This window comes from Vombatus ursinus, unplaced genomic scaffold (genome assembly GCF_900497805.2).
Source record: "Vombatus ursinus unplaced genomic scaffold, bare-nosed wombat genome assembly UNPS02014959.1, whole genome shotgun sequence".
NCBI lineage: Eukaryota > Metazoa > Chordata > Mammalia > Diprotodontia > Vombatidae > Vombatus > Vombatus ursinus.
This window is the reverse complement of record NW_020954737.1, coordinates 8,764,459-8,908,637: the sequence shown is the minus strand read 5'-3', so window position 1 is coordinate 8,908,637 and position 144,179 is coordinate 8,764,459. Positions and strand designations below refer to the sequence as shown.

At 37.9% G+C, this 144,179-nt stretch overlaps 4 protein-coding genes and 1 pseudogene across 5 annotated transcripts in view; 1 reads left to right on the top strand and 4 right to left on the bottom strand.

Moving 5' to 3' along the window:
- LOC114030439 (galactose-3-O-sulfotransferase 2-like) overlaps nucleotides 1-19,243 on the top strand; it is a 22,930-nt gene extending 3,687 nt beyond the window's left edge. The window contains exons 2-4 of the mRNA XM_027845255.1: nucleotides 12,699-12,809; nucleotides 13,502-14,396; nucleotides 16,115-19,243. Coding sequence (XP_027701056.1) covers nucleotides 12,699-12,809; nucleotides 13,502-14,396; nucleotides 16,115-16,975 — 1,867 coding nt within the window. The 3' untranslated portion in view covers nucleotides 16,976-19,243. The remainder of the gene's footprint in view (nucleotides 1-12,698; nucleotides 12,810-13,501; nucleotides 14,397-16,114) is intronic.
- Nucleotides 19,244-25,475: 6,232 nt separating this feature from the next.
- LOC114030442 (aquaporin-12-like) lies at nucleotides 25,476-32,001 on the bottom strand. Of its 2 annotated transcripts, XM_027845260.1 has the most exons (3): nucleotides 31,386-32,001; nucleotides 27,759-27,875; nucleotides 25,476-25,752 (listed from the first exon to the last, which is right to left on the bottom strand). In XM_027845260.1, exons 1-3 carry the CDS (start codon nucleotides 31,990-31,992, stop codon nucleotides 25,565-25,567), a joined length of 912 nt encoding a protein of 303 aa, XP_027701061.1. In that variant the 5' UTR covers nucleotides 31,993-32,001; the 3' UTR covers nucleotides 25,476-25,564. The 2 variants fall into 2 exon arrangements, with proteins under 2 accessions (XP_027701061.1, XP_027701062.1); XM_027845261.1 differs by lacking the exon at nucleotides 27,759-27,875.
- An 18,852-nt stretch (nucleotides 32,002-50,853) lies between these two features.
- PAK2 (p21 (RAC1) activated kinase 2) lies at nucleotides 50,854-139,279 on the bottom strand. Its single transcript, XM_027845166.1, has 15 exons — nucleotides 139,196-139,279; nucleotides 102,710-102,920; nucleotides 83,652-83,752; nucleotides 83,099-83,246; nucleotides 79,940-79,971; nucleotides 78,387-78,494; nucleotides 76,883-77,015; nucleotides 73,986-74,049; nucleotides 72,457-72,505; nucleotides 67,885-67,997; nucleotides 65,659-65,776; nucleotides 61,631-61,730; nucleotides 60,554-60,750; nucleotides 59,506-59,643; nucleotides 50,854-54,841 (listed from the first exon to the last, which is right to left on the bottom strand). Exons 2-15 carry the CDS (start codon nucleotides 102,894-102,896, stop codon nucleotides 54,755-54,757), a joined length of 1,575 nt encoding a protein of 524 aa, XP_027700967.1. The 5' UTR covers nucleotides 102,897-102,920; nucleotides 139,196-139,279; the 3' UTR covers nucleotides 50,854-54,754.
- Nucleotides 101,729-102,222, bottom strand: LOC114030352 (annotated as a pseudogene).
- Nucleotides 139,280-143,871: 4,592 nt separating the features above from the next.
- Nucleotides 143,872-144,179, bottom strand: part of PIGX (phosphatidylinositol glycan anchor biosynthesis class X) — a 16,117-nt gene continuing 15,809 nt past the window's right edge. The window contains exon 6 of the mRNA XM_027845248.1: nucleotides 143,872-144,137. Within this exon, the coding sequence (XP_027701049.1) occupies nucleotides 143,994-144,137 (144 nt within the window). The 3' untranslated portion in view covers nucleotides 143,872-143,993. The remainder of the gene's footprint in view (nucleotides 144,138-144,179) is intronic.

Genomic DNA, 144,179 nt, shown 5'->3' with positions numbered 1-144,179 from the left:
TGTCCATTTTACTTTCTGTGAATTTCCTTATTTCTTGTTTGGTTATGACTTCTTCCTCTAAGCCATAGATTTGAGAGGTAATTTCTTCCATGATCCCCTACTTTGTTTTTGATACCACTTTTTGTGTCTAAATCATGCACCCATTTGGAGATTGTCTTGGTGTATAGGTATGAGACATTGGTCTGTATTGACTTTCTACTAGACTGCTTTCCAGTTTTCCCAAAAGTTTTTGTTGAATAGTAAGTTTTTGTCCCAATAGCTGAGATCTTTGGGTTTATCAAACACTAGGCTATTGTGCTTGTTTGTGTCAGTATATCATATACTTAATCTGTTCCATTAATCAATCTCTATATTTTTTTTTTGGCTAAGCAATGGGGTTAAGTGACTTGCCCAGGGTCACACAGCTAGGAAGTGTTATGTGTCTGAGGTCGGATTTGAACTCAGGTCCTCTTGAATCCAGTGCTGGTGCTCTATCCACTGCACCACCTAGCTGCCCTTCTTTTTTTTTTTTTTAAGTGAGGCAATTGGGGTTAAGTGATTTGCCCAGAGTCACACAGCTAGTAAATTTTATGTGTCTGGGGCTGAATTTGAACTCAGGTCCTCCTGACTCCAGGGCTGGGGCTCTATCCACTGCACCATCTAGCGGTTCCAACCTCTATATTTCTTAACCAGTACCAAATCATTTTGACAACGAGTTCATTAAAAAAAAAAATGAGTTGATAGTATAGTTGAGATCTGGTGCTGCTAGGCCTTCTTCCTTTCCATTTTCATTCATTACTTCCATTGATATTCTTGACTTTTTGTTCCTCCAGACGAATTTCAATATTTTATCTGGTTCTATAAAGTAATCCTTTTATATTTTGATTAGCATGGCACCGAATAAGTAAATTAATTTAGGTAGTATTGTCATTTTTATTATATTGACTCAGTCTACCCATGAGCAATTAATTTCTTCAATGATTTAGACTTGTCTTTATTTGTATAAAGAGTTTTTTGCAATTGTGTTCATATAGTTCCTGCTTGTGTGTCTTGTCAGGTAGCCTCCCAAGTATTTTACACTATCTGTAATTATTTTAAATGGAATTTCTCTTTCTCTGCCTGCTGGATTTTGTTAGTGGTATCCAAAAATGCTGATGATTCTTACAGGTTTATTTTATATCCTGAAACTTTATTGAATTTGTAAATTGCTTCACTTAGTTTTTGACTGGGTAGCTAGGTGGCACAGTGGATCGAGTGCTGGGCTTGGAGTCAGAAGATTCATATTCATGAGTTCAAATCTGGCCTCAGACAATAGCTGTGTGACAAAGGGTTTTTGAAGCAAACCATCATATCATCTGCAAAAAAATAATAATCGTGTTTCTTCTTTGCCTGTGCTTATTCACTCAGTTTCTTTTTCTCATAATATTGTTATGCTATCATTTTTAACACCATATTAAATAGTAATGGTGATAATGAACACCCTTGCTTTATTCCTGATCTTATTTGAAAGGCCTTTAGTTTATCTTCAATATAGATAATGCTAGCTCTTGGTTTTAGATAGCTATTATTTATCATATTAAGGAAAGATCTATTTATTCCTATGCTGTCTAGCATTTTCAATAGGAATGGATGTATCTTGTCAAATGTTTTTTCTATATCCTTTGATATAATCACGTGCTTTTTGTCATTAATTTGGCCAGTTATGTTTATACTTTTCCCAATATCATACCAGCCTTGCATTTCTGATATAAGTTCAGCCTGGTCATAATGTAGGATCTTTAGAAGATTTTACTACAGTTTCCTTGCTAGTATTTTATTTAAAATTTTTACATCAGTATCCATTAGAAAAAATGATCTATAGCTTTTTTTTCTCAGTTTTGACTCTTCCCAAATTTAAGTATCAAGACCAGAGTTGTCTCAGAGAAGGAATTTGGTAGGAACATTTTTTTCTATTTTTTTCCAGTTTATGTAGTATAGCAATTAATTGTTCTTTAAATATTTCATAGAATTCACTTTTAAATCCATCTAGTCCTAGTTTTCATTTTTCCCTTAAAAGTTCATTTATGACTTACTCAATTTATTTTTCTTTTTTATTGTTTTATCGATGGTCTATTCCAGACTTAAGAAAATTATAGAGAAAATGTTCATACAGATTAAACTTAAAAAGTGAGTTGAGCATAAATTTTTTTTCAGAAAGCCCATTGTTAAAAATTTACCAGCACACCTCTGATATAAATATTCAACTATATATACAGGTCTAAGAGAAAATAAAGTTAGAAAAATGGGCAACATAATAGAGCTAAACAAAATATTACATTTTACTAATGAAGAAACAGAGGCCCAGAGAGGTAACATAGCACAGGGTAGAGACTCTGCAGTCAAAGGACCTGGGTTTAAATTCTGCCTCTGATCCTTACTGTCTGTGTAACTTTAAATAAATCACAATTTCCCTGGGCCCCAATTTTCTCATTTATAACATTAGTAGGTTAGCCAAGATGGCATCTGAAGTTGTCTTCCAGCTCTCAATCCATAGTCTTACAAGGTAAAGTAGTGTAGAACCATAAATTTAGACCTGGAAGAACCAAGACTGGAACCCAAGTTCTCTGACTCCAAATTCAGGATTCTTGCTACTGTACCACCTAGCATGAATTCATTACTAACTTTATAAAATTACTTATAATTTTATATTTATTTATATATAATTTTTTTAGTAAAATGTACATATTTTATAAAATTTATAAAATGGCTGGATGCAAGGCTGTGATGGAGCGCAGGTACATTTTGATGGGAAAGAAAGGAAAAGGATTATAAATTTAGAGCTAGAAGGACGTTTAGAGGTTATCAAGCCCAATCCCTCCATTTTCTAGTCCCAGCTCTGAATACCCCAGAATGGGCTAAATCAAGGATCCTGTCCAGGGTTAAAGGCAACAGAGCTGCAGACCTGGTCACGATCCCTGTGCTGGTGACTCTTCTTGTGAGAAGAATCCACAATCTTGGACTGGAAAAAATGGCCCACCATGGTTCCTCCTTGGGTTTCCCTGTCACCTTCAACATCTAGTGCTCTTTCTTAGTTTGAGTTGGTATAGTTGTGAGAGCTGGGCTGTACTACTCCTTTGCATTCTGCCATCTTTGCTGGTCCTTCATCCATTCATTTTCTAAGTGAGGAAACTGAAGCCCAAAGAAGGGAAACTGACTTTCTCAAGGCCACATTTTACAATTCAAAATGGTCTCTTGTCTCAGAATGCAGTGCACTTTCCACTATAACATCCTGCCTCTGCATAGGCTAGCATTAGAAGATACTGTTATACAAACCTGCCTCAAAGTGGGAGGCCCTGAACAGCCATGGGAGCAGCATGAGTGGATTGGGCATCTGTGCAACATGAGGAGAAAAGGGTGTGTCAAAAATGGAAGTGAGAAGGTACAGAAGAAAATATAACATGTAATCGACTTTACTATTTTGCCCAGATTTGGTCCTTCTTTCCTACTGCCATAGAATACTATTAGTATGAACTGATCTGGAGTTTCCAGAAGAAAGGTGCTAGATAAATCTGAAGGATTATCATTATTAATAAGCCCATTGTTAAATGACGGGGAAGAATGAGGTCTATGAATGTACTCTAGTTGTCTGACTTCCTCTGAAAGGAGAAGAATCTGAAAAGCTTACAAATGGCTGGTTATATAAAAAAAAATTAAAATTAAAATAAATAAATAAATGAGGGAGCGGCTAGGTGGTGCAATGGATAGAGCACCGGCCCTGAAGTCAGGAAGACCTGAGTTCAAATCCAGCCTCAGACCAAACACTTGACACTTACTAGCTGTGTGATCCTGGGCAAGTCATTTAACCCCAATTGCCTAAAAATAAAAAATAAAATTAATTAATTAATTAAATAGAAAAAAACAAATGGCTGGTTATCCTGTGGAGTCAGATAACAACTGGAATCATAGGATTTAGAGCAGGAAAGGAATCTTCATTTCAAATGTGAGGGTACAGGCATCAATTAAGTGACTTGCTTTTGATCACAAAGGAAATATGTAAATAGCCAAGTTAGGATTCAAACTAGTTCTGCTGACTCCACTAGAGCACTCTATGTTAGGCAAAAAGGAAAGAAAATACATATTCTTCATTTTACTCTGGGTACATCTCTTGGGAGGCAGCTAGACAGTATAGTGGATACAGTGCCAGGCCTAGAGTCAGGAAGACTCCTCTTCCTAAGTTCCAATACAGCCTCAGACACTTACTAGCTGTGTGCCCCTGGGCAAGTCACTTAACCCTGTTTGTCTCAGTTTCCTCATCTGTAAAATAAGCTGGAGAAGAAAATGGCAAACACTCCAGTATCTTTGCCAAGAAAACCCCAAACAGAGTCATGGAGAGTTGGACGACTGAACATCGTCTCAGAAGTAGGCAGAATGAGAGAGCAAAGGATGCCTGAATCTAGGTAGACTCAGGGCATGTCATTTCGTAGCTGACTTAGTTACAAGGGATACCCGGGCAAGCTCCCTGGTGATAATAATAGTGATGATCTACAGGTTCTCCTATTAGTTGGTCACAGCCTGACCTTTTCACCTCTAGAGTATCTCATCTCCAATTCAGCACTTTACAGAGACTTCCAAGTGAGACAACTCCATGGTACTCTGAAGTCTGGGATATTAGCTCAAAATTAGCCTAGAATGGAGAGAGGACCTAGTGGTATAGAGATATCCTAACACAAAGTTTGCTAGCCCAAAACACTTTCAAGCCATCTTCTGCCATATATGCCCACCAAAGTCAGTCAAGTACATTGGAAAGTATGGAAAGCAAGGAAAGAAGGGAATAAATAAAAGAGATTCCCTTACAGAGAAGTAAGTGGAAAATACCCTCCATGTAGAGGAGAGAAAGTGATAGCTCAAACTAGAAGCTGATGATGATATCTCTGAGCAGCAGCAGAGCTAGACCTTAGAAGCTGGATGGCAACATTCCTTCACTGCTAACTTGGAAACATGAGGTCACTAGGCTAGGAGGGAGGGCAATTCCAGAGGTCATCTAGTCCACACCCTACCTCATAAATTGGTCAACTACTAAGAAGCCTGGCAATCATCTAAACTAACTAGTTTCAGGAAGAGAAATTCTAGAATCCTGGGATCCAATGTCAAACACAGGCATGTGGAAGGAAACAAGGTTTTCATTGTCTTCATTTACTGAATAGAAAAGACATTGGCTGGAAAACCTGGTATATTGAAAGGGAAAAGGCTGTGTCAAAGCATCATTCTGACATCCTGGTCAATGCTAAAGAACCCAGAGTTATAGAACTTCAATCGTTAAGCATTTATAAAGCACCTACTGTGTACCAGGCACCGTGCAAAGTTCTGGGGATACAAATAACAATGAATGAAACCATCCCTATCCACAAAGAAAGGAAGGGAACAAGCAGTTATTAGATACCTGCTATGTTCCAGGCACTGTGCTAAGTGCTTCACAAATATTATCTCAGTTGATTCTCGCAACAACCCTGTTAGGTAGCTAGTATTAAAATTCCCATTTTGCAGTTCTGAAAACTGAGGCAGACAGAGGTTAAGGGACTTTTGCCCAGAGTCACACAGCTAGTAAATGTCTGAGGTCAAATTTGTGCTCATGTCCTCCTGACTCCACGTCCAGAACTCTGTACACTGCACCACCCAGCTGCTTATATTCTTTTTGTGGGTTCTGCTGCTCTAGAATTTGTTTAGAGCCATTTTTACAGGTATTTGGAGGGGATGGGGAGAGCTCAAGCAAGTCACTGCTTTTACTCTGCCACCTTGGCTCTGACCCCCCAGCTACTTATATTTTAATGGGGGAGCTTACATTCTACCAGGGGAAGTACATATATGGCACAGTGGATAGTGGACTGGACCCAGATTCAGGAAGACCTGAGTTCAAATCCAGCCTCAGACACTTATTGTGTGACCCTGGGTAAGTCACTTAATCCTGCTTCCCTCAGTTTCCTCAGCTGTATAATGGGGATAATAATAGTGTCTACTTACCAAGGTAGTTATGAGAATCAACTGAGATAACACTTGTGAAGTGCTTAGCATAATTCCTGGCACATAGTAGGTGCTGTATACTTATCAGCTGTGTGACCTTGGGCAAGCCACTTAACCTTTCTCTGCCTCAGTTTCCTCACTATAAAATGAGGATAATAATAGCACCTACTTCCCAGGGTTGTTGTGAGGATCAAGTAAGATAATATTTGTAAAGTGCTTAGCACAGTGTGTGGCACATAATAGGTGCTATATAAATGCTAGCTATTGTTGTTGTTGTTACATGTGACTTTATACAGAATAACTTAAGAAAATAAATACAAGGTAGTCAGAGAGGGAGAGCACAAGTAGTTGGAGGCATTAGGAAAAGCTTTATCTTGAAAAAAGAAAGGGACTCTGTGAGGGCCGGACTTACTGGAATGAACAGATCCACATGACAGACAGCAGGTCAATATTCTTCCTCTAGTTTTCTGAACAGCCAACACATTGGATGAGTGGGAAAGATGGCAGGCAGCGCCACTCCGAGTGACCAAGTCACTTCTATCAGCCTCATGAGAGGGGCAGGAATGAGTGTGATGAGTGGGCCTGGTCCGTGCTGCTCTGGAGCAGCACAAATCTACATGTGGGCAGCCTTTGTCTCTCTAAAGTAATGGGGACCACATCAAGATCAATTGGATGATGCCCCGTCTCACGCTTGGAAAATGAGATGATAGCAGACATCGCTACAGATGCAGGATGGTCAGATCACTTATAAGAGGCCAAGCTCACAGAGCAGGGGCCAGGAAATGTACATCTTAAAGCCTAGCTACTGCTCAACATATCAAATAACTGACCAGTAGCCCTGATGGGATATAGCCAAATGCATCAGTCACTCCCAGCCAATGGACTGGGCCTCTAGGGTTAGCTGCTGGGCTTTGTTGAAATATTGACAGGGCCTTACCAAATAACACTTGAAGAGGACCCCTATTGAGTCTTATCCAAGTAAGGTTGACTTATGGGGGAAATCTGTCTCTAGGGCCTGCATGTCATGTAGTGGCAGAATGAGCTTCCTTTCATTTGTAATGGGGCCCAGGGCAGAAATTTAAAAAACAAGGAATCTCATTGGCTATAGAAGGATAAAGACACAGAACAAATAGGCAGGATGGTTTTCCTGCTGGAGGGGAGTTTAGGGAGTTCCCACTTCGCTGACCAGGATATCCCCAATGCCCTGTCCTGGTCAGGACTCCTGACTCACAGCCTCCACTGCCTTCCCTTGAAACAGAAGTGAGAGCCAGCTGGCCATCAGAGGCACAGAACAGCAACACCAGTAACAGCAAAAGTAAAAGTAACAACAATAAGTAAAAGCAGAAGTAACAATAATAGTAAAAGCAACAATAGTAACAGCAAAAGTAAAAGTAACAATAATAGTAAAAGCAAAAGTAACAATAATAGTAAAAGTAATAGTAACAGACATAGTAAAAAAAAAGTAATAGTAACAATAATAGTGACAGTAACACTTTTATTTATAAAGTAAAAGTAATAGTGATAGTAATATTTTTATTTATAAAGTAATAGTGATAGTATACTTTTATTTATAAGGTAAAAGTAACAGTAACAGTGATAGTAATACTTTTATTTATAAAGAAAAAGTAATAGTAAAAATAATAGTGATAGCGATAGTAATACTTTTATTTATAAAGTAAAAATAATGATAATAGTAAAAGAAATAGTGATAGTAAAAGTCATGGTAATAATGATAGAAATAGTAATGAAGTAATACTAAAAATAATAGTAATAGTAATAGCAATAGATTTTTATAGTACTTTTAAGATTTACAAAGTACTTTACAAATATCATCTCAATTTCTCCCTACAATAACCCTGGGAATTAGGGGTTATTATCCCCACTTCAAATATGAAGAAACCCAGGCAGACAGAAGTTAATTAGATTTCAGGGTTGGAGCACAGGCCTAGGGTGGCGGAGCCAACTCCAGGGTCAAGTTCATCCTTAAGTACAAGTGGAAGCAAAGACTGAAGGGTAAGAGTAAGTAAGTAAGCAAAGTCAAGCGTCAGTCTCTGAAATCTGGCCGTTTGTTTCATCTTTGGCTCAATGTCAGCCTAGCACCGTGGGAAGAACAAGGGTCACAGTATCCAATCCTACGTCTGGCATTTACTTCCTGTGTGACCTTGGGCAGATCACCTAACCCTTCTTGACCTGTTTCCTTATCTGTAAAATGAGGAGGCAGGCCTAGATGACCACTGAGGTCCCTTCTAACTCTAGGATCCTTTTCCATAAGTGGAAAGTCCTGGGTTGTTTGTTTTTCTTTTTTTAAGCATTCATAACTCTATTGAATTTTTAAAGGCCCTGAATTATATTTCAATTAATCAAAAATAATTCTTCCCCCATTAGGCTCCTTGAGGTCAAAGGTTATCTTTCTTTGGTTCATATTTGTATTTCCCATGTTTAGCATAGTGCCCTGGTACCTAATGAGCCCTTAATAAGAGTTTAATCTAATCTAGGATACAAGTTATTTTCCCAAGATGATTTATTTTCCCAATAATGGTGCTAGGTGGTGTGACAGGACCAGAGTTCTCTCCCCCGCCCACCTCCCACTCCCTTTCCCAAACAGGGATTAGTTTTTCTTAAGAGAAAAAAAAAGCCATCCTAGGGAACCGACTGGCCCCTGCCTCCCTTTCAGGTCATCTAAGGGCACGATAAAGTCTCTTTCTTGTGAAGTCAGCCCCTGTAAATTGGTGGATGTCTGAAGATAATAGTTCTATGTTTCCATATAAAGAAAAGGGGGAGGAAGAGGAGAGTATCCTATAAAAACTAAGTGCTATTGTATCCTGGTTATATATTCTTGTTGTGTTAAGGCAAAGTCAACCTTCTTTGGTTAACTGTTTAATAACTTACTAGTGTCTCATCCCTCCAATCCCAAGTTGCAACCTGAACTAACAAGATACTGGAGTCAGGCCTGCCCCTAACAAGTGGGCATTGATTCATCCATACCTACCTCTTTTTCCAGGTACCCATTGTGATCAAGGGCATAAATCAGCAGAATACTCATCAGGATTAAGGGTGTTTTGTTGCTATGGAAACTAACTGGATCACATATAACAACCTGGGATAGGTTCTCTACTTGCTAAGTAGACCCTTGATGAATGTCTGCTAAATTGAGTCATGCTGATAGAGCATATCCTGCTGACCAGAATTATAGCAAGGCATGTAACATAACAGGTCCAGAGCAGCCCTCAAACAGAAGGGGTCTTAAGCAGAGAAATTCAATAATCAGTCAACAGGCACTTATTAAGGGCTTATTGGGGTTTATGAGATGTTCAGGGAAGACTAGCACCTCTGATGTGAGGGCTCCTCATTTACCTTTGGTATCTACCTGGCACTCAACTCTCACCTGTGGCTCTAAGAAGCTGTCACATGCCCAGCAAACCATCTTGGTAGAAGGGCTAAACCGGGTTGAAGGTAGCTGAACCCATCAGTGAATTAGAGGGGACATCTACCCCAAACATGTGAAGACTTCCCCCAGCAGAATGGGTGGATAAGAACAGTTTGTTCAATAGCCATGAAGGCAGCTAACACAGGCACTGCAAGGCCCTTAGAGGTTGGTCAGACATCCAGGACACCAAAATCATCTATCGCATTCCAGGCCATTGCCAGTTGTCTTGACTTTTGTTTTGACACTGGATTTCAATGACTCTGGAAGAGAGAGTGAGGCTGACAATTGCATGCAACTCTGATAAATCTAATTCATGCACAGGTCATGACATCATGCTGTGATGTCATTGGTTGGCTTCAAAAATGAAGGACAAACAACAAGGGCTTATTATTTGCTAGGCAGGGCAGTTAGAAGGCTCAATGGGTAGAGTGCTGGCCATGGAGTGAGGAAGACCTGATTTTTTTCCAATGGGATAGGAAGTAGGAGGGAAAGAAAATAGATTTCTATTAATTTTTCAAAAAGAGAAAAGGGACACTATAGATGCAGTACATGGACTTTAAGATGAGGCCACTGCATTATGTTTTACTAAATTGTTTTACTTTGTTACATGAGATCTCTTGAGAAATGGGAGTGTTTGTGATGTATAAATCAACAAAACTTTAAAAGCCATTAAATCCAGCCCCCTCTGAAGAGGAAAACAGAACCTGAGAGTGGTTAAGTGACTTGCCCAGGGTCACAGTAAGAGTTTAAGACAAGATTTGAACACAAGTCTTCCTGACTCCAGATCCAGCATATTAGCTCAAGGGCATGACGAATCTCCCAAATGTGGCCCAAACCAGATTAAAATGTAACTGGGAAATATTTAACAAAATAAATAAAAACAGAATAAAACATAATGTTAATATGTGGTTTTCTAAGTCAATATGTGATCCTTATATACAGTTTGGTGGTCCCCATTTCTATTTGATTTTGACACCATTGCCACAATGCGTCTCATGGTTGTTACTATCTAGGGCCTTCCAGTTCATGTCATATGAGAACCAGCTGAAGGAACTAGGAATGTTTATCTTGGAGAAGAGACTTGAGAAGACTGGGAGTGGGAGCACTAGACAAGATAGCCATCTTCAGGTTTTTTAAAAACTATAAATCTGGCTTCAGACACTAGTTGTGTGACCCTGGGTTAAGTCTCTTAACTCTGCTTGCCTCAGTTTCTTCATCTGTAAAATGAGATGGAGAAAGAAATAGCAAACTAGTCCAATATCTTTGCCAAGAAAACACCAAATGTCACACCTATCAGACTGGCCAAGATGACAAAACAAGAAAATGATGAATGTTGGAGAAGATGTGGGAAAATTAGTGTGGGAAAACACTAATGCATTGTTGGTAGAGTTGTGAAATGATCCAACCATTTTGGAGAGCAATTTGGAACTATGCCCGAAGGAATATAAAAATGTGCCTACCCTTTGACCCAGCAATACCACTTCCAGGGCTGTATCCCAAAGAGATCACACAAATGGTAAAAGGACCCACATGTATAAAAATACTCATAGCAGCTCTTTTTGTGGTGGTAAAGAACTGGAAATTGACAAGATACCCATCAACTGGGGAATGGCTGAGCAAGTTGTTGTATATGAATGTAATGGAATACTATTGTGCTATAAGTAATGATGAACAGAGAGACTTCAGAAAAACCTGGAAAGACTCTATGGTCTGCTGCTGAGTGAAGTGAGCAGAACCAAGAGGATGTTGTACACAATAACAGCCACATTGTGCGATGACTAATATTGATAAACTTAACCCTTCCCAGCAATACAAGGATCTAAGACATCTCCGAAGGCCTTGTGATGGAAAATGCTATCCACATCCAAAGAAAGAACTATGGAAGTTGAATTGCTATTTTTTTTCTCTTCTGCTGAGTTTTGTTTCCTCTTTCTGGTGGTTCCTCCTATTGGTTCTAATTTTTACTTACCACATCACTAATCTGAAAATATGTTTAATAAGAATGTATATATATATAGCCAATATCAGACTGTGCACCATCTTGGGAAGGGTGGTGGGGAGGAAGGGGGAGAAAAATTTTAAACTCAAAAGCATATGGAAGTGATTGTTGATAAATCAAAATAAATTAATTGATTTTTAAAAATTTTAAAAAGAAAAAAAACACCAAATGGGGTCATGGAGAGTTGAACTCAACTGAAATGACTGAACAACAATAAGAGAAATTAGCCTTGGTCTGTCTGGCTTCAGAGGCCAAACTAGGAGTAACAAGGAGGTCAAAGCTGTAGTAGGTTTGATGTCAGGAACAACTTCCTAATAATTAGAACTAATCAAATAATATCCCTCAATGCAGCTCACTTGAAGTCCCACACCTTCCATGATGCTTTCCCTAACTATTCTATTCTACCTCCACATAAGGAGTAAGCATCAGAGGAAGATTTGAACCCACATCGTCTCACCCCAAAGCCAGTGCTCAATCTACTATATCACAACTCAGAAGGATGTGGCCAGTGAATTTTTAGAATCAAATAAGATTTGAGCAAATAGTTAAAGAAGTTCTCAGGTCTTTAGGAGCTCTAAAGCTCCATGGGGCCTCAAAGCTGGGCCATTTATTTGTATGAGGTTCCTTGGGAAGGTCTCCATTTCAGATACTTTCCTCAGCTAACTCTAGGCCAAAATCAACCTTTTATGCAATGAAAAGTCCTTTCTTGAGTCCCCCTGTGCTTATCTTCTTCAAATAGAGGGTTGCCTTGGAAAGCACATTTCCTGGCATTTAGAAAAAAGCCATGGAGGCATTAAGGAAAACAGGTGAGGAGGTGGAGTCAGTGATATCAATAAAGCATTGGCTGTGGATGTTGGTCTGTAATCCAGGTGCTTTTAATTATGTAAAACTCCATACAGATAAGAGACATCCAAAGGTTGAGCCTTCTCTTCTTATCTACTGCATTACTGGCACTTAAACAAATTGAGTCCTTTTAGCAACTTCCATTATCTTGAAAAGTAAATTAAATATCTAAGAGAGAACAAGAAATTTCTGGGAAGTCAGGTTTTCTTTTATTTAATTTTTTTTAAACAAAAATCTATGGGGGAGGCAACATGTACATTTACAAGTATAGGCAAAATAAATGTAAAGCAACTTTGAGGGGGAATGGGGACACTAGTATATTTGACATGTTGAAGAGAGATTTTACTAAACTGCTTCTAACAATTATTTCTAAATGTATTATTATTTTTTAAAAAAGATAAGATTCAATCCTGCATTTTTTGTTTGCTTACTTGCTTGCTTGTTTTTCCACAGAAAGGCCCAGCTGGTGCCCAAGAGCCAGCTTGGAAGATTCTGGATCCTCATCACTTTCATTAGCATCCTTTGCATTTCTCTCCAAATGCTGGGAAACCTCCAACAGATAAGGTAATGTGAGGATGGGATTCCACAGTTGGGGAACAGGGCAGAAACCCTAAGTTCAGTCTGAGCTAAGAGTACATGGGCCACAGTGTCCTTCTAGGTCACAGGATGTCACATTTGTGCTATAACCAGTATAGGTCCAAACCCCCTGTAGCCCTGGAATCACATTTTAAAGAGGTACATGAAAAACCCAGATCAAGAGAAGGATAACCACAGGATCCCAGAGTTGGAAGGCATGAGACAACCAATTGAAAAAAAATGCATGGATAGGATTCTGGGCTTGGAATCAGGAAGGTCTAGATTCACACTTCCCCTGTGACATTTAATAGCTATGTGACCTTGGACAAGACACTAAGCCTCTCTCAGTGTCCACTTCTTCAACCTTAAAATAGGAGTCCTAAAGAAAAACACAATATCTCAAGGATATTGTGAAGATCAAGTGAGATAACATATGGAAAGCACTTTGTAAGGTTTGAAGCACTGTAGAAACAGAACCTGTTATTGCTTAAACTTTCTGATTCTCAGTTTCCATGGCTATAAAAAGGCAATAAGATTACTACCTCAAAGAGTCATTGTGAGGCTCAATGGTATTGGGTCTGAAACATCATCATTTGAAAAGAGCTTAGTCCATATAAATGTCAGTTGCTGTCATTATAAGGTTTATTCAAAACACTGATCTTCTCATTATTTAACTGCAGTTGCAAACAGGAAATCAAACATCTCATCCTTCAGCAAAATATCAACCTCCAACAGACATCCCAGGTTTGGAAGAACCACAACTCCACATTGTCTCCTCACCCCTTAAGCAATGCCCCCATCAGTCGCACTGAAATAACCCCAACTCAAGGCTCCCTGCAGAGAATGAAGGAGAATCAAGCACTCAATCCCACTTTGCAACTACAGAATGACCTGAGTTACCCAGAGGAAAATGCCTCAGATGATTTAAAGTGGCTTTCTTACACCTCCAAGTATCCAACACCTACATTGTGGGGTACTGAAAAAGCAGCCAAAGGCAAAGGCCAAACTCCCCCTCAGATCAAGAGCTCCAGACCCCTTCCCAAAGCTGTACACATCATGAGAAGAGAAACAGAAACAGGGAAGAAAAAGGAGATGGTTGACTCGATAGGTGCATCCCAACAGAATCATCCTCAGGGCACAGAACAAAAAGATAGTGAACTGTTAACTGATCTAGCAGACACCAATAGAGCCCAAGCTCAAAGAAGAGTAATGAAAGCTCCTTTATTCAGGAGAAAAAAGTCATTTGAAGGACAGCTTACAAGGCCCAAGACTCCAGTTTCCCTTTTTCTGGCCCCTGGTTTGCCAGATGGCCTTGACTCTTCCCATGAGGCAGCCTGCACACCCAAGACCCACATCTTTTTCCTGAAGGTCCACAAGAGTGCCAGTAGCACCATCATGAATATCCTCTTCCGTTTTGGAGAGCAACGAAATCTCACCTTTGCTCTTCCCGTCAACCAGTTCAGTCAACTCTTCTATCCTTTCTATTTTGTGGCTGAGGTGGTAGAGGGGTTCAAAGATGGCACAAGCCCTTCATTTGACATCATGTGCCACCATATGAGGTTCCTGAAAAAAGAGGTGAGTCTTGGGAGTTTAGAAAGCGGAGGGGAGGAGAGGAGGAGAAAATAATACTGGCTTTCCCTCTTGAGTTCATGTCCACAACTCACTCAGACATCACAATAGAGAAAGCCCTGGCTTTGGAGTCAGTGGACTTCGGTTTAAATCTCCCTTCACTGACATTTACTACCTCTGTGACCTTGCTCACTAGTCACTTTACTTCTCTGGGCCTCAGTTTCCTCATTGGAAAAAAGAGGGGGCTGAACTGAAAAGGTACTAAGGTCCCTTCAAGATGTAGATCTTGATCCATATTGTTGACCAACAAAGAAATCCAGATGACCTGTATTTGTTAAGAACAGCAAGGGAACAACTTACTGTATCCAAACCAGTGTTTCCAACATCAACAAGCCAGGAATGGAAGCCAAAATTTTTGCATGTATGCATATACGTGTGTAAATATGTATGTATGTTACACATGTGTGTGGTATCTATATACATGTGTATAGATATGTGTTGTATAGATGTGTGTTGTGTGTTTGTATATACGCATATATATATACACATACACATTCATATACACACACACACACACACACACACATATATATCTACAAACACACAATACACACACCTTTTCATCCTGAGAGAACACAGGCCCATCTTCTCACCACTAGCCAAATACTACTCTAAAAAGATTGGATTCTAAGGAGAATAAAAAATATACCCAAAACGACTTAGACAATTGGACCTGTCTCTAAGACTTGTCAGTGGCTTAACCACTTGGGTAAGGTAACTAGTAATATCTTATATTTCAATAAACATTCAACAAGCATTTATTAATAACCTACTCTGTGAAGGAACAAAGAACAACGTGGTTATTAAATAGAGAGTTGACTTCAGAGACAACTGAGTTGACCTGGATTCAATTCCCAACTCTAGCTTTTCTCAATGTCCCAGGAAACTCTCTGATATTCTAAGTTGCAAAAGAGTTGCCCATCTGTATTCATGGAAGATTTAGCACAGTGCCTGGCATATAGCAGAAGCTTAATAAATGCCTGCCGATTGATTTCTTCATGGGGAATTCCCTACATCAATGAAATTACACACACAAACACACATACACTCACAGTGCAAAGCTCTATACTGGCTGCCATTAATTTACAGGGAAAAAAAATGAAATAGTATAAAATAATACCTACCCTCAAGACCAAGGCTAACAAATTGGTTATTGATCTCCAGGGCATGAATACTTTAACCACTCTAGTGCTTACATTCTATTTTTAAAATGCTTTTTAGTCTAGCAATGTTTTCACATACATTATCATATATGATCTTTGGAAGCAGGTAGTACAAATATTCCCATTTTACAGATAGGGGAAATGAAGGTCTAAGAAGTTGAGTAACTTGCCAACTTCACAGGCAGTAAGTGACAGAGCTAGAACTGTATTCCCGGTGTTTGGGCTCCAACCAAAGCTAGGGGTCTTCCGATGTATGCTATCATACATTCCACAAATGACAGCATCACAATTCTTAGAGCTAGAAGGGGCCTCCAAGGGTTAGGGTTGTTTCCAAACAGATGAAGACAACTCTACTTTTAAAGTCCTTCTAGAAAAGACCTCACTGAGTCAAACAATGCTTAGCTAGGAAGTCTTTCCAGCTTTTTAACCTAAATCCCTCCCTGAGACAATATGAACCCATTACCCTGAATCAATTTCTTCACCTTGACTTTCTTTTTTCAGGTCCAGAGGGTCATGCCAAATGACACCTTCTACTTCTCCATCCTCCGAAGTCCCATTCATCTCATGGAGTCATCCTTCATGTACTTCAAGGCCAGCTCATCCTTTATCAATGCCAAAAACCTAGATGACTTCTTGAACCACACAAGCAAGTTCTATAATCCCCTGAGACCTGACAGTCATTATGGCCGAAATCTCATGACCTTTGACTTTGGTTTCAACCACAATGGAAAGGTCTCCACCCACCACACTCAGTTGCTTGCCCAGATCATTGAAAGCCAATTTGATCTTGTCTTAATTGCAGAGTATTTTGATGAATCAATGGTACTGCTAAAAGACTCCCTCTGCTGGAGCCTAGATGATGTAGTGTCGTTCCCCATTAACCAGCAAGATGCTTCTTACCATTCCCCACTGTCTTCCAGCACCATTCAGAAGATACAGAGTTGGAACAAGCTGGACTGGGAACTCTACCTTCATTTCAATCGTACCTTCTGGGAAAGAATTAACCAGAGCATGGGCAGGGAATACCTGCAGCAAGAAGTGGCTGCCCTACGGAGGCGGCGGAAGCAACTGGCAAAGACCTGTCTTCAGGGTGAGCAAAGTGTCCACTCCTGGGAGATCCAGGACAAATTGCTAGCCCCACTCCAGTACGGCAAAGCTAGAATTCTTGGCTATAACTTAAAGCATGGGTTGGACAAAGCAACAAAACAGGCCTGCCAGAGTTTTGTCACGCCTGAACTACAGTACAGCGAGAGACTATACAAAAGACAATTTCCCCAAAAAGCCCTCCGGCTCAGCCAGGCAAAGAAACGCTCCAAGGCCCACAGCATGAAGAAGCAGAGACCCTTCAAGCACCATTCCTAAACATCTTAAAGCGTTTGGCTGATGAAGAATCAGGAGAAGATACTGACATGGGCTCTTATGGGCCATCAGCATAAAGCAGTTATGCTCACAAGGCTCATGTGTTCTGGAGACTCTACTGAGTATTTTACAACATCAGCTGGATAATTTACAATCTGGGATAGATAACAGGATAAACAACTGTGTAGTCATCAGCTGGATATGTATGAGAGTGAACTAACCACACTCAGGACTCTAGAAATTGAACATGGGTGTGAAATACTCTCAAACAAATAGAAACTTGGGTTTTCTCCATTCCCTCTTCCTGATGAGAACAATATAGTTTATTCATTTTGAAGTCCTAACCAAATAGACCTCAGATTCCTCTAAGTACCCAAAATATTTGAAATTAAATATATAATATTGAATGCTCCATCCCAAGCATTAGACTAAAGGACATATGCACCCTCTGCCAGGCACAGGTTTATGCTAAGGCTAAAACTGAGCCTTGGCTAAAATATGACCATGGTCTTCAAGTAGACCAATAATGGAGTTGGTGACCAGATATAAAAAAGTGTCATGACAATTTAAAAAGTGAGCAGTTGATTACTTGATGATGGTGATTGAGGGAGGCAGGGAGAGTATGAAAACAGAAGAGTCCAACACTGATGTCTGAAAATTATGATCAGTTGGAAAAGTCCACTGCAACCAGGAGACGAAAAAAATGCCTGCTGCCTATTAAAGACTTTCATCATAACATCTTCTTGGCATCATCCTTGGGTTTCTTTTTAAAACTGATGAAGATGTAAATTGTCATAAAAGGGGTGGATGGACCTTTACAACAGTTCCTGAGCCTAGAAATAATCTCTCTTTTGCCTAACTGGATCAGTATCTTCACTACCCCAGGGAGAACTCATAGACCTCTGGACTATTTGCTCAGCAAATCAGGAAAAAAAGCAGAGAAATATGATTCCCCCATTGTTTGCCCCAGCTTGCAAAGCTGTTTTCAAATGTCTGCCAATTCTTACAGAGTAGCTCTCTCAAGAGAGCAGAGATATTCAGAGTTTATCATGGCCCTGTAAAAAAATTGGCAACTCCCATTCTTCAGAAAACTGAGGCTCAAAAAAAAAAAGGAAAGGAAATGCATACCATGGTCACATACCTAAAGTGATCTTGCAAGAGAGAGTGCATATATTTTAGTCCAGACCTGTGATGTTTATATTGTGTGTGAGATATTTCTAGTATGGAAATTTCCTCCAATGATTGAGATTCGCAAATTGCCTATAACTTAAAGAGTTGCTTGGAAGTCAGAGAGATTAAGTGAATTGCCTGTGGTCACATAACTAGTATGTTTTAGAGGTGGGACTTTTTAGAAGTAAAAGCTGAACTCATTTTCCTGCTCCAAAGCCAGTTCCTTTATCCACTACATCATGACTCTCACTAAGTGTTATAAGGGATACAAAAAACAACCTATTTTTTTTTTGAAGAGTCTACTTAGGGAGACAAGATAGCATTCCTGAAGCAAGGCAATAAAATTACAAGGCAATCTGCCACCTGCATAACTAACCAATTCCTCTCTACTTGTCATTCCCACTTGCTAAATACAATCTTAATGCCCTAATTTTTTCTCCCACCTATCTGTTCCCAAATCCAATTCTCCATCCCACTCTTAACTTTCCCATGATTCAAATAATTGCCCTTTTCTGATTCTGTTTTATGAGCCTACTAAGTACAATGGTCTAAAACCTGTAGCTTCCTTCTTTTGTACTCCTTCAGTTTCTTTGCAGGGTGCTCCTGCTTTAAAATTCCCCATCTCCAAGATCATAATCTAATTGGTTCCATCATCATCTTTCTTGGTTCCTTCCATTTGCTTCTCATTACCTTTCACATCAGGTATAACTCTCTCATTCCTACATTAACCTTTCCCCCCTCCCCACCAATGCATTCCATTGCCCTTGCCCAGATTTCTTGGTTTTCCTATTTCCCCATCTACCCTATTTACTCTTCTCAGCCTCTTCTTACTCCCTCCAGCATTCACATTCCCAGGAAATACCAGAGATAAGCCCCTCTTCCACCTTCTCAGTCCCAGTCACTTCCTAATGATCTATCCTGAAAACTCACATCATTGGTAACAAAGTTTGCCTTAGGCTTCACACAACATGCTTTATAGCCTTCCAGTTGATAATGCTTCCCCCCAACTTTGAAATAACCTTATATTTACTGTGTATATGTTTTATGCTTATTTATCTGTGCACATTTTTTTCCTCTTAGTAGAATGTAAATTTCTTGAGAAAAGGCACTGTTATGAAATTTTTTTTGAGAAAGAAAGTCTAGTAAAGGAAGATGACAAGTACAAAGTTTAAAGTAAGATACCCAAATGAAAATAACCTAGTATGCAGGGCTAGAGATATAGATTTAGGAATCTGGTAATGTTAGAAGCTATGGGAGGGGATGGACTATTTCATGATGGGAAGGGATCAATAGAACCAAAAGTGAAAAGAGAACTGAGTCAGGAAGAATTTAGCTGTTTGGAGATGGGAAGAAGAAGAACCAGATCAAAAGACAGAAAATCAGACAGAACAATAAGAGAAAATAAGGAAAGCAGAGGAACCAAAGAAGGAGAAGACAAGTATATAGGACAAATGATTTGGATGACAAAGAAAAGACCACTGTATTACATCAGAAAAAGCTCATGGAGGAACTTAGAGAGTAATGGGATGGAAGTAGAGAGATGTGGAGGGGGAATGGGCAGTAAGGAGCCTGAGGCAATCTGAGAAATTTAGGGGCAACAATGGGGCAACATTAGACTACAGTTAGTAGGGCTTGTGGGGCCAAGTAAAAGATTAAAATATTGGACGATGGAATGTGGAATGTGTTGGCAGAAGGGAACAATAGGATAATTTTGATAACATTAAATTAAAAAGGATTTGCACAAAGCCATGGAAGATTAGGGGGGAAGCAGAAAACTGGGAAAGAATTTTTACAACCAGTGTCTCTGATAAAGGCCTCATTTCTAAAATATATAGAGAACTAAGTCAAATTTATAAAAATATAAGTCATTCCCCAATTGATAAATGGATATGAACAGGCACTTTTCAGATGAAGAAATTAAAGCTACATATAATCATATGAAAAAATGCTCTAAATCACTACTGATTAAAGAAATGCACATCAAAATGACTCTGAGGTACCACATCACACCTATCAGATTGGCTAACATGACAAAAGAGGAAAATGATAAATGTTGGAGAAGACGTGGGAAAATTGGAACATTAACGCATTGTAGGTGGAGTTGTGAACTAACTAATCCAACCATTTTGGAGAGCAATTTGGAACTATGCCCAAAGGGCTGTAAGAACGTGTATACCCTTTGACCCAGCAACACTACTCCTAGGTCTGTACCCCAAAGAGATCATAAAAATGGGAAAAGAACCCACAGGTACAAAAATATTTATGGAAGGGAACAAAAGAGCAATCAAAGATATTGGAGATATGGAGGATGGGTATAGAAGCTAGGTCTTTCTGGTGGTAGGGAGAGACCAAAAAGGGAGTTTAGAGAAAAGGAAAGAAAAGACATTTTCCCTTTTGAAAATAGGGGGAAGGATGAGAGAATGTAAAGAAATGACATAGCTATGTATCATCTGCTAGAAGGCTCCTTCAGCCTCTGAGGCTTTTTACTCAGATGGAGTGTTATCCCTCTTTTGTGAGACTACCCATTCATAAAGCCATTTCAGCTTTTTTGTTCATCAGACATACAGCACAATACAGTTAGCACATAAAAGATCCATTAGGTTAAAGTCTTTCTTTTTAACTATATTTTTCTTCCTTAAGAGAAATTCCCTTTAGACTTAATGTTTAGGTTGGAGAGAGTAGATTTTTCTCAACTCCTACCATACCCTAATAGCTAGTGCCGGAGCCATGCAAATTATCCTGGAGATTCACTCAGCAATATTAAAAGGGTGATGTGGAGCTGGAAACTTCTGACCTACATTTCTGTATTTATATCCATGTCATCATCCTCCTCATGGGTAGGAAAGGGATTCCTAGAGAATTTACAAGATATAGCCCCATTCTTCTTAGGGATGTAAGAAATGACATTATCAGCTGTAAATGAGATTGGAAGAAAGGATTGAAGACTTAAGGAGAACGGAGGCTGGAATACATTCTGTGAGAATTATCAGGGTACTTATGAAGGATAGAGATCAGGACTGACAACCAGTGTTTGCAAAGTCAAGTTGTAACTGAAAAGCACAAATGTGTAAACTTCTCTGAAGGCACTCTGCAATATGAGAACAGGAATGGACCAAGTAGAATGCAAGTCTTCCTGAGTATTGAAAATGGGCACAAATAAACAGAAATTGAAGTGGGCAAAAGAAAGTAGAATGCCAAAAAGGTCAACACTGGAGTCCACAGTGGAGGATGAATCTGTAATGTGATTGGAAAGGCATTAATAACTGGGATAAAATGATAGAGTTAATTACTTAGAGGTCCAAGAGAGGATAGATATTGGGCCCAGTGTGAGAAGCAGCATTGCATAACGGGGATAAAATGCCAAACTTGGAATAAGGAAAACCCAGGTTCAAATTCTGATGCTTACTTGATGTGTGACTAGGAGCAAGTCACCTAACCTGAGCCTCAGTTTCCTCATTTGTAAAGTGGGAATAATAACATCATTCACACTCACCCCAAAGGGTTGTTGTGCATATCTTGTGAGATAATATATATAAAATGCTTTGAACCTTACACCTATATAAACATGAATGAATGATGAAGCATTTAAGTGTTTACTATGTGCCAAACACTATAATAAACATCGGCTATTATTACTATCTCTCCCATTCTTATTTTTCTAATTCTAATTCAGGCAAAAGGGATTTTCAGTTTGCTAGTTAGTCTATATTTCCAGGACCTGCAAGTAGGTATTATAGGTACAAACAAACAGAAAAAAGCCCTGGATTTGAAGGTGAGAACATGGCTTGGCACCACCCTCAAGGGATGTTTCCCAGGATTTCCCACTCAAAGAATAACAGGATGTCTGGTCAGAAAGAGACATCAAGAGAGCATCCAAGTCCACCATTCTGTAGCACAGAGGGATATACCTAACTCATTTCAGAGAGAGAGAGACTTCCAGGAAATATGCCTCAAACAGCATAAGCAAAGGCACTGGGGGTTTCCATAACGTAACAGAAAATACCAACAACCCTGCTAATCAGGAAATTGCCATAATTTATTTATTTTTTTTAGTCAAATGAAGTCTTTAATTTGTGCATATTACAGCAACTATGAAACACAATTACACTTTACATAGCACAACAAATCCATACAACAAAATGAATGGATCCCTCTAATACACCCTACATGGAATTCTGTTTGGTATTCAAATGAGCACAACTATGAATCAATATCCATTACAACGCTCTGATAAAGTGATCCAGGTCACATCTTGCTATAATGAATTCTGCTGAAACAAAAAGTTCACTCCAGAGAAGTATTTCTACCTCCTGGGCCACAGCCTATTACAACCATACTGTGTGCGTTCAGTGTTGGAGCTGTGGAATTGGCCACAATGGACAATTTGACAGCAGAGATTTCCACAAATGGGTTTTGTCTCAGTTCTTGTTTATAACTAGTGACTTACTAAACTCTAAAGCAAAGACTGTCTACTAAAGTCTAGAGGGAATACATAGCAAAAATGAGAAGCAAACTCAGGTACAATGATCTTAAATCTAATGTTTGTTCCAACATAGCAAATTGTTTCCCAAAGCCAACAGTTAAGGATTCCATACTAAAATTATTAGTGGGACCAATGACCCTTTCTTTTTTTTTTTGCATTCCTATTAAACATATTTTCACATTAGTGATGTTGTAAGTACAAAATAGAACCAACAGGAGGAACCACCAGAAAAAGGAAACAAAACTCAACAGAAGAGAAAAAAAAAAAGATAGCAATTCAAATTCCATAGCTCTTTCTTTGGATGTGGATAGCATTTCAGGAAATTGCCATAATTTAAATCTTCCTGTCCCTCTACACAAAACCCTCTATGTTGTAGCAATCCATATATTCAGTGTCCTCTGAGTCCATCGAGCCTAACATCCTAATCCATTTGGGAAAAAATGTAGAAAGAAGAGGTGAGCCAGGGTCCCAAAGGAAGCTAAGATTAGCTATGTCCATCTTTCTCTCAGTGATTTTGCTTACATGGTTCCTAGAAGATGCTCCCCACTCTTGGTAGGATCATAGATTTAGAACTGAAAGAGACCTTTCAAGATTATTCAGTCCCACTCTCCTGTTTCATAGGTGAGAAAACTGAGGCCCAGAAAGGATAAGTGACCTGCCTAAGGTCACTCAGGTTTTAAGTGGCAGGGTTGGAATTTAAATCTAGATCATCTGTCTTCAAATTCAGGTTTCTTCAGTCCCATCATCTTTCAAAGTCCAGTAGAAGTCCCACCTAACTCCATAAAGGTTCCCTGACCATCCTAGCAAGTTGAATGAGAATATTAGGAATCAGAGGACCTGAGTTCAAATTCTCAATGTGCCATTTTACTACTTATTGAATGGCCTTGGGTAAGTCACTACCCTTTTCTAAACCTTACTTTCCTCAATATTCATTTTATATTTTATATATTTATGTTCATAAGAAAAAGCACAGAGGTAAAATGGGGGAGTTAGACTACATGGATTTTAATGTTCTTTCCAACTCTAAGACCTATGATTCCATAAGGAGTGGTCAAGATGATCTCCTGGCTCTGAATTTGAAGTGAATTCTTTCCCTAAACCCTGTACCACTCATTGAACACTTAGTTTTGTATGTATGTGTCCTGTCTCTCTGACTAATTTTTATGTGTTCTTAAGGAAGGGATAATGGTTTATACTTCTTTACATCCCTGGCATCTAGCTCAGAGCATTTCTCATTGTGGTCTTTGATAATGATGATAGATACCTGGCTGCCATCTTCTGTGCTGCAATCCTAAAACAAAGATAAATTATTTTGTCCTGTTGATCTCTTGGCCTTCTCATTCCAAAATTAATTTGCCCTAACTCCCATTTCTTCTCTGTAATTTTTTTGGGGGTATCTTAAAATAGCTTTTGGAAAGGTAAGAGCCAACCCAGACCTTTCCTGTCAGAACCAATCCTATCAGTGCCAAGTACCTACTATGTGCTAGCTACTATGTGCCAGCTACTATGTGCTAACCTTCCCCAAGGAGGTTACTCCTACCATAGCATGCATACACCCAGGACCCCTCTCAGGCACCACACCCCCATGCAGGACTCATTCATACCAACTCTGAGGGAGTCCTTTCCCCCAGAACCTATCAGTCACAACCTAGAATAAAGGGGACATTTGTACTTTAAGGACAACTGTCCCACAATTCATGGCCTATAAGCTACTAATTGTTTAACAAATGGCTCTCCAGAATACCCAGGACAATCTGGGGACAGCTAGGTGGCACAGTGGATAGAGCACCAGCCCTGAAGTCAGGAAGTCCTGAGTTCAAATCCGGCCTCAGGCCAAACACTTGACACTTACTAGCTGTGTGACCCTGGGCAAGTCACTTGACCTCAATTGCCTTTAAAAAAAAAAGTTTAATCTGCATTATGAACGTTTTCTCCAACACTTCCTTAAGTCTAGGCAAGCACCAAAGCAATAAATCAAGCCCTAATTTGTAGTTTGCCGATTTCCAAAGTGTAAATACTCATGTTGAAAATTTAACAACTGGCCCTTGGGATCTAGTTGGAGCTGGCTCCAACATACCCCTCCCTATAGCCAATGTGGCCTCTCCAAGTCGCCATCCCAGCCTGTCTCCTAAGCCTCTCCACATACTAATCGCACTCCACAGGCTTAGAACAGAAAGCGGTCTGAGACAGTAATTAAAGGGGCTTAGGGAGGGTTGAGGAGACACTCTTCTCTGAGAAGCCCGACCCCTGCCCCTCTGCTTCAGGTCTTCAGACACCTTCACCAAACAACCGGGCACAGAGAAAGCAAACAGGTCCAGTCATTATTTTAATAATTTCTCCGTACCTCCAATCCTACCAAGGGCTGTTGTTTTGTAAGGAAAGAAGGAAGAGGCTCAACCTGGGTCTCACATACTTATTTTATTTAACATGTTGGTAACTGTATTTCAACATAATCAGCGTCCTTCGTAACCCTGTTTTATTTTGTGCATTTAAAAACATGAATTCTGGGGAAGGGAGTCCATGGGCTCCGCCTAATTCTCCAAGGAGACCTTGACTCAAGAAAGGTGAAGACCCACTGCTAGGGTACCTGACTGCATACTTGGTTGCTGACTGAGAACATTCTCAACCAGCTCAACTGCTTTGGAGACATACAGCCAGCCAGGGTTTCCTCGGTTCCTGTCTTTTTTTGCTGATCCATTCACCCAATAAACTGACGAGCCAAGGAAATGGGCACACCTGTCATCACAACCTAGGAGGGTCATAGGAGCACAGGTCCAGAGCTGTAAGGGACCTCAACCATCTAGTTGAACTCCCTCATTTCACAGATGAAGGAACTGAGGTCTAGGGAGTTTAAGTGACTTGCCCAAGGTCACCCAGGTAGTAGTAAGTGGCAGAGGCAGGATCCGTGCTCAGGTCCTCTGAGTCCAGAACAGCTACCGTTACTCCATTTTCTGACTGGGTTCTGCTTTCCCCCTCTTGGTACTTTTCTCCTGTTTCTGCTTCCCATTGGGCGAGCAGGTTGGCTTCCCCTTGGGCACCCGGTACTTGCTCTTTTGATAGTAAAACAGGTTCCTCTGGAAAAACCGGGGTATGTTGCCCTGATATAGTAGGACTGCCACAACCATCCCTGGAAAAAAGAAGATTTTATGGGTAGTCTAGGGAAGCCTGTAAACTCACTGTCTAGCTTGACTTAAAAAGCACTGTACCCATGCAATACAGGCCTCCCCACTCCAGGCCTCCCTTCAGAGCCTCACTGGGGCATGGAGAGGACCTGGGATTCTCAAAGGTTAATTAAACTAAGAGACCACCAGCCCGGGATGCCCAGCCAAGCTCAGCAAGTGCCAATGATGGACTGGATTGCTCATTATTTGAGGACCAGCCTAGTTCAGTTTGGGGAGGTTTAGCCATTTTTGGTCAAACAGATCACAAAAGCCATCTGCAAAGCCATAGAGAGATTACCATTATCATCTGCAGTGACAGAGAGAGTACCAACAGACGTGTTATCACAGATCCAGCCTGAAAATACTGAGGTAAATACATGTGTAAAGGATACCATCACAGAATTATTATCAGGAGCTGAAGGCCGTCTACAAGCCATCTAATCCAATTACCTCATTTTACAGATGAGGACACTGAGCCCTAGAGAGATTAAGTGACTTGTCCACAGTCCCACAGGTAATTAGCATGACATCAGGCCTTCCTCAGTAGGAGTATCCAAGGTCTCAGTGTACCTTACGTGGCTTTACTTTTCCATGAGTTAGGTCTATATTTTAATACTTCAAACTATCATTCAATATTCAGTTTGAGTCATTCCATTTTGTTCCTTATTCATTTACTAAATAGCTAAATAGGAAAAGGTGGTGAAATTATTACTCTAAATAAGGTGCTAATCATCCATGTGCCTTTTGCTGTCCATGACCCAATGAATCTAAAGATTAAAAAGGTCATAGCTTGTTGAACTTAAAATACATATATATACACACATATATAGTGATTATATGTACTTATATGTCATATACAGTCATCATATATACTGATATGTAAACTTACATATTCATATAGCTATTTATATATAGTCATATGTGTACTTATATATGGACTTGTATATATGTATATATACATGTACATATTTGTTTTATATGGTCATTATAAATACATGTTTGTATATTTAGTCATAATATATACTTAAACATGAACATGTATATATATTTACACATATTTATAGTCAAACATATAAACTCGTATGTATGTTTATATCTATGCATATATGTGTTTGTTTACATAGGATATATATTAACTTTTATGTATATGTTCATGTTTGTTTTTAGCATCACTGTATAAACATATATGTAAACTTTTATGTATTTACATATAGTCAATATATATACTTATATATGAACCTGTATATAAATTACATATATTTACTTACTTAGTCAAAGTTTTAAATGGACTTATGTACACATATATGTATGTTTTATATTGTTATATATTCTTTTATGTATACACATATGAACTTATATGCATACTTATATAGTCATCTTAAATAACATCTGCCCTGAAATATCTCTTACTATAAGATCATAGAACCATTCTATTATTATGCTGGGTTTGGAACCAGAGGATTTGGTTTCAAATCCTGGTTCTGCTACTTATTATCTGAGTGGCTGGGCAAATGGCTTCATCTCTCTAGACCTCAGTTTATTCATCTGTAAGTAATAATACCAATAATAACAATAATAATAGCATGTATATGACTCTTTAAGGTCTACAAAATGCCCTCTAAACATTATCTCGTTGTACTCATAATGACCTTGGGAAATAGGTGCTGTTATCATCTCCATTTTATAGATGGGAAAACTGAGGCAGGCAGAGGGACTTGCCCAGGGCCACACAGCCTGTGTGACCACACAGTCTGAGGTTGGATTTGAACTTGGGTCTTCCTGGTCTAGCACACTATCCACTGTACTTCCTAGTAGCCTCTAATAAGGAGGTTGGACCAGATGGCCTCTAAAATTGCTTCTAGTTCTAAACTTGTGATACTCACATTGCCAACTCTGTCCTAAACAGATTCAAACCTATGGACTTGCTCAGTTGTGAGAATTGGACCCCTGACTTCCCTTAAGCCTTTCTTACCTGTGAGAGGGCCCAAGCAATAGACCTGCATGTAATCCAGTAAAGTATTTCCAGAGCAGTGAAAAGTCACAGCGGATGCCAGGGCAGGGTTGTAGAAGGCAGAAGTGAATGGGCCGGCTGCGGAAAGAATGACCCAGAGTGACAGGGTTCTCTTGGTTCTAAGTAGCCTCCCCATGACACTATCTCAAAGAATCCTCAGGCTGAAAGCACCCTTGGACAGTGCCCCTCCCGGCCCCTTGAAGAATAGCCAGCCGTTCTAACTAACTCCTGAAGGTCATTTCAGACCATGTGCTCCACTGAGGTTTTGCTTCTTCTTCCAAGGACGCTGGCATTCAGGTGACGCCTACAAAAAGCTAGCCAAGGTCTCCCCAGTGAATCTCATCCACCTCCCTGTAGTCCTGGCTGGAGAGTTACCACGAAGAGGGGAGATGTGGAACTTTGTAGAAGACTGTCCTCGGCCACATCAGTCAATAGATAATTCAAGAGAGAACAAAGTTGGTTCTGAAGTACCCTAGTCTACTAAGCGGCCTGAGAAATCCCGTTTCCTTTATCATTTGGTCTTTCTCCCTTTTTTCTGCAATACAACAAACTAGAAAGAAAAATGTTGGATTGCACAACATTAAAAGCAACCAGCCTATCTCAGAGTATATCCAAACCAACAATCTAAAAGGAAGTCAAATTTCTCAGCCTCAGAAGACTGTTCTCTGATTCTTCCCTGAAAAGTTTTAAGAGGCACAGAGTTATGAACTCCAACCCTTCTTTCCCATACAAAACTGTTCTAACCTTGAGAGGGGCAACATGGCAGTTCCACATAACATAATAGCTAGAGTGTTGAATTTGAAATTTGGAAGCCTGGGTTAAATGCTATGGCAGACATTTACTAGCTGTGGAAACAAGTCACAAACTTTCATAGACTCAATTTCAGCATCTGTAAAATGGGAAGGGGGGGTAGAAGAGGATGTGTCTATATTTTCATTAGCAGTAAGAAAAAGCACTTTGCAAATCCTATCAAAGTACACAAGCATGAGTTTTTGAATAATCCTCTCTTGGCCCACACAATTAGCAAGCAATTAACAAAATGACTCTGATCTAGGTTTGTGCTCACCATGGTTGATATTTATTCAGGATAGGGGGTTGTGGTAGCATGTCCTTTGAATTTTGCAAGAAAGGCTGGTGGACTTGGGCTCATCCTTCCATTTTCTTTTATATTTTATAACACTATGGATACCTTTGCTATTAGGCCACAATTTAAATGGATAACCTTAGAGGAAATAAGCCAATTAATCTAATACTTTAAGTTTGGGGAAAGTTGCACTCCTACTTCTTAGAGATAGAATGGTCTAATTGAAAGAACACGGGATATAGAGTTAGAAGGGATCCAGACACCCCTCTCACTAGCTCTGTGACTTTGGGCAAAGCATTTAACCTTTGTGGACTTAAGTTTCCTTACCTGTAAAATGGAGATACTTTTTGTACATTGCATGCCTTCTTCACAAGGTTATTGCAGGAAAGACACTCTGCAGACTATAAAGTGCTGTAAAAAGACTAGTTATTTAACTTTGTATGGGTACTCCCCTTCAAGAGTACAAGGCAGCTAGCTGGTAGCACAGTGCCAGACTTGGAGTTGGGAAGTCATGAATTCAAATCTGACCTTAGATGCTAGGTGGGTGATCCTGGCCAAATCACTTAACCATCATCTGCCTCAGTTTCTTGGGGATAATAATAGCACCCACCTCCCTTGGTGGTTGTGAGGATCAAATGAGATAGTATTTATAAAGTATTTTGCAAACCCGAAAATTATATAAATGTTAGCTATCATGATGATGACAATTCATTACATTATAATAATAACATTTATTTAGTGCTTACTATATGCCAGGCATTGCTGAGCGCTTTACAATTATTATCTAATTTGATCCTCACAACAACCCTGGGGGTGGAGAGGGGGTAGTTGCTATTATTATCTTTATTCTACAGATGAGAAAACAGAGGCAAACAGAAGTTAAATGAGTTGCCCAGGGTCATGTGGATAGGGTCTGAGGTTACATTTGAACCCAGGACTTCCTGATCCTAGGCCCAGTACACTATCCATTGTGCCACTTAAAAAGGTAAATTAGTGAGTTGGCTCTCTTTTTCTCCTGTGTGTGTGTACATATATATACATATATATATGTGTGTGTGTGTGTGTGGTGTATTTATGTATGTTTGTATGTATATATGTGTATATATATAATACATAGATGTATATGTGTGTTTGACCCCCTTACAGATGGGGAAAATGAGGCCCAGAGAAGTAAAGGGATCTGTCCAAAGTCATAGAAGTAGTAAGAGGCAGAAATGGGATTGGAACCCAGGCTCTCTTACTCCAAGTACAGCATTCTCCTTCCTTTATCATTTGGTCTTTCTCCCTTTTTTCTGCAATACAACAAACTAGAAAGAAAAATGTTGGATTGCACAACATTAAAAGCAACCAGCCTATCTCAGAGTATATCCAAACCAACAATCTAAAAGGAAGTCAAATTTCTCAGCCTCAGAAGACTGTTCTCCGATTCTTCCCTGAAAAGTTTTAAGAGGCACAGAGTTATGAACTCCAACCCTTCTTTCCCATACAAAACTGTTCTAACCTTGAGAGGGGCAACATGGCAGTTCCACATAACATAATAGCTAGTGTGTTGAATTTGAAATTTGGAAGCCTGGGTTAAATGCTATGGCAGACATTTACTAGCTGTGGAAACAAGTCACAAACTTTCATAGACTCAATTTCAGCATCTGTAAAATGGGAAGGGGGGGTAGAAGAGGATGTGTCTATATTTACATTAGCAGTAAGAAAAAGCACTTTGCAAATCCTATCAAAGTACACAAGCATGAGTTTTTGAATAATCCTCTCTTGGCCCACACAATTAGCAAGCAATTAACAAAACATCGACACTTATTATTAACAAGCTAGTAAATAATTTTATAGATTTTTTTTTAGTCCCTAAACCAGGTAACTCTAACTTAGCTCCCATTGTTTTCCCTCATCCCTTACAGTTATCCCACATCCTTTCTACTTGTTCTGATGGTGTAATACTACTATCTGATTTCCTTTTCCCTCTCCCCCTGCCTCCCTCCCCAAAGATGGTCTGACTTTTTAATTAAATTGAATAAAAGACTCATTTGGTTTGGAGAATTTCATGACATCACTTGAGCTAACTGAATCATTTTCACATATTCTGAAACTAGGGCTGAAATTCACTCCACCAAAAGCTAAATATATGTAAGAATTGGTTCTTAGACCCCCTTCCCAAATGGCAAAACAAAGCTCAACAATTTCAAAGACTCCCTGACCTTCTTTTTCCGACTCTCCCCATTCCACCCCACTATATACACACATGCCACTTCCAACTACCTCTTGCTCCCTAGCACTATGCCCAAGAAAACAATATAAAGCAAATGACTGACCAAAAAAACAACTAAAATTCTCATTTCTTAAGATTCACTCTGCTTGACTCTCGTCAGACTAGCTGTCTGATTTCTATTAAGTACTGACTATTCAAATGAGTGCTTCTTTAAGTAACATTGCTTCAAGGGATAACCCTCCTCCCTCTCTCCACCCATCCTGGACTCTCAAGGAGAAAACTCTCTCACCTGTATAAGCCAAGATGGTAACAATGAGAGCCACAGCTGTCACCCTGTAGATAAAAAAACTGTGCTGAAATAGGAGGAGAGTTAAATGGAAGAAGAAAGAACAGGTGGCTTCCACCAAGGTGCCCTGGCCCACTGACGTCCGAAGGGAGGAGCTGCAGTCTCTGGCGATCAGATTCTGGATTAGATGGAAATCTGTCAACTCCCAAGACCAATAGAGATTGGTCAAAACGCAGCTAGCCTTCATCCCCAAAAAATGAGCCAACAGTTTGACAACTGTAGTCAGCAGAGAGGATTCAACCATCAGGAACTCCTGGATGGACACAGCTGGGTTGGCAGATGCACCATCAAAAGATACCCCGTGGACCAAAAAGAGGAGGAAGAGAAGAGTTAGGACCACATCTGGGCCAAAGCCGCCTCCCCAGGGCCCGATCTCCACTAACATCCTTAGTTCCAGGCAACAGGCACACAACTGGAAGGCACTTGCCAGCTCCCCAGCAAAGCTGCTGTAGATTTTCTGTGGGAGAAACATCTTGGAAACTCTTCTGGCCCCTTCACAGAGGGTCACAATAATAAAGAAGAAGGAAAGGGAGACATTCAAACCAGCCATCCAGGAATCCTCACTAGCTAGGAGAAGCGAGGGAGTGTCTAGACTGGACTGCACAGGAAATCAGGTCAGAAAACCCCACCTCTTTTAACATAGAGGTGGATGTTAAGCTAACGTGGCAAAAACTAGCATCTAGGTCCATAAGGTCAAGGAGGCTGGAAGGAAAATTCACATATGGCAAAAAGCAGGCAATGCTCACCCCCAAAACTTTTTTCCTCATCTACAATCCCATCAGCCACTTGACCTTCAAAAACTTGCTTTTCCTTTAACTAAAATGTTCCAACAGTGGAGAGCTACCTGTCAGACAGGCATACCCAGACACAGGCTACCCAGATGAGTGCTGGTGAATCACACCACAGTAACTCTACTTTTTCTTGTGCTGCCGTGGGAAGATCAGAAATAGGTTGCTCAAAGCATCGTACATCCAAACCTTAGGATTCGTTACAAATATTCATGGTACTTTCATTCATTTCTGACTCCTGGACTGTGACTCATCTGACCCTTCCTGAAATGCTGAGAGTATGATTTTGACACAAACACTGATGTTAGTGAATACTAGTTTTATGGAAGGTAGTATATGAACTCTTTCATAACCGTGGTGTAGGGAGACAAGATAGACTCCTGTTAATTCTATTCTAAAAAACCACAATGAAACTATGCTGTAACATTAAAAAAAAAAAAGCTGCTTATATTCAGATAGTGCTTTGTAATCTATAATGCACTTTTCTCCTAACAACCTAATGAGGTAGGTAGTGTATATCTTTTCACTCCCATTTTACAGATAATAAAACTGAAGCTATGCAACATGCCAATGGTCCTTTTAAATATATAAACTAGTTACATTTCTAAATGTAACTAGTACATTCAAAAATACATTCAAATTAATGTAAAAATGATTGATGTCATAGCAGGAGTGTGCTGAAGAAAAAATAGCCTTTTGGAGAGCAAAAAAGATCCTTACGTTGTTTTTTATCAATCCATTTCTAGTTTTCTTCCTAGAAATGTATTTTATGTATAACTTATTTCCAAAAAAATAGTTGGCTAACTTGGAATACATAGTTAGCATTTATGTAACATTTTAAGATTTGTAAAGCACTTTACTTTAACAACCCTGTGAGAGACTGACATCATTATTATCTCCATTTTATAAATGATAAAACTGAGGCCAAGCAACATGCCCACAGTCCTTTTATGTAACCTAATTACATTTCTAGAGAAATTATCTGAAGCATATCCAAATTAATCTAACAATGACTGGTCTCATAGCAGGAGTATGCTGCTATGGGCACCTAGGGTAGTGCAGGGGCTAGAGCGCTGGGCCTGGATCAGACACTTATGAGTTGTGTGTTCTGGGCATTAACCCTGTCTGCCTCAATTTCTCATCTGCAAAATGAGCCAAAGAAGGAAACAGCAAACCAATCCAATATCTTTGCCAAGAAAAATCCAAATGGGGTCACAAAGAGTCAGATACAACTAAAATGACTGAACTACAACGGATATACGCTGAAGCAAAAAATAGTCTTTGGTACAGCGAAGAAATTCTCACTTTATTTTTAATCAATCTGTTTTTATTTTTCTCCCGAGAAGCTTATTTTATGGATAACTTATGTCCAAAACAGAGTTGACCAACCTCAAATAAGAATAATAATTACCATTTATGTAACATTTTAAGATTCTCAAAGCATTTCACATATCTTCATCTGATCGTCAGTAGGTACCATTATTATCCTCATTTTAGTCAAGCAAACTGAGGCAGGCAGAGATTTAAGGACATGCCCAGAGATACTCAACTAATGCCTGAGTCATGATTTGAACTCAGGTCTTTCTGACTCTAGGCCCAGTGCATCATTACTTATTATTATTGTTGCCAACATTTACATAGCACATACTATATGTCAGGCACTGTGCTAACCACCTTGTAATTACTCTCTCATTTGATTTTCACAACAATCCTGGAAGGTAGATGCCATTATTATCCCCATTTTCCAGATGAAGAAACTGAGAAACAGAGGTGACGTGACTTGCCCAGAGTCACACAACTAATAAGTGTTTGAGGCTGGGTTTGAACTCAGGTCTTCCTGACTCCAGGCCTGGTGATCTATTCACTGAGCCACCTAGCTACCTCCAAGCAGAGGCCCAAGATGAACAAGTCTGAATTACTTCTAAAAGAATGCTCCTCTTGCCAAAGGTTTTCTACTTTGTTCCTTCCATAGGTCTGTGATACTGTCATTGATGTGGGTCCTTCCTCCAAGGGTATAGTCCACACCCTAATCATTTGATTTCTCCTTTTCCTCTCCCCTAAATCCTCCATGGAGGGCCCAGGCAATATGCTAAAAGCCTTCCTCTGGACCTCTTCCTATTAAATGGATATCAATGGAGTACACAGGATAGTGCCTGACTAGGTAGGTTATCCCTCATTCTCACCAGCCTCCTTTTCTAATCACACAAGTCTTTGATAACATCATGCTATTTATCCCACTTACATCTTTCTTGGCACCATGTCATGGCTTATTCACATACACCACAAGCACCTTGTCCTTTGGATAAAATGTGGCTTGAATCCTCTAGAGATGATGGTATTGTGATCTTTTTTTTTTTTTTGCTTTTGGTTAGGCAATAGGGTTAAGTGACTTGCCCAGGGTCACACAGCTAGTAAGTGTTATGTGTCTGAGGCCGGATTTGAACTCAGGTCCTCCTGAACACAGGGCCGGTCCTCTATCCACTGCACCACCTATCTGCCCCATGTGATTTGTCTATATACACAGCATCACCAGAGGAATACTGGGCTTCAAAAGATAAGCCTTTATTTTAGATAGATGGGGAACACTGAAAATACTGCATGACATTTTATGGTTAAAAAAAGAATCGGAAATCCAATAGATAGCCATTGATTAGAGAATGGCAAAACAATCTGTGCATGAATATCATGAATATGAAAAATTTTCATAAGTGGAAGACTGAAAAAAAGACTGTAAGAAGTCTTTCCCAATCCCTCTTAATTTTAGGGCACTGTATCAGTTGATTATTTCTTATTTATCCTACATTTTGCTTGTTTGTAAATAACTGTTTGCATGTTGTCTTCTCTACTAGACTGTGAGCTCCTCAAGGGCAGGGATTGTCTTTTGCCTCTCTTTGTATCCCTAACCTGCCACCCAGTAGGTGCTTAATAAATGCTTACTGATTGACTGATGGCAAATGAAGTTAAGTAGAATCATGAAAACAAGATGCACAATTATACCAACTGAAAAGGAAAGAAAGGAGAAGATTCTGGGAAGATGGCTGAGTAGGGTCAGAAAATTTCAAGCTTTCAAGATATTCCCCCACAAGAGATGAAATAGAGCCTCAGGGAGAATATTGAGCAGTAAAAATAAGAGTAGGGACAGAACAGGGGTGCTCCTGGGACAATCTGAGAAGATCTGAAGAAAAGTCCCAGGACAAGGTTTGGTCCTTGTGAAGAGTAAACACCTCAAGGCTAGAGATTGCTTTAATCACAAGCAGAAGGCCCTGGAGTTAGCTGCCTTGGCCCCAGCCACAGGAACTCTTACCCCTGGGACAGTGAGGGGATTTGGGCAACTGAGTCAGGGAAGATTGGGGGAACCTCTGTTGACAAGGAACACCAGACTGAGCTATATTGTAGAAATGCAGCTGGGGGTGAAAAGGAACCACACAGGCCCCAGTGAGTGCAGAAGCACTGGGGCAGAGATGCCGCTGGCTGTAGGCACTTACAGGAGGCTGGAGGTCTTGGGTCCAGTTCCAAGCCAGGGGGGAGAACTGAAGAAGGATCTGAGGCAAGAGACACCATCCATCATACCCCAAGACTAGGGGCGATTGTCAAAACTAAGCTAAAACAAATAAAAAAAAGGGCACAGGCAAAGGAGAAAGAATCTAACCATAGAGAGTTACTATAGGAATAGAGAAGACTAGGGTTCATCTTCAGAGTAGGATATTGAAGCAAAGAAATTCTCTTCTACCCCAAAGAGTAATGTCAAATGGTCACGTGCTCAGAAGAATTCATAGAAGTTTAAAAGGACTTTAAAAATCAAATGAGAGAGATAGAGTAAAAACTAACAAAAAAAAAAAAAACCCAAGACAAAACAAGATTATGAAAAGAAAGCCAACCAATTAGAAAAAGAGATCCAAAATCTTAAGGAAGAAAACAACTCCGGGAAATTCAGAATTGGGCAAGGAAAAGGCAGTGAAGTTGTAAGAGATCAAGAAAAAATAAAGCAAAATATAAAGAACGAAAACATAGTAGAGAATGTGAAACATCTCATAAGAAAAACAACTGATCTGGAGGACAGATCAAGAAGAAAAAACATAAGAATAATTGGACTACCTGAAAGCTATGATCAAAAGAAAAATCTTGATAAAATAATACAAGAAATAGTTAAAGAAACCATCCTGGACCATTAGAACAAGAAGGGAAAGTAGAAATAGAAAAAAATCCACTGATCACCACCTGAAACAGATCCTATGAAGAAAACCCATAGGAATATTATAATCAAATTTATGAGCAACAAAAAAAAAAATTGAAATATGGCAGTGACACAATTAGAATCACACAAAACTTAACATGGGTGACACTAAAAGATCACAGGTCTTAAAACACTATATAATGAAGACCAAAAAAACCAGAATTCTGGTCAAAAATACCATACCCAGCAAAGCTAAGCATAATCCTGAATGACAAAAATTTGGACATTTAATGTACTGTCAGACTTTCAGGACTTAGTTTAAAAAAACAACCTGAACTCAATAGAAGATTTGACACACAAGAAGAGCCAAGAGAAATATAAGATACATACCAAAGACTAATTACCAGGGACTCAATAAGGACAGACTATTTATCTTTTATGTATGTAAAATTTAAAACGCATGTCTAAGATTGTTATTAGTGACTGGGTAGTTCACAAGAAAGACTGGAGTAGAACTGAGTATGATATCACTTTAACAAGTAAAACCATTTAGGAATGGCTAAAATGAGGTGTGAGAGAAAGAACCAACATAGAGAAATTAGATGTAGAAGGAGGGCTGGTAGTTCTGGAAACCTACTTTCATCAGGAAAGAGTTCAAAAGGAAGGGAAGCTAGGTGGCACAGTGGATAGAGCACAGGCCCTGAAGTCAGGAGGAGCTGAGTTCAAATCTGACCTCAGACACAATACTCACTAGCTGTGTGACCCTGGGCAAGTCACTTAACCCCAATTGCCTAAAAAAAAAAAAAATTCAAAAGGGAACAACACATATATATATATACTCTTCTAGATATATATGTGTTGTTCAAAAGGGAACAACACATATATATCTAGAAGAGTATAAGTCTTCTAAATCCAGAAAGAAATAAAATACTAAGCGGATAGGGAGAGAGTAGAGGATAAGGAAGGGATCTTTAGTGGGGAGAGTGAGCGAATAGGTCAAAGGCGAGTATAGAAGGGTATTTAAATTTAAGGGAATGGGAGGATAGGGGAGGGATCCTTGGAGGGAGGTAGGTTAGGTAATAGGAGGCCAAGGTAGAGGGTAGAAAGAAGTAAAGTAGAGGAGTTAGGAGGGATAGGAAATTAGAGAAACGCACAAACATAAAAACAAGGCTCAGAAGCAGAATTTGTTAGGGAAAGTCTATGTCTATATATGGATGGATAGATGGATGGATGTATACATGTATGTATGTGTATATAAGTATATGTGTATCTGTATTATCTCTATAGAAATATATCCATGCTTATTTGTAGCTTGGGGGAGATGGAGGGGGGAAAAAGAACAAAGTAAAAAGTGCACAGCAGAGAACAAAAAAAAACTAACAAGGAAGCAAACACAGACAGCTCTCAACACAACACATAATACTTATTATAAAGGCTTCCTTGAAATGGAAATTTATTGCTACGCATTTTGAATGCTGTCTTAACATTCTGCTGTGCACATGCTTGTTTTTCTTATTATGTATTTAACTTTATAATATGTTTCTTTTTCTTTTCTTATTGTGTATTTAAGTTTCAGCAATAAAGTAAAAAAAAAGAAATGGAAAAAAGATAAAAATCAAAAGTGAACCCTATGTTATTATAATGACCAAGGCTAACCCTGGAGAAAAGTTGAGAAAAAGCACCTTTTCCTCTTCACTGAAGGGACTATGGCATATCCTGTCAGACATAGTTAATGTTGGTTAGTTTTGCTGAATTGCTTGTTTCTCTTTCCAAAACCTTTTTTGTTACAAGGACTGGCACACTGTACAAATGAGGGGAAGGAATATATTTAGAAATTAATGTAATACAAAAATAAGACACTGATCCAAATAAAAAAATTTTTTTGAACTACACAACTTCCAAAAGGCATTTAGTAAATTCTCCTCCTAATCAATTCTGGGCCCAGTTTGATGTTCATTAGCAGTGCCTCTCCAAGATACATGTATTGATCAACTGTTCTGTTTGGGTTGTCCATCCTGCTGCAAATCAGTTTATAAAACGCGAATTTTTCATCCATTTTTTCCCATGTGGAAAGTTAGGCTGAACACTGTGAAATGATCCTGAACTTAATGTAATCAACACAATGTCATCCAAAAACAGGAAAATCTGGAGGATCGGAGGACTTTGCCTTTTCAATTGAATTTTGTCGTTTTCCTTCTTAACAGTGGCAAGTATCTTTGGTGAGTGTTTTAGGTCTTGCTTGATATGAATAATTGCAGAGTGTTGAAGAACGTCATCTCTGCTGTTAGATCTTTCAAGATTTTGTCATATGCAGGAAGAAAACTGTAGAAGGAAAACTTTGAAGGGATCATCTTGGTTACAGAATCAAATACTTTTTGATAGTAAAAAAAAAACAAACCACAAGACAGTGGGATCTCATATTCTCTATTCCTTTCAGTAAATCAAGGGTGAATGTAAAGATGCAGTCTATTGGAGAATAGTATTTGCGAAAGCCTTCCTGTTCCCTTATCACACTTTCATTGAGAATGCTTCACATGTGTGGAGATTATTCTCATAAAGATTTATTAGAGATGAGAGTAGACACATGGATTGATAATTAATATTTCCTTGATCACTGCTTTTGTTTTGTTTGTTTTCTTCAGTAACACGGTTCATGATTTTTTCTCCTGAAAGCTTGGTGTCCTCTTCTCTTTTGAGACTCTTGAGAACCAGGACTTACTTAACACATTCAAAATTGTGTTGACTCCAGTACAAGCCTTTTCTCTTCTCGCCTTTATTTTCTTTTGTACAATTTCTACTTCTTCCTGGAGCATAATAGGACTATGGTATTAATGGCCAAATATGTATATTGGAGAGAACACAGCAAGGTCAAGTGATGAACTTGGAATAAGGAAAACCTGGATTCAGATTTCACCTCTAATACTTTTTAGCTATATGATCACAAAGAAATCATAATCTCTCTGTTCTATTTCCATAGATACAGAATAAGGATAAAAAATACTCATAGTACCTACCTCACAAGGTTGTTTGGAGGTTTAAATGAGATAGTTTGTGTAAAGTTCTTTGCAAACCTAAAGCCAGTATATAAATGCTAATTATTTTTATCATCATCATCCTTATTATTTGTAGAGAAAAAAATTTGTTATAAAGATCTTTACTGATCATTCCATTTTTGCCTATCTGTTGTCTTTCTTCCAGATTTATCCTTAAACATCCACAGAACAATCTGGCTTATCTCTCGCCAAATTTTCTGTAAACTTGTTTTTTTCTTCATTGATTCTCACTCTCTTATGAGGCAATAGGCCTCATAATCTTCCAAAACGTGCCTCCATTAGGGTTTCTGCAAAAGAGTTTCTATTCTAAACTGGTGTTGCCCTTGGCTGTCCTATCTCTCTGCTTGTCAAGAAGATCAAGTGTTTGTTGGTGATTTCTAGGTTTTCTTGATCTCACCGTAACTTGATTTATATTGGTTAGACTTTCTTGGAAAATGACAATAGTTTGTGTTAATATCTGTTCTTTTATTCATTTCCCTTTTTAAAGCATTAACAGTCAACAACATTTATTAAGTGCTTACTGTCATTACTGTTATTAGATATGGCCCAACGTTCCAACTGGCCAAAATCCTAATTCTATCATTATACGTGTTATCCAACCCTTCCAGCTTTACTTTACCTTCAAATTTGATAATAATGCCATCTATGCCTTCATCCAACTCATTGACAAAAATGTTAAACAGTACAGGGTCAAAGAATTATCCCTGGGGCATGTCACTAGAGATCTCCCTCCAGGGTGATACTCTTTCATGACCACTGCTTGGGAAATTAATTATCCTAACACTATCCATGGCTAAAGTCAACCGGAAGAACAACAATGTATGAGGCATAAAATTAAGACTAATAACAATGACAAATAAATCCTTATTTGTAAAACTTTTAAATGAACCATTTCCCCTAATCTGGGATGGGGATTTCAAGCTACTGTTATCTGATTCTTCCAAGTTGCCCATGTTAGGCAAATTTCTAAGAGATAGCTAGAAAACTCTCTAAAAAACCACCTCTTCTTCTCTAACCATGTAGGACAGGTTGCACAGTGGTAGAGGGCCAATTTGAGTTGGTCCCGGAGTTAGAAAGTTTGAAGTCCAAATATGGCCTCAGCCACTTATTGGTTGTGTGACCCTGGGCAAGGCACTTAATCTATTTGCCTCAGTTTCCTCATCTGTAAAATAGGGATAACAATAGCACCTACTTCCCAGTTGTTACGATTAAATGACATAGTAATTGTAAAATACTTAGTATAGTGCTTGACATACATTAAGTACCATAAAGCACCACAGACCCGTGTTAGTTACTATTATCATTACTATTATTATTACATTTATCAGTCAGGCATGCTTCTTTTCAAGAAGCTCACATTCTAACATGGGAGACAACCTATAAGTAACTGTGGATATACAAATGTATTTACATGAAGAGTGAAGACTTGTTTTAAATTTTCGAGTTGGTGTTTCCTCTACTACATGCCATACCTTCTCATTTTTATTCTTCCTTATAATTTGGTATTGATTTTGGTCTTGCTATAAAGGATCAATGGTCTCATGAGAAAGCTGATTCAGAAATGACTCTAACCAGTCTTTTCATGTCCACTAATAAATATAATCATCCTCTATAGCCTTATCTGGTTGTTCCTTTTCCTCACCCACCCCATAGCTAAAGGATTGCATCTAAGTAATCAACAACTCTAACATATCATTAGGAATAGCCAACTTTGTTTTTTGTTTTTGCTTTTTGCCAATTTAGAATAATTGATGGTAAGAGATCAAGCAGATAAAAATAGAAAGGATCTTCATCAAGTAGACAAGATCTCTCACCATATTCCCTCAGCAACTTTGTGTTAGGAAGCCTCAGTCTAACATAAGCAATCACAATGTAGAAATTTCAGATTATCTGGGGAGAAAAAACAGGTGCCCTGATTTAAACCATTTATTTCTACCATTTTTCCCATTAAACTGATCAGAGTTGCAAACAAGAAGCCAAATAATTAGCCTTTGTGGATTTCTGTTCACTTCTTTGACTCTATGCTTCCATATAGGTCACTTAATAATGAAATGGACCTACAGGGAGGAAAAAGACAACTAAATATTTTCCCACATGAATATGAACTTCTTGTATTGTGGTACTGCCAAGCACTGGAAGTATCATCTGTGATTCACTAAAACTTTTATATCTATCATCACACTAGCTAAGGAAAAGGATCGCCAATGTTGCCTTATAAAAATCCGAACTGAGAAACTCCCAAGCACCACAAAACTTAGATTCAATCTGCAGAGATGCTTAAACATGTTTAATATGGAGGGCGGAGGAAAGGTCAAACAAAACCCAATGAAACAACCTTCTTTTAATCCTAGAGCAGGTTTTCATTTGAACATAAAAAGGAGGTACTATTCTCCGGTGTTAGACTTGAAATCATAAAACCTGGATTCAAAGATTTTGGCTCTGGCACCTGCGTGACCTTGGGTCTCTTCACCTCCATAGATCTCAATTTACTCATCTGTATTTATGAGGTGGGGGTCTACTTATTGAACTTTAAGGTCCCGTCCAGCTTTGAATCTAGGATCTTTCCTTAGGGTTCAAATCTAATCTATATTATTTTATAAATGAGATGGAAGCCTAGATGGGCAAGTGACTGACTGGCCCAAAGTCACAGAGGTAGTAAGTGGCAAAGCTTGGATCCAAACCCAGGATCCAGTGTTCTTTCCATTATACTGTTTCTTCTCCACAGGATAGGAGTAGGGAACAACCGCTGACAAGACAGCCCAGGACCCTGAACCTAATTACTTCCCACCCAGTGCCAAGAGCCATCATGTTGGGAAGCAACTCCTTATGGAGGCGCACCCTAGCAATTTGGCTGCAGCCACTGTTACCGAAGACTCAGAAAATTCTTGCCACCAAAGTTCTTAGCACTGTGTCAAATGGTGTAAGATATGAAACAGATATGTTATCAATAAAAATTACATTAAAGGAGGCATTAGCATATACTTTGCTGCTGCCCCATGATAGGGGACTTCTTCCAGTTTGCAACCAAAACGTTCCATATGCGCTCTCCCATTAGAATGTAAGTTCCTAGGGGCAGCTAGGTGGCGCAGTGGATAGAGCCCCGGCCCTGGAATAAGGAGGACCTGACTTCAAATCCAGCCTCAGACACAATACTTGCTAGCTGTGTGACCCTAGGCAAGTCATTTAACCCTGATTGCCTCACCAGCCTCGCCTGAAAAAAACCAAAACAAAAAAAAAATTTCTTTGGGGCAGCTAGGTGGCACAGTGGATAGAACGCTGGCCCTGGAGTCAGGAGGACCTGAGTTCAAATCGAGCCTCAAACACATAATACTCACTAGTTGTGTGAATCTAGGTGAGTCACTTAACCCCAACTGCCTCACCAAAACAAAAAAAACAAAAAAAAAAGTGAGCTCCTTGAGAAAAGATAATGCAGAGTGCTTAAAAAAATGGCTTTCCCTCCATTCATACATACATTCCCCCAACTTTCCTCCAATCCAAATTTCTTCTAAATAGCAAATTTACTTTTAGTTATCACTGCACTACATGAAACCGATCCAGTAACATTAAGGCATAGGGGTTTTATAAGTTATTCCCTTTCTGATATGCCAATCAAAAGGGACCTACCTGTGCTCAAGAAAAGCATCATGTGAGGAAATTTTAGCTGTTATTCTTTAATTTACAAACTAGGCTCTAAACAAACAACATGCCTCACCAAAATACAAGATGCATTCAGCATCTGAACATCATAGTTAGCATTTTCTATAATTTTCTTTTTCCCTTTGGGCCATCTCAACTCCAAAGCTATCATCCGTTACCAGTTCTCTTTCTTATTTTTCCTCTCAAAATGCAACTTCCTTTATGCTACTAAAACTGTAAAATTTATTACTCATTAAAGTGTGTAGATTCTCTGTATGGCACACTTAAATATACAGCTGGTTCAAATTTCTTTATACAATTGTTGGATTAATAATCTCAAGTCAAGTGTAGTTTCAGTTATGTGAATCGCTGTTAGAGACGGGGGTTGTGTGTGTGTGTAATACTCCATATGAATACATATCCACGTCCGTAGCATGTGGAAGCAAAGGGAAGAATCTTGGACGTTCCCTTAATTGGCATGTGACTGTCTTCAAACTAACCCTCATTTTGAGCAGTCCCGTCCATCCTTCCTCCCATTTGTTTCGTTCTTCTTCAGTTTCTCTGCTCTACTAGCCACAGAGCACAATGCGTTCACCCCCAAAGCCAACAGATTAATAAGCCTCTGCTCACCTTGAAAACCCAAATATCCCATTTTTCTGCTTCCTTGCATGCGTGTAACCTATTTTTCAAATTCATCTCTCATGGAGACTTACTGTAACTTCAAAATGCAAGTAGAATACTGGGAGAATACCAATTGGCACTGCCAACTAGAAGCAACAAGTGAAAAATGGCTCGATGTTAAACAACTTCCCCCACGGAGTCACAGATAGGGTATCTATTTGTGACCCACGAAGATCTTTGAAAACTGAAATGAGAAAATGACTTCAGGTGAAGCAAGTCTCCCTATGGAGGCATGGAGATGTATTAATTCCATGATCCATGAGAAGCCATGAAAAATTTATTCCATGTGTGCTTTTCACAATAGAGTCAGAGAGATGTATCTGTTTCATGAGAATTTATATAAACAATCTATGCAAATAATCAAAGATGGACTTCTCGTGCAATCCATCTTAAGTATAACCTTTAAATCCTATGAGTATCAGTTTATAAAAATTCTATAAAGACTTTGAAAGAAGCTGAAAGATTGTTCCTATCACTGCCAAAGAGAAAAAGGACTATCCTGAGAAACAGTAAAGAATGTTAAAGTCTTAATCATTATTTGCAATGATTGAATTGAGACTGAGCTTGCAGATAAGTACAGGCACACCTGAGAGATAAAGTGATTTGGTCCTAGTTCAACCGCAATAAATTTAATTATCATAATAAAGCAAGTCACATCAATTCTTTGATTTCCCAGTGCATATAGAAGTTATGTTTATACTATACTGTTCTCTATTAAGTGTGCAATAGCACTGTCTAAAAGTCTTCAGTGACTTGTAATCTTTTTGCTGGTGGAAAGTCTTGCCTCAATGATGATGTCTTTTGACTGATTGGGGCGGTGGTTACTGAGAGCTGGGGTGACTGTGGCAATTTTTTAAAATAAGACAATGAAATTTGTCCCATCAGTTAACTCTTCCTTTCACTTGAATACTTAAGAGGTCATTTTAGGGTTCTTAAGTTTAATTTTAATATTGTTGTGTCTCAGGGAACAGGGAGGCCCAAGAACAGGGAGACAGGTCGGTGTTGGTGGATCACTCAGAACACATACATTTATCAATTAAGTTCTCCACAGTTCATGGCACTCCAAAAAAATTTAATAGTAACATCAAAAGATCACTGATCACAGATCACCATAACAGATAAAATAGTGAAAAAGTTTGAAATATTGTGAGAATTATCAAAATGTGACACAGAAACACATGAGCACATTGTTGGACACGGGGTTGCCATAAACCTTGAAGTAATAAAAAATGCAGTATCTATGATGGGCAATAAAATGAGGTACGCCTGTACAGACGAGTCAACTACTAACTGGCTATTCAACTGCCACTTAGCAGTGGCACTGCTTATAGCTAGAAGAGTGTTTACAGCAGTGGTGTCAACCACATACTGACTTAGAGAACCACAAATTGGTATTGCTATATTTTCATTTTGTTAAACATTTCCCAATTACATTTTAATGTGTCTGTGCTCCATCGGGGAATGTCTGCTGTTACATGTCAGTATAAGTTCTACCCCTTCGATTCAGACTCTATGCATGTGTATACACAATTATATAAATGTGTATTGTTGTTCATTTGTTACTAAAGTATACAGAGTTGGCAATTTAGACATAAATAAGAACTACAACTGAAAGTTTTCTCTAGATCATTAAAGAGTGTGGATTTAATGAACTGGAGTGGGGGTTTGAGCTACTCAATTAGAAATATTAATGAGGAATTATTTTAACTATCCGTAGATTGCTATAGGGCTATGATTAATAAATATACAGCCATTAATCAAATGGCATGCTAAGGGTGGGTTACTTACCAGTGATTCCCTGTATAAGCAGTATATACGTGTATCCCTACATGGATCATTTGCATCAAACTCTCCTCGGATGAAAGGATTATCATTTAAAATTGCATGCCTACATAAGTGGTGGAGTTGGTGCTAGAGCTGAGAGAAGACCTTCACTCTTGAAGAACACTGGTAGTTCCAGATCCTCTTTGGGAAAGGCAAACAACATGGGGGAAAGCTATCCCCAATGGCTTCCCTCCTCCCCCAAGTCCCTCATTTCCAGCTTTCCTCCCTAGAGAGCAATTTTGTTCCAAGTGAGGGTATAATTAATTTACTCTCTGAATTATCTGATATATTCTAATCTGTATTAACTTCTCCAGTTTGCCCTTTCATAGGATATACAGGCTTATTCATTATTATCATTGATGGCTTTTTGTGTAAATAGCATTTGGTAGAAAGATATCAAGTATTTTGATATAAGTGAAGCTGCATTCTTTTCTCTTTAAGGCATACTACAGAGCACAGTTTGAATCTAAGAACAAAAAAATTTCCTCTAGAGTAGCAATATTTAGGGAGGTAGACAGGTTTAATTCTAGTTCAGGATTCCTCTTTCTGAGAACAGAGTGGCCAGCCTCATAACAACCTTCCCATGCCCCTTCAGATGGGAATCAAAGAAAGGAGTGGTTGAGAGGCTACAGATCTATTCACGACTCCCTGTGAATCACATTTAGACAAGCCATGTAGACATATACCTAACCTACATGGGCAATACATATATCCCACACGTGTGAATACACAGGGACACACACAAAAGGGTGGAGGGTGCAGATATCAAGTGAACCTCACTCAACTGAAAAGGAGGAGTTGGAACACAAGTAAGAAATACATCAAACAGGGAGACAAAGGGGTATGGAGAGGGCACAGTTAAGAAAGAAGCATAAGGAGTAGCTGGGTGGCACAGCGGATACAGCACTGGCCCTGGAGTCAGGAGGACCGGAGTTCAAATCCAGCCTCAAACACTTGACACTAGCAGTGTGACCCTAGGCAAGTCACTTAACCCTAATTGCTTCATCCTGCCCCCCCCAAAAAAGGAAGCATAAAACTGAGGAGGGGATAACCTCAAGCAATATAGACATGCTGATCTACATGAAGGGTGTTGGGAGATTAAAATGGGGGAGGGAGAAGGAAAAGGGAATTTAATAGTAATGCCAAAAACAACATAGCAACATTTTTAAAATGGGGGAGGGGGGAGGAAAACGGAATTTAATAGTAATGCCAAAAAGGAGGACATTGCAATATTTTTTTAAGAGTAAAAAAGTAGAGATGGAAGCACAAAAAAGCAGGGCAGTTCTGAAAGTAACAGGTGGAATTATTATATACACTTTTGGTTTTGTATCAATTGACATGACATGGAGATTTATGGTTTCATACACAATCCTCTGTGTTTTGTTCGGTATATGGAAACACTTTTTGGAAGGAGTTAAGTTCTGAATAAATTTTAATATTATAAATCATATCATTTAAAAATAATGGGAATATATGCCCTGAAAATTTCAAAGTACAACATAAATGTTAGCCATCTAGTTCAACGCCTTTATTGTACAAATTCAGGAGCTCAGGTTGAGTGAGATGAGTAACACTGCTAAACTGGAAAGGCTTTGATTAAAGTACTCACTGAGAAATTGTGACTCACTCGACCAAGAACTAACCTAAGGTTTGGAGACATTAGCCACTAGATCATTCACTCACACACATACCTGAGGATGACACCGTCCCTGCCCACCCACCCCATCACACACACACACACACACACACACACACACACACACTCTTGCTCAAAACAAATTAGCTCAAAGAATAGTTTGCCATCTGGATCGGTGGAAAAAATACCCACACATATTAATAATAGACCTTTCCAAGTACTGAAATATTTTAGCATCATTAGTACATTTTCAGAAGTTATACAAAGTCAAAAGTGAATCCCTATTTAGTGTTTTACAGCAAAATCACTTATTCAACTTCAGTACTTTAGTGAGCCCTAAAAGCATGTAAAAGTTTAGTAGTGTTGATACCAAACTACATTTTTTTTTCTCCTGAGCAAAATGGTACGATCTCTAGGCAACGGAAGTACCTCCATAATTAAAGATATCCCGAGGGAGGAAAAAACCACCATCATTTTTACAAATAGCATAAAATATGCTTTTCCAAATGCTGTTTACCAGGAAGTTCAAACATATCCATACATAAAAAACGTCCTGCAGAGGATTAAAACTTTCTTCCTGGATTCAAATGAGGATTCAAACCACAAGTGGTTTTCCTATTCCTGCTTTTCTAACATGAAAATTATTATCAAAGGATACCTATTCAACATCCATAAGTAACCACTCTCTTTCTCTGAACTTCATTTGATGAGCATCCCTTGAAAATTAGGATAAAAGCCACAGATTACATCATAGGCACAATACTATGTACTTTTCTGGAATATCAATAACTAAAAGCATAAATGCATACTACCAGAAAGGTTTTTTTTTTAACATTATGTTCAACCTATCATTTGTCCTCATACAATCTCTCAGAGTAAACCTCCTTTAGAGTAAAAAAGAATGAGTAATACCATTCATGCCAGGAAGAATCAATTAAGCAATCCTACAGTATCCATGGGATGGACTTATAATTGGTCTGTCCCAAGTTCTAGTTTCTTTCTCATCCAATACATTCTCCCAATAGTTGCTAAATTGATATTCCTAACACAAAAATCTGAAAACATTTCTCTATTAAAAATTCTTCAGTAGCTCCATTATTTATTAAAAAAAAACCCACAAAATCCTCAGCTTAGCTTTCAAGCCCACCACAACTTGGCTCCTATCTACTTTCCTGGTTCTATTTATATTCTGCCCCTGCATGCATTTTTTGTGCTGGTCAGATTGACCTTTTAGCTGTTCCTCATACATAGTATTCCTTCTCTAGCCTCTGGGCCGTTAGACAGGTGGTCTCCCTGGTTTGGAACGTACCTCCTCACTTTCAACTTTCAGAATCTCTAGCTTCCTTCCAACAATAACCAGGTGTCACCCTCTTACAAGTCTTTCCTGATGGCCTGAATTGTTAATGTCTTCTCTCCTTCCTGAAATTTCTATTTAAAAAATGTGTCTATTTCATATTTACTGTGGAAAGAATGTTGAATTTGGAATTAACAAACCTGAGTTCAAATCCCAGTTCTCCCACTTGCTACTGTGTGACCTTGGATAAAACACTCCTCTCAGCTTTAGTTCCTCACCTGTAACACGAAAGACTCAACTAGCAGACTTCTTAACTCCCCTCCAGCCCTAAATCTAGGTTACTAAGTTTTAACTCACCATTAGCATTCCACAAGTCTAGCAGGCTAAGACAGGCACACTTTTATCTTTGTATCACCAGGGCCTGGGCAGTTGGTATCTACATTGGCTAACGGAGAAACTGTGCTCTTTGGGGGAAAAAACCAAAGAAACCAGCTACAGCATTAACAAAAACACTCCAACAGGAAACAAAATGCCCAGCACAGAGTATACATCAATTGTAAAATATGTGAAGTTCTGAAGAGCACATGCAGGTCAGTATTCAGTTTGCTCTCACGTAGCATCCCAAAAACATAGATTACAAATATCTACACATTTTACAAAAACATGCATTCTCAATACTCAAACGTGATTCTTCATGACATAATAATGCTAAACACTTTTCAAAGGTCCAAACCCATCATAGTAGCTATATAAGATGAATGAAAAGAATAAAAATGCTACGGAGTTTGCAGGAAACTCTGAATAAACGGCAATGGTCTTTGAAATTTTACTTTAAGACATTTTTTCAAGAAACAATAATTTAAATATTCAAAAGAAGAATTTTATGCTTTCTGAGTTCAAGTGAAGAATCCAGTCAACTTGCTCAGCAATTTTCTAGTTCAGTCATTTTTCAGTCATGCCCAACTCTTCATGACCCTATTTGGGGTTTTCTTAGCAAAGATACTAAAGCGGTTTGCCATTTCCTTCTCTAGTTCACTTTAGAGAGGAAACTGGGGCAAACAGGGTTAAATGACTTGCCCAGGTTCACATAGCTAATAAGATTCTGAAGCCACATTTACCATCAGGAAGATGAGTCTTCTTTACTATTATCCATTTATTATTATTACTACTTACTATTATCCACTGAACCACCGAGCTGTCCTGCTCAGCAATTACTGCACCTAAATTAGATAACTGTCAGTTAGTCCTTAATGAACACAGCAAATAAACTCTGATGGATTAGAATCAGAAGAGAATAGCTATTTTTTAGTTAGAATGAACCTTAAAATTTATTTTGTCCAACCTCTTCATTTTACAAATTAAGAAACTGAGAACAAGGTAGGTAACTGGAATGTTGGGGAAAAAAAAGTACTCAAGTCATATTAAATATCCTTTGTACTCTACACTTTATAACCAAGTACATAAAATCAACCTGAGGAATCACAATTGCCTGCATATATGAATGCCTGATTTGTCATGGGTACATATTTGCCTTTCAGGAGGGTGTCTATATATAGACCATTTCAAGGAAATCATGGATGAGTTAAATGTTAGCAGAAGTTACTGTACTATGTCAAAGTTTCTACAACTTCTACTCCCATTAAATCCTTGATGAAATGTTGCTTTAAAATATTTTAAAGATTCATTCGTCCACATAGCACATGAGAGAAGCAGTGTAGAGGCTGATGAAGAGTTGGCATCAAAGTCAGGAAGCTTTGGGTTCAAGACTTGCTTCTGACACTAGACTGTGTGACTGGGAAAATCACTTAACCTCGCAGTGCCCCAAGCAACTTTCCAAGATGATAAATTGCAGAAAGGTGCTAATCAACAATGGTACAGGAAGTTCCTTTCCAGGAATTCTCCCTACTCAGATGATATTGCAGGTCTAGTTCAAAAAGAAAAGGAAAAAAAAGTGGTATATAAATTCCTTGTCCTACTACTTTTTTAAACTTCCAATATTCAGCCAAGTCTACTGATGCTACCTGAGTTGAGAATATGGATAGATCCATAGTGGTTTTCCTGGACTTCACAGTCAGAAAAAGTTGTTAAAAATTTCTTATGAACTCAGTTCTGAACAGGGAAGTCTACGCTTTTTACTCATGTTTCCAGAAATCTTAAGAAGATTGGAGCATTATACACAAAATTCATGCCATAGTCATACAAAAAAAGAATTCATACTTTAAGAAACACTGAGCACACTCTCCCACAACCTATTAGAAATCTAAACATTTATTCTTTAAAGCTATTCTGGTCCAAAAAGATAAAAATTCGGGAAGGGGATAAACAAACATTTAAAAAATTTTTTATTTCTAGCCCTGAAAAGAACAAGTTATTGAACATCAAATACAGTAGTTAATGTTGCAGTAACAATTAAATAACATAAGGGATTAAATTAAACAAAAGGCAACATAAAATTTGAAGACAATAAAAAATAAGATACCTACTTGCACCTAAATTCCATTTCCATCTGCCAAAATAAGGAAGGAGAGAGAAAAGACAACAAATTTTTACCCAAGATTTGTGTTTGATTCCACCCTTTTACTACAGAACTAAAATTTAAGAAGTTAGCTGGCTTACATCTCTTACTGCCTCTCTACTCTGAAAAGGCTAGTGTGGTGAAACAACTAGACAGCAAAGATCCTTGAAGACAAGGAGCCCAGCATATCTAGTGTGGCTCACTGCTTCTAGTGGGTGCTCAATAAATACTTGTTGTTTGAGTGAATATATACACTCTGAAAAACTGTTAAGCTTGGAGGAGGGGGACAGGGCAGAGACAGGAAGACAATGGATTTTAAAACTTTCCCTTAGACATCTGGTTTTTGTAATGTTACACTTCAAATTAAAACTATGAAATTGCACTGCAAAACACCCAAAGCAAATACTCATCTGGATGTTTGTAACTATAACCTCAAATAATTGGGCACTGAAATATAAAGATGCTCACTGGATATTTGGGGATTTTAAGAGATTTCTAAAGTGTTATCAATTCCTTAAGCACCCAATTTTCCTACTACTCCTACTTCTCTCCACTACTGTCTGAGATGCACTAAGATTATATCTAGCTAGGACACAGCATACACAATTAACCTCAAAAGTTCATTTAAAGGGTCCCCCAAAATAAACACTCAAAGATACTTTAAAAACTATATTTAAAAGGCACAGGTTAATTTTGGATTGGTGGTTGGCTTGGTTAAGTTTAAGCAGCTTAACAGTCATATTTGGAAGATCAGAGAAGTTTACGTAATCCCAGTGACTCTACTTGCTCACCAATTACCAATAGGGAAAAACAATCTCAGTACTTCCGTGGCTTCCTGGGATTACCTATCCCTAAAGTTTGTGACACCAGAGAATGGGAGAGAGGTAACCTAATGGCCACCAGAAGTCACAGCTTTCGTTGTAGTGCTAAGTACAGTACTACAACATAATACCTTATAAACAGAGTTCAACTATTAAGGTAACCTGGATCTGAATGAGACATTTCAACCCAAAGTGAAAACAAAAATAACTTTAAAAGGCAATTACTTAAAAAAAAAAAAATGAATCTTGATTCAATTAAATTTGCTCTCTCAACAAGATCAGGACATTTTACTTGTTAAAAATTAATAAATCATAATTCCTTATTGCTCTTACACTACTTTGTTTAAAATTTACAAATTTCAGAAATAATCAAAGTATAATCACATGATAGATTAGTTTATCTTACTAAGTAAAGAACAGACTTGGGGTTTAGGTCCCATATCCCAGAAGTCAGATTTTCATGATGCACGGTCTATTGCCAGCAACGGACACGCAGGGCACCATCAATAAAAAAAAAACTAAATATAATTCCAAACTCTTCCTATAAACCAAAAAGCCCTTTACTGAGTGACATGCTTAAAAATGGGGGCACTGACATTGTATCCAGTGAACATGCTTTTTATGGCTCATGTATAGAAATAGAAGCTATTTATAAACTCAATACCCAAAGTTACTGCCTTCTTGAGGAATGATCATTGCAGTTTGATCATTAGGTTTTTCTACTCCATCGGGAGTATCTTTTTTATACAAATCTACCTAGTGACTGCTTACAAAGCAGAATGTTAAGAAGTTGAAACTCAAGAGGCACGAGAGTTTTTCAAAGGGAATAAGGCATTTTGTTGCTGTACAGCGATGAAATAATAAACCATTGCAGAAGGGCCAATGCATGAAAAATAAAAATCAAGACAGATTGAAATCAGAGACCATTGTACTAAGTGCTCTAGTTACAGGTTTTGTTTTATGATTTTGGCGAAAACCTTTCTGGTAGTCATTTCTATTTATCACAGTCATATCTTAACACAGATATAAGAAGAAATTAAGCATGGGCCAGCTTTCTTTGATGACAAGGAATACATTTTTTAAAAATGTTTATTTTCCCATTTTTCAGAAAGTATCCCTAATACTTAATTTTTCTTACTCATGATTTGGCATTGCTGGTATGTAGCTCAGTGAATATAGGGTTGTGTAGAAGCAAATAACTGCAAGAACCAAATGAATTTTTTTTAAGCTCCTAGCATTTTAGATGAAGCAGTATAGCTTTTAAGAAAAGGCTCCTATTAATAATGAACATTATAGGTGAGAGATGATTCTGAACATCAAAATGCTTTTAAAAATTTCAATCAAGTCAAAACTTTTAAACAGAAAGGATGCCTTATAGACATCAAAATACATTTCATACTTATTTACTTCCCTTTTCCAATTTCTTCGTACATGAAATTTAGAACTTCACATGAATTCAAAGTGACCCATCAGCTCCTAATTTAAACCTATAGCAACTCAGTAAATGAAATGATCCACAAGTCCTTTAGCAGCAGTATTTGTGGAATTACTCATTTATGTCATCCTAGCCAGTAAAATATTGGTGAAGTTTTGGGACCTCTTCATAATTCAAGATGAATCTCCCCAGTTTGTAGCAAGCTTCATTCCTGTGAGATGTCTTTAAACTTCTCTACTCTCTTCATTAATACAACTACATCTGTTTCTGGGAATACCAAGTTTCAGTTCATATATTTTCAAGTCTCTTAACTTATAATATTCCCCAATATACTAAATTATTTGTGTATTTTAAATGGAATATTTTAAAAGGTATTTAATATTCAAATCCTGAAAATCCAATGGTTATCGCATTATTTGCTGTTGGGAATTAAAAAAAAAAATGATACAACATATACACAAACTTATTTGATGAAGAAAGTAAAAAAGAAGCACCAGCCAAAGCGACAGAATCCAAGTTGGGGTAAGAACAAACCGTTTGGTTTCTGAAACCAAGTACATAGTGGGAGTTAACTGTGAACTGCAGCCAACACAAATCCAAAGGAACAGAAAGGAAGATGAACATTGCAGGGACTCAATTGTCAATGAGGTCTCTTCCTTTGCCTCAATGATTTAGTTAAAAAGATTCTCCTCTCTACTTGTAACTTTCACTCCAAACATCACCACCATGATATTTCTAAAAAAGACTCTTTTAATTTTAATCTCCCCAAGCCCCTTCCCCCCCAAAAAAAACACCTTCCCTTCCTCAAAATGATTTGTAATAACTAAAATGTTATTGAATGTAACAGTGCTGAAAGTAGCTGGTCCTGGCTTCTGCACAAAATTAAATCATAGGAAGCCTCTTTTCTAATATAAGGAAGTACATAATATCTATCACACTTGCTTTAATTTAGGCATGAGAAAAAATTTCTCAAAGCAATCCAAAAGGAGCAGGTAAAGGAACAGGAAGGACAGGGGGAAATAGGAGAGGAGACTAGCAGATCAAACAAATGCCTTTCTCTGAAAGCTTGAATCTGCCATTCAAGTATTGAAAATGCCCCCAAAGGGTACAATGAATGGGATCTGTGAGCAAAGTCAGCAAAAATAAAATAAAATGCAAATTCCAAGCTTGATAAATGGCACTGCTGGGCTGTTGGCAGAAAGGTGAAAGGCCAGTGATTCAGTCCACACTTTCTCTTGGACCCTAAAAAGGGGTTGTTTTGAAAGTCATAACAATTCTTTTCCTTAATTGTGTCTTAGATGTCTCCAGGGAGTGGGGATTGGTTCCCCCCAACCACCCCAGTATGCTGACAATTTTTTTTCAAGCCCCTAAAAAGAGTAACAATTTTATATGTTATAAAGACTTCTTTTTTAAAAAAACAACAAAAGAAAGATGAGGCCACAAATGGCAAGGCTATTAACGGTTACTCTTCATTGCTTCTTTAGCTGCCATGATCAGCGGTGTCAAGCTAGACAAAGGTTTAGCCAGTTTCAGGAAGGGATGCTGCCAGAAGAAAAAAAAAAAATAGAATGGTAAATTTGTAACCCATTTCTCTCACTGAACCCTAAAGACTGCTTTTACAGACTATAACACAATTAAACCAAAAAACTGAACACATTATTTATACATTGGAGTTAAGATAATACCACCACATAGGAACAGGTTGAACCATCATCTGTATTTTCATTGAATAAGCTTATTTAGCCATGACCTCACCAATATTTAACACCTTGACAGAACTGTGTTTTCATCAATGTGGGCAGTCCCCTCTACTGATACAGACCGCTTCCAAACCACCTCATCCAGGTTTGATTTTCATTCATATCTTTCCATTAAACCTTTCACATGGGATTCACCTACCTCAGTACCAATCCTCTGATCCCCTTGGTATCTCAAAGGTGACTAAACTAAAACACTTGTTGCTGTTGTTTTTGTTGTTGTTGAGTCATTTCAGTCATGTCTGACTCTCTGTGACCCCATTTGGGCTTTTCTTGGCAAAGATATTGAAGTGGTTTGCCATTTCCTTCTCCAGCTCATTTTACAGATGAAGGAACTGAGGCAAACAGGGTTAAGTGAGTAGTCCAGGGTTACACAGGTAACAAGTGTCTAAGACCAGATTTAAACTCATGAAGCTGAATGAGTCTTCCTGAATCCAAGTCCAGTGCTCTACCCATTATGCCACCTAGCAACCCAAAACACTTGGATTCTTATTCTGCCTCATTCGTAGGATGTTAGTATTTTGCGCTTGAAGGTCCCACTCACAGCATGAGTGACCCCATTACTTGGTCTGATCTTACAATCCACACACACATACACACACACACAATGAATACACATACATAAAATCTTTGTTATTGCATACAAGCCATTGTTGGTAGCATACTTTATCCCACTTACACTTATCATGCATCTTTTTTCAAGGGGGGGGGTATGCGGGAATCCTTTGGGTTACTTGTAATTTCGATTCTTCCAAGACTGTGGTATTTCATGATTTGCAGCCAGATAACATTCACCACAGCACTGATGTTAAAGAAATAGACTTTTCAAACAGCATTTCCCAAATGTTTTTTAGCCCTTCACAATTCTGGGCCCACCTTACTGTCTATTCCTGTCCAAGAGACACATATACACACACATATTTATAATGGCAAATACCATGGGCTACGTGTCTAGCTGAATGTCACAGTATAGGCACTATATGTTTTCCATCCAGTGTTTTTAGTTAGGATAATTAGGTCAATTCTTTTCCCACTATTCTGAGTTTCAGAGAGAAGGCTGGATCTGTACTGGAGCTTGATGCAATTAGTACATAATCCATAAATATAACACTTAGAGAATGTTAACATCAATAAGGAATGAGTCTTTTATTTAGACTTTGCTTAGGACAGCTTCCATGAAAATGGTGATAACCTTAAACAAAGCTATGTTTCCTTGTTTGATAACTCATCCTGATGTCAAAATTCCATAGAATGTTGAAAAGTACAGTTATGAACAACCTAAATGTGTGAGAGAGTCCTCGTTTACAAGGAAAGCCTTCATATTTTGTTCAACCCAGTCAAAAAAATTTTAAGGCAAAACCCAGAACTTTGTTTCTTATACCTTTCAACCAGCCATGTAAATTGAAGAAATATGCCACAGAAAATCATCTATAAAAACCTACTTGTTCCCTTTTAATAAATATGGAAGAAAAGAAAGTAGATGCATGCACTGATTACTGCTGATGTTTTGCAGGGAGACATTTAATTTGTCCTTTTTCCAATATGTTTATTTCATTTGGAATTTCTTTGAGACATCATGAAAATCAGTTCCTAAGAAACTTTAAAATTGCCTCACTTCTACTCTTCGTAGTTTATCTGGCAAGACCATAGTCTCATCTTAAGCATCGTTCCCACTTCCCAAGAATATACCTAATGTTGAAATGGCAGAGTCCCAATCTGGTAGATTCACTATTGTTACTGATGAAAATTCATCACTTTAAAAACAGGAGAAGATCTATTCCATTTCATGACTGCTGTCCTTTGGTTTAATCTAAAAATATCCTTTGGATATTTTAGGTTCATATTGTTGTTCAGTCGTTTCAGTCGTGTCCAACTCTCTTCATGACTTCATCTGGGGTTTTCTTGGCAGAGATACTGGAATGGTTTACCATTTCCCTCTCCAGCTCATTTTACAGATGAGGAATTGAGGCAAACCGGGTTAAGTGACTTGCCCAGGGTCAGACAGTTAGTAAGGATCTAAGGCCAGATTTGAACTCAGGAAGATGAGTCTTCCTGACTTCAGGCTTGGCATTCTACCCACTACACCACCTAGCTGCCCACTCTAGGATTGCTACAGCTCTAAGCATGCTGCCTAATTGATTTTCAGCAGTTCTTCTCTACTACTACTGAGTCTTCTATCATCTTCCTCTGTACTATTTTGAAGATGAGCTTGTACTATAAATCAACATTGCCCCTGGCTGCCATATATCATTTTCTAATAGATTATTTGCTAAAACTAAGGCGGCTTCTGGATTCTTTTAGTCTATTAATTTGGTGACCATTGTGCACTGATTAAACTTTTCTGAGAAATTGTGATGGTCAATGTTTTTACTCTAGTCTGTTTCCTATTTTGTAGGGAAGGTATATACGATATTGCTCTGCCTTTATAATTTTCTGCCATAGGTGTGATATTTACTCTGACTTTTGCTCTGAGTTGATAAACTAACTAAAGGTAGCTGATATTTAAATGACTACGATATCTATAACCAGTCATCATGACAAGGTATAGTCAATTTCACTTTTAAAGACACTTGGGGCTCACCACCTTCGTCATCTTTTGGCCCTCTTCTTGAAGTGTTCTTAATGTACAAGATTAAGGATTGTGAATAGCTTATGCAACACTTGGCCTCTTCTGTTTCTTGATCCTAAACCATATTTTCTACCAGATTTCATCATCTTCTTCATGCCCATTTTTTTTTCTGAAGTCATGAAACATCAAGGTATGTGTTAACTTTGCTTCCTATATCTTGACCAGTTCTTCCAAAAAAAAAAGTCTCTATTTCTTCATCAGTAAAGTAAGCATCTATTAAGTACATGGCATTACGACCACAAAAGGGGGGAAAAAATAGATCTGAGTCTCCAAGGGGCTTATATCTTATTAGGAAATAACATGAACACATAAAAGTAAATACCAAATACAGGGTGTCTCAAAAGTTTTAATGCAGTTTTATAGCTATCAAAGCTACAGATGTTTTTAAAGCTATAAAACAGCACTAAGACTTTTGGGACACATTGTATAGACAAAGTAAATACAAGATAATTTTTTGTGGTGAATGAAAGGTATTAACAGTTAGTGCCTCTAGCTAGTGTTAATTAGGAAGGGCCATTTGGGCTAAACTTTAAAGGAAGCTAGGGAATCTAAGTAGTAGAAGTTGAGGAAGTAGTCCAACTGAGGCATTAGCCTGTACAAAGTTACAAGCAGCAAGTAGTGGCAAGCAGCCAGTATGGTTGATTGTAGAGTGAATAAAGGAGAATAATGTTCACTAAGTCTGGAAAGGCAGGCTGCAGTCAAATTGTATTTGATTTTTGAAACAACAGGTAATCACTGGAACTTTCTAAGCAGAGTGTGACAAGGAAAGACCTTTATTTTAGGAATCTCACTCTAGGCCTGAAGAAGGGAGAGACTTGAGGTGGCAGGGAGACAAACAGAGGCTTTTTGTAACAGAGATCTAGCAGTCATCTACATAGTGGTGATACTTGAATCCAAGGCAGTTAATGAGATCATCCCCAGGAAGTGATAAGACACAATTGTATTTACAGTGGCACATTTGCTTAAGTCATCATGAACCCTAAAAAGCATTGGTGAAATGATGTTCCTTGCTCCCTTTAAAAGCATAATGAAGCCAACTTGGGTCAATTTCTTTATTCTCTTCCCTGAGGGATATTTGTAAGTCATCGTTCCAGTTAGGTTATTTCTTTACGTCTTCTGGTTTCTGTTATATCCAGGATATCAAAAAGGATATAGATAAAACAAAGATCTCACATTTAGAGTACTAACAGTTAAAAATTAATGGTTAGAGTAACAGTAAAAACAGCACAATTCTTAGCAACCTCTACTCCCTTTACCATTAACTCTACCACAGAAACAGGAGGACAGATTCCTTGGGGGCATTTTGCAGCATTCTTCATTCCATGGATTGTTCTGGCCCAAAACATTGGTAGTAAGTCACTCTGTATTGAGTTAGACTGTTCCTTAGGCAGAGACACACTGTCTTTGGCATTTTACACAAAGACTTATCAGCTTGTTAGAAACTGAGAGAACCTGTGTTCTGACTTAACTTTCAAGAACTCAAGAGTGACCTGCAAACTACAATGAGGCATGAAAGTATGACTTCTGCAGCAATCCCATTAAAATGGCTTCAATAATTAGAAAAATGAGTATTTTCTGTTTTTCCAACTTCCACAAAGCCTTCATTTCAATGAACCACAGATACGTCAGTGTAAGTAGTAATAAAGCTAAGGTGCAAAAACTCAATTTTACAGCAGATGAAGCCTTAGTATCGAATACCAATAGCATTTTACTTGTTGTGTAAGTGCTGAAATAATCAAACCTTTGAAATGGTTACAATTTTATCTCTGATTCCAAAAGCTAAGACTTTCTGGCATATTCTCTCCTATGAACAAACTTACCTGTAACAATTCTTTGGCTGAACCCCTTTTCTCTACATCCATCTCCAAACACCGATTTAAGAAATCTCGAAATATTGGGGAGAGTTTCTCCGGGTTCTGCAGTTCAGGTGTCCCATTCGTTGCTATTAGATACAAGGCCTAAAAACAAAACAGCACTGTCACACTTGGTTAGCTCTGAAAGCTCAGTTTTTCTTCAGAAAGATTAGCAGAGCACTTCTGCTTCATGAATCCCTCAATTCACCACAGCTGCTACCCCTAAACATCTTAAGGGAAAGGTTAGAGCGGCTCCACACCCATTTCATGATAACATTATTGTTATATTTATATTTCACACTCATCTATTACCTCCGTTTTAGATTATGTACTAGAAAAATAACCTTAGGACAGGTCATGACTTATGAAGGTCTCAGTTTCCTCCTGGGGAAAATAATCTGATTAGACTAGATGACTTCTAAGATTCCTTCCATCTTGAACATTCTATACCCACACAGACAGTCCTAAGAAAGTCAACGACGATTACCTCAGAAGCTTAGAACTTTCTGGCTGACATCATCTAAATAATACATGACATTTATACACTGGTCAAATTCAATTAAGGACTAACACTAAGAAAATTATGAAGCATGACTGAAATTTATAAACAAAGGAGCTCTAACTTTGACAAACATATCATAATTTTATTCTTTAAATTACTAGATCTCAAATGCAATCTCTATAATTTTGAAAATCTTTTTTAAAGGACAAGCATTGCTCTAAAAGGATCATTCCCTAGTATGGTAATTAGTGTCAAATATGAGAGGGGCATTTAAAGATTGAAACAATTTAAAAACTGAAATATTAATAAACTCTCACCTAAATACTTTAATATAACCTGTACTAAGACTGGATTCAAACTAGTGACTATGGATTCAAACTGGAGAGGCAGTAGTGTATAGTACACAGAACTCTCTCTATACTTGGAATAATGAAGTCTTGGGTTTGAATCCTGCCTCAGACACTTTCTGGTTTTCTGTATAAAACAGGCCTTGTAGGTCACTGCTGTACTTACCCTCAGGGGATTCTCATTAAGGTATGGGGGTTCTCCTTCCACCATCTCAATCGCCATAATCCCCAGAGACCAAATGTCCACTTTAGGCCCATAAGCTTTACGTGTGACCACCTCCGGTGCCATCCAGTAAGGGGTCCCCACCATGGTACTTCTTTTGCTCTGCTCTGGGGTGATCTGAGCACAGAAACCAAAGTCGGCTGTATAACAATAAACAACAGTTTAGAGTTACCGTCCAAGACTCAGGGGGCATTCCAGTGCAGCTTAGAAAATACAACAGTTTGTACATTAAGTATTTGTAACTTTCTATACCCTATTAAATCTATTGCTTTTTAAAAGGTTAAAAAAAAGTCCAGTTTTATTGGAGAAGTAAGACCAACAGACTTAGATTTGTGTTCCAAATATGAAGGTTCTTATTAACTCAGTGACTCTATGATTAATCTCTCTTTTGTGTAATGTAAGGATTGTACTAGATCTCCTCTGAGATTACTTTTAAGTCTAATCCATGATTCTTTTAAAGTACATTAAAATATTTATCTACGATTCTATGGCAGGATATGTATGTCATATGCTACAGAAACTCCCAGGCTGGCTAATGTCTAACAACTGGCTCTCTGAAAACACAAGACACACTTTTAAGTTTAATCTTCATTAACATTTTCTCTATTACTTTCTTAGATCTTGACAATCAAGAAAACAATGTCAGGCCCAGATCTGTGGCATTTGCCCATTTCCAAGTAAATACTCACACTGAAAATTTAACAATAAGCTCTTTTGAGCCAGTACAATCTGGACTCCCAAGACTCAAAAAGCTTTCAGAAAACTATAAACAGTGAGATATACATACCTACTATATTAGCTAGCACTGACAATTCAAATTCCTTTTGGAGAACCTAAGAAAGATTTTTCTCCATAAAAGATACCACCAGCCTTTGTGCGTGTTTGTGTGTACACACAACACACGAGACAGCAAAAATAATCAGTAGTAGTAGTAGTAGTAGTAGTAAGAGGAGTAGTAGTAGTAGTGACTTCTTTAAAAGTGGTACAAATTAGAATAGAAAAATGACATTTTTTACTCACTGAGTTTAACTGATCCTTCCATTCCCAAAAGCACATTATCACTTTTGATGTCTCTGTGAATCACCTGATTGGCATGTAGAAACTCCAGAGCTTGTAAACACTGTGTAAGAGAAAAAACATCTGCATAGAAAACAGGTGCTGGGTACAACCAATTGCTGCTCAAACACATTGAGCTGTAGTAGTGTCCTTCAGAAGGCACACTGGTGGTGACATTAATAAAAGACAAAACCACTAGCACACACACCACACTTAGACAGAAAGATCACTATGATAACATCATCAACTTCATTTTTTTTAAACTTAAAGAGGCAGAATACATGACAAATTTAGGAGAAAAACAAAAGCTAACCAATGACCCTTCTGAAATACACTGAGAACTAAAATGAAACAATATCAATTTAGCCTCCCAGGCTCACAGATTTGGAGATGGAAGGGGCTCAAAGATCACCTAGTCCATCTCACACCCATTTTGCAGATGAAGAAACTGAGGCTGAGAGACAAAAGTGATGTGCTCAGGATCACAAAGGTAGTAAGTTTAAAAGCCAACATGTGACTACAAATCCAGAAACCCCTGCACCACAAATGCCTTGGACCATGCACTCATCCCTGCTTCTTAATGTAGATCATGACTACACAAGACACTTTAAATGCCAAGTTATGCAGTAACTCAAAGACCCTTCTAATTTTTAATGTCTTCTTGTGACGCTTTGACCTACAAAAGACTGTAGATCCAGTCAGCACAAGATCTGCAGCCCAGGACTCCAGTTTGAATTCTGGCTCTTTGCTGCTCACTTTACCTGGCAGGTAAGTCCCTTGAGCCCTCTGAGCCAAAGGTTCCTCATCTTTAGAACACAAGGGATCACACTAGAGCAGAAAGGTCAAACCCCATGTAGCCCACACAGATTAAAATACAATTGGGAAATATTTGGCAAAATAAATTAAAAAATGCAATACAACACAGATAATATCACATTTAAAAACTAAGTCATTACATGGCCCACAGGGATCCTCACACATGGACTGAAGACTAGATGATTTCTGGAGGCCCTTCCAACTCTACGTCTAGGATAAGAAACTCATCTATTGACTAGTCTGTGATCATAGGGAAATCTGTTCATATTTATGCACAGCTTCCAAATGGATAAAATGAAGTTGAACTAAATATTTCTAAGGATCATTTTAGTTCTAAAATTCTATCATTATCTCATGTAGCCAAAAAAACTGGATACAAATTGGAGTCCCCTTGATTAGGGAATGAACAGCTGAACAAATTAAAGTATATTAATTATATATTGCACTGTAAGAAATGAAGAAGAATTCTTGGAAACAAGGAAATATATAAAGTGATTCATAACAAAGAAAGCAGAAGTAGGGAAATAGTATACATAATTACTACAAAAGAGTACATGAAGGCAACACTAAAAGGCACATCAACTCAGATTAAATGCAATCAGAGGCAGAAGACTTGGGTTCAAATCATACTTTCAAAATTTCATAGTAGATAAGTTACAACCTCTCTCTGTTCCCATTTCCTGATTGATATTGGTTTCAGAGGCCAGATGATGAAACATGCCTCCCTCCTGAAAGTGCTAGCTCTGTCAGCTGATTGTGCTTAACTATTTTAATTTGTTATGAGGAAGAATTCTATTTGGGAGTGGAACTAAATCAGAAAACTATCTTGTAAAAACAAAATGCAATAGTAAAAGAAAATTTTTTAAAAGAATGAACTTGTGGTCAGTTCATTTGAATTTACAAGTTCATTAACTGCACATCAGAGTATGAGAATCTGAGTGCCCTGGTTCTATGTAGCTATTTACCCACATGACAAAGGCTAAGCTTTCTTTTCTTTTCTGTGCAAGGGATCCAACCAAGTTACTTAACATCTTGCAGATAGGTATTTAAAACTATAGGCATATTCTTACAAAGAGAATAATGATAATAAAAAGCATATTCATTCATTTAATATTTAAGTGCCTACTATATATACAACACTATTCCAAGTGCTGAGAAAGATAATTTAAGATAAGACAGTATCTGGCTTAATGAATTTATTAATGGAACAAGACAGAAACACATAACTAGAAAAAAAATTGCTTGATAAGTGAATGCATTAAACCAAAACAATATGGGGTGGGGTAGGGGACAAGTACAGAAACATTAAATAGGTAACAAATTCATCCTCCTCTTTGTTTAAATTTTCACTGTTTCTGTCTGTCGCTTGGTCAGATAGCTTCTTCTTCCTTAAATAGAAAAGTACTCTGAAATTTTAGAATTTGCTATCTGAACACTTTCTAATACAAACCTCAAATTCTATACCACCTACCAAGGAAGCTATTTTTTTCCTTATCTCAATCATATGGTACTGTGTATGATCACCAAAACTATTTGTCACCCAACTAAAAAACTCAGTTGAGCTGCTCAAACATGTCACCTTCCCGTCGGTTTTTCCCATTTAGTAAAATAAGCAAGAACAATCAATGTCAAGACTTGTATTCTTATATCCTCTAAATCATTCACAGAACTCATGAGTGATACCATACTAAAGTTTAGAAGTTTTCAGAATAGAATAAATATGAAGGATTAATAGTTCTAACAAAAGAAGTTACACACATATCTTCTACTTTTGTTTAAAGAAAAATGATATGTGTAGAAAGGCTGTGTGATGTAGCTGAAACAACAAAAAACTTCACAGTTAAAGTACTTGTTCTCTGTCTACCGGCTATGTGACTCTGGGAAAGTTCCTTAACTTCTCCGAGTCGCCATTTCCTTATCAGTAAAAGAGGGTCCTGGACTAGATGAACCCTAAGATCCTTTCCAGTTCTAAATCTATAACCCTATGAACTCCCAAAACCATTTCTTTTTCATCTCTTACCCTAAGATAGAAAAATATATGATTAAATAAAATCAAAATTTCTAAATAGAAATGGATAAAGAATATTCCTGAAGATTCTGTCAACTTACAAAAATTAGAAAACCCTTGTTTCTGGAGATGGAACAATCATTCACACTTGCTCAGTATGAATTGCTTTCCCTTCCATTTCTCAAGTTTGTCCTACAAATAACTGACCCAAGATCCAAATATTCAAAGGATAAATATTTTTCACATTCAAAATAAATAAACAAAAACTGAGGCAATATAAGATCATGTGCTCATTCTTACATATGGTCAAATAGTTTGTAATCCACTTAGTCACTTTGATATGATAGTGAAATTTACTATTTACAATTTTAGCTGCAAAGCAGGTAACACAGACAACACAAAATTAGCCTTCAAAAACCTGAACTTTAGCATGAATGCTTCCTGGGACAGCAGGACAGGGTGACTATGAGTGTCACTGACAATCAGCCAGATGTTCTCTTTAATCTACACCAGTGGTTCTCAAAATGCAGTCTAGGGACCCCGGGAGTCTCCAAGACCCTTTTAGGGGGTCTTCAAGGTTAAAATTATTTTCAAAATAATACTAGAGATGTTTAAATTTTTAATGTTGTAAATATTGATAAAAATAAACTAAATAAATTAAGGCTCTATAGGAGGTCCTCAAAAAATTTTAGGAGTACAAAGAGGTCCTGAGACCAAAAAGTTTAAGAACTGCTGATCTACACTAAGCCCATACAGAAAGGTGAGATCAAAGAAAGAATTTTTACCACATCTTAAGGTAAGAAAAAGGGCAAGGGGGTTAGGATTAGGAAGCTAATACCAAAAGATTTGTTTAAAATCTACTTTGTGTGGTTAATACAGCTAACTACATAGTGGGTTTTACTGGCTTGTAACCTGAGTTCTCTAGAGGTCCACACTTTATCCAATGACACTGGAATGTGTGAGCTCTCAGACTACTTCAAAGGCAATTGAGAGCCCACATGAAAAGTAAATTCAAATGGAGATAACTTTTAAAGAATTTTCATTAAGAAAACTGTTCTAATGAAACTTCCTGGGAACATAATCAGTGACATTGTTAAAACACGTGCGCAGACTTTCTTTCCTGCACCCCCACCTACCCATTTTACCAAAGAGGAAACACAAGACCCACCTCTCTACATACAGCTGCAATCTGTGCTTCATCCATGCAGGTTTCTGTTACAACATCAGTAAGAGACCCTCCAGCAAGGTATTCCATTACCACAAATAATTCATCCCCTACAAGATAACTAAAAGCAAAAGAAACAATAAACATTCTTTTCTATTAGAATCACAGCAATCTTCAAATACTTTGTTTGCAGTTGATTTCTGTTGACATCACTAAAAATCATCTAAATTGAAATTTCCATAAAAGAGACTCCATAATCCCACAGAATTTACAATTAACTTAGCATTCCATTACTGAAATAAACATGAGAAATGAAAACTATTGTAACATTCCACTTACCAGCCAAGAATCAGTAAGTAAACTAGACAGAATCAATGAAATAATTGTGACAAAGCACTCAAAAAAGCACATTGGAAATGACAGAAATATATGAGAACCAGAAACATTCCCCAAGAGATAAATGGTCAAAGGATTTTGAACAGGCAGGCTACAAAATAGAAAGGCAAGGTATTAGTAACTCCATAAAAAATTTCCAAATCACTAATAAGAGCAATGCGAATTACAATAACTCTGAAGTTCTGTATTATGCTCAACAAGACTGACAAAAGAGGAAGGAAAATGACAACTGTTAGAGGAGCTGTGGAAAACCAGGAACTTTAATGCACTGCTGATGGTGTTATGAATTGGTCCTGTCATTCTGGAAAGCAATTTGAAACTATAACCAAAAATGCATGGAATTGTGCATACCTTTAGAACAAGTGATAACACTGAAAGGCACATACCACAAAGAGGTCACTGAAAGGCACATACCACAAAGAGGTCACTGAAAGAGTGAAAAGGACCCATACATATAAAAATATTTACCGTAGCATTTTTTAATTGTAAAAAGAACTGAGCAAAGTGGTTGCAAGCCCATCAATTGGTGAATGGCTGAATGAATTACAGTACATTAACATAATGTATTACGACAATGTAAGAAATGTTGAAAGGGAAGATTCAGAGAAATATGGGAAGACTTGAATGGACTGATACAGAGTGAAATAAACAGAACCAGAACAATTTGTACAATGACTATAATAATGTAAAGGAAACCAAATCTAAAAGAATTCTCAACAACGTAATGACCAATCATAATACCATAACAGTGATGATGAAGCATGCTTTTCACCATGGAGCAAATAAGACACAGCTTGTCAGACAGAGCCAGTGTGTGGATTTGTTTTGTTTGACTATACTTATTTGTCATATGGAAGGGTTGGAGGTTTGTTTTTTTGTTTATTTGTTTGTTTGTTTGTTTTGTGGGGGTTGGGAAAGGAGTACTGGGCAATTATAGGGATGTAAAACAAAAAGATCATCAAAAGAACATTTTAAAATACACAAAAACAAACAGAATGAAATTCAGTAGTCAAACAAGACAGTTTTGTTATTAATAGTATTAAATTTGATATGTACTTTTAAAAAACTGTATATTCTAGAACTTCACAGTTTCATCTATAATTCTTTCTCTCTGTTCTTTTTTGTATACTGAAATGTTCATAATGGTTGTTTATTAAGTTCATAATACAAAGAAAAATGTAAATACTTTTAAAGTCACATTAGATAATGGCCTTTCATTTTACTTTATGAGGCCAATATGGACCATCATCCAAAACTTACAGACTCAACAATCATGTAGTTCTAAAAACCTTGGTTAAGTATCCAAATTACAAATCAGAGGTAGCAAATCAAAAAGAGGAAGGCTAGTAAGCTCTGGTACACCCTGAAAAAACAGGGTGTTAGCTTGATAGCAAGGGAAAAGGTAGAAAAATTACTATATTACAACATAATATAGACAATAACTGATGGTCATAATGGTAACCCTAATTTATCAAAATTAATACATCTCAGAAATATTTTCATTAAAAATGGTTAATGGAATGTTTTAGCATTGCAAAATTCACCTTTATGGGATAACTCTCTACAGTGCCAGATAAATGAATCATTAGTATACAAAAGCATGCTATTTGCCAAGAAAATGATCACATAAAATTTGAAACATGAACTAAGGATTTAAATCTAAAGTTGGGAGAATCATCTGCCGCAGACCAAAAAGGGGAAGAATACATCATAGCCTTTCATAAGGAAGCCCTTTTGTAGTTTTGTGTCTAATTATCTGCACGACAGAAGAAATACAACCAAGCTTTAAAGATAACATTCTCACCCCAAACTTTCTGAAAAATCCATACTTACCTATCTAAGAAGTTGACTATGTTGGGGTTCTTTAATTCTTTCATTACAAGAATTTCATTAATGATTAATTCCTTCTTAGGCTGTTTCTGCAAATTTATCTGTTTGATGGCAACCTGTATTAATGGAACAGAATAAAAGAAGAGTAGTAACTTTCTAAACTTTTGCAAATTAGCTCAGCTACAGATAATAGAGCCAACATCAGCACATGTTAGTGTATGCTGGGCACTGAACAAGAAGCTACCCCAGAAATTAATGGGACATTCAAAGTACATAGCACTAAACTAGGTTCCATGTGATCTGAAGAATTAAGATTATTCCCTAGTTGCAAAGAATTTCCAATTCAAAGAGTAAACTTGCTCACTACATGTATTCAGGATGAGAACCAATAGCATATTATAAAATACAGATACCAAATCTGTAGGGATTAACAATGGACTGAGAGGAAATACAGTGTAATCATCTGAGTTCTGGGGTTGGGATCAGGAAGACTTGGGTTTAATTCTAATTTAAAATATTTACCAGCTGTGTGACATGGACAAGTCACAACCTCTCTGAGTCTCAGTTTTCTTCTTTGTCAAATAAGAGTAATAGGATCTGTAGCACTTACCTCACAGGGTTGTTGTGGGGACCAAATGTGATATTGTATGTAAAGCACTCTGCCTACTTTAAAGCACTATGCCATTTTTAAAAAATAAATTTGTGTTTATATACATTGATAATCTGTCCCTCCAGTTGTCCAATTAAACAAAAAGAAGAAAATATTCATCATAAATATGCACGGTCCAACAAATTCTACATAACTTTAATATAATGATGATTATGACAGCTAACATTTTACATAACTTTTAAGATTTGGAAAACACTTTACAGAGATTATCACATTTTAATCTCACTACAGCCCTATAAGGCAGATGCTATTATTACCCCCATTTTACAGATAAAGAAATTAAGACAGAGAGGTTAAATGACTTGCCCAACATCTTATAACTAGTAATCATCTGAAACAGAATTCCAACTCAAGTATTTTGGTATTCTAAACATTATGCATCTATCCTCCCATTTCAGCAATAATAAATTTATTATTACAAATAATAATTACAACTATTTATAAACTTTTTCCTAAAGTTTCAGAATTAGTCACTTTCTGTTGTATTAAAAAGTGAGAATTTTTTCTCCCTTTTTTAGTCACATTTTGCTTTTGAAGACAAATTTAATTCAAATTCTAAAAGCTGCAACAGCATGCACTTATTACTGCTGACTACAAATCTTGACAGCTGTTTAAATATGTCTATCATCCTCATAGAGTGAAAAGTATGTCTGAGCTGGCACAAAACCTGAATACCTCCTTCAAGACTTTCTCTGGGATAGAAACTTATCAAATTCACCATGTATGACAATAGTTTGACATATGACATTGATAGCCAACCCTCTTCTCTCTTCACCAAAGAAATCTTTACTTACTCAATATTATTTCCAGTATTCCATAACATTATCATTCTGCTCTAAGTAGTGAGCTGTCATATACTCATTTAACCTCCATACTTTTGTTTATGGTATTCTCATTTGAAATGCTCTTCCCTACCCTTTCTACCCTACCCATGTCCTATCTCCTCCTTGACTACCCTTCCCCCTCATTTTTCCCTTCTTTGGATTCCTATTACATTTATAGTTCGTACCACATAAGGCGGCACTGAGTATTGTCTTATGACACAACCAGAAGCTACTATCAGCATTTTTTAAGCCCTTATTATGTGCAAAGGACTATACTGCCACTGGGGATACAAAGATATCGATACAATATATACCTCATTCTCAAGAACCTTGCAATCTAATTGGCGGAGGGATGGGAGAGCACAGGAAAGTCACATACAAATAAACCATGCTATAAGGGAAAATGAAATGGCAAAGTACTATTAGAAACTTAAGGAGGTTAATATAACTTCCACAAAGAGAAAAAAGGAAAGCTTTGTGGAGAATAGCACTCAAAATGACTCTTGAGGGACTTCAAAAGATGATTAGGCAGGGGTGAGGGGTGGGGAGACATATTTTCTGGGCAAGAAATTCAGTGCAAGTAAAAGCACTGAAGACTGGGAAAGACAGGATGAGAAAAGTCTAGATTTGCATAGAAGGTAAAATACTTGAAAGGATATAGCATGAAATAAGGCTATAAAGTGGACTGGAGTTACATTTTAGAGAACCATGAATGTCAGAAGTTTATACTTTATTCAAGAACTAAAGGAGAAAGCTTCTAGGTCATGTGATCAACAAGATGAAGGCATAAAAATTTTTCTGACCTCTAAATCAAAGATAAAGGAATTTCAGCTATCTTCATGGAATTGGACTCCAAGAATCCAAATAAGGTAAATCCACACCCTTGTAGCAGAATTCAACCTATACTCTAACCGTACGCAACCCTCCTCTCAATGCCTCAGAAATTAAAATGGCAAAAATTTTCTCAGGCTGCAATAGCAACATGGAAGTGTTCTGTGCTGCAAGAGAGCTCAGCCAGAGAATAAAGGAACAGAGGGAAAGGGGCCAGGGCACATGTATGGAAGGTTGTGTGGCACTCCACTAAGCATGAGATAAAGAGCTCAGTATCCAGCTAAGATCAGTTCCATCCTCCCAGAATCACTTAAAGTGGAGACATGCTGATAAACTGCTGCCCAACATGGGAGGAGGTTAAGAGGCTTTCAAATTCAATCCACAGGGAAACCACCATCAAAGGGGAAAGAGTCAGAAAGTGAGCAAAAGGGGAAAATATGAGTGAAAATGAGATAAAAATTACCAAAGATCTCAAGAAAAATTTTTAAATACAATAACCATTTATTAATTACCTACTTAGGCAGCCAGGTGGCTCAGTGGAGACAGCACTGGGCCTGTAATTAGGAAAAACTGAGTTCAAACCCGGCCTCAGACACTACTTGTGTTATTCTGGGCAAGTCACTTAACTTCTGGGTGCCTTAATCCACCGGAGAAGGAAATGGCAAACCACTCCAGTTATCTTTGCCAAGGAAAGCCCATGTGACAATATGGTCCAGGGTCACAAAGAGATGGACTCTCCTAAAGGACTGAACAACAACAACAAAACAAGCACCCACTTTGTGCTAGGTCCAAGGTTAAGCACTGGGGATATAAATAAGACAGACACTCCCTGTTCTCAAGGAACTTACAATCAAATAAGAGAAGACAATATACTAAAAGAAAGGAAGCTAAAAAGGGAAGTGGGAGTCCAAAGAGTACTGGGTTGGGAGGGGTCAGAGTGAGATGATGATAATGTTAAAAGTAGCTGGTAGCAAATGAAGAGATGACTGGGATTTTGAGCTCTCTATAAAAGGAGGGTAGGGTTGGAAGAGAAAAAGCAACTATGAGTACTGATAAGGCATGAGTACCAAAGCTGAAGCAAATCTCCACAATGAGTGGGGAAATTTGGTATAAATTTTTTCCAGAAATCTGGCCATCAAGGGGAAGAAGAGAATACCATAATTACAGGGGCTAGTGGCATCAAGGGGAGTTTTTTGGTTTAGTTTTTATTTGGGATAAGGGAGATATGAGCACATCTGCAGGCTGAGGGGAAGGATCCAACAGAGAAGGAAAAATGAAAAATGGCAAATGTTCAAAGAAAGGACAGGAAGAGATAAAAAGGATCAAGGATACAGATGGAGGACTTAGCTTTTTCAAGGAGGAGGGCTCCTTAATCCCAAGATGAGAAAGAAAGCATTCCTTTTAAACTTTCAGTGTGAGCATTCATTCTATCTACCCCAACAAACCTACATAAATCTAAACTCTAGTCCTGACCATCTTCTTACAAGGTGCCTTGTTGCCCAGGACCAGAAGCCAGCCCTAATAACTTAAACCTTTTTTCTCTGAGACCTGTCCCATCCACTCACCCACTCCCAACCCCAGGTTCTGATGGGTAAATGCCTCCTAAGGCCTATCCTTTCAGGCAGCTCCCAGTCATACTTACTCTACACCCCAACCATCGTATTAGCAGTGGCCTTGCCACTGAACTTGTATCACCTTTCTCCCTCAATCTCAAAAGCATAGTCAAATCAATCAATGCTTCCATTACTCCTGCACTTTCTAACTAAAATACTCTTCCCTAGGCACTGTTCTCTATATATAGGTCTCCTCCATTAGAATATAAGCTCCTTGTGAAGGGGACTGTTTCACTTTTTGTTAGTAACCCAGGCTCAGCACAGTACTTGGCTTTAATTTTAATTCATTTATCGTGAAAAAAGAGCATAGCTTTTCATTTTTTTTGTATTTGCCTACACTGCTTAGCACAAAGCTAAAATGAAGTAGAAATTTAATTAACTTTAAGTTGATTTACCCACTAACAGGCCAAACTAATAACAAACCTCTTTTGTTTCCTAGGTTAGGAATATAAATTTATTTTTTTGAAAAATTTTCTAATCAAAATAATAATTCTTTATTAAGTGACATGCATAATTCAACTCATTCAAACCAGACAAGTTATTACAAACTGATGTTACTAAAAAAAAGGGCAGTTTTCTTATTCATAACTTCCCTCATACGTAATCCAGTATATACAAGGAATAAAAAGTTACCTACCTCCTGCCCCAACGCCACATCTGTAGCAGTGAAAACTGTACCTGAAGCTCTGCAATAATAAAAGACATGACCAAATTTGGAGTTTCTAAAACACTACAAACATTATAATTTTTCTCATCCTGCAAATTCACTGGTGTAGAGAACTATAGGAGAGAAAACTCCTCCTACTGATACAGATCACTAATGAGTTTTAGAAAGGTTTACTGCAGTCCTAAAAAGATTAAGTGATTTGCCCATCATCACAAAACTAGTTTATGTCAGAAATAGGACTTGAAACTAATATTCCTGTCTTCAAAGCTGACCTTGTGTTTATTACAATCTCTCACTTGCCTCTCATAATTAGAATGAAAGGCTAAAAATAGCCAACAAAGGTACTTAACACAACTGGAAAAAAAAAATGAAATGATAGGAGAGATTTTTTAAAAGACATAACAAGTTTTCCATAAAGGCATAAGGCTTTTGCCCCAAAAACATTTTTTCAGACAGAAAAAGCAATGGAAAAAACCTTTCTAATATAATTATTCCCTAAAATTCCAAATCTTCACTGATTTATAAACAAAACAAAACATAATATGTTTTGCTTTAAAAATATGGTGAAAAAGTGGTTTGCTACAATTTCATAATGCTATCACTACCTAGACAAGGGCAAGAAGAGTGTCATGCTATACTGGGCATTCAATGCATTATCTAATGAATGAATGGAATGAATATAAAAATAATATCAACAACAGAAGCTAAAAACTAAAACTACTTCTTTTCCAAGCTAATAGCATTCCAAGAATTCATTTTAAAAGCTGAACCAAAGTCATCATATTCATAGCAGGATAATGAAGGTGAATTTCTACTACATCTAATTTTATTTCAAGTATTTACCTAGTAAAGGTTCCTAAAAGTTATTTCCTTAATCTAAATTAGAATTAACAGAAATCCAACTTACAATTTCTTTTAAATTTTTGTTGCATAAAAAATTATGTTTATTGCCCAGATTCCATTTCTCAGGCCAGCTGAAGGTCCAAGCCAACCTGCCCCAGTCCCAGGTTTTTTTCACAATTATCACGTTGTGATTGTATACACTGGCTACTCCTAATTATGTCTCAATAATTACTATTATATTTTCACATCCACTTGTACATACATGACTGCAAACCTGCCTATGTGTTGCCCAGCAAAATTCTCTGAGCACAACTACAATATAATTTGCCATTTCTTTTCAATTGTCTTACATTCCTGTTGATGACTAGGTGGGCTTAATTTCTTTTTTCCACCTACCCTCACCACCACCCCTCAACCACCCACCCATGCCCAAAGGAACTAAAAGAAAATAATAATATTTGGGTAAAAATAAGGATGCAAAATTGCTCACAAAATAACTAGTACAGAAACCCAACACAATTTTAAATGTGCTTCATCTAGATACTCTGACTTACAATAACCCATAAAGACATTTTTTTAAGTAAAAGTATGATGATAAACAATAAGCAAGCTAAATTATATGCTACATCTTGGTAAATATCTTTATGAATACTCACCCTTGCCCAATTTTTTCATATCTGGTATATTTTTTCTTGGGATCACCTATGCTGACTATAGTTCCTATTAAAAAAAAAAAGTGAAAGCCCATTTAAATACTAAAAACTAAAGGTTTAGTGGTACTATTCCTTTGCAAACAACATTTAAGATTTTTTTTAAAAGCAAACAATATTTAAGATTTTTTTTTAAAAATCAGTATTCTCAAAAATGCTACCAGGCTTACAAAAAACAGAGAAAATTCACTAAGAAAGAACCAGCAATAAAATACAGTATTATGTATATAAGCTAAGACTTTAAAAATAACTATAACCTTTCCACTAAGTCTTAATTCCAAGTTGTTTTCAATAATGCTGAACAAACTACATTTCCATTAAGTACAGAAAAGTTAATTTATACCAGTCACTTTCAGAACACAACCACTGGTGTGTCTATTAAATTAATGGAAGCTGCTTAATATTAGTAAACTAAAGAAGGAAGTAATAAAAATGTCTACGTGATTATTTTTATTTCATCTTGTGGTACATATTGGCAATTACTGTTACTATGAAGATTATAGAAACAAATAAGAAAAGACTTTTAAGTGGCAACTTTGTGCAGAAAGGATTCAATTCTGTAGGCACCTGCTTTGTCAAAGTCACAAAGGCAGAGAGGTGACGACCAGGAGCCACAGAATGATACATACATTTTCAGACATGACTAATGTGCACAATTTGTTTTGCCTGACCATATTTATTTGTTCCAAAGAAGGACTTCTGTTTGGGGAGAATAAAGAAATGGAGGGAAAGTAACAGTAATGACACCAAAACAGAAAAAAAGAGACCCAAAAGAATTTCAGAAAGGAACAGAGACAAGGAAGAAAGTGCTGGCATTACCATTAAATGTAATGTATGCTTTAGAAAACAAGTTGTATTTAATACAGATGTATGATTCCATAAAGAATCCTCTTTTCTGTTCTACAGAAAAATTTGTGTTGATGGTTTTTTAATCTCTAAAATAAATTAAAAATAAAGTCAACAAGGACTAAATGAATGGCCTCAAAATTATGAAACTTAAGAAATTTAATATCCTGAAGTGGAATATTTATGAACAGAACAACAAAACTGAAAATTCAATAAATTAACAATTATCCAAGTTAAAAATCAGGGTTATATAAAAAGTGAATTCCAGATAATACTTAACTTCAATGTAGCCTACTGAGACCAGAGGCAGAAGCAATGGAGTAGAGCACAAAGGGAGATGATAGTGGGTACATAATAAAATGGCAGAGGAACATTCTATGACTCCTACATTACATGCATAACATATTTTTTAAAATAACATTGACATGGGGCAGCTAAGTGGTGAAGTGGATAGAACACCTGCCCTGGAGTCAGGAGGACCTGAGTTCAAATCTGGCCGCACACATATAACATTCATTAGCTGTGTGACTCTGGGCAGGTCACTTAACCCCAAATACCTCACTCAAAAATAAATAAATAAATAAATAACACTGACACTCCTCCAAACGAGAAAAAGTAACAAGCACATTATAAAGCATCCACCCCCATTCCCTCCAAAAAAAAGAGAAGGAGGGGGTGGTCGCCTTATGTTTGAAAAAAATCAGAGATCAGTAGGTAAAAGCCAGCAGAGAAAATAAATGTCTGAAATAAATCACATCCAAAATTATTGTCTTTATCTCTTTAAATCAGTGTTTTTCAAAGTCATTAATAGTTCTGTCAAAATTTCCTAGAAATCCCAGAAATTTTCATTTGGTGACTCATGTATTACATGTTTGCCCCAAACTCTATTTCTGGTATATAAGATCTGGAAAAACAGAAAAATGAAGTCTAAGAGAAAATAACCTTTTTTACTTAAGAACCACACAAATGTAGATTCCATGTATAATTTGTTACTGTTCTGTCATTTCAATTGCGTTCAACTCTTTGTGATCCCATTTGGAGTTTTCTTGGCAAAGATACTGAACTGGTTTGCCTTTTCCTTCTCCAGTTCATTTTAAATGGATTTAACCCTTATTTTTAACTTGGGTAATTGTTAATTTATTGAATTTTCAGTTTTGTTGTTCTGTTAACTGAGGAAAACAGGGTTAAGTGACTTTCCCAGGGTCATACAGTTAACTGAGTATATGAGGCCAAATTTGAACTCAGGTCTTCCTGACTCCAGGCCCAGCACTCTATCTACTCTAATAATTTACATGTAAAGCAAACCCAAACTCTCATATACCCATTGTTAACTATATTATACCTTTGTGTGAGAACCCCAATCAATCAGCACTTATTAATAATTATCTATGGTATGCCAAGCACTGGGAGATGCAAAGACAAAAATGAAACAATGCCTTCTCTCCATGAAGAAAACTGGTAGAACCTACTACTCTAAACAGTACTGTCTTTGAGAGATGTCATTGTTAGTTAATAAAGACCAACTTTCAAATAGAAGACCACTGGTACACTAACCAGACAAAGCAATGTTAAAGAGTGTTATCCTGACTTTACTAGATATAATTGGAGCTATTACTAATCTGGAAGTAAGCAAGCACTTATTAAGCACCTACTATGTGCTGGGCACTATGCTAAGCACTTTACAAATATTATTCCATTTGGATTCTCACAACCCTGGGAGGTAGGTGCTTTTATTATCCCCATTTTACAGCTGAGGAAACTGATTCAGTCAGAGGTTGAGTGATTTGCCCAGAGTCACACAGCTAATAGGTGTCTAAGGTTGGATTTGAACCAGGGTCTTCTTTACTCCAAACCCAGTGCTCTATCCACTGAGCCACCAACTGTTTGGACTACAAATTAATCTATCCTTAAGACATGGTTTATGAATAACCTAAATTCAACTTGAGTAGGACATAGCACAAAAAACTGTAACAAAAAAATCACAACATTAAACTTACTTAGTTTCTCCATAATTTCTTCATCCGTCATCTTAGTCTTCTTTTTCTGTTTGTCTGATGATTTGGCAGCACCATCAACATTAGAATCACCAGCTGGTGCAGGAATAGGGTCAATTACAGACCGTGTGTAAATCTATGGGGAGATAAAATTTACTACTCAGGCCCAATGTTTTCAGGCCTTCAATTGCTGGGCATGATTCAAGTCTGATTTTAACCAATACTAAAATCATCTATGGTCACTTTTTAGTGTTCTTAGAGGTTAATATTTTCAGCATTCGTTTGTCTCTATAAATCACTTAACAGGAAATACTTAAGATCTGAAGTTATTTGTTGTACAATGCAGTACATTTAATAATCCACTTAGAGTATAGCAGATCTATGTATACGATGTCAACCTCTCATTTTAGAACTAAACTTACACTGTATCTAAATGAAAAGACAAAAAAACAAGCCTAGAGACCTTATTTTTGAAAAGGATATATTGCAAATAAGAATTACAAAAAAATGCAGTCTTCACAAAATGCGATTCTTTTCTACAAGAAAAAAGCTTCTGTTTAAAAAAAAAAAAAAAACCTACTTTGTAGCACCTTCATTCCACACAGTCATCACCAGGGGTTTAACCAATTAGCTTAGGGTTTAACCAATTGGTAAATAAAACCCACCCCTCTCTGTCTGCCACCACTTACTAGGATTCCCAACAAAATTGCAGACAGCCTACAGCAACTGAATCCGGGGCTCTGAGAAAACTAAAAGTAGGATCTTCCATAGAAAGGCTGGAGAACCTAGTAATTGCTTTTAACCTAGATGTTATGGTAAATTTTAAAAAGATATAACACATTGTCTCTGATCTCAGGACTTTTATTTCCCTAAACAGTTTCACACATAAGAAACAAAGAACAGTTTTTTAAAAACCAAAAAACACATTAAACTGTATGCCTAACATAGATTATAACAATAAAGGAGGTTCAAGAGAAGGAATGAGTCAGGATGGATCAATTTGTTAGAGAAACTTCAATTAAGAGATGCAACTTGAGCTGGAACTTGTAGAACCGTCAAGAAATGGTTAGGCAGAAATACTGGTACAACATCCAAGAGGAAATATCTACAAAGTACATGAAGTTACAAAAGCGAAGCTTGGGTAAAAAAGTGATGACTAGAGATTAAAACTTGGGAATTATCCAAAAAAGGTACCTACTGAAGCATGGGACACAGCTGAATCCTCCAAAGCAGAAACTGCATGGGTTTAAAAGGGCCTGCTCACTTCTTAATAAAAGTCATCTTTCTAGTCTTCAAACACAGGTCATTTTCTAGACAGATACTTTCTAACACTTTCTAAATAGATCGCATTGTACAAAATTATTTTGCAAAAGCCTAATGGCTTTAAGAATTAAGACGAGCTGTTGAAAGATTTCTACAACCAAAATAACACTCATTTCTTTCTCATATAAACCTATATAAACCATAAACCAACAGAATATCATCAGCTCACAACTAACACACTTACTGATTTCGTATGATCCGGTCTAGGAGCAATGACAGGTGGAGCAGTCTCCTCGTCGTCATCATCTTCTTCTGTTACTGCTGTTGAAGTTTCTGAGCCTTTTGCATTCAGCTGGATTTATCAAGTGGGGGAAATAATACACATAACATAAAAGAAATGAAGCCTGAGAAAAGTGTTTCTTTAAAATAGCAATTTTAATATAATAACAACCTCATTAAGAGCCATAAAACCATTTACAATCACAAAATTGTACAGTGAGTTTAGTGTAATTTCATAATATTGCAGATGAAGAAAAAGACATGAAAGATTAAATTACTTGTTTCAGATTATACAAATAGCTGATAGAAGAACCAGGATTAAAATGTAGGTATACTGTCTTAGCTAGGTGCCTTCTGCTACAAACTTGTACCCCACCCCCTCTCCCTTAGATCTGGTCCCTCTAATTTATTCTAGAGCCCATAATTTGGAATTCATAATTGTAATTGTGCTAATGTAGCATCTATGGGAGGATTTGCTAAACAAATAGGATAAGAGTATTAAGAAGCACAGTCATGTAAGACAACAAACTTTTTAGCGAACATCCATTTGTATAAAAACTATTAATATGGAAAATGACCTCTACCTGCTATGGCCTAAAAGCAATAGCTTGAACCATCTGAGCAATTCAGTAGAACCACACACATTTTAAAAGAAGGCTATTCGGGCTGCTAGGTGGTGCAGTGGACAGAGCACTGACCTTGGAGTCAAGAGGACCTTAGCTCAAATCCAGTCTCAGACACATAACACTCACTAGCTGTTTGACTCTGGCCAAGTCACATACCCCCAACTGCCTTGCCAAAAAAAAAAAGGGGGGGTGGGCCTATTAATAACCTACCTCTGATTTACACTAAGTATATGAATAAGGAATATATTAGAATATATTTGTGAAATATACAAAACTTGTTAACTTTAGTTTTTCCTACATATGATTTCAGTAAAGAACATAGCCAGAATGACTTTTACTTGACATTTGTTAATCATTAACGCAGTGGGATGTAGTAGATAAAAAGCTAGAGTGAGGAAAACCTGAGTTTAAGTCTTGCCTCTGACACAAAACTGTGTGTCATATTGGTTTAAATCTCTTTACCATTCTATACTCTTGTTTTCTCATCTGTAAAATGAGGGAAAAATCAGATGTGATAAACTCTAAGATTTCTTCCAGCTCTTAATCTATGATTCTATGATCCTAAATTCCACTGATTTAAAATGGTATCTTGTACTTATCAAGAAGCCAAAATCATATACACTGTCTATTAGATTGTGAGCTCCCTGAGAGCAAAGGGGCTATTTTGCCTTTCTTCCTATCCCTAGTCCTAGGTACAGTATCTGACACATGATATGCACTTGATAAATGACTGTTGACTTCTGAACCAGTTATTTAATTTACATGATCCCACAAAGCTCATGTTCTATAGTTTATTCTAGAATGCAAAGCAGAAAATGACAACTTCTTTATTAAGTACCAAAAACACACAATGACAATTTGAAGAACTGCAATAAAAATAACATCAACTTACTGCTGGTGTTCCTGAGGGGAAGCCATCTTTCTCTAAATAGGAAAACAAAATATTTGTTAAATTAAATATTCTTATTTAAGTAAATGACAAACACTGAACTAAGAGGAGAAAAATTAATTTAAGCAAATTTGAAGTTAAGCAATGAAGTTCTTTGGGTTTTTTAATCCTTAAGAACTTTGGGCTAATTTATTAACCCATGTAGATTAAACAAGAAAATATAATTTGTATAACTACAAAAAAATCAGCACCTACCAAATACCTAGAAAGATATGATTTGAGGATTAAAAGAATAATACCTAAGAATCTTGTCTTTCATAAACTAACAGGTGACAATTCCCCATAATAACAATTATAGACCTCAAAATATTTTGTAGAAATCAATAAATAAACTGTACTGCAACTGGAACATTATCATAGACCAAACTGTTGTCCAAAGTCACCTGGGCATAACATTGATCCATAAATATTTAAGAATGTTTTAAGTAAATGTTACCACAACAAGTCGTCACAATATCCAAGCTACACGCAACAACAACAAAAAGTAAAACGTACAGATCTACCAGAAAAAAAATAAAAATGATGTGGGAATACAATGAGGTATATTTCATCCCCTTCATTCTATCTGTTAAGCAATGAAGTTAAGCATTTGAATTTTCAGCTCAAGATAACTTAATTTTTAAGAAAAAAAGAAGTATGTAGAAGACCTCAAATAGCTAAAAACTGGTTTTATATAAAGTTGTGTTGGGTCCCAGATCCTAACAGTAACTGTGACATAAGATACCTTATCCAGAAAGAATGCGTACTGATGAACTGACTAGAATTACTTATGAAAGAGTAATAGTGGTAAAGTACAATAGAGCTCTCACTGACCAGGAGCTTTTAAATAACTTAGCCATTTACATATTATAGGAAAAATACAATGAAACAAATTCTATTTCCAAACCACCAAATCGGTAAACTAGTTAGTACTTTAATCGAACTAAGACTGAACCCTTGAGCTTTGTATCTGGCTATAGAGGTTGCCTGCCAAATAGTTAAAACCTCAGAAATCCAAATGCCAATTTTGTTACCAAAATTTGGGTAAAAATCACTGCTGTGAGACCTATAATTCTTTTTAGAAATTCCACGAAGCCCAGACGCTTATGGAGAATATGCACACTGAAAGGAAAGCATTTCGAAATTGTTATCTGGCCCAAAGGTGACTTTTACTGACTGATTAACTCATCAGAAATGACTGAAGTGGAGGGCTAAGCCAAGACCCCGTACACAAGAGCGATGATTAAGGTCAAGAGAGATCACAATTAGTGTGGGAAGAGACTCCATTTCTTCTTGTACAATCACTGTATAAAGCCCTTACACTGAAATACCATTTAAGATGGAATCCCTGACAAAAGGAACTCTAAGTTTGGCCACTATGTGACCTCAGAGAGAGCCAGTTTTCCCATCTTCCAAATGACTTAAAATTGAAGTTGCTCATATGAACTGGATTAATTAAGAGAAGGCCTGACCAATTTAAAGCTTTACTTTATACTTCCCCATTCCTGTGGTTTTAGGTGTTTAATGTGTTTAAATTCCTTTAGATTTTACAATCCTAAATAACAAATTCTACCTGTAGAAATAATTGTTTTCACTGATCCTTTCAATAAAGAACTGGTGTGAATATCCCACAATGGAGCACAATCTTCCTATCTTTCAACATTTTCTATTCAGAAACTTGGAGGGTGGTTACCCCAGTCTATTTTGGTAAATTCTCTGATGATCATATTTTTGAGAGTGGATATATTTAAAGGGAAGATAAGAAATACTGCTGAAAATTCTAGGTGGTGCAATGAATAGAGCACTGGCCCTGGATTCAGGAGGACCTGAGTTCAAATTCAGCCTCAGACACTTGACACTTACTAGCTGTGTGACGGTAGGCAAGCCACTTAACCCCAATTGCCTCTCTCTTCCCCCCCCTAAAAAAATTATAACTCCCAATTTCCAGATTTTGACCCAAAATGGTACAAGATTTAAATGAAGTTTCTAAAAAAATGCTAAATCATAAATTGGAAATTATAAAATTGAAGACTCATAGACCCCAGTACTCCAGGAACCTACTCTAAGCCTCTCTTTTTAAAACACAGCTTTCAATCTTATTAACATCAGAATCAGAAATGGTTGTACATTCTTCATTTATGCCTATTCTGATATTCAATGATATAACAATCTAAACAAATTGGGCAGCCTCCTACTTCATAAGCTTTTTTCTATTAAGTGGAATGACTGGGTAAAGTCATAAACTTACCACCTCACCCTGCCATTTAACAAAGTAGCATTCAAACTCTGTGCAGGTACAATCACCTTTCCTTAAATTGTTATTATAAGTTTAATAATCATCAACAAAAAGTATCAATCTTATCAAGGGATGGGGTGAAGGACAAAGCCTAGGATCTCAACAGTAGAGGGAGTGCCTCGTGAGGGACTTAACTCGATCAAGCAGCCACTTCTCAGCACCTGAAGAGTCTTGGAGTTATCTTGATAACTAAAAGTTCAGTGACCTGCCCAGGGTCACACAGCCAGGATATATCAGAAGCCAAACTTGAACTTGGATCATCCCGGCTCAAGGGCCAACTGTCTATCTGCTATACTATCATATAAAATATATAAGAAAATCTTACCCAACCCCCCAGCACATAAGGCAGAACAAAAAGAATTAATAAGCTATAAATACAAAAATGAGCCTAGCCAACTAGGCTACTGAGACTAGCCAACAATCAACTGATTATTTATTTGATTATTACAGGGTACTTTTCATGACTGATTCCATAATGGTAGGAAGCCAACTTTTCAGACATTATATATTTTTTAATCTCTCTCTGTCTCTCTTTTTCCCCTAATGACACATAGCAAAGCAGACAAGCCTGCTGTGTGTGCCTGTCTATTATAACTTGTTTGTTCCACTGAACCCCTTAAACTATTCTGAGGAACCCCAGAGAGAAAAATCTGAGTAAAAAAAAGAAATCTTTCACTTATGGATAAAAACCATGTCCTAGAATTATTTTTTCCTTCATTAGCTACATACATTAGAATCTGAGCATTACTTTTTTCTCCCCTCATCTTAATTTTACAACCTTATAAGAAAGCATCACTACCTTATTACAATATAGTCTAGTGTCTTACCAGGAGGAGTAAAGCTCAAATATTTCTGTTTCACTGTATTGGAGTCATAGAATTTCAGAACATCCAGCACAGCCTGGGGGTTCTTCTTTTGTTCTAGTTTGGTGATATTGGAGGTCTGTAGCAATCTAGCCCACTGTTCTGGCATTCCCTAAAGAAAAGATATTAATTGAACAGCACTGCCTGCTGACACGGAAAATTGTCATTCATAAAATCAGCTGGATCCAATGTAAGTCAAACTTTTACATGATGGCAAACATAATCATCCTTCAACTCTAGCTCTGTCTTATTAGATCAGCGTGTCACAACTTAATTTCCTATATTTCAACCTTGTTCATCTTCATTAAACATTTCTCTAAATATTCTGGACAATTAATAACAAATGACCGTTGATTTTTAGAATGGGTAACACTTCCCTAGAAGCGCAAAAAAAAAAAAAAAACCCCTAATAATTAAGAAATTATATCCTGGGAGAAAAAACTCAATTCTGCAAAGTAAAACTGAAGCACTAAGTTTCATGAGTACACAATGAAAAACAACAGCCAATTATACTTACAGTGAATTCTCCAGTAACAGCATCAAAGCCAACATGGATGGTGTGTTCAAAATCAGAAGGAGGAGAAATTTCTGGCCGCTCCTTTTCTTTTTTCTTACTTCCTACGTGGAAAAAAAATAATCAACGTATCTTTACTGAACAATGTTTTAAATTTGACAAAAATGCCCATTCTGTTGATAGATTAAAATAATTTTTAGGGGCAGCTAGGTGGCACAGTAGATAAGAGCACCAGCCCTGAAGTCAGGAGGACCTGAGTTCAAATCCAGCCTCAGACCAAACACTTGATACTTACTAGCTGTGTGACCCTGGGCAAGTCACTTAACCCCAATTGACCAAAAAAAAAATTTTTAAAGCCTAGATAAAATTACTGGGAACAACAGATTTTCATGAAAACAAAAAATGATCATCAGAAAATAGCCTGGAACCTTTCAGACAAGATGGAATTGAAAGATGGAAGGAAAAAAGAGCTGAACATAAAGAAGGGGAAAGAGTGACATGACTTATGAGGTAATGGGAATGAAAGGAAGTAGATTCATAGAATACTAGAGTTGGAAGAGGCCTTCTAGGTCACTTAGCCCAACAATTTACCTGCTAGATGAGCATCCTATACAGTAATAGCAATTATCTACTGGGCTCTGCTTGGACATCTCCAGTGACGGAGATTCTTAGTTACCAACAGGGATTCCACACTGGAATCCAGAAAGATTTGAAGTACTTGATTACTGTGAGAGAGCCTGGAGGCTGGTCCTACCTGAATACTAGGCAATTCTGAAAATAGGTAATGGGGAGAAAATGTCTCATTCTTCTATGACCAGCCAAGTCCCAGGACTCAGTCAACCCTTCCCTTGCCTCTAAAGCATCTGCCCTGCCACAGTAGGCATGCTTATGCCTACCCTCCCACCACCTCTTGTTCTAGGAATGAAAAGCCTCCATTTTCTGACTTTGCACCTAGTTTTCAACCTTTTGCAATAAAGTTTCCGACTTGAAATCATTCTCTCCAAAGTTACCATGATCTATAAATTCCAGGTCTAATGTCCTTTTCTCACTTACTATTTATCACCCTTGATCAACTTGAAAAATCTGACACAGTTAATAACTCCCTCCCTTTCTAGACAGTTTCCTCTCCTTAAGTTTCCCTAACACTGTTCTCAATTCTGCAGCCCCTCTGGTCCCTCCTCAGTCTCAGACTCTAGCTAATCATCACTATACCAATTTCAACAACCAACTGACTCCTACGCTCTATCCAAAGCCCTGTTTCTTTTCATTCTCTAAACACATTTTCTAGATGTACTTATCAGCACCCACATATTCAACTAATAACTCTATGCAGTTAACTCATGGATCTATATACCCAATACCAGCCTCTCTCTGCAATACCAGGTCTACTTTATCAACTATAAGATCCTCAGACATCTCAACCTCAACCCATCTAAAATATAACTCATTTTCTTTCTCCCCAAAACTCTCCATTCTTCCTTCCCACCTTCACAGAATCCCTAGATTTCCTCAAAGCTTAGCTCAAGTGCCTCCTCTGACATGAAAGCACATCTTGATCCTTCCAGTGGTTAGAGCTCTACTCCCCTGAAATAACTTTATGTATATTTTGCATTTAGTTGTTTATATACAATCTGTGCTTGCACACGCACACCCACACACACACCCTCAGATTTCAAGCTCCCTAAGGTTAAGGACTATTTTATTCTTTTCTTTGTATTCTCAAGTCTTTGGACAGTGCCTGGCACATAGTAGGTATTTAATAAATGTTTGCTAAATAAATTAATTAAATTTTTTACCTGTTATTTCTGATTCAGAAAAATAGCCTTTTATTCTACTCATGTTGTTGACTAAATTATATTAAATACACTTGTAGTTGAAATATGTTTAAATTTTAAAGGCTACCCAGAAACTAAACATGAGCATGTAAGCTCCTTGAGGGCAGGCACTATTTTTAGGTTTTGTCTTTCTATCCAAAAGCATAGTGTACTGCATATAAATAGGCACTTAAGGTTTGTGCCTGAATATGAACTGAATTTTTATCATTACTATAATTAAAACTTAAATTTATATTAAGACTTTTCAAGTTTTACAAAGTATGTTCCTTACAATAATTCTGAGAGGTAGACAGTGCAATGGGACTGAGACATCTGGCACAGTTTCAGATTACAGCATTTCAGGTTGGAAGGGCATCTAGAAACAGCTAGTCCAAAAAGTACCTATATAGGAAGCTCCAGTAAAATATTCGCCAGCAGGTATTCAGTCTTTGTTTGAAGACTTCTAGTGAGGGGGAACCTACACACTATCTGCTAATGAAATCCACTTATCTTCAGACTACTTTAATCGATAATCAGTTTTTCCTCATATCAAGCCTCAATCTGCCACCCTGAACCTTATCCCTATGTTGCTAGTTCTACTCTGAAGCTAAGCAGAACAAGTTTAATAAACGATCTAATTCATGACAGCCCTTCAAATACTTAAAGATGGGTATCACACCCCTTTCTAAGTCTTCTCTGCTCTCGGCCAAAAACCCTTATTTCTTCCTTCAATTAGTCACCATACATCAAGTTAATGACAAGAGAACACACACAAGTGCTTTATGCTTTATAAAATGCTAAACAAACATTATCTCCCAGAGCTAATTAGTGGCATGACGGAGGACTAGAAGACAGGTCTCCTGATCTTCGTCTGGTGCTCTTTTCACTATCACATTAAATGCCGTATGTGATCTAACAGAGGCTATGTCTGTATGCTAAAATATTTTCAAAAGATATATGTAAAATATATACTTATACTTAAAAACTATTAACATATGCACTAAAAAATAATAGGAATTATAGGTCATGTTGAGGTTTTATACAAGCCAATTAAGGGGGAAAGAAAGTGGCTTAAATTTGGATCATTTTGACAACAGAATTAGGAAGCCAAGAAGAATAAACAGTTCAGTTTAAAACTACATTTATTGAGAACTCTGATATCTTTGAAGAGGAAGAAAAAATAAAATTTTAAATTGTCTGGAAAGTTGCCACAAGCAATTAGTAAGAAAAAATGTATCATATATCATAGTGATGAACTATGTCATATCATTTTTTTCTCTGTGGCAGAGAGCTATTGTCTTAAGTCAATATTTACCAAGAATGCAAATGTATTCAGTACTATTCAGATACACACAAAACTCCAAAGACATCCTTTTCTGACCTTTACTTACTCTGAATAGATTTCCTGGGATAAGAGGACATTAAAGGAATTTTTTTTTCCTAAGCAGATATGGACTGAGGAAATTATTTAAGGTAGAAAGTGGAGAATTGAAGGAAAGCTAGTATGCCACAGAAAAGGGATAAGCATGAGACCACCAGAAGAAGTTCAGCAAAAAAAAGTAATGGAAGAGTGTCCCCAATCAGTTAAAGGCAAAATACTTAGGAGGTATAGGTGATTTTAGGCCAAAAATAACACAAAAATGTAAGGAATGAATGATGCAGGATGCTAGTGTGCCACTGTAATGTTCCCAGTCATTTCCAGGTGCAAAGATCACAAGTTAACTGTTTATACATAAGGACGATTTTAAATTTTCGCTGATACTTGTGAACTTAGCCACCTCATTCTGAACAAGCCTGAAGACGTTTTCAGCATCACAGAAGTTCATCATTTATATAGCTTAGGAGGATAGGGTTCCTAAAGTAAAAGAGGCTTCCTGATCACAGGCTGGTCTTCAGTTTCTATTTCAGACTTCTAAATTGTATGAACTGATTCAATGAAACCTTCTATGATTCTCTGGACTTTCCTTCAGTAGAGCAAAAAAATCTGTCCCTACTGACTCCGTCAATGGTTGGTGCTATCTGCGGATTCCCCAGAAGAAAAAGTATCCCTTATGGAAGACTTATTTGTATTTGTCTACAACAAGGAGTAAGCTAGAAACACACAAGGGGCTGATCACATCATAAGAACTAGTCTTTGATACCAGCCATCACCTCTCTAAATATTTACCCTTACTCTCCCTATGCTTCAGAATAAGACAGCCCTTCTTACAGTACCCTTAACTCCATCATCACTTCCCTTCTCCTTCAGGGAGAGAATAATCATTCTTATCTCTTTTCCCCAAGTATTGGCTCTCTTCTTGTTGCCTACAAAGAATCACAGATTTAGAGCTGCAAAGGTTCTAAAAGATTATCTAGTCCAATCTCCCATTTTACAGATGAGGAAACTGTGGTCAAGAGAGTTTAAGTGACCTGCCCAGTGTCATGTGACTAGTTACTGTCAGAGACAGTATTTGAATTCAACTCATGGTACCTCCAAATCTATGTTCAGGTCTTTCCTACTCTTTAAAAAAAAAAAATCTTCCCTTGCTCTTACTATCCATTCAAGCTATCATTCTATCTCTCTCCTACTTTGATTATTAAATCACTACAAAGAACAGTTTAAACTCCCTGTCTCCATTTTCTTACCGGCCTTTAACACCACTTTACAGAAGCAACTCTTTCAAAAGTTACCACTGTTTCTTACTTATTCAGTATAACCAACCTTTTCTCAGCTCTCATCCTCCACTTTTCTGTAGCTCTTAACACCATTTATTATGTGTCTCACAATGCATCCAATCAGCTTATATTAAGGGACACTTGTACCAAAGGATGAGGCTGGAAGGCATAAAAGTTTATAACTTAAGAAGGATACAAAGAACTGAAATATGTTAAAAGGTGGGCCACACAGACATAAAGGAAAAAACTAATACCAGATGTTTATTTATATGAATTAGTTCATTTTTCTTAAAAGAATTAGCCTCAGAATCTAATTTGATTAGCCCTAATATTTGTTTGTTTGTTTAAAATGATCTATGCCTACTTGATGCAGTAGGTTAGGAAAGGGTATTAGATATTATAAGGTTAGAAAACAGTAAAACGGCAAGGTTCTACATCATGCCTCAAACTAAACAATGCACTAGAAACTGAAAAGTCATCGTTAGACAAACAGGATATTTTAAATATTACTGCACAGTTCTTGGAGCCAAGAACTAAAAGAGTTATTTAAAAAAAAAAGAGTCAGTCAGTCTTAGGAAGACAAGACACCTCGACTGCAACAGGGAGGAGAAAGAACCTGTATATCCCCTACAAATGTACATCTAGCTAGTCCACTGGAAAAAGAGTTTAAGAATCATTTTTCCATCTCATCATAAAAATGTGAGGCTTCAGTATTCAACCAAGAGGTGAGATCTGAGTCATGCAGTGGCAGCAGATATTTAAAGTACTTTAAAGTAGATAACTCTAACATACTAACCCTGACACATCTAACATACTTACATTTTATTAGTTTTAGGGGTTTAAAAATATATAGTAAGATTATATTTGCGCCATAATCCTAAACCTAAAATGATTCCTCCCTTTAACTGGAAGGACTCTTCTCCCTGCCTAATAAAGCCAGCGGACAGTGTTTCTGTTCCTGACCCAGAAATAGTTTGTGTAGTACAACTAAGTGCAGTACAACTAAGCTTATTTTACATAAGAGAAGGCACTTGTTTGTTAGAAACGGGCACAGAAGTATGTTATTATGATTTATCTTTGTGACATCAACAGAGAAATAAGGAAGGCGTTAAATGCACAGACTACTGTTAGTCAGCTCCTTCCCTCCCTTCCTCCCCCCCTTCCTTTTTCAGACACAAATTGATAAAATCTTTGGCCAGTCAAGATGTTTTGCTGTGATGAAATTATTAAAATGACCATACTGTCTAGAATCACATTCCCTATCTAAAGAAGATAGAACTGATAAGCTAACTTCTTAGTAGTCAACTAGCATCTGAACTAGTGATCCTATTTTTACAAGTTTTGTTTTGGTTGATATCTTTGTAAAGTACAGATATATCCTAATTCGGTATTTAGATGATTGATTTAAGAAGAGGTAACAAGAGTCAATAAAACATTATATTTATGGGACCCAGAACAGAAACAGCTTTATTGTATAAAACCACTCATTAGAATAGTATTCAATATAATGGTATTTTTTCTGTCTACTGCTACTCAATTAAAAAAATATTCTAAATTAAAATTGGTCAAAGAAACAATTTTAGCTCAATCATTGTCAATGTTCCACTGTGGGGATAAAAAAACAAAATAAAAAGAAAACCTTGTGTATCCTTTACCTGTAGTGAAAGGCTCTTACTTTGGCTGAATATGAACACTGACTTATTTCATCAAAATGGTTACTGTAAAAAAGGCACAAGATAATTTTATCTTATAATTTATTTTTAATAACTAATGCATATATGAAACCTCTTGCTCTCTAACATGAAATGTTGCCTTTCATAAGTAGGTTCATCAAGAACAATACATATATATAAAAAGATGTCCTTTTGAAAATAAAAATGAGATAAATTAATAATAACAACAATTAACAGCTAGCATTAAAATAGCACTTCAAGGTTTACAAAGTGCTTTACAAAATAGCTAGGTGGCACATTAGATAGAGCTCTGACCTTGGAGTCAAGAGAACCTGAGTTCAAATTTGACCTCAGACACTTGACACTTACTAGTTGTGTGACCGTGGGCAAGTCACTTAACCCCAATTATCTCACCAAAAAAAGCAACAACAATAACACAAAAAAAAAAATAGCTAGGTGGTGCTATGGATAGTGCTGGAGCTAGAAGCAGGCAGACCTGTGTTCAATTCCAGTCTCAGACACTTATTAGTTAATGTATGACTCAACCCTAGGAAGGTCACTTAATCTGACTCAGTTTCCTGAACTGTAAAAGGAGGTCAATAATAACACCTACCTCCCAGGGCTGTTCTGAGGAAAACACACTATTTTTAAAGTGTTGAGCACACAGCCTGGCACATAGTAGCCACTTAATAAATAAGTCCTTCCTTCCTTTTTCAAAACCCTAGGAAGAGGGCTCAGAAAACTGAGCAGATAGAGGTTAAGTGACTTTCCCAGGATCACACAGCTATCAAGTGTCAGGTCTTCCTGACTCTAGCTCCAGCACTCTTATCTATGTGTCTCCTAGCTAGCTGCCCCTAGTGGAGAAATAGTACAGAGATGTTCATTTACTTATTCATTCAACTTTTATTGAAAACCCAAATTACATACTAGAGTACTGGAAAAACCCAAAATGTCACCAAGCTTTCTAAGGAAAATGAAATCAAGTGTATATTCTCCCAATATTTCAGGTAAATTTGATAGCCTCCATATAATAACAACTTAGTTAATTTGCACCTGAGCAAGCCAAATTCTTAAACAGCTGAAATAAAAAGTGTCTGGGGAGATATAATAATATTCAAAATCTGCTTGCTGACATCAAATGAAGTCACGACGAATAACAATGTATTTTAATCACTTCCAACACAGAACTCAACAATGAGTAGAAAACCAGAGGCTATCAAATAGTTAGCTGATGAGGCAGACAGACAAATTTTTTGTATAGAAGACCCCTATATTGCTGACAGCTGGCCATTTAGGAAGACAATAATAAGGTTCTTCCCTATCACTAAGTCAAACAAGATTATTCATCCTGTTCCACCTAAGCACATCCTTCTGGACTACTTTTTCAGTGAAAGCACTTGCTGAAGACAGCCTTTTGGAGGAGTTTCACTACAAAGGACAGAAAGATATAGGATGATAGAAGAGATGGAAGGATCAAATGAGGGTTTTTTCAGGATAGCAGAGACATGGGCCAGTAGACAGGGAGAGACTGAAAATAAGTGAAAAAGTGGAGATAACAGAGGGGGCAATCTATTGGAAGAGACAGGATGAAACAGGACCACTTAACAAACACAGGGATAAGCTCTATTAAAGAGTAAGGCCACTTCACGGGAGATGGGGGTGAAGGAGGAGAAGGAGGCAGAAGGCATCCGAGTAATGGGAGAGAAGAAAAAGGGGAGAAGAGGAACTTCATGGAGAATCATCTAAATTTTTTCTGTAAAATATGAGGCAAGGTTCTCAACTGAGAGAATGGGGGAAGCAATAGCCACTGGTAAGTCTAAGGAGGGATGGAAGAGTGGGATAGGACCCAGTCATAATGGCTCCATGATTTTCTCTACCTTCATTCAGCAGCACATATGTGGGCATGAAGGCAACAAATGGTGGGAGCAATCCCAGTCTGAGGCTTGGCTGAGCATAACTGGCAATATGATAAGGGGGATAGGGATTCATGAGAGGATGACAGCAGAGAGCTGAACTGGTTCACCAAAAAGTCAAGATGACATGAAGGAGAGAGAGTGGTTAGTGTAAGGGAGATGGTCTGGGAGAACTCTGAGGGGTCAAGGGATTGGAGGATAAGGGTTGAAGAGTGCATTATAGAAAGGAAGACAGAGGGAAAGGTGAACAGCCAATAGATTATAGTCAGATAAGGGAATTTCAGAATTCCTGAACATGGGGGTGGTACAATGGTGATGGCAAGGTCAAAGGTATGGCTTTTATGTGTGGCTGAGGTGGGGTGGGGTAAGGGAGTAGTTCATAGGAGAAGAGTAAGTTGAGGAACTGAGTGGTTAGGGTAATTTGAGGAAGAGTCAATATATATTTTGAAATCTCCTAATATAAGAGCAGGAGTTGAAGGGAAAAAAATTCTAAACCAGGTATCCAACTCACTGAGGAAGGAAGGAGAGTGACATAGCAGTCCAGGCAACAATTACCAGGATTTAGATTGGGTGATGGGAATAAAACATGAATCTCAAAAGAAAAGAAGTTACTGAGTGAAGGAGGAAGGGGGAGGATCTGAAAGTGGCAATGAGGGGCAAAGAGAATTCCAACTCCCCTGCCTTGACTAGTGAGCCAAGGAGAATGAATGAAGGTGCAGCCAGCATTGGAAAAGGTACAGGAAAATTGGGTCATGAGGGGACAGCCAAGTTTCAGTAAAAGCAAGTAGATAGAAGTTCGAGATGAATAGAGTTAACACGAAGGGAAATTTATTGCCTATGAAACAGGCATTCCAGAGGGCCCAGCGGAAGGGTTAGTTAGCCTTAGGATGAAACTTTGAAGAGGGAGGGTTGAAGAGAACAGGAATGAGGAATCAGGTGTTAGGTGGTGTTGAGTGGGGTTTGGAATAATGATCTACAGGAGTGCAGAGTCCTGTGTGAATAAACACAAATTCAAATGGATCATCTCACAATCATAAGAAATAAAAGAGAATGGAGTAGTATATTCTCCAAAGCAAAGGATTTCAAGCTGCAATACAAAATAACAAGTTTTACACAAAGTTAAGTCTAATCATGAGATGGATGAACATTAAAACCACCACAGCAGGGGGCCAGGAACCTTTCCCCTCCCTCATCCTATCCCAAAAGGCACCCACAAGAATAACAAGGTTAAGATTCGGAATCCTTTCCCTCCCCAAAGCCAACCCCTATTACCCAGTTGCCACACAGACCATAGATCTGGAGCCAGAATGGTCTCAGAGGCTATTTTGTTCAGGCATCCATTCTTGGCTAGATGTTGACCATTTTCCAATCATTACTTCTGCCAGAGATAACTAACACTCCAATTATACTGTAAGCCCTCAGCCCACTAGCCCGTTTCCATAAATGGTCAGAGACTATCTGCACTGCTGTTTTGCCAGCTATATCCTAAGTACCAGCTGTAAATGCTGTTTGCCCTAATTATCATGTGAGATCCTAAACAACAGAGCCTATCTTACTTTTATATCTGTATCACTACCACTCAGCACAGTAGTAGTTAGCACATAGTAAGAGCTTTTACAAGTGTTTCTCCACTACAACAAAGATGAACCTTCAATAAGAGATTTGAGTCATTCCTCCAAGAAAAACCTAGCAGTGAGCAGAATATTCAACTTGTAAATACCCCCAAACAAAAGAAACACAAGATACGTAAATTAAATGCAATGATCAAGAAAACTAAAGAAAATCTATTTTTTCATGTTTATAATGTATTTATTAAAAAAGAAATTGAACTAATGGATTAAAAAAAGAACAAAGAGATCAAAGGACAAAAAGATTCTAGAAGCTAAAAATTTAAATAAAACAATCTAGATAAGAGGCGAGAAAGATCAATTAACGGTTGTCCTTCTTTCTCAAAGAGGACCAAAATGACAGAGTCAAGCTACAGTGTGTCTGACTGTGGCTGGTAAGACCAACATGAGCTCGTTAAGCTCTACCATAGGTCGGGCACAAATAATCCATGTGAACATCTGGGGTGAATTCTCTAAATCTACACATCTCAAGTTTCTTTTGAGCTACTTCAATTCGACTTTCCACATATAACATAGCACCTTCCCTGATGAGGACATGCCATGCTGGGTAGTCCCATGCCAGTGTCTCCCATGTCACACGATCAACTCCAAAGTTCTTCAGTGAGACCCTGAGAGTGTCCTTGTATCACTTTTCCTGACCACCATGTAAGCACTTGCCTTGTGTAAGTTCTCCATAATATAGTCTTTTAGGCAAATGTATATTTGGCATTCAAACAACATGGCCAGCCCACTGGAGTTGCATTCTCTGTAGCAGAGTTTGAATGCTTGGCAGTTTAGTTCAAGAAAGGACCTCAGTGTCCAGTGCTTTATCTTGCCAGCTGATCTTCAGAATCTTCCTAAGACAATTCAAATGGAAGCAATTCAGTTTCCTAGTGTACTGTTCAGGTTTCACAGGCATACAACAATGAGGTCAGCATAACAGCTCTGCAGACACCTTCAGTTTGGTAATCAGTCTAATACCTCTTCTCTCCCCACTTTCCTTCTGAGCCTCCCAAACACTGAGCTAGCTCTGGAAATGTATGCCTCAACCTCACTGTCAATGTGTACATCCCTGGAAAGGATACTGCCAAGGCAAGTGAACATATCCACAGTATTCAAAATTTCTCCATTTGCTGTAACCAATGGTTCCACATAGGGATGTTGTGATGGGGGCTGGTGGAGCACCCGTGTTTTCATGGTGTTAATCGTTAGGTCAAAATTAGCACAAGCAGCAGAGAATCTATCCATACTTTGTTGGACCTCAGTTCCAGAAGCTGCATTAAGTGCACAATCATCTGCAAACAAAAAAATCACACACCAACACTCCCTCCCTCCACTTTAGTCTTAGCTTGTAGCCTTTTTAAGTTGAATAATTTGCCATCAACCATCAGTGCGGTAGCTGACCTCGATGCCGTGTTCATCCTCCTTTGAAGGCTTTTGACAACATGGCTGAAAACAACGTGCTAAAAAGCAAGAGAGCAAGCACACAGTCTTGTTTCACTCCACTGGTGACTGGGAAAGCACAAGAGCATCGTCCTTTATCCAGAACCCAAGCAAGCATGCCATCATGAAATTGATGTACAATACTAATGAACATTTCTGGGCAAACAAATTTTGACATAATTTTCTGTAAGACCTCACCACCTCAAAGGCCTTAGTCAGATCAACAAATGTTGTGTAAAGACCTCTGTTCTGTTCCTGGCATTTTTCCTGGAGTTGTCGGGCAGTAAATATCATATTAATCAATTCTCAGCCCTTTCTGAAGCCAACTGTCTCTCAGGTAGATGACCATCTTCCAGTTGAAGGATCAGTCTATTAAAGAGGACTCTGGCAAGAATTTTACCAGCAGTGACTAAGAGCGATCCCCCTGTGACTGTCACAGGACAATCTATTTCCTTTACCTTTATGGAGATGGACAATGGAGGCATCCTTGAACTCCCAGGGGATAACCTCTTCTTGCCATATAACCCAGAAAATTTCAGTAAGCTTTTGCATAAGAAATGGACTCCCCCTCCCCATCTTGTAAATCTCAGCTGGATAAGAATCAGCACCAGGTGCTTTCCCACAGGAGAGGAATCTAATGGCACTCAAAACCTCTTCTTCAGCTGGAAATTTGTCTAGATTAACTTCAACCTGAGGTCAATGGCTGCAGTATTGATTGATGAAGGTCTGTTTAGAACACTATGGAAGTGTACAGCCCATCTCTCCAAGATCATGCCCTTATCACTAATCAATATGGCTCCATCAGCACTAAGTAGCTGAGATGCACCACTTGTCTTTGGCCAATAAATGGCCTTCAGGGCATCATAAAAGTACTTTGTACTGTTACGATCAGTGTAAAACTGAATTTCATCTGCCTTCTTACTGAGTCAAGAATCCTGCATTTTTCTAACTTCATGTGTACTTTACTTTTGATGGTGTTAAATGTTTTCTTCTTAGAGATGTATGAACTATCCTGCTGGTAAACCCTGTGGAGTTCTCATTTTTCATTTATCAGCTTCTGAATATCCCCATCATTTTCCTCAAACCAGTCTTGATATTTGTGAGTGTTCTGACCCAGATGAGCAAATGCAATGCTGCATACAAAATCTCTGCAAACTACCCACTCCTTTTCTACTTCACTGTTGGTTGCCAACCATGTGTTGACTAAGCAGCACTCTAATCTGCTGACATTAAGTCTTCTGGTAGTCATTTTGCCTCAGGGCCACTGCTTTTGTTGAATGAAAATATTTAGCTTGGAGAAGATAAGTCCGTGACCTGTCCAGCACTCTGCACCACACAATGCCTTTATCACTCTCACATCCTGTCTATCTCTTCTCCTTACAATGACACAGTCTATTGAATGCCAATGTTTGCTGCGAGGGTACATCCACAAAGTTTCATTACATTTAGGTGAATAGAAGACAGTGTTGGTGATGAGGTCATGAGATGCACAAGTCTTCAGTAATAAGTGACCATTGCTGTTGCTCTAGGGATGAGAACCCAAGATCCCTTCTAAGTGAAACATTTTTTGTGGAAGGAATAACACATTGGGAAAATATGTAAATGGAGAGAAAAGAAGCAAAAGACAGAAAGGAGCAGGAAATTCGAGGACAGCCATTTCTTTAGTTTCAACAAGACTGAATACTGTGGGAGAATGGGATAAAACTGATGGAAGGAAGAGCTTCAGATGGAGTTGGTGTTAAGGTTAAAGAAAAGGGTGTCATTAAAGAATATTCACAATACATCACTGAAGAGCAACGGACCTCATAATGAGTTTTGTCTGTGAGAAATTTATATATTAGGAGGTTACCTTCTCCAAGGAAGTGAGCTTTGCCCCCCAAAGCTACAAATCTATAACCTCAGAAACCCTACCTTAAAAGGCAGAGAGAGAATTAAGGGGAAACAATAAAGTATAGCCCAGGACAGACTACTAGGGAAGAGAAATTAAGGAAGAAGGCTTAAAACAAAGTAAAACACAGAACATGGTAAGACATATCTAGAGTTAGAATGAATTTTAGGACTTTAATAATCCACAACGGAAAAACTTCATGGATTAAGAATCTCTACTGCATGATCAACAAACAGAGAGCTGGTCTAGCAGTACAGACCTCTTAGAGCAGCCCTGTAGACAGAGGCCCATGGGGGCAGCTAGGTGGTGCAGTGGATAGAGCACTGGCCCTGAAATCAGGAGGACCTGAGTTCAAATTCAACCTCAGACTAAACTTGACACTTAGTAGCTGTGTGACCCTGGGCAAGTCACTTAACCCCAATTGCCTAAAAAAAATAAATAAATGAATGAATAAATGAATAAATAAATAAATAAATAAATAAATAAAGACAGGGGCCCACAGCTGAACAGAAAGAAAAGAGAAGTTTGGACAGAATTTGATAATCTGCAGAGTACTTTCAATAATCCCAAAGATTCTCCTTGAAACAAAAATTCATCTTTTTAATACTACATTGTTCTAACAGTGATGCTGTATAGCCATAAATCACAGATTGCCATAATATATAAAGAATAAAAATTGCCCTAAGGACAATGGAGAGGTATGGTGAGCATAACAGGTTACAGTAAATAATTAGTGATGATAGTCCCACAAGCAGTTGGTTGGCTGGTTGTTGTCCTTCGTTCTCAAAGAGGCCCAAAATGACAACCATATATTGGAGTCAAGGTACAGCGTGTCTGACTGTGGCTGATCAGACCAATATAAGCTCAGAAGGCTCTACCACAGGTCGGGCAAAGAGTCCACATGAACATCTGGAGTGGAAATGTTTCTAAATTCTCAAATCTCACACTTCTTTTGAGCAACTACAATTCTGCTTTGCTCATGAAACACAGCACCTTCTTTGATGCAGGCACACCTTGTGGGGCAATCCTTTGCCGGTGTCTCCCATGTCATGAAATCAATTCTAAAATTCTTCCTCTTAACCTTTTTTCCATCTTCTTGTAACTCATGGAAACTTGGCTCCCTGTAGAAGACTTTGCCTTACTGGCTGCCTCCTCTACAACAATGTATACTTTTTCTCATGCCTCCCAACACACTGAGCAAGGAAGATTTGGAATAGGCATACTCTTTCTTGCTACTCACTGCTACTTCCAAACAGACCTACCTTCTGTTGCTATCACTCAGGAATCTATCCACCTTATTTAGGTATCACCTTATCTAGGTCCTGGTTGCAGTTACCTACAGTACCAGACCAGTTCTCAGGTCATTCTTCTCCTTTTTCAAGGAATTTAGCACCTAATTAACAGTCTTCCTCTTTATCCCAATCCTTGCCCTCATACTTGGGGATTTCAACATTTACGTTTATACTTCCTCAAACTAGGATATACCTCCCAGTATATCACCCTCTTCAACTTATACAATCTGTACTTTCACTCTACCTCAGCCATGTGCAAGAACAGGCATATTATCTTTACCTCATCAATCACCCATAATTGTTTCACCCCCATGGTACAGAACTCTGATATTCTTTTCTTAGACCATAACTTACCCTTCATCTTTTCCTCTGTCTCACTCATCTTACCCATACTCTTCCTCAATATTACCTCCAGTCCCTCCAACACTCTCCCTTCTTAGTCCATCACTCCCTGCTCTGGTCTCCTTCCGCCATCTTGACCCTACAGTTAACCAGTCCAGTTCTATCGCTCTCCCCTGGAATCTCTTATTCCATTACCTTGCCAATCCCAACCCTGGGTTATCACCTGTATCCACCTTCTCACACTTACTTTCATGATGAACCCAGAAAGTTACAATAGTTATGACGTATAATCTCAAATGGGCCCTCACTGCTTCACATCATTTCTTTTTATCTTACCTCACAGCATCTGTTCCAAACCTTTTCTACTCTCCTCAGGCCACCTACACAACCCTCTCCTCTTCTTTTATCTCCCTCCCTCTCAGTAGAGGAAAACTTAAGTTTACTGAGAAAACCAAGTCCTTTTGTAGTGAGCTCCTTATTGCCAACTTTCCACCTTCTACTGGCACCATTAATCTCTATTCTCTTCCATCCTTTGGGAGCTTTTTTCTTAAGGTGATTTCTCCTATCTCCTCTCCATAATTTTCACTCTCTTATTTCCCAGAATCTCCTTCTTTGCTATATACAAACATGTTCATAGCCCTCTCATTTTTTTTCCCAGGTAACAAGTATTTTTTATTAATCTGTTTCTCCCACTAACCTCCATTCCCCATTAAGCAAATTAAAAAAGAAAACAAACCCAAAAAACAAATCTTTTAATACATATCTACATAGAATTTTAAAATAAATTCCCACATTAGCCATTTATAAAAATAAATGTCTCCTTCTGCATTTTAAGTTCATCATCTCTCTGTCAGAGGTAAGTAGTATGTTTCATCTTCAATTTTTTGGATTTAGCATTATGTTAATCAGACTCAAAGTCTTTCAAAGTTGTTTTTCTCTATAATGTTATCACTGCTCCAACTTATCTTTCCAGACTGCATTCCCATTATTCTCCCTTATCCTACTGTGCATTATTCTCTCTTATCACCCAGTATGTTCCAGTCAAACTGGCCTACTTATCATTTACAACATTTGATCTCCTACTTCTATTCCTTTGTACGGGCTGTTAACCACATCTGGAATGCTCTCCTTTTTCACCTTTACCTCTTATTATGCCTCTTCACTTTCAAGAGTTAGCTCAGGAAGCATCTACTATGCCAGCAGGTCTTTCCTGAGCACCCACCCCCTCCCCTTTTCCCCTTAGGCCTTAATGCTCTCTACCATCCCATCCATGTTATTTTGTATTTACTGATCTGAATATCTATTATATCTTCCAATAGTACAGAATCACCTTGAGGGCAGGAACTCTTACTTTTCTCTGGGTCTCCAAAGTGCCTAGCATGGTGCTTACCAAACATTACTAGTGACTAATAAATACTTGTTCAATTGAAGGGAATATAGGACACACAATTTCTCTAATCTGCCAAGCCCTTTGGTTTGGTCCTCTCCTATGAGATATATTTTAAACTGTACTACAACTACATATATATAGCTCCCCTTCCCCAGATGACAAGTTTCTTGAGGATACATTCCACATCTTGCTTCATTTTTGTATTTCCAACCTCTAACAGAATTCACTACACATGGTCAGGGAATTAAAGTAGGGAAGTAATTGTAAGGTTGAGTCAGGTGGGTTATCAACTAAATCACCAAAGACAAGAGAAAAGATCAAAGGGAAATATGCAAGGCAAGTGTAACCTAGGAAGGTAAAAGGGCAGCCAATAAAATATGGCAGCAATGATTTAGAGTATAACATAGTTGGATGTCAAATACTTTAAGTGATGAAAAAAGCACAAGAAATGAGAGACCAGTAATCTGGAAAAGGCACTGCAGAACACTGGATCCAATCCTTTCTTATGTCCTACTAATTGAGGGTGTCAAAGAAGATGACATCACTGTGAGATATGCTAAGCTGGAATGTGTTTATTTCAGTTTAGGCAAAAAAGTGAGAAAAAAATCATAATTAAAGAGTAGTTTACCCAAAAGTCTGTCTGAGCTCCTTTAGCTCTTAATGTTTCTATCATTTAAATTTAGCATTTAATCCATATATGGTTTTATACTGTTAATAAAATATCTCATTATGTAAATCAGGCCCTAAAGAAACCATAAAGTCTTTAAGTGAAAGACATTTTACATTTAACAGAGATCTGCAAGCAGTAGGCATGCAATACATATTTACTGATTTTTATTCTTTATATATTTTATCTTTCTTTCATATACCCAACTATGCCAAGGAAAATAAGGCCCTCAATAAATATTTGTTGAAGTTCCATTCTTTTTCCTCCTCCCCATTCAAGACCAAATGGGTGAAAGGAAGAGAAACGGAAAGAAAGTGTCCAATGTCAGGCACAATGGGCAAATAGATGACTTCTATTTGCCATTCAGGCATACACATCTCTAAACCATGCAGTTATGGTTCACTGAAAGGCTATCAAAGCACACCAGCTTAGAGCCACTGTCAAGGACAACTGAGGTCCTTGAATCTCCTTATGTCTTGAAGTGCACAGAGTAGGAACTTACTAAATGTTCTATAGATAAATGAATTCTAATTCAGGACAGTCAATAACTTAAATAAAAGAGACATATAACTCTAGTATGGCCTTCTAGCAACCTAAACCTATACATCCCTTCCATTTCCTACTCTTTTTCCTCCCACCTGATCCCTTTATGCCTGTCTAGCCCTATAGTCTGGTTTCTTTCTTTGTTCTTGTCCTACTCTGGTCTAAATTCAATTTTGTACTTTGATATTGATGCCAAATTCATATCCTTTCTTCTTTTCAATACAATTCAAAAATATACTTCTTCCATGATGACCCAAAACGAGAAATGTTTTTCCTAAAGTCAAAAAGAAGTGAATAAAATACTTAGAAAGAATGAAAAGAAAATGACACTGTACATGCTTCAGTTTGTTCTATGCTTCTGCTTGGTCTGCAATCCTTTCTCTATTCTATAACTTCTAACTTTTCTTTTTTATTTTTTTTCTTACAAATTTTTTATTATATGAACTAACAAAATGTCTTCTTTTCCTCAGTATTCCCAAGAACAAGAAGTTGGACAGGGCTGCTGGACAAATCCAATCACAACAGGATGATGAATAACTGAATTCTTAAGAGACCAGTAAGTTGAAATGTGGCAGCTTACGAGGGTTAAGCAAGATATAAACCTAGTGAGATCCTGAGACAGCTTAGTAACTCTCAGAACTTGGAAAACAAGCTAATCTCACAATTTCCTTAATCCAATCCTTCTTGGATTATATTCCTCATACAGGCCAATTAGTGAAATAACTGTGCTTGACTGGAGAACAGGTGAGGTCTCATCAGTGGAGGTGATTGCTACTTTCCTCTCACTTTCACTGGTTAATAACATGATAGAGCAGAGGCAATGGGTGTACAATCATTTCTGTTCCCAGGAAAGTCAGAGGCTCCACAGCATGGCAACAGCTTTGCAGATGCCCACATCATGATAGTTGAAATGGCAGAGTCCTGAAAAGGTCACGGCTGAGAGCATCAACAGACTTGCATTGGCTCCTTTTACCAACTTGTCTTCATGAACATAGTCAGTAATAACCTGTCCAAAACCCCAGTAACTATGGAGGGTAAGGACTGCAGCCAGTGAGTAGTCTACCACAGAACTCGGGTACAGATAGGCAGCTGGGAGCAGGCCCACCAGCTAGACACCGATGGCTCTCTCACTAGCCCAGTGCACAGATGCAGCCTTAGAGTTAGAGCTGCGGCTGGCAGATAGGTGGATGTGCCATCCTCCAGGGACAGGCCGGTCTGGCAGACACGCTGAGACGAAGGCGGGTCTGACCACGTGGGCACCCAGGAGTACAGCTAGTGTTCCCCCCCGCCCCCGCCACAGCTTAGAACGTTCAGGCGCCTCAGCGCCACAGCCACCACCAGCTCCATATCTGCCTAAAGAGCTCAAGGTCACTTGCTGACCCCGACGTCTAACTTTTCAAGTAAAATTAACAAATACTGAGCACCTAATATGCTTTACTGCTTGGACTAACCTTTATAATCTCCTGAATTTTCAAGAAGATCACTAGTAGTCGAGTTTTAACAGTTCTCATTAACTCATCAGGTGGCATGCCCATCAATTATTGTCCCAGTTCCAAGTACTGGAAGGAGACCAACCCAGAGATGTACTATCATACACTACATGATATTAAGTAGAGTAACAGGAACCACTTAAGCTTAAGGTTGTATTTCTATTCTTGTACATGACAAACAGTTGGAAATAAACTTATACGGTAGAGCCTCATCTACAATTACAACTTACTCTGTATCTTTCCATTTCTTACCATAAAACAAAGCAAAATGAGTGTCAATGTGACTCATAAATACTACGTAATAATGAAGTATTCATACTCACCCCTTCATCACAGAACCTCACCTTTCTCAGTGCTTGAAAATATGGAGATGATTTTATTCCTAGGCTTTCTTTCCTCTGGAACAGATGGCAAAGGTTTCAAACTATGGTTAGCTGACAAAGGGTCTTTGCCTCCAGTGCTAAAAATGGTACTGCTCATACGGACAGGAGGCGCTGGTGGCTTGTCTTCCAGTTCTCCGTTATCAGACATGATTCAGAATGATTATACAAAAACCTGAAATAAAACAAAAATACACAAATACTGTCAGGAAGGAAAACCTTTGAGAAACAAGGAGATTTCTTTCCAGTAAGGAATATAATTTTTATTTTAAAATTAATATACTTCTCTTAAGGAAAGGCTACTAATTTATTAGAAATATACTTTCCACAGAAAATCTCAGAGTTGGAAAGAGCATCAGAAATCATCCAGTTCAACCCATATATGAAAAAAAAAATTCCTTTCTTCAACTGACCTGACACATGACCAACCTATGTTTGAAGATCTCTACTGAGGAGAAACTCAAGCCATTATGCTTTTGAATAGCTCAAATTATTGGGGATGGTTTTTTTACATTAGGCTCAAATATATAAACCCCATCTATTGCTTCTAATTCTGCCCTCTAGGGGGTCAAGCAGGACAATTCTTACCCTTCTTCTAGATGGTACCACTTTAAATGTTTGAAAACTGTTTTGTCTCTCATGCTCCTCCTCCCAAATGTTTTTTCTTTTCCAGGGTGAACGTACTAAGTTGCTTTAAGGAGGTAGCTGGATGGTATAATGGATAGAGTGCTGAACTTTATGTCAGGAAACCCGAGTTCAAATCCTACCTCGGACACTTATTAGCTGTGTGTCCCTGAACAAGTCACTTACCTCTCAGCCTCAGTTCCCTAATCGCAAAATAGGGATAATTAATAGCACTTTTCTTATAAGCTTATTGTGAAGATTAGGCAAGATAATATTTGTAAAGCACTTTGCAAAACTTAAAAGCACTATATAAATGTTAGCTATTACTAATAATAATCAAATAATCCTTATACAGCACAAGCTCAAGACCTTTCAAGGCATACTGACTGCCCATTTCTCTAAGTATTTTTCTTAAAATAACATCAGGATCAAAAAAAATCTCAACAAAAACTTTCAAGGTCTTAGGAGATTAATGTTAATGGAAACTGGTTCTGTGACATTCCTATTCTTTGATACATTAGCACAACAAAAATCTGTTGTAAAGGAAGCCCCAAACTTAAAAATGAATTGTTCTAAAGGTCAGCCATAAATCAACGAACCAACGAGCATTTAGCATTTAGGTATCAATTATGTACCAGGCACTGTGCTAGGGCTAGAAGATAAAAATAAACAGTCCCTGTCTTTAAGGAGCTTATTTTCTATCCAGGAAAATAAGTAAACATAAGTATGTGGGGGGTATTGGGAAAGGTCTCATGAAGGCTAAAATGAGCTTTGAAGGTGGAGTTAGAGAGAGAGAGAGTTCATTCCCAACACCGTAGCAAACAGTGTGTAGTACAAATGGTGATTAATGTCCCGGTAAGTTTACAAGGGCCTATTTAATCCACACTGTGCATTAAATATCATATATGGGAGGGGGAGCCCAAGATATAATATCTGTCAATACTAGAAAAAATAACACAATTATAAAACTGAGTTAAGGAAATATTTTTCACTTAGACTGGTATTTGAGGAAATCTAAGCTTAGAGGAAAAAGAAACGAATGGAAACTTCTGCACAAATTCCTAAAAGGATTTCTAAGAATATTTAGGGGCTTTAGAGGCAGTTAAGTGATATACCTGCCTAGTGCTGGACTTGGAGTCAGGAAAACCTGACTATGAATCCTATCTCAAAAACTTACTAGTTAAGTGACTGTGCAAGTCAACTTAACCTCTATTTGCCTTAGTTTCCTCATCTGTACAATAACAGTAATAGTAGTACCTATTCCCCAGGGTTGCTGTGAGGATAAAATTAAATATTTGCAAATCACCTTGCAAATCTTGAAGTACCATATAAATGCTATCTATCAGCATTACTATTATTGGTAACACTAGTTCATTCTGAACCCGTGACTTCACTGGTATATGAATTCCCTATAAAGAAACACTTTCTACCAATGCAACCATTTACAACTTAAGTCTTCAAGAGTTGCTTAGCATGCTGCGATGTTGAGTGATTTGTCCAAAGTTACACAGCCAGTCAGTATGTGACAGAGGTGGATGCTACCCAGCTCTTCCAGACTCAGATTGGCTCCCCTTTGCCACATGACCCTTTCTAGCAGTCTAACTGCACTCTGAAACTTGGAACTTGATTCTTTTTTCCTTTTTTCTGTTTCTTTAAAAATTCTTATTATAAACTTAAAAATAAATGCTATGTTCTTTTACTTGAAACTCTAATTCTCCACCAATCAATAAAAAAAAAATTCACAAAGCATCTACTAGGTATGTTCAAGGCTGATACATAGATGAAAAAATACACATTTCTTGCCCACTGAAGTTTAAATTCTACCAGACAAATTAAATGTACATTGATATATAATACAAAATAAATACAAGTTAATTTGGGGTGAGAGAGTAGTAGGAGATGGAGGAGAAAACAAAGGAGATGGGCAGATCACATATCAATCAATAAACATTTATTAAGTACCTCTATGCCAGGCAACATGCTAGGTGCTGGGGATACAAATACAAAAAATGAAATCATCTAAAAAGCTTACATTCTAACAAGAGAGACAAGCACATTTATAAGCATATACAGACTATATGGCAGCTAGGTGGTACAGCAGATAGAATGCCAGGCCTGAGGTCAGAAGACTCAAGTTCAAATCCAGCCTCAGACATTTACAAGCTGTATGACCTAGGGCAAGTAACTTAACCCTGTTTGCTTCACTTTCCTCATCTGTAAAATAAGCTGGAGAAGGAAATGGCAAATCACTCCTGCATCTCTGCCAAGAAAACCCCAAATGGAGTCACAAAGATTCAGACATGACTGAAACAACTTAATGATGAGAGGAAGAGAGCGAGAGGGAAAGAATTCAAAGTCATTAAATACAAGGGAGGGAGGGCCTGTAGTAGTTGAGGAGATCAGGAAATGCTTCATGGAGAAGGTGGTACCTGAACTCCAAGAAAGGGATGGATTCTATAAGACACAGGTGAGGAGGAAGTGAATTCCAGGCATGAGGGACAGTCAGGGTAAAGGACGGAGATGGCATGTCTACTTTGAGGAAAAGAAAGCCAGTTTGAGTGAGTCACAGACTGTACAACAAGAAGTAATGTGAAATGAAGGTGGAAGCTCTTTAAAAGTTAAACAGAGGACTTTATATTTGACTCTAGAAGGATGAAGACGCCACTGGGGAGTGATACAATCAGATGTGCACTTAAGGAAAATTCCTTTTGCAGCAGCTGTCAAATGAACTGAATGGGGAGAGACTTGAAGCAGGGAGACCAACTGGAAGGTTGTTGAAAAAATTTAGGCAAGGGTATGGTAGTGGATCAAATAAATTAACTCATGTAAAGAGTTTTGCAAACTTAGAGCTATAGTAGTATTATTATTATTATTAATATTTGTGGAGAGAAAGGGTCTGATGAGAGAGATGCTAAAGAAGAAATCGCAAGACTGTTCCAATTTTCCCTCATGCTCTCCAACATTTATCATTTTTCTTTTCTGGCATATTAGCCAACCTGAGAGGCCAGAGGTGGTACCCCAGAGTTGTTTTAATCTGCATTTCTCTAATCAAAAGTGATTTAAAGCACTTCTACATGTCTATAGATAGCTCTGATTTCCTCATATGGAAACTGCCTGTTCATATCCTTTGACCATTCATCAAATGGGCATTGGCTTGTATTCTTATAAATTTGACTCAGTTGTCTATATATTTGAGAAATGAGGCCTTTATTAGTGACACGTGCTGTAAAAATTGTTTCCCAGCTTTCTGCTTCCCTTCTAATCTTGGTTGCATTGGTTTTATTTGTGCAAAAGCTTTTAAATTTAATACAGTCAAAATTATCTATTTTACATTTTGTAATGCTCTCTATCTCTTATTTGGTCATGAATTCTTCCCTTCTCCATAGTTGAGTTCTTGTCCCACAGGCTGGCGTCTTTGGGTTTACCAAACACTAGGTTACTATGGTCATTTACTTACTGTGTCTTGTGCAACTAATCTATTCTGCTGATCCACCACTCTATTTCTTAGCCAGTAAGTCTATAACCTTTTACATGACTTCTACTGACAGTATCAAATGATATTATGAGCTTGATAAATGTCAAGCAAGATCTTTATGATGTTCCTTGCACTTACCCTGCATCTCAACCAGACACATATAATAAAACAAACAATATGTGTGGATCTTAAATTTTCTCTTACCTAATTATCACAAGATCCTTTTTAGTAAGTTGTTTAAAATTTAAAATAACAGCAAAGTAGTGCCTCCATTTCAAATCCTTTCACTTTCAGCCACTTTTCAGTGAAAAACAAGTGGGTGAAACAAAAAAGCCTGCCCAAAACACACTGTACTCTTCTAATAAGCCCATTGTTCAACAGTGACAAGACTCAAATACAAACAATTGCCTGACTGTTTAGTGGAGGAGGCTGGGGATAGTTAAATATCCAATAGCAGTGGGAAAAAAGTAGTGGTAATGAGAACCAGTCAGTTCAAACTAGTGGAAATTATACTGTTGTGCTGAATTTACTATAAATCACTAGTAGCAAATAAAGCATTACAAATATAATTTGAATACTATGGATATATGCTAATTAAAAAGTAAATCACCTAAGAGTCTACAAGTCTTGGTTAAACCCTTTATTGACAATGTTAACAAATGGTATGATGGAAATTAAGTTTAGAGTTAGTCAAAGGATGACCTAGGCTCAAATCCTGGCTGGAACACTGACTAGTCATGTGGCCTTGGACAGGTCATAGAACCTCTCTGAACCTGAGGGACCTCTTCTGTAAAATAAGGAGGCTGAACGAAATGACCCTTCCAGCTCCAAATTTAATATCCTTTGATCGCTAATAAAAATGACCCCGCCTTTTACAGAACCTTAATACTCAAGGGACTAAATACAGTAATACCCCATATATAGAGTGACCAAACATCAAGTTCTAAGGCCAGAACTAAAAGGGGAAGGGGAAAATGCCTCAGGAAAGATTAAAGTAGCAAAGAAAACCTGAAAATGGTACTTTAAAATGTGAATGATCAACCAGAAGAAAAGACTAATCTCATTGAAAATCTCTCCCTTCAAGGCTGAACCTGGATGGCACCTCCTTCCTGAAGCCAAAACTGACCCTCTCTACTTCCCTCTTTTCACCCCTCTGCTAAGTGACCTCTCTCCTTGTGCAAATTTCTCACAGTACACCACCTTTGCACTTATCACTCTCTCCTCCACAGAATCTCAATTACTTGTGTACATGTCATTTCCTTTTCCTGTTTCATGACATCAAGATGTCCTACAGATCAGTGCTATGAAGACATCTTGGCACCAGGCTTCCTTGTAGTCACTACAGACCAAGAGCAAGATAAGCTACAATACAGTACAATATGTTAGCCTGAAAGTATACAAGCAGCAGAACAGAGTTGTAAGAAGACATCCAGTTTCACTGACTCCAAATTTTCTCTAAAGACATTCAAGAAGCATAAGACATTATTCATAAAAGCAAAATGGAAATCAGTTCATAACTTACTTCAAACAGAAAAATGCTGACATACATAGTACTAATCTATTCATGCTATGAGATATCAAGGCTCAAAAAGACCACTTGTCCACTTCTTTGTTGATGCTGCATCAATTAGAATCTACAGTTAATTAAAGGATCTAGAACATGTCTAGTACCAACAATTCTCAGATCTGAGGAAAAATCATTTGTTTTCCAATCCAAAAATAACTGAAAAGCAAAAATTGTTATACACAAATACACGTGTATAAGACACTTGTACTTTCTAAGCAATGATTGTGGTATTTTAAAGTTAAGATGTAGCCCCAAAAAAGCTAGATACATCCAAATCAGAATTTAATTACCTTGAAAGTACGCAGTTTCATTCTTTGATTTATGTTCCCTGTACCTGGGACACATAGTAATCACTTAACAAATGCTTGCTGATAAGTCAGTAAACCATGATGCTGCAGAGAACTTAACATGGCTCTTCTGAAAATTAATTTCTAAACACAGTCTCTCTGCTGACCAATTTATTAATGCTGATGAAACTGTTCAAATCTCGATTCTCAGACTCAAAAGGGACTTCAAAACTGATCTACTCCAATTTGTACATGCACAGAAATACTTAAAAGAGGGCCATCTGATCTATGCTTTAAGACTTCTAGTGATGGGAACCCATTATACTTTAAGACAGGACTGTCAGGAAATTATTCAATACTTTCATCCAAAATTGCCTTCTAAGGCCCCCTTTAGGTACCAAATTCCATGAAATATGTAAAGAGAATAAAATTTTGTGGTAACATCATAACCAGAGTAGGCTTTTTGTTTTTTGTTTTTTCTTCTGAAGAAACAATCAGAGGAGAAAATAGAGTATAATGTTTTTTGGTTGTAAAATATGTCAATGCTTAAAGTGATCTGTGATCTCATCTATTTGGAAATTCTTTTCAACAATGCAGACCACAACACATCCATCCTGTCAGACTCTTCCATGGCCTCCAATAAGTTCACCGAAGGGGATCCACCCAATGTGCTAGGGGGCCTCCTTCTTCAATTACTTTGGACGCTGGGAGGGGGCCAAAGGAGCAATCTGGGTAGATAACGTGTGAAGATATATTCCAAACTCTATGCAAAGACGAGAGAGAGAGAGAGAGAGAGAGAGAGAGAGAGAGAGAGAGAGAGAGAGAGAGAGGGAGAGGGAGAGAGAGAGAGAGGGAGAGAGAGAGAGAGAGAGAGAGAGAGATGGAATGTTATATAAGGAATTCTAGCTCTAAATTTATGATCCTAAGGGTTTCTAAAGGAAAAGCTGCCTTAAAAGAAATCTAGATGGCCCAGCAATTCAATTTAATGAGCTTTTACACAATTTTAAACACATAGCGTACAAAAGGAACATGCTCAATCATTAAATGTCGAAGACAGAAGCAGCCTGAAAGACTGTATGGACCAGGGGTGGGAAACCTGTGGCCTTCTGGGTCCTTGGGTGAAGCCTTTTGACTGAGTCCAAGTTTTACAAAACAAATCCTTTTAGTAAGGGGATTTGTTCTATGAAGTTTGGATTCAGTCAAAGGGCTGCACTTGAGGACCTAAAGGGCCACATGTGACCCCAAGGCCACAGATTTCCCACCCCTGGACTATAGACCCTTTGGCCCACCTATTCTGCTGCATGAGCATCAGAGTCAAAACAGCCTCAGCCCCTTCAGCCCCATCCAGATCTTTCCTAAAGACCTTAGAATTGCCTAATTTTATATCCGACCTAGAGCTCAATGGTACCTCCTCCAAGGTGGAGCAGATATGATATCAGGCTCAGGCCATGCCTAACTCCCTCGACTAAGGGTCAGGGAAGACCAACCCTTCAAATCCTGTTCTAGCCTTTTTAGTCGGCCTCTCTCAAAACTCTGCTTCCACTCTCCACCTGAAGGCAGCATGTCCTTCCCCTGCCAGAGATGTTTCTGATCATGAGTATGTGCTGAATAAACCTGTTTGTTTAACCTGTTTCCTGCCTCAGCAGTGCTAGCTGCTTCCTAAGTGCTTCAGGGAATTCCCCTTAACCTACTGCCCCCCTGGCATAGTGTCAGGTGGCCTCCCCCTTCCCACCCCCAACCCTCAAAAGCAGAGCCAGCAGGGGGTGGGACAGAGAGAATACAAATCCCATACTACACAGATGTGTAAAATGAGGCTCAAAAAGGGGATGAGCACTGTCCAAAATTACGAAGCTAAACAGCAGAGCCAGAACCCAAATCGCAAATTCATAAAGTAAAAATAACTATAGGATCTTGGAAAGTTCTCCTAAAAAAAGATATTTTTATTAAACCATGCTGAAAGTATGTTCCGAGCACAATGAGCCGAAGAAAAATAAAAGACAAAGGCCTTGTCTTCAAGGAACGTAAAATTTTGAGTTAATAAAGTAGCTACATGCATTCAAAATATTCTTAATATTTGGGAAGTCTTTCCAGGTTACTCCTACCTTGACAAATTCCCCTGTATTCTGTGCCCAGTAACTCTGCGGTTGATTGTAGTTCGACTTTTTTTTTTTTTTTAAAGTTTTTCCACACTCTTATAAGAGTCTAAATTCCTTGAGGGCAAGGGACCTGTTTTCTGTTTCTTTTATATTCTCTCATTATACAGTATATTCTAGAAGCCTGTTTCCTAGTTTGGATTTGGAAGGGGCCTAAGAAATCATCAGTGCCTTATATATTTTGGATACTTAATGTTTGCTAAATTAAATTAAAGCAATTAGGAGATCAAGGAATAGTTTATCTGTCAGATCTATGGAGAATGGAAGAACTTATGACCAAACAAAAGATAGAGAACATTATGATATACAAAATGGATAACTTTGATTACATTAAATTAAAAAGGTTTTACACAAACAAAGCCAATGCTGCCAAGATTAGAAGGGAAGCAGAAAGTTGGGAAACAATTTTTATAGCCAGGGTCTCCGATAAAGGCCTCATTTCTAAAATATATAGAGAACTGAGTCAAATTCATAAGAATACAAGTCATTCCCCAATTGATAAATGGTCAAAGGATATGAACAGGCAGTTTTCAGATGAAGAAATTAAAGCTATCTATAGTCATGAAAAAATGCTCTAAATCACTACTGATTAGAGAAATGCAAGTCAAAACGACTCTGAGGTACCACATCACACCTATCAGACTCGTTAACATGACAAAACAGGAGAATGATAAATATTGGAGAAGAAGTGGGGAAAATTGGAACATTGTTGATGGAGCTGTGAACTGATCCAACCATTCTGGAGAACAACTTGAAACTATGACCAAAGGGCTATAAAATTATGTATACCCTTTGATCCAATAATACCACTACTAGGTCTATATCCCAAAGAGATCATAAAAAAATGGAAAAGGACCCACATGTACAAAAATATTTATAGCAGCTCTTTCTGTGGTGGCAAACAATTAGAAATTGAAGGGATGGCCATCAACTGGGGAATGGCTGAACAAGTTGTGGTGTATGAATGTAATGGAGTACTGTTGTGCTATAAAAAAGAAACGAGCAGGCTGACTTCAGAATAACCTGAAAAGATATTATGGACTGATGCTGAGTGAAGTGAGCAAAATCAAGAGAACCCAGTACACAGTAAAAGCCACGTTGTGTGATGACTAACGTTGATAGACTTAGCCCTTCTCAGCAATGCAAGGATCTAAGACATCTCCAAAGGTCTGAAGATGGAAAATGCTATCCACACCCAGAGAAAAAACTATGGAGTTTGAATGTATATCAAAGAATAGTATTTGCTATTTTTTCTTCTTTTTTATCTTCTGTTTTGTTTCTTCTTTCTTGTGGTTCCTCCTATTGGTTCTAATTCTTCTTTACAACATGACTAAAGTGAAAATACGTTTAATAGTAATGTATATGTAGAGTCTATATCAGATGGCACACAGTCTTGGGGAGGGAGGTAGAAAGAGAGGGGGAGAAAATTTAAAACTCAAAAACTTATGGAGGGGCAGCTAGGTATTGCAGTTGATAGAGCTCTGGTCTTGTAGTCAGGAGGATCTGAGTTCAAATCTGGCCTCAGATACTTGACACTTACTAGCTGTGTGACTCTGGGCAAGTCACTTAACCTCACCAAAAAAAAAAAAAAAGAGTTTATGGAAGTGAAGTGAATGTTGAAAACTAAAAATAAATTAATTTTAAAAAAAGAGAGGAAAGAGGCCAAAGGCTTGCAGACTACTCAGAAATTTCATGCCTACAGAACATGAATACTTTTTCAAGAAGAGTCAGAAGGTGCTAAACATGGCAAATCAAGTCACAAAGCACTTACTAAAGACCTATGTTGTGTCAGGCACTGTGCTAAGTGCTAGTGCTAAGCATGCACCAAACACTGTCACACACAAAAAAAACCTGTCAATATCTTAACAGAAAATGGCTAGTTACCAATGCATAAGTAATTTTTAAAATCAGCTATGTATAGGTATATCATGGATTAGTTTGACAAAGTTAAAATCAGAACCAAATTAGAAGGACAAAAATAAGAAGGCAAGAAATTTTAGTAACACAACCTGACCTATTTAAAAAAAGTTACTTATAGAAAAAATGAATTGAAACGGATTTTTAAAAAAGGAAATCAAAATGGAATCACTGTTTCTTATATAAGTTTAACTAATAAAAGCAATCACTAAAAGAAGGCTTAGAGTCCCAAGAAGCATCTCGAACTACAAACATTATCAATCTAAGAGATGTGGAAGTCATTTTAATCAATCAACAAACATTTATTACATGCCAACTTTGTACATGAAACAAGTCCTACTCTTAAGTATGTAAATTCATTTATAAAATACTAAGGATGAGAATAGGAATGTTATGAACAATATTGCTTCAGATAAGCAGTGGAGGAAAAAATGAATATGTAGAAAGCTTGGTGTGACACAATTAAGCCAGACAGATCACCCCAAGAACATTTAAAGATGACAGAAAAAAGGCAATAAATATGCCTCAAATGAAACACATGGCAGCATTTCTAAAAACAAACTAATTTAATCATCGATGATAGAACCACAAAACTTGGATTACAATGCTATACATGGAAATGGAAATGGCACAAAAGAAGACAAAGAATGGAGGAGAAGTTCAAATAGACTAAATACACATAAAAGCAATTCATGCTAGGGGGACCATTTTAAAAGCAGTGAGGGACTTATTCTCAAGATACCGTGTATGAAAGAGATGAGATACAATAATTAGAAAGTGACGAAAAACTTTATTACAGGGGAAAAAAGTCAATTATGAGGACAGAAATACTAACCCATAGGCCTATGTTCTCATCTCTACAAAATATTTTAAAGAATAATCTACACATATATCAAGAGAACCTTGATGAAAATATTAGCAGTAAAAGGAAGGTTTCTACATGTGCTTCTTTATAGCAGATCAAATTTTTTAGCCACATTACTGAATTAAAAAGTTGGAGAATACAAGATTAGTTTGTTGACTACAAAAAAAATTCACTCAGGAGCAAAAGGCAGCTTTAAAAGCTCTCTTTAAAGAAGTTGCTGAAGTCATACAAAATTACTTGTTACCTACAACAGAAACAGAAATCTGGGTCGCGTGACCAAAAAATAAAGGATTAGCTATTTTCTTCACTGCTTTCTTTTCACCTTTCAATCCTCTACACAATAGGAATTATGTTTAAGAAATAAAGCAATTTCCACGGACTCCATGATCTAGGGCACCAAAAACCCAAACAAGGTAAAAATTTCATGAACTAACAGCAGAGAAGGCCAGTGATCCTCACCCTAACTCAGCATCTCCTCTCTCCCACTGCCCAGCACACTCCCTCAGCAGCCCTGCATAACTGACCTACTACCCTCTTGTAACAGACACCCTGGCCCCTCCCCACCTCCACCCAGTGCCTAGGGAGATCCAAAAGGTTGAAATTTGCTCAGTCTGCAATAGCATGCTGCAAAAGAGCTTGGTCCCAGAGCCAAGGAACAGAGAGCACATGGCAGGACACGTGTGTCTGCACTTGTAAAAGTGCTGAGGTCTACACCGTGACCTTCCCCTAACTTCTCAGGGCTCTGTGCTCAGGCTGTGAGATCAGCACAGAAGGGCTCTGAGAAACTGAGAAACAGAGAGAACAGGGCAGGATAAATATATTTGCGTGGCACTGTGGCAGTATGGCACTCCACAGCTTCCAACTTTCCCCTCCAAACAACTTTATAACAATTCCTCAAAACAAATTTTGAAGTGGCAGAGCCAACAAAAGGTCAGAGGGAGACATTTTTCTCACCTAAGATAACTTCAGAAGTCCAGAGGAGAGGTCTGTAACACTGGGGTAGGTGAGGGATCCCGAGAATGGCAGAAGCACCTATGATGGGCCTTGAAGGCAGCTGTGATGGCAACAGCAGCAGCAGCTTTGGAAAGCTCTCAGTTCAGAGAAGATAAGAGGATCAGACAACTGATCAGAAAGAGATTACACAGTGCTAACTGGAAACTCTCCTGCCCATAAGCAGTTCTGGGGTCACAGTTCCAGGGTGGAGAGAAGCAGTTGTAGTTGGTTACAAGGGAGCAGGGGCATTGGTTACAGTTCAAAGGCAAAGAGAAACATTAGTACTTGTAGCTGCAGGAGGGCAAGGTCCCCTTTTTGGGTAGACTAGAGGGAGCCAAAAAAGCAGTGACCATATCTACCCCAGAAGAACACCACCCTAGAAGCACCAAAAACTTATAGACCTCCAGAACTAGCTCCAAAAACATCAGCAAGGAAAACCTGAAGTTTGTCACAGTACTTCCCCACTTCCAAGTGAGCAGAACCTAACTTTAAAATAAAATTCGAAGTCAAGAAATATGCTGAAGAAAATGAGCAAACAACCACAACAACAAAGAACTTTACCATAAAAAGTTACTACAGAGGCAAAGAAGACCAAGCCATGAACTTAGACAAGGCCAACAATGTGAAAACAGGTACAAGCAAAGCCTCAAAGAAAAATGCTAACTAGACCCAAGGCCAGAAAGAATTTCTGGAAGAGTTCAAAAAAAATAAAAGTGGTAGAGGAAAAATTGAGGAAAGAAACGTCCTTTTCTTTTCATTCTCTTCTAAATTCTCTGTACTCTGGCTTCTGACATCATCATTTGATTGAAGACTCTCTCTCAATTTATTAATCATCTCTTAATAATGCCAAAACTTATGGCCTTTTCCCAATCCCCATCCTTCTTGACCTTCTCTGTAGCTTCTGACACTGTCAATTATTCCCTTCTCCTTGATACTTGATACTCTCTTTTCTAAGCTTTCAAGGGACTGTTCTTTCTTGGTTCTCCCATCTAAGTTCTCATTTCTATTTATCCAGCCCTAACAAACCTTTTTCGTGAACTCCAATCTTATATCTCCAACTAGCTATTACACATCTGGAATTGGATGTCCCATAGAGACCTTAACATATCTACAATAGAATTAATGATCTTTCCTTCAAAATCTTTCTTTCTTCTAAACTTCTCATTACTTTTGAGGGTATCACCATCCTTCTCAGGCACACAACCTAAATGTCATCCTTGAATCCTCCTTCTCATTCACTCTATACACCCAATCTGTTGCCAAATCTCGTCCATTCTACCTTTAAAACATTTTCTGTATATAGCCCATTCTCTCTAACACTGTTTCTACCCCGGTACGAGTACCCATCATATCATACATAGACTACTGCAATAGCCTTCTAGTTGGTCTCTCCACCTTAAGTATCTCCCCATTGTAGTCCATCCTATACTTAGCTGTCAAAGTAACCTTAAAGTACAGATCTGCCCAAGTCAACCCTGCCCCAGATTCAACACACTTCAGGGGCTCCATTATCACCACTAGGATTAAATACAAAAGCAGTTAATCACTTGGCTCCTTTCTATTTTTCCAGTCATCTTTCCCTTTACTTTCCTCCATGTATTCTATGATCTAGCCACACTAGTCTTCTTGTTAATTCTCTAACATGACACTCCCTCTCCCTCTTCCTGACTCCATGACTTTTCATTGGCTACCCCATATCACCTCCCTCCTCATCTCTTACCTCCTGGCTTCCTTCAAGACACAGCTCAAATCCTACTTTCTTCAAGAGGCTGTTCCCAGTTCTGCTACTGCCACCCAATGCCCTCCCTTTAAGATTACTTCCAGTTTATACGGTATATATCGTGTGTATCCATTGCTATCCATTTGCATGTTGTCTTTCCCATCTGAATGTGTCCTCCTTGAGGGCAGGGACTGCCTTTGCCTTTCTTTGTATACCCACACAGTACATACTCTTAGCACAAAGTGTTTAAAAAATGCTCATAGACTTAAGGTGATGGGTAATAACTAACACCAATCAATATTTTGCCAGTAACACAAAGATCCACAATTTAAATGATGTGGAGAAATCCAGTGCCAATCACAACCATTCTTCTAAAAAATTCAAAATTCTGTGGTCAACCTATTTTTTTCCCCCATTTCCTCATTGTATTCCTAGCAGCTAACAAAAGCCCAGGACATGAACAAATATGGAAGGATCTGTGGTTTCCTTCCAGTGAGGTTATTCCCTCCATCAAGGAATCTAAGACTCAATAAGAAAAAACATTAAGGAGTTGCCTGAGATATTTAAGTGACTTGCTAAGGGGTCCTGTAGTTAATAAGCTTCAGAGGTACAGGTAGGACTTGAACCCAAGTCTTTCTGACTGCAAGGGCAAAACCCTATCCACAGCAATATCCTGCTTCCACATGTGGCAGGCCTTTAATAAATGTTTATTAAAGTGAACTGAATGAAGCTCTCATGCGTCACCAGAACAGCTTCCATAAGTACAAATTCCAGTAAACATTAGGATGAGCCACTGCCAAACAGGGATATTTCAGTCCTTAATTTTACATGTGTATTTGCCCATAATGAAACTACTTTTCTCTTTTTAAAAAACTGTTAAAACTTTATATTTAAATGATGGTCTGAAATAACACACTGTAGAAGAGATACAAGTCCCTTTAAGAACTATTCCTGATACTTGGGAAATTTTAACCACAGACTATGGGGCAAGTTATAAAGCTTGCTGTCTGCTAAAGAATCAGTTATATTCAGATTGAAATTTAAACCAAATCCTATTTATAAAATTAAAGAGGGAGGAGGAGGAGGAGGAGGTGTGAAGAGGGACAAACTTAAGGACTTTTTCCAAAAGGGTAAACCAAAAGTGAAACTTCTAACTGAAAATGTTTCATATGGATTCATGCTTCTGACAAAGATCTAATGAGTGTAATTTCTTTCTTCCTGTTTCTGCTGTTCAGAGGAATTTTAGGGGTGACAATGAGAGTGGCACAGGAGAAAAGAGGCTGTTTTTTCCGCTGAAATCCTGCAGGTCTTCCCCTGTCACCTGAAAATAGCCACAGCTGTAAAGGAAGTTTCACAGAAAGAGATTTTTTAAAAGTGAAGCCATGAGAGTAGATGGGAGAAGGACCTAAAGGGTTTCTTTCATAAAGTAGGCAGTAAGAGGGATTAAAAAGCTTCTCAGTATGCCTAGGGTAGATCAAATTGGAACAACTGTCCCAAAACCCTTGCTGTGGACTGGCAAGAATGCCAGTTTGATTGTAGCGTGGGAAAGTGAGTAATGTGTAATAACCTACAAAAGCAGACTGGAGCCAGCACGTGAAGAACTTTAAATGCCAAAGAGTCTATATTTGATACTAGAGGTAAGAGTTTGAGTGAAGAGGGTGGGGAGAAAATGAGCATCTATTAAGTACTTACTGTGTATCAGGAGAGCAATTTAGAAACGTTACCTCATTTGATCCTCACAATAACCCTATGAGGTAGTGCTATTACTATTCCCAATTTACAGATGAGGAAATCTGCTCAGGGTCACGAAGCTAGGAAGCATCTGAGGCTGGATCTGAACTGAGTTCTTCCTGACTCCAGGTCTAGCATGCTATCCCTGTGCTCCCTAGGTTGGGGGAGATAGAAGGGGGAAGAATGAGATCAGACTTGCACTTTAGGAAAATGATTGGCTACTATATAAAAGACAGATTGGAATCAGGAGAGATTTGAGCTCAGAAAACCATTAAGGAGGCCCTAGGCAAGAGGTGATGAGGGCCTGCACTAGGGAGGGGCCTATGAGAGAAGCTACGTGAGGATACGGCAAACGCTTACACAGGAATTGCTTGTGAGTGAGAGTGGAGGATGACCCTGAAGTTACTAAACTGGTTGATTTATAGGATGGTGGTGCCCCTCAGCAGAAATAGGAATGTCTGAAAGATGGTAGGTTTGAGGAGGAAAATAACATATATATCCTTAACTATTCATACGGTTCCACCTAAAATGAAAGGTGTTACACAAAGCCCTTATTCAGTAGTCACTGCCCCAGTCCAACTCTCTAAAGATAACGGTAGCAGTCACAGGGGATGGCTGTACTGGGGAGAAGTGAGGGAATTTTCCCACTGGTACTTGGGCAGTGGGCGCCTGGGTCAGATTAAATTATAATTACTCTGAGAGATAAATTATCAGGACATTGCCCTGGGTCAGGCCCAACTCTTACTATGCACTATTAAATAAATTTTTTTAAAATATTCTCATCCTTTTGAATTTTCTATTTTTGTCTAAGTTTTATAATGTACAATGTATATTAATTAATAATACATGTATTTAACTGGGGTAAAAAACATATATTGGAGATGGATGCTCAAACCTTTTTGATACTCAATCCAGAATTTTTCATCCATTTAGTTTTTCCTGTATAAGAGGCCTTTCTTTTTAAAGAAATCATGAACTCAATGAGGAAGTGCTATAATATTATGTGGTTTGATGCAATCAGCATAAAAGTATCCTCAAACAGAAGCACTTGTAAGACTTCAGTCTGTATTATATGAGATCCCACTTCCAAATTTACACTGTAAAGATAAATCTTATTGTCTTTGGGCTCACAATGAAACCAACTCTATTTGCTTTTCCAAAGAGAAACTATGACTTACTATTATATTTCACTGCAACTTTCTTTTGTCTGTCTTCTAATAGTATGTCAATTCACTAATTACTGCAAAAAGATCTCACACTGATAGAACCTAGAGGCTAAATTAATGTTTACAAATGGTCTAAATGCTGTATAATTCTTACCACCTTCTGATCTCCTTTTCTACCACATCACTAGAGAAATGGAAGGAAGTTGGAAGTTGCACAATATTGATGGCTATTTTTTAATTTTTTTTGTCTTCATGTATAGCAATGTCAAAAAAAAAAAAAAAAAACACCATCTTACGTGCAACCTACAGGTGAACAAGCCTCTTCATAATTACACTGGTCCTCAGAAAGTAGACTACCACCAAGACCACATAAAATTCTTTCCAGAATAAAACCAGACAGAAATTATACTCAACTGGCATAGCCTTCAAAGAAATTCATTCAAAGGAAATACAAAAGTTAGCAATTTTGGTTATGGGATATTTAGCCATCTAATACTTTATTTCCATTCCATCTTATCTCTTTAACTTATGAACACATTACACATTTACAAAAAGATATAAGCTTACATTAGATATGCAAAAAAGAGTTTAAAGTGCAACCACTTATAAAACATGGAGAGGAGGCATGAAAACAATAAATAGTATGCACAAATAGTGCAAACAGAGTAATGGACATTCAGAATTGCTAATATAAAAGTAGGTTAAAAAAAAAAGCACACCACCAAGAGACAAAAACAGAATTTTATAATATCACATTGTCTTATTTTTTAAAGTCTTAGCTATGAAGAATTACTGATACTTTGGTATAGCTGAGTGAAAGGAAAAATACAGTAAAACTAAAGAAAACAGATTATATATTGCTGAAATTACATCACAGACCAACCAAAGTAAACAAAGTAAAAAGAAAAATATTGAGACAGGTGTGTGTGTGAGGTGGGGGAGAGGGGAGGGTAACATACAGATGGGAAATTAAGAAAACAAAAGGTTAAATGAGAAAACCAAGCTACATAACATATCTTAAAACACACTTTTCCCTAAACCATTCAGGTTTAAGATTCTTTCCCCTCAAAGTAATAAAAAAAAATGTCTGATAGATTGGGAGAGACTTTAATAATCCTCATCTTTTAACAATGAGGGGTTATTTGGGACAGTGGTGGGCTTTATTTTAAGTCAATAAATGTTTGAGAGACTACTAAGACCTTTATTTTTTCAATTCACAATTAATAATTTAAATGTGGGTGGCAAATTTTTCTAATGTACACTTTCCCCGGAACTGTTACTATGCTCTAGTTTTTACACTAAATAGTTTTAATCCTACAACCAAACAGAATAGTTAAAATAAAAACCCCACAGCAGCTACTTACACAGGATAAAGATGTGATAGATGGTGGAGAGGGCAACCAGCATAAGACGAAAAGAGAAGTAGGGAATAGGAAAAATAATGAGGCAGGACCAACAAGAAAAAAACAAGAAATGCCCTCAAGTCACTTGAGCATAACCAATAAAGCTTGATCAAATATATCTTATCAGGCAACTCCACTGCCTTTCTGCAGGTCTCAACTTTGAGAATAGTAGTAGACTCACCTGTTATCTTCCCATTACCCAAAAAACATGTATGAAGAAAGAGGGGCCCAAGTGGTGATGCGGCCAAAGAATCAAAGAAAATCAGAATTGGGAGGAAAAAAGCCAAACAGATGATCACTGATGAACGTCCAAAGTACAATTCCAGCTGCACATGGAAGGGGAATGGAAGGAAGGGCAAACACCACACTACAACACTGTGCTGGGTTTTTCTTCAGGACAGAAACCATAGCAATCCATCAAGAAGAAAGAACAACCTCATGCAATAAATAAAAGAATAAGTTAATATGAAATGAGTAGTTGAGGTAGGTGTTACTGGAAATCGGAGAGAGAGAGAGCGTGTGTTCCCATGAGGGTTAAGGCAGCCAGAGCTTCAAAAAGGGTCAGACAAGCTTGAGCTGAGCCTGAAAGACACAAACAGACAAAGAAAGGCAAAGGCATGAGGAAAGAAAACACAGCAAGATGACAATACATTTTCGGGACAGTCGGTAGGTTCATTCTGGCTCCAGGAGTAGTAAAATAGAAAAGGAAGGTTGAGGTCAGACTCTGGAAGAGAATCAAACACTGGGTTAAGTAGGTTAGACTTTACACTATGACAATGAGAAGTCAGTAAAGGTATTTGAACAGGAGATGATATGAGCAGTGGTTTCTTAGGAAAACTAATCTCACAATGGGAAACAGAATAGATTGGAGGAGAGTGAGACTAAAAGCAAAGAGGTTAGAAGACTATTTAAATTAAATGGGTATGAAGTGAATTCCATCTGACTTTTGCGTGAACTAGTTAAATAGGAAGGTGGAGGTATCAGGAAAGGCATCATGGCGCTTAGGCTTTTAAAAGCATGAACGGGGGCAGCTAGGTGGCACTGGCCCTAGACTGGAAGACCCGAGTTCAAATGTGACCTCAGACACATAACACTTACTAGCTGTGTAACCCTGGGCAAGTCACTTAACCCCATAGCCTAGCCAAAAAAAAAAAAAAAAAAAAAAAAAAAAAAAAGCAAGAACAAAGCTTACGTGGGTTGTAGGAATCTGTTATGGAAATTCAGAAACTACTGTAAAAAAAGAAGTTGAATAACACCTATTACAGAAGGCACTGTTTTTTTAAAAAAATGCAGATAGTACAGGAAGGTATGGATGGAGTAGAACTATGAAATTAGGTGTCTTCACAAAATTGGGTGGGGGGGAGCCTGGATGTTTGGAGAACAAGATAGAATTAATGAACTACAGAGCTGGAAGGAGCTGTTTCTAGCCCATAACATACCTGAATAGGAAGCTCTTCTGTAATATTCCAATCAAACTATGCCTAAAAACTTCAGTGAAGGAAACCTCACTACTACCTCCAAAGATATTCCAACATCTCATTACATTTCTGGACCATTCTAATACAAAGTTAGAAGGGTTCTTCAAATTCAGAACAGTAAAGGGCTAATAGTAAGGTCAAGTTGGTAAAGAAGAAGCAGACTTCACCTGACTATTCAAACACAACAGAAGGAATAAAACACCTATTACACTGCATTGCATATAAACAAACAGGTGCTTAGTAATTTTTTTTGCTGAATAGATTACAAATGATTACTATGTTCACTTCTCCCCCTTCTTTTCAGAGGTGGGAGACTATGCTTATGGACCACAGCATATATTAAGACTTGATTGATATATTGGTTAGTTCTGCTGAACCATTTCTCCCTTCTAATGCTTTGTTATACAGGATTGCTCTCAGTGGGGGAAGGAAAGGGACATGTAAAATCAAAGTGATGTGTTAAAAAAAAAAGATACTAATAAAACTTTTAAAAGAAAAAGAAATATCTGTCAAAGAGATACTATGAAAAAATAGATTCACTAGGCACAGACAGACAAGTGGTTCACTAACTGCAACAAAGGATGTGGCTACACCACACCAATGTAATTTCCAACAAAAGCCAAAGGGATAAGGCAGGTTCAACTGGAGAACAGGCAAAAAAACACGCTTAACAATCAAACAATAATACCTGATGACAACACTCAAATCCAACTAAGCAGTGACTAAAGTAGCTAGATGACTTGAAAACTTCACAGTCTGGTAACTTAAACCAGAGTCTACATCATCTGAACTGACTGATTCTGACATTCTTTAAACATATCCCATTTCCCCAAATTCCATCACTTTTTAATAAGTTACTTGTGAACATATTGGACTTCAGGGGACCAGGGCTTAGACTGGGATACGCCCCAGGAAGAGGAGGAAGTGGGAGAGGCCAGAATTCAGGACTTGACCCTGAAAGGAAGAAAGTTCTAAACCCCCTTTTAATTCCTGCATAGGGAACAAAATGGAAATAGCAAGGTGCTAAGCCCACAATAAAGTTCTTCGTGGAGTTGAGAATGAGTATTTTAAGAAAATGTACTAGTATAAAAAAATGTTCAGGACACTTACTTTAAAAAGTTAAATCAAAGAATATCCAGAATGGTGACTATTTAATGCTCCAAAAACCACTTAAGTTTAAAGAAAAATACAGTACTATCAGAGAGTTGGCAGGAATTTCAGACTCCATAGCTTGAAGTTATATCATGGAAAGAATCACCCTGTCTTACAGATTTTTAACAAAAAAAAAATATTCCAATTACAAGTAAAGACAATTTTTAACATTTGTTTTTTAAAAATCTGAGTTCCAAATTCTCTCCCTTTCTCTTTCCCCTCCCCCACCCAATTGAGAAGGCAAACAATTTAATATAGGCTATATATGTGCAGTCATGCAAAACATATTTCCATATATCATATATAATATTTCCATATTGTGAAAGAGAACAGACCAAAAAAAAATAATTAAATAAAATAGTATGCTTCGATCTGCATTCAGACTCTTTCTCTGTAGTTGGATAGCATTTTTCATCATAAGTTCGACGGAATTGTCACAGACATTCTTATATGCCATAGCAACACTGCCAAATCTACAATAAAAGACTTCAATTACTGAAAATGAGTTTTTTTAAAGGATTTGTTGTGCTTTTTCTGCCTAAAATCCTGGGTCCACTTAGAAGATCCCAATAAGTGTCAAAAAGATACACCAAAAGGGCTTTTTGTTGAGAGGTTGAGAGGGAAGTGGGGCAGAGAAGTTAATGGAGGAGAGGTGAGATAATGGTGCAAAAAGAAAAAAGAAAAGCAGAGACAGTAAATGAAATATTTTTTAAATCCACAGAAGACAGAAATTCAGAGGGAGACAAAGATAAGCATCTTGTTATATACTTTAAAAAAAAAGCCAAGCTGCATGTAATTGATCCAATAAGATGCATGGTTTCACATGAAATCCTCTTTCTCTAATCTTCTTTGTATGTGGAAATGTTCTTGTTTGTTGATGTTTGTCAAATTTCAAAGTAAAAAAAAAAATTTAAAATTAAATAAGTACTGCCAACTAGTTACTTATTATTGTGATTTCCCATTTTCTACCGACAGCGGCACTACTCAAAACTGTCAAATGATTTTACTGTATTATTTTGAAAGTCATCAAATATTAAGACTTGGAGAAAGGTCTTTTAAGACATTTAAGCAGATTCTCTATGGATATTTCATGACAAAAATGTCAAAGTGGGGGTGAATTCCAATAAGCAGAGATCATGTCTTCATTAAAAACCCCACCTTCACCCAGGTGTTGCCCAATTTCACCTTTCTCAGAACCCTTTTTAGACAACTACCTTTCATACTCAACCCTGTGTGTTTATATTGTTTTTTACAGAATATGAAATTGCAAAGGCCCTCATCTCTTCTTGCCTAAACTATTATACTAGTCTCCTTGGTGATCTCCCCATAAACAAATCTAACCCATCTCCCTACTTACTTCTAGTCCTAATCCCTCCCTCTCCATACAGTGGTCAAAACTCAGGTAACTAAGACTTTCCTTCTGAAACATACAGTATGCTTGGGTCTTATTTTACATAAGCCTAACCACATTTCTCCCATGCCTCCAAAGCTTCAGAGGTTCCCTGCTGCCTCTCAGATAAAATACAAACTCCTCAGCCTAGCATTTGAAGTATTCTAGACTCTGGCTCCAAAATTATTGCATGTTACTCCCCTTCATATACTCTATACATTGTAGATAAGCTTGGACTACTAAACTATTGTCTAAATTCAGCATTCCATCTTCCTTTCTTGCACCTTCAAGTTGGCCATCTCCTGGCCTAAAATGTACACCGTTCTCACCTCCACCTCTTAGTATCCACTTTTTTCTAGAAGGTTTATTATTAGCTCAGGTTCCATCTCCTATATAATGCCTTTTCTCATTCCCCTAGTTGTTAGTGCCCTTTCCTGCTTCAAATCACTATGTATTTACTTCTCTGTATAGCAGATTCTTCAACACAGCCTCTTATGCAGTAGCATGGTTTCAAGTCCCTACAGCTATCTAAATTGCATATCTAATAACTTGTTCCTTGCTACTGAAAGACACAGACACAGTAAAGCTACACCTAGAACAATATTTACTCCTTTGCTAAAGAATCATTTAAAACAGCTAATAAGTTTGCACCTGGGCAAAAAAATAAAGAATTGTGACCATTGTTAGGGAGGGCAAGAACCTCTGAATGAAGATCACCTGATTTCTGAGTCAAACTACTCACCTTTTTATTAAACTGTACCTGACTGTAGAGAAAGATTTCAAAGAAGATTAAAGGTGTATGACCTGAACATTTTAATCTTCTTCATCTTATCCCACTGCACTGTTATCTCCACAGAAGAGCCCTTGATAATAATTTCTTTTGATCTCCTTCAGGATCTACTCCACTCCCCAACCTGCTCTTCCACTCCAACTCCACTCTACACAGAAACGGTCACACCCTTAATTCTGCCATCACCTACAACTGCTGCATGATGAAGAACTCACAAGTTCCTTTATCTGATCACAACTTACGATTTCATCCTCATCCTCCCCCCATCATTACCCCTGCTCTGCTTCCCTGTCCTTCCTTCCCAATCTCAACCCTTCAGCTGACCAGTTTAATTCTTCAGTATCTTGGATTCTTGAACCCCTTGCTTGCGCACTATTACCACTCACGCCCTGCCAAACCCCAACCCTGGATTACTCTTACCACTGCCTCTTCTCCTCCTTCTCACCTGCTGCTGAACAGAACTGGAAAAATTCACACAATTGTGCTGACTGGGTCCTCAATCTCAACTGGACCCTCAGAGCAGCAAGTCTATCCTTTTACTTATTATTCCTTTACGGATTCTCTCTCCCACACAGAAGCTATTCAAAACCTTCTCCATTCTCCTCCAGCCTCCTCACATCACACCCTTCTCACTCCCTATGAACACAGGTAGGCTTGCTTCCTAAGCTGAAAAGTTATAGGCTCCCTCTTCTGCCCTTCTCTACATTGAAAAAACCCTGACATGTGCCAAGCTGTCTCCTTTTGTTCCAATCTGTGATAAAAAGGTGACCATCCTTCTGTTCAACAAAGTCAAATCTTCTCCAAGGGCCCCTGACCCCATCTCTTCCTCCTGTTTTTCAGCATATTGGCTCTGCCTTTCAATATCTCCTGGTCTACTCCCTTCCCCGTTACCTATAAACATGCCTAGGCCTCAGTCATTCTTCAAAAAAAAAGAAAATCCACCAACCCTCTCTTAACCCTTCCATTCCTTCAAGCTATCACACTCCCTTTCATAGATAAATTGCTACATTGCAGGTCCTACTACTGGTTCCCCAATACATAGGATTAAAGTAAATAAACATTTAATACTTGTGCTTAAGCCTCTTAAAGTTTTAGAATACTGACTCTAAATAAAGCAAATAATGCATCATTGTTCCCTCATTCTAGGATCTTATCCCCTTGCCTTCAAACACATATAGATTTCTCCTCATCCTAAAAGAAAAACTTTAATTGATCCTTTGTCATCACTAGTTAAAAGTCCTAATTTAGAACATACTTCCTAGGAAAAAAAACTTTTTATCTTTATTGCCTTCACTACATCTCTCCCTCATTCACTTCATAATCCTTAGAAACCTGATTTCCAATATCACCCCTCAACTTAACCCTTTCTCTCCAAAGTTACCAATGACCTCTTAACTGAGGAACTAATAGCCTTTTCTTAATCCTCATCCTTCTTGATCTCCCTGTATACCATCTGCTGACTACTCTCTTCCAGATATTCTCTCTTTTCCAGGCTTTCATGACACCATGTTCTTTTGGTTCTCCTTCCTCCGGAGTCTCCTTTGGTGGATCACCAGCCATCTCAGGCATTTTGTGAAAGTGGTATACTTCAAAGTCTCCAATCTGGGTTCTCTTCTCTCAACCTTTTTTTAGTGACCTCATCAGGTCCCATGGTTTTAAATATCACTCTATGTAGATGGCTACCAAATCTAAATATTCAGCCTCATGTCTCTCCTGTATCATTGTTTTTAATGTTTAGAAATGGATATTTTATAGACATCTCAAACTCAACACATCCAAAAGCAGAACTGGTCAGTTTTCCCCACAAACTCACTCCTCTTCCAAAATTCTTATTTCTGTTAAAAGCACAAACAAGCTTCTACTCACACAGGTTGGCCAACCACAGTGTGTCATCCTTAACTCTGCACTTTCACTCACTCAATCAGTGTTTAATCTTGTCCTTTCTACCTCCATAACTTATCTCACATCCAACCCCTCGTCTCCACTCACAAAGCCACCACCCTCTGGCTTTCACCACCACTGAACTGGACTACTGCAACAGTATTTCCTAAAAAGCTCAACTCTCTCACCATTCCAGTCCATCCTTCACATAGATGCCAAAGTGATTTTTCTCAAGCATATATCTATGTCACTTGCATACTCAAAGGGTTGTGCTTCCCTTTGGCACTTAATGCCCTTCACAACCTGACCCCAAGTTACCTTTTCCAGACTCATTCCACATGACTCTCCTCCACACACATACACTGTAATCTAACCAAATCTAGCTTTTTTACTGTTCCATCATACAGGATATTCTACCTGACATCTCTGCACCTTAGCCCTCACTAGTCATTGCCCAGCCTTTTGCACTCTCCTCACCTCTGCCTCCTAGAATCGCTAGTTTCCATCAAGGCTTGGCTCAAGTTAGCTTCTCTAGGAAGCCATTCCTATTTTCCCTAGGGCTAGTGCCTTTCGTGGAGTTAAGAAGACTTGAGTTCAAATTAAGCCTCAGACACTACTAGCTATGTTAACCTAGGCAAGTCACTTAATTTCTGTTTCCTCAACTGTAAAATGGTCATATTTGTAAGGTACTTAGCATGGTACCTGGCACATAGTAGATACTTAATGAAACCTGTTTCCTTCCTGTATTTTTATATACATATAAGTAATATATGTATACACACATATGCCTCCCCTGGCTACTCTGTAAGCTCCTTGAGGGCAGGGACTGTTTCACATTTATCATTGTATCCCCATTGCCTTGAACAAAGTGCACATAGTAGGCACCTCATTGATTCAACTCGATCCAGTGCACAACTCCACCTCATCTTCAATTTTACCTTCTCTACAAACTCCTTTTCTCCTTTATATAAATATGTTTAGATATCTGGGATATCTTCCTTTTTACAAAAGCCTAAGGGCAGATCAAGATCCAGAGAAAGTTACCTCCATTGGGTCTCTTCTTACTCAAAGACCAACTGAAGGACCATAGCACTAGGTAGTACTATATAACTTCACAACTAGCATTTCTATATCTGGATCCTAACCTGATTTGCAATGTAATTTTCTACCATTAAAAAACTGTAAACTTTTTACATAATAAACTATTAAGTGTGCAGCAGGCTTCTAGAGATCTGCATTTTAATCTTCATTTGATCAGTTTCCATTTCTCCAAAAGGGATCTATAAAGCATTAATCTGCTGGCAGGAAAGCTTTCTAACACAAAGTTTTAAAAGTAGACTTTCAACAGAAATTTTTCCATAATGTGGACCACTGAAATTATTTCACTATCTCCCACTTGCTATATATATATATATATACACACACACTTACACACATATACATACATACAAAAGCATGCTCCCCCTCCAAGTGATTACTCTGTTTTCACCAAGCCCCACAGGGGCAAAGGGCTCCTTCCAAAGTGAGAAAAATTGGAGGGGGGGGTGAATAATGAACAGTAACACTGTTGGTACACTAGGAAAGGGGGGGACACAAATGTGGTAGCTGAGAAAGGCCATATTCCTATTTTATGTTTAACATAATTAGAAACAAAAATATAAAATTCCCATTTTATACCAACTATACAGATAAGTTACCAATCCATGATAGAAAACAAAAAGATTTACAGCAAAAATAAACCTAGCTAAAATCAATACTCATCAAAGATGAGTATTGAAATGGCCCAAAAAGGAAGAAGGGAAATTTTTACCAGGGAAAAAAATTCAGAAAGAATTAAAAGGTTGATAGACACAAAGTATATCTACTTCATAGTTATAACCACCACATGTCACTAAAAATAACCATGAATGTCTAAGTGAAGATATCAGAATCAGTTTCAAAGACTAAAAATCTCAGCTTCTGGTAATTCGGGTCAGTCACCTTGGTCCAATATAGTTCAGCCTAGCCTAATTTCTTTCCATACATTCTTTGTTCCTATCCAACTGGGAAAAAGAGAAGGAGAACATAACCTTCTTTTTTCCTCTTCATTAATAGTATACAGTAGATACAACAGATATAGTATTTATAGAATTTCCCTATTTTCAGAATCCTTAAGAATCCCCCACCCAATCTTGAATTATCAATAGATATAATAAAGTAAAAATGGCTAGCTCAAATGAAAACTGATCTAATTAGCTAAATTGAGTTAAACAACACAAAGACCTTTAAATAAACACACATCCACACTAAGAAGTCTACATTAAATAGGGTTATTAAGCTCTCATTTTAAGATATCTTCCTTAAAGTTTTCATTTTCTAAACACCACAGTGGGGCTGGAAGTCCCAAATATTAGGCTGTTTGCAGGCTGGATCCAAACCTCCATACTTAAACAGGACCTAAGCCCATCACTTTAGGTGTCAGAATGCTTTTAAAAAAAAAACCAAACCTTGATACCTCCCAATAATACCACCCCCAAATAGAACCCATCCTAGGAACAAAGTTCAAACAAATCAGTGTCGCTTGGTTTTGTCTGGCAATGTACGCTTCATTTGGCACCTCTCTACTGAGGGGAGGAAGATCATAGGTTCACAGATTCAAGAGTTGGAAGGGGATTTAGAAGTCATCTAGTTCAAAACATCCATACTTTGACTTAAAGGACTCCATTACTAGGCATATACAGATGTAACAAAATGCCAATGGGGTTTCTTAAAAACAACATTTTTTACAGAAAACAGTCAAGACTGTGAAAAACTCTTTTGGGGGGGGCAGGGTTAGGCATTGGGGTTAAGTGACTTGCCCAGGGTCACACAGCTAGTGAGTGTGATGTGTCTGTGGCTGGATTTGAACTCAGGTCCTCCTGACTCCAGGGCCTGTGCTCCACCCACTGCACCATCTAGCCGTCCCTGTGAAAAACTTTTTAAAGATGAAGTGGAAGGGAGGAGAACTGAAGGGGAAAATCATTTACATAGTGCCTACTCTGTGCCAGGCAGGGTGCTAAGTGTTTTTTACAAATATTATTTCATTTGATCCTCAAAACAATCCTACAAAGTAGGTGATATTATTATCCCCATTTTTACAATTAAGTGACACATCTACTAAGTGTCTAAAGTTAGATGAAGAGGTACTGCCAGATCTGAAACGACTATAAAGCAGTAATTAGTTTTTAGGTAATAAATAGAAAAATAAATCAATTAAATAGAATAATCTGGAAAAATAAATGACTATCAGAGAAAGACTAGTTTTTTTTACAACCCTAATATCACTCAACATTACCAAAAATAAATCATTTAATGTTTGGAAAATCAGGGACTACTAAAATGACAGAAGGGAAAAATGACAAATGTTGGAAGGGATATGGAAAAACCAGGACACTGATACACGGCTGGTGGAACTGTGAAGCAATCCAATCATTTTGGAGAGTAATCTGGAATTATACCCAAAGAGTTATAAAACTTTGTATACACTTTGGCCCAGTAACACACCACTAGGTCTGTTTCCCGAAGTGATCAGGGAAAGAGGAAAATAACCTATAGGTTCTAAAATATTTATAGCAGCTCAATTTGTGGTGGCAAAGAAGTTAAAATTAAGGGGATGCTCATCATGGGGGAATGGCTAAACAAAATGTGGTATATGATTGCGATGGAATAATACTATTATGCTGTAAGAAATGATGAGCTCGATGATCTTAGAAAAACATGGAAAGAAGAGAATGAAATAATGAAGAGTGAAATGAGCAGAACCAAGAGAATATTATATATAGTTAACAGCAATATAATTTGAAAAAAAAGGTGAATGACTAAGTTATTCTGAGTATCATACTCAAATCCATCTCCAGAGAAAGAACTGATATACAGACAGTTTGGAAATTAAAATGTAACCAAAAAATTAAATTTTTTTGAAAAAAGAAAAATTTTTAAAGAAGGATTATCCACAGTTAGTGGGCTGTTAATTTAAGCTCCAAGAAAGGACACAAGGAAATGTGGTAATAATACCACAACAGAGAAACCAAGAGAGGGCAGAGGTTCAAGAAGTAGCAGGTGATCAACAGCATAAAAAGGTTACAGAGAAGATGAGTACTTACAAAAGATAGGTTTTTTTCTAGAATAACATGAAGTATCAGTTAAGAGAGCAGTTCCAATACAGTAAAAGGAATAGGTATGGGGAAAAAGAGGAATTTGAGGTATTAGCAGAAGACAACATTCTCTACCTATCTGAAAAATTCAAGAACCATTTATATACCATGAGAATGGTAAGCTCCTGGAGGGCAGGAATTATCTTTGCTTTTCCTTTATATTCTCAGTGCTTGGTACTACTATGTGTTTGATCAATACTCTGTGAATGATTACAAGGCACCAGGATGCATGATGAAAACATAAAGACAAAAAGAGGTGGTCCCTGCTCTCAGAGTTTACATTCTAATTGGTATTTTTAGGCAGCTAGGCTGGTGGATTGAGCACTAAATCTGGAGTCAGGAAGATCTGAGTTCAAATCCAGCCTCAGAAAGGTACTAGTTGTGTGACTCTGGGAAAGTCATGTAACTTGTCTGCCTCAATTTCCTCATCTATAAAAAGGGAATAACTGCATCTACCTCCCAGGGTAGTTGTGAGGAGAAAAAGAGACGGCATTTGTAAAATATTTTACAAATCTTAAATCACTATGTAAATGCTAGCAACTGCTAGTAGTACTATAAACTACTAGTAGTAGTAATTCCAACTAATGATGGCATAAAGGGTCAAGTGAAGGTCAGATCAGGGAGAGTTATCTGTTCTGGAAAGCAAGGGATTAAGACACTAAAAGAAACAATAAAGCTATTAACTGCTTCATTTAGAGTCACAATTCCAAAACTTTATAAGGCTTCAATTCAAGTATTAAACATTCACTTACCTTACTTCTAAACACTGGTGAACCAATAGTGACACCTGCAACCTACCAACCTCAAAAATACCCAGGAATGAAGAATAAACTCCAAAGAGGACAGTTTTCATTACCACAATCCCTAATACATTTACCACTGTGAAAAAAGCTAAAACAGGTGAAACTGCCATTTTAGGTAAAATGTAAGGAAAAAAAACTGACATGCTTTTTTTATCAACAATATTATCACAGATCTGAGTATTTTAAACATCTCAATCTTTGTCCCCCGGGACAATAAGCCCAGCAATGTTTATTGACATTTATATGTACTATAGGATAGGCTGTGGATTATGGGATCCAGAGCTGGAAGGGGGCTAAGAGGTCATTTATATTCTGACCACCACCCCATAACAGATGAGGAAACTGGGGCCCCAAAGGAGATGAAGTGACCTGCCTAAGGTCAAACAGTAAGTAACAGCTCCAAAGATTGTACTCTTTATACCATAATTAATAGAATTTTAGAGCTGGGGGGGCCTTAGAGATCAATCTCTCCATTTTTTCATATGATGTTAAATAGCTTGCAGGGGTAGAGACGGGATTTGAACCTAAGCCACATTTTTCACTATACCAGTCTTCCTTGTATTCTAGGACATGGGTCTTACTCTCAAGTTGTAGAAAGTCTAAGTTTTCTTACAATCATCGCCTGAGGCAGGTAGTATAAGTATTATTATCCTCATTTTAAAAATAACTGAGATATGAAGTTATTTGCCTAAGGTCACACAATGTCCCAGGACTCCAAGACCAGGCACGGCATTTTGGTAAAGGAGACCAATATGAAGCAGCATAACTTGAATGAGGGATAATAAAGAAATCAGGCTAACTAGAATGGATTGGGTAAGACTGAAAGCTAAGGCTGAATAGGTAAAGTAAGTTTCAATAATAATGGACATTCAGCCACATTGGAATTCAGATTTGATGTGATAAGCAGTAAAGAACTACTAAATGTTTGGGGGGGGGGGGTTTTGAGCATTTTGAGAGGGTGGGTAAACATAAAACAGAGGAATCATAAAAGAGCAAGACAAGAAAAGACAAATGAGAAGAAAGGAAGAGACTAATAATACAAGATGGGTTTAGAAAGATGAAGTCCAGCCTATAACCATTCTGACTATAGTACAAATCAATTCTCCAAAAATGCCTTACAGTACATTAGGATGGAATTTTACTTCTCCTAATCACAAAGTCTCAATATTTAGTAAAATAATTAAAAAAAAAATTTCTTAGCTAGCTAGGCATGTTATGGTCTAGTGAATGAATGAAAAAGCATTGATTAAGTACTTATTATGGGGAAGGGAAGAGAAGGGAATGAACATTTAATAAGCAACTATTATCTGCCAGGCACTGTGTTAAGTGCTTTACAAATATTATTGCATTTGATCCTCACAAGCCAGACAGATAGGTGCTATTATTAGCCTCATTCTAAAGTCGAGGAAACTGAGTCAGACAGAGATTAAATGACTTGCCCAGGGTCACACCTTTAAGAGGTGTCTGAGGCTAGATTTGAACTTGGTCTTCCTGACTCCAAGCCCAGGCTTTATTCATTGTGTCACCTAACTGCAAAGCACTGTGCTTAGAAGTAAAGATACAGGGCACATGGGTGGATAGAGCACCAGCCCTGAAGTCAGGAGGACCTGAGTTAAAATCTGGCCTCAGACCAAACACTTGACACTTACTAGCTGTGTGACCCTAGGCAAGTCACTTAACCCCAATTGCCTAAAAAAAAAAAAAAACAAGAAGTAAAGATAAAATAGAAAAGTAAAGCAATCTCTGTTCTCAAGGAGCTCAACATTCCAGTACAAGGGATAACAATATGGTATGTTTCAGCTGCAAGTCAGGTGGAAAGATCTGATAGTCCTTAGGATGCAGTGCAAAGCAGAAGGTAATGCATCTTTCTTTAATGCCATTTTCACTGATAGAATCATATCTATTTCTAATACTGAATCATCTGACAGTGCTAAATAATTTATTGGCAATAATTTTCTCTTCCTGGTCTTCAGTAGCTGTGGGGTTGCTTCCCTGGATGATGACAGCTTCAGAAGCTGGGCTGGAAGTAAGACCCATTATCTAGTGGGTGAAACAACTCCCGGGGCTCTTGGACTTATGTTCCCTTATGTGGTAGGTGATCATCAGCTAATATTAAAAGTGGTAAAGAAGGTGGGCCCCTTATTCACAGTAATAACTTCACTAAATGGATTTGGGGCCTATCAGGGTCTGAATAGAAGTGGTGGATGAAGTGTTGGTGGTGGTTTGACCTGGCTGGCACATCTGTCTCCTGTCTCTCCCTCCCTCTCCCATGCTGCGTCAGCCACATTAGCATGTGTACATTGAAGGTAACCATTGGTCAGCCGATGGTGGGATTGTTGGCCCTTTCTCCACAAGGGTGGCTACAGGAACTGGGTTATTAACAGGTCCAGTGGTTCAGGGTCCTGGGCTGTCTCCATCAGATGGGCCTCCTACCTCTCCTCAGGGTATCCTGCTGTTGCAGCTAGTACAAACCTAGGCTTAAAGCAGAACCTCTCAATGAGAGATCTTGGGACCAAAGAAAAACCAAAAGAAGACTATGAAAACAACTTTCTAACTCATATAAGACTATTTGGAACCCAATACCCAGCTTTTTGTTTGTTTCTTTTTGTTTTACATTTGAAAATTTAACATGAAATTTGGGAACAATTTCCCACCACTATGTCAAATTATGTCAAATGTTTTTAAAATATTTCAATAATTAAAGTACTCTAAGATGCTTTCAAAAATGTTGAACAGTAAAAGTAACACACTCATCTCGTACTGAGGTATTTGCCTAGATTTTGTTCTTCAGTGCACCCAGAATATTAACTGCCTCCCAATACAAATAGGTGACTTTTTATTTGTAAGTCTATAGATCCTGGATAAACTCATAATAAAAAACAAAACTAGATAAACTGGAAAGATATCTTAAAAATACACTTTGATGTGCTCTACTGAAACAAATGTGCAACTTCAACAAAATCTTTCCTGCTCATGAAAGTCTGAAAAACTAACAGCATAAAAAAGCATTAAATTGAGGGAAGACATTTGGTCTCCCAATCCCACCCTGGATGGAAATGCTGCAACCACTCACTGGCCCAACCCTCCTACTCAATCAACAAGAGAGCTTCTCAACTTGCTCCACTTCCAACCCAGGCCGATTTACACCTCCTTAGGTAGTCTGGTAGCCCCACTCCCAGGCTTAACCATATTGGTGCCACACTTAGTGAGGACCCTCTAACAGCTTTAGCCAAGCCACAACAGGAATTCCAAGCTCAAGTGATCCACTAACCTCAGCCTCCCCAGTAACAAGGATTACAGGAATGTAGCACCACCCCTAGCTTAATATTTACATCTTAAACATCACAGGAATATTCTATTTTCACTCTAACCTCTAAAATTACCTCCCAAAATTTCCATGTTTTGTATCTGCTGCAAACGCTTATCATTAAAAAGATATACTCAAGGAAGATTAGTTTTGTAACTCCAATGCTTTCAGAAAGCACTCTGTATTTAATCAAGGGTGTGTGATGGTTGCTATAGAAACAATTAAACATGAAATGAGGGGTTTGCACTAAATTATATCTGAAGTCCCTCTTCCAAAGCTCTAAAACAGCTTTGGATTTTTGTCTTTTGGGTTGTGAATGGGGAGGAGAGGAATAGAAGCTTAGAAACAAACAAATAAATCAGCATCTAAATTCCCGTCTGACTAGAGACAATCAATCAATCAATGAGCGACAACAAAACCCTGATGGCACTTAATAAGTGTTTGCTAAACTGAATTCCCAATCTTCCATGTATGAGGAACTTTTTTCTAATGTCAGAAAATTTCACAGATGCTCACATATAATTTTTATGCTATCAGTATCGAGAGAAAATTCAAGACAAAAATAGCTACTAAAAATTCAGTAACACTTTCAAATGAATTTGTATTTTACTAATCACAAAAGGTCTCATTTTAATTCCAAAAAACAAAAAAATCAAATTAGTCACAAATGATGCAGCAAAATAATATAAAATTATCACAAGAGCCATTATTCACTCCTGATTTTTCTGAAGATAAAGATTCAAAATGCTTGATGAACATCAAGATTGACAGGCTCACTCTAACCAGAGGGACAGAAAACATCAGCTCTTATAACTTTTTTTTTTTTTTTCATTTTTCAGTTGTAGACTATGGTAGATGAATGCTACAAGGACAGTAGTACTGGTTTGGAGCTAAGTCACTTGAATATATTCCATCTTTTCTATTACCTTAGAAGTGATCAAATGTCCATCAACAAAAGATCAAAGGATTTGAGGGAAGCTGCTAAAGAGTAGGAAAAGCATGAATTTCTGACATGAAAAGGACAAAAATACTAACAAGACACGCCTTAAGATCGTGTGACCTAAGATAAATTCAGGAGGAATCCAAAGAAGCATTTTACTAAGGCCATTAAGTAAATGCTTTACTTAAGCATTTTACTTTAAACTGTGGTAAATAATAAGTTAAAGATCTGTGAGAAAATATATCAGCTAGATTCTGATATCTTAAAGTCATGAACTAAATATAAAATTATGTGTATCCTACAGAAATTGTGTATCCTACCAGAATGCTGTTTAAAAAAAAAATTTAATGGAAAAGCATGTTACTCTATCAACCAAGTCAATGAGGTATCCTGGTTGCTCTAGTCCCAGAACATCACCATTCACCTGATGGCAGCTTCCACTAACTGCAGGCAAAGAACCTATATGGAAATCATCTCTTGGTCATGCAAACATTACAAACATTACGATGATCCAGAAAAATAAATAATTTCCAAATAACAGCAATATCACTGATTAGTAAGTTGTCTGGTCACAGGATCCTAGGTCTCAACCAGATAGGAATACCTAGAAGAACAGAAAGCCTAGGATAGAATACTGATTCTGCTACTTATTAGCTTAATAAGCTTAAGCAAGTCACCATACACTTCTCTGGGCTTCTATTTCCTCATCTGTACAATATAGCCACTGCCTTAAATGACCTTTGAGGTCACTTCCAGCTGGCTATAATTCTGGTTTTGTAACTCTCTGAATAAGAACCAGGGATTGCACATGCAACTGTTATAAAAAATAAAAGTTTTAAAGAACTTTTAACAGTTTCAACATCTCATACCCTGAGGTTACCAGAACCACCACTATCAAATATTTAACCCCTACCTATACAGGAGTGGTTGTGTTGAAAGTCTCTAAAAAGAAGACATTAAGATCTAAACTATTCATTGTTGCTCACCAGCCAGTCATGATATGTACATAGCCTATGAACACCTCAATGCTAATTTTTTTTTATTATGCTTGGAAAAGGACTACTATTTGTAGGTCTTTAGCAGTAACAATGAGAAGACCACACAAAAATACCTGAATTTGGATCCCCTCCATGGGTTCAAGTCTAGGTCCATATCAAATAAGTACAAATCATCTTTGCTGAGGGGCTAAAAATTTATCATCAGTCCTTAGTTTTCTTTATTAATAAGCAGTTGTCACCTTAAACATTGTCATAACTAAATGTTCTCTTTGGTAGATGCTTTTTCTTCTGATGATTAAAAAAATTGTTACTTGCTCACCAATAGTGCCAAGTGCACAATTTAAAAAGCCCAAGATAAAAGTGTCGCCTTAAACCTAAATTCTTATACGAGATTTTACACGGTCTTCCTTTTCTCTAAAAAGTTAAGTCTTTGACAAAAGCTACAGAACCTCTGGCAAAGCTGGACAAGTTTTTACTTGCCTCCAAAATTACTGTGCACTGAGTTCATCTAACAAAAGAGATCTTCATCTAGCTTCATTTTAAATTATTCTTATTTTTCTGGACAACCCTACAAAAACAAACTCTCAAGAGTAAATTCTTGTAGATTTCAATATCCTGCCTACTTATAAGAGCGGAAGAGTCAAACACAGCAGGGGAAAAAATGTGACGCGTATAGCCTTGATCCAAAACCCAGCTTGTGGGTCTAATTTTAGGCCTAACCATTCTGATTGTGTCCTTTTGCAAAGCTGGCAAAACGTGTATATATTATTGGATAGAAATCAATGAATCACCTGTGCTGGGAAATAAATCTCCTATTGCATTAGGAGCATTATCTCCCTCTACCCCCCTCCAAAAAAGGCGACCAGAAACTATACCCTAACCAGAAAACTGTTAAGTACTTTCCAAACATCAATACTCAGGTCATTCTGTACTTAAAGACTTCTCCAAAAGTATGAATCCACTCATGAAATAAAGTTTTTATTCTAAAAGGGGCGCACCCCCCCAAAAGAAAAAAAAATTTAAGTTGCAGAAAGTCCATTATCAGTAGCTTCAAGTTAATTTAAGGTTACCTAAAGAAGTCACTAACTTTTCTCCTGGCACAGGATTAAAATAGAAATGATCAGAAATGAGACTGCTCCAGAGCAGTGAAGAGGGTGGGGGGTGGGGTGGGGGTTCCCTAGGATTGTGGACCAGGAGTTTCAGCTGCTGTGGTTTGGGGGAAAGGAGATATAGCTGATTGGGGTTAAGGGCTGGGCAGGGATTCAAGAGACCCATGTCCAGAGCCCTAAGAGGGAGGACAGAAGGGATCGCTGGGCACTGTCTGGAAGAAGAAAAATTGGCCAGACCCCAAAGGGGGCCACGAGAAAAAGAAAAAGGCGTGCGCGTGGGAGGGCGGAGGGGGAGAAGTGGAGAGGAGAGGGGCAGAGCCCTGGGGCAGTTCAGGGGCAGGCGCGGGGGCAGAACGACCCCCCCCAACTTCTCGGTCCTCCCTTCCCCAAGGGTACGAAAGGGAAGAAGCCTGCCCCGGGGGAGCAAACAATAAGCAGCCACCGCCCCGGGACACAGGTGGCGGCGGCGGCAGAGCCGGGCTCCCCGGCGGCCGGGGAGGGGCGCCCAGCACGGCCCGGCCTCACTTACCCGCGGCCACGGAGCGAAGCGTCCCCGCCCCTGCGAGGCGCCTGGATCAGCGTCGCCTCCCGCGACCGCCCGGACGCAAGCCCCGCGCTCCCCGCCTGGCTGGCTGGCTCCGGAGCCGCCCCGGGAGGGCGCGGCCAGGGAGGGCAGGGTCGGGAGGACGGGAGCCGGCCTCGGCAACTCGAGGCCCCCTGCCCCGGGTCGCTGCTGCGGCCGCCCTCGCTACTAGGCCGTGCCGCCGCCCCGAGTGCCCCAGTGCAGGCAGGGGAGGCAGCCTTCGGCAATGGCGACCGCCGGGGCCTGAGGGGAAGCGGAACAGCCGCCGCCGCCGCCGCCGCTGCGCGTGGCCACAACCCTGAAGGAGGGAGGGGGGGACAGGGGAGCTCGGAGGACGCGGCGTCAACAACAGCAGCGACCTCAGGCTGCGCCGAGCGGGCGCCGGCGCCTCTCCCGGGCCAAACTGAGCCCCTCAAACCCGATTGGCCGCCGTCCGCCAAGGGACGAAGAGGCTGCTGGGAGTTGTAGTTCCCGGGTGGCTGCTGGTTGAGTCCAGAAAAGCCATGCACCTTTCATCTAGTCCAATCCCCTGTCTCCGAAAGGGCCTACGCCAGTTCTGCTCGAATCGGGGCAGTTCACCAAGCAATTAGGATATACACCTATCCTATGCACACTTCAATGCTTTTTTTTTTTTTCTAATGCTTGGGAAAGGCTTACCGTTTCTATTCTGAGAGTCCTCTCAAGGGATATGCCACCTCCTGAAGCCATTTAGGTGTTTTACCTACCAGATCTTGACTTCCAAAACACAATGCTTTCACATGGTAAGCACTTAATAAATGCCTTATTCATTCATTCAAAAAAGTCATTCTATTTATATGAACTGATGCAAAGTAAAATGAGCAGAACCAAGATAACATTGTGTACAGTAACAGCAATATTATAACAATGATCAACTGTGAAAGACTTAGACACTGATGTAGCCAATGATCCAAGACAATTCCAAAGGACCCATGATGAAAAATGCTATCGTCCCCCAGAGAGAACTGATGAATTCTTAGTGCATTTTTTTATTTTTCTTCCTTTTTGTTGTATATTTTCTTTTGCAACAGGACTAATAGGGAAATATTTTGCATGACTTCACATGTATAATCAATATATTGATTGCCTTCTCAAGGTGTGGGAGGAAGGAAGAGAATTTGTAACTCAAAATTTTTACAAATGTATGTTAATTTTTTTACATGTAACTGGGAAATTTTAAAAGAAATTTTATATATTTACATATATATACACACATCCACATATTTTTTTTAAAGTCAGGCCTCAGTTTCCCCATGATCTATATAATCAATACTGTACTGCATAGCAGTATAAAAAGGAAATTTTTTTGTTGCTTAGTGGTGGCCAACTCTTTGTGACCCCATTTGAGGTTTCCTTGGCAAAAACACTAAAGAGGTTTACCCAGGGTCACACAGCTGGTGTCAGACTGGATTTGAACTCATGAATAAGAGTCTTCCTGACTTCAGGCCTGATATTCTTATCTACTTCGCCACCTAGTTACCCCACAGAAAGGAAGCAGGAAACTTCCAAAAACAAATTTCATCTACTTCAAAATTTGGATCCACCTTCTCTGATCTCCCTTTTACATAGAAGTCAAGTATAATGATCACTTAACTGTTTTTAGCTCCCTTTCCTCAACCTATTCCTTATTCTGCCTGGAGCAGTGAAATGAAAGGAACAGAAGAATAATAAATCAGGATGCAGTGAGCTAGGCCTGTGGTATATTTGGATGCTTCTCAGAGACAGGTCCAAGATGTATAGACAAAAGATTAGTGGCATCCAGTTTTGTAGAAGTTAACATGGTATGGTAGAAAGAATGAACTGGGAGACTCAATGCTAAGCTGAAATTATGTTCTAGTCTTGCCTTCAGTACTATCTATGTGATATTGGGCAAGTCACTGTCTCCATTTCAATTTCCTTATCTGTCCAATAAGGAAATGGAAATAGATTTATCAATAAGGTCCCACCCAGCTGGTGACATTCTGTGATCATATAACTAAGTTGGAATTGTGACCTCAGATAAGTCACTTCCCATCTTACTATACTTTCCACATCTGTAAAATGAGGTTTAATTGCTAGACTAGATAATCTTTAACATCCCTTCCAGCTCAATGAGTTCTTTGATACTACATGTAAAAATCATTCCAAGAGACAAAATGTACTTCTAGAAGCAAGCAATCTAGAAAGCCACACAATTGTATGACTTTGTGGTTTGATAACTTTTTTTTTGGGTGGGGGGCTAGGCAATGGGGTTAAGTGACTTGACCAGGGTCACACAGCTAGGGTCTGGTCTCAGAATGGATTTGAACTCAGGTCCTCCTGACTCCAGGGCCAGTGCTCTATTCGCTGTACCACCTAGCTGCCCCTGTTTTGGTAACTTTTTAACAGCTAAACCCATCAGAACACAAACAGATTAAAAAACTTAATTTGCTCATACAAATATTGTCTTTTCAATTATCAGGCCAAAGACAGAAACCTCACTCTTATCTCTGCACTGTACTGAAAAGAAAAAATATTGATTAAGCATTTACTATATGCCAGGTACTGTGTTAGCACTGGAGACACAAATACAAGCAAGCCAGTCCCTGCTCTCAAAAAGCTTACATTCCAGTAGCAGAAAATGAGATAGGCAGATAGATAGAATAAGCAGATAGATAGACAAGACAGATAGACTGATGGATGTGTATATGTATATCTATCTACCTATCATTTATCTATCTATCTTTGGGCTAGAAATTGGGATGGAACGGAGGACATGCCAGAAGTGGTTTGGAAATTGTATGGTGACCTGATTCTGGGCAAGATAAGATTCTGGGCCCACCTATAAAGCCTCTGGGAGAGCAAAATCCTCTTTGAAGGTATTTACCTTTGGAAAAGGGTAGGAAGCCATATTTTAGGATGGCTTCCATAATACAACTAACTAGCTGCTTTTTTTCCTGTGATAAACACCACTATATAACCTACAGTACTATACTAGATTCTTCATACAATAAAATATTTAGTGATAGTAACAGGATTTTTACTGAGCCAGTCTCTAACCTGAGAATGACAAAACAGCAAGCTAGAGACAACGTGCCAGTAATCAAGTAGCAGCTTAATTAATTAGTTACATTATGAAGAACAGATTTGCAAATCGGGAATTCTCCTGATCTTACATGTCTCTCTCTGTCTCTCTCTGTCTCTCTCTCTATATATATACATATATACATATGTGTATATATATATATATACACATATGTGTGTGTATGTGTATATATATATATATATATATTATAACATGCATATATCACATTGTATTTACTCTACTAAAAAACATAGTTATAATATATCCTGATTGAAAAATCTGGGAAGACTTATATGAACTGATGCAAAGTAAAGTGAGTAGAACCAAGAGAACACTGCATATAGTAAAAGCAATATTTTAACGATGATTAACTGTTAAAGACTTGGCTACTCCAATCAAAACAATGATTCCAAATACCAAGACAATTCCAAAGGACACATGACGAAAAATGCTATCCATCCCCAGGGAGAGAACCATTGAACTCTGAATGAAGATTGAAGCATACTTTTTTTACTTAATTTTTCTTGGGGATTTTTTGTGTCTTCTTTTGCAGTACAGCCAATATGAAAATGTTTTGCATGACTTTACGTGTATAATTGATACCATATGCTTGCCTTCTCAAAGGGTGGGTGAAAAGTAGGAGAGAGGGAGAGAATGTGGAACTCAAAATTTTTAAAAAATGAATGTTAAAACAACTTTTCCAAGTAATTGGGAAATATTTAATACAATAAATAAAAATAATGTACCCTGATTTACTGGTTAGCAGCACATTTACTTCTCAGTTATTTTGAAGTATACCTACTGCTATTCTTACTTCCTATTTTTTTTAACCAAATACAGCAGGGACTAGTGTTCCATTTTAAAAAATCAATCTGTAAATAATCTTACGAGATACCCAAGATTTCAGAGAAAGCATTGATTTTACATAAAGAGTTTCTTAAAGGAGCAAATTGAGCTGTGTTCTCTCACAATTTTCTTACACTAAAGCTTATTAAGTAGTTTCATTATTTTCCTTCCCCACCGACAGATATATATAAATCCAGAAGTAGCATGATATAAGATAGAAATAAAATGCAATGAGTATGCTAAGTATTGCTATTAGTAATAATCTCTTATGTTAATTTTTGCTTTTCCCTAAACCTCTGGATGTTTTTTAATGTTTTTCAAAAAAAATTAATCCTCAATCAAATGTGTGATTAGAAATAATGTGCCCTCATCCGTAATGCTTTCCCTGATTTTTAAAACATTTGTTAGTTAATAATGACCAAAAAATAAAAGAAATTCATTTCTCTGCATATAGAACTCATTTTTCTCTTCCAATTCAATTAACAATTACACTATGAGCAAAGAGCTGCATTAGGCTGTGAGGAAGACACAAAGATAGATAGGACATGATTCTTTACCCTCAAAGGGCTTACAATCTTGTAGCTGACCCTATTCTTTGAAAAATAATTTGTCCATTTAACAGAATTAAATTGTTTATATTGGCACTTGATACCTGAGGAATTACCAAGCACAAATTCAGCATTAAATTTCTGTATTAAGTAAAAATTAGGCAAAATCATTTACAAACACCATTGTGTATTTTTTATTAAATTGGTTTCACCAAAACTAAAATTACATTACTGTCAATTAAAAGGAATGCCATAATTCTAGAATATCACAAATCATTATATGACATTCTCACAGGGAGAAATGACCATGTTTGAAGACTGCTCTAAGGATAAGACCAGAACACAAGACTGTAATAAGCAGCGTCATGACACATACGAGGAGACAATGTACTCTTAGTCCCACTGGAACCTGTAGCATCACATTCTGATTTACCTACGGAGAGAGGACGGACAAGTTAAATTTAAGATTAGAGGG

Excerpts from the sequence above, each read along its gene's own strand:
- LOC114030442 (XM_027845260.1), bottom strand. The coding sequence starts at position 31,992 with ATGGCTGGTTTGAATGTCTCCCTTTCCTTCTTCTTTATTATTGTGACC. Across the intron at positions 27,876-31,385 it reads TACCATCTTGGCTTATACAG|CCGGCCCATTCACTTCTGCC; the intron begins GTGAGAGAGTTT and ends TTCTTTCCGCAG. Across the intron at positions 25,753-27,758 it reads TTGCTTGGGCCCTCTCACAG|GGATGGTTGTGGCAGTCCTA; the intron begins GTAAGAAAGGCT and ends TCTTTTTTCCAG.
- PAK2 (XM_027845166.1), bottom strand. The coding sequence starts at position 102,896 with ATGTCTGATAACGGAGAACTGGAAGACAAGCCACCAGCGCCTCCTGTC. Across the intron at positions 83,247-83,651 it reads CTGTTACTGGAGAATTCACT|GGAATGCCAGAACAGTGGGC; the intron begins GTAAGTATAATT and ends TCTTTTCTTTAG. Across the intron at positions 65,777-67,884 it reads ATAGTCAACTTCTTAGATAG|TTATCTTGTAGGGGATGAAT; the intron begins GTAAGTATGGAT and ends TTTTGCTTTTAG.